This window comes from Loxodonta africana, chromosome 2 (assembly GCF_030014295.1).
Source record: "Loxodonta africana isolate mLoxAfr1 chromosome 2, mLoxAfr1.hap2, whole genome shotgun sequence".
Taxonomy (NCBI): domain Eukaryota; kingdom Metazoa; phylum Chordata; class Mammalia; order Proboscidea; family Elephantidae; genus Loxodonta; species Loxodonta africana.
Window position 1 is genome coordinate 76,001,305 of NC_087343.1, and position 144,179 is coordinate 76,145,483.

Consider the following 144,179-nt stretch of genomic DNA (forward strand, 5'->3'; position numbering starts at 1 on the left):
TTGGTAATTATCCTGGACAACAGGTATAAACTAAGTTTGTCTCAGGAAAACCAGGATATTGGTCAAGACTACAAGGTTGTAGTCTTGGTTCTCAGCAGGTCAGTGCAACCATCAGGTTAGATCTAATTAAGTTTCTCACACCCAGAGTCAAGAACTGAAAACAGACCTTGGGATACACTCCATAACACATTTTTATTACTTTCCCTAGACTTTTTTTCCTCCCTCCAAATTAAATTTTACTTGGAACTCTAACATAAAACAGATGAAATATGAGCTGCTTTGAGTGGAGTCAGTGTGGGGGCTGGTTTCTCCTTCTTCCCTCAGCAGCTCTGGAGGGGCCTGACAGGGACCTCTGGCTCCTCAAAACATAACTTGAAAACCACCATCATAGTCTATACTCTCTCCATCTCAACATTAACTGGTTCCTCAAATATTCTCACATGATTTGTTTTGGTTGGGAAAGACTTGAGCCTGTTACTCTAGATTTTTTTTTTTTTATTCCAGCTAGGTGGGAAAAAGATGTGGTGGTCAGTTTCCATAAAGATCACAGCCTTGCAAACCCTATGGCATAGTTCTACTCTGTCCTATAGGGTCTCTATGAGTCAGACTTGATTCAATGGCAGTGAGTTTGGTTTTCAGTGTTTTTCAATTCCGGCTAGGCATACCCAGAACAAACTAGAAGTCTGCAGCACTGCAGTTAGGTATGGTATCTATTAGGTCCTCAATACATGGCTGCTGAATGAATGGATGATGAGGACTAGAGGATGGGGAAACACCAGGCCTGCTGGACTGGCGTCCAGCAGTCAAACATGGACAGGTCTTTTAAAAGAATGTACTGGGAACTCAGGGAAGAAAGGGAGCAAAATAGCAAACAGTCCCGAGCACTACAAATAAGAGTTGAAACATCCAGCCAAGAGGCAGTTTTTACATAAACACAGATAGTACCAGAAGGGTCACTGCTTATGGTTGGTCATATCTGTGTAGCGCCATATCAATTCTGCTTTACTCAACATGCTGCCTAAGGAAGGCTCACCTGCTAGGCCCAATCCACCTAGTAAAGTCATCTTCATTCACTAGAATCATGGTTCAAACATTTGGAAAGAAATAGTTACTACAGGTCTACCTTGCATTTTTAAACATATTAAATGACCAGAAACATCACAGGCATCATCTTCTAGTACAAAAAAGCATGTTTCTATACAAAGTACGTGTGTGTGTTTGTGTGTGTGTGAGCTACATGTATGTCTAGTGGTTCTACAGAACCACTTAGAGAACAGGTAAGAAAGCCTAGGCCAGCAGTATGATTATGAGGTCTCCGTTCTCTGTCTTAAAGAGTCTGAAGCCAGGAACAGGAATATTTATAGAGTCCCTGGGAGAGGGTCCTGGAGTCCATAGGAGTGCGTGAGTGGTATCTTAGCCCAATCAGTCTTTCTCAACCCTGGCTGCATCTAAGAATCGCCTGGGACAATTTGGAAAATATCGATGCTGGGGATCCACACCAGACCAATTAAATCAGAACCCCTGGGTTTTTATAAGCCTCTTTTTACAAGCCTCCCCCCACCCGCCCCCCACCAAAAAAAAAAAAAAACCTCAGTTGCCATCTAGTCAAGTCTGACTTGTGGCAGCACCATGTGTGCCAGAGTAGAACTGTGCTCTGCCAGGGTTTTCAGTGGGTAATTATTCAGAAATAGATCACCAGGCCTTTGTTTTAAAGGGCTCCCCAGGTGATTCTAATATGCAGCCAGGATTGCGAACACAGCCCAGTGTTTCACTTATTAGTAATAAGCTGGTGATTATTCTAAAATCCAAAATAAGTCAGAGTTTAGATTTCAGGGGGGACTTCCCTCCCAGCTCCAGCACTGAGGAGAAATCTGCTATTTACTTGGGGACACCTCTTCCTGATGTCATTTTACAGGATGTAAGGCCTTGGTGCAAGGCAGCAACAGTCTCCAGGACAGGGCTCTGCTGGGGCTGCCAGAAAGGAGTAAGGACGGAGGAACCAGAACCCCTGAGCACTTCCGGGTCATTCGAAAGTATGTTTCAAATGCCCCATCTGATGAAGGTAGTTGAAGCAAAACAAGACAGACACAGGCAAAAATCTAAATATTGCTGGTTTTTCCTTAGTCAAAATTGTTCATATTTTCCTGAAATTTTATCTTGTATCTATAGCAACTACTTGAGACCATCCTCCTCTGATAACTCACCCGCCTGTGTCATTTCTGGCACTTTTGATTTTTTAAAAAAGGTTATTTCTATATATACAGCTACTAATGTTTTCATCTATCTGAAAAAATAGCTTTCATGAACTCAACAACTGTCACTAAATAGTTATTTTTAAGGTAACACGTGAAGCACCATATTTTTGCAAGTAGTAAGAAATCTGCCATGTATTGCATATTAGTCAAAGGAAAAGAGAATTCCTAAAAGCACCTCAGAGTCAGCTTACAACTAGATATCTAGATGAATATGTATAGTTTATTATACTGAAGTGATAAGAGATGCATAAAATAACAAATAAAATACCAAGGAAGACCCAGCTTGTGTGTTACAAGTACTGGGGGCCCAGTGAATGACCTGAGAGGCACCTGCATTACCTTGGACTGTCCCTACTCGTTCAGTCTGAGCCATTTGTCAAGATTTACACCATCTGCCAGTCCCCAGCAAATTACAGTTCATGCAGAAAGCTATATTTGAACCGCCTAGTTCTCATTTTCCAAATGTAATTTTAAAACTGTCCACTTAGATGCTTAAAAGCACTGCTTGTTTCTCCATTTTCCTCTCCAGTAATTCTTTTAAGCTCTCATCTCTGTGCTTGAAGTATAAGTAATCAGAAAAAGAGGGGCCCCGCTGGGTGCTCTGAAAAGCCCTGAGGCTTAGGCGCTCATCTGGGAGGGCAGACTCTCTCTCCTGACCGCCCTCTGCACCAAGATTGTCTTTGCTCTTGTCCTCCAGCTCTTCTTTCTGCACTTCTTCCTTCTCCTCCTCACAGGGTTCTCTGAGAGCCCTTGTGGCCTGCTCAGGTTTTCTAGATAGATCCTGGGGCGAGCAGGGCTGCTTGTTCTGGGGGGCAAGGCCAGGGCTGTAGGGCTCCACCTCGTAGCAGTTCTCCTCCTCCTCCTCCTCCTCATGGCAGGAGCTTCCCCTGGCGCTCTCCCCATCAGAAAGAAATGCTGGCCTCTTCTCCCGGGGCTTCTGGGAAAGGTCAAAGGGCTCCTCCTGTTCCAGATTCCTCAGGACACCTGCCGTCTGAGCCAGGGCAAGTCTTCCCCTTCCAAAACCTACAAAACCAAAGGAGGAAAAACGATGAAAATAGGTCACTGGGTAGTTCGTACCCAGGGCCATTTAGTGTGTTTTGCTTTTACATTTTAAAAATAGATAACTCACAGTAAGGATGCAGAGCTGTGGGCATTGTCATAGATGGTGTCTAAATCGGCACAAACCCCATAAGGGGAATTTGGCAATGTGTGCCAAAAGTTTTTTTTTTTAATAAGCGTACCTTTGGCTTAGTGATTGCACTTCTGAGAATTTACACTATGAAAATAAGCAGCTGCAAAAATTGCATGCATAAGGTTGCTCATGGCTGTAGTGTTTATTATAGTGAAACACAGAAATCAACTGATATACTTATTTAGATACCCAGAAAAAACCCAGTGCCCTTGAGTCGATTTTGGTTAAATAAATTATGGTACAGTCGTACAATGAACTATGTGTAGGTGATATAAATACCTACTAATGATCATAAAAAGGTAGTCTCTTCTTAAGTAAAACACCTGTACTTAAAATGCAGACTCAATTCTACCTACAAATTTTTTTATCTGTCTGTCTGTCTATCTATCTATCGATCTATCGATCTAATCTATCTATCTATCTATCATCTGTCTGTCTGTCTACCTACCTACCTACCTAATCTATCTATCATCTACCTACCTATCTACCTAATTATCTCTTTAAAAAAACACCTGGAAGGGTGTATGCCAAAATATCACAGATAATTAATCTGAGGTCGTTTTTATACTTTTATTTTCACTTCTAATGTATTCCTTATTTTACATTAAAAAATATTTTACCATGAGAAAAATAAAGCAATAATAAAGATATTTTAGTCTTGAAAACAAGAGGTTAAACTTGGGGCTCAGAAGGCCACCCCGTGACCAGGGACCCCTATGTGTAGACACAGTAGACAGAGCACAAAGGCCCTGGGTCCAACCACAAGTGCCCTTGGTGTTACAAAGGGTGATACAAGAGAGTCTCACTCTTAGTTTCAGTTTGAAGGCCCTGTATTGTTGTTATCAGGTGCTGTCAAGTCAATTTTGACTCACAGCGACCCCATGTGACAGAGTAGAACTTCTCCATAGGGTTTTCTAGACTATAATCTTTACAGGAACAAATTGCCAGGTCTTTCTGCTGCAGAGTCAATGGATGGGTTCGAACCACCAAACTTTCGGTTAGCAGCTGAGCACTTACCCATAGCACCGTCAGGACTCCTTGAAGGCCCTATAGGGATGGGCTTTTTAGTGGCCAACAGATGTGTGGTAGCATTTCATCGCATCATTTGTTAAGGCCAGTGGTGAGCCAGTGGTCAGACCCTGAGGATGCAGCCCAGGAGTACTAAAGAGAAGAAATTGGAAGGAAGGGGCCCAAGGGGTGAGGCCAGACTCTGCTTCACCGCAGAAGAATCACGCTTCTAGGTTGGGGGTGAACAAAGGAAGGGTAGGGGGCCCCGATGTCCAACTCTGCCTACTTTATAATATTGTCAGGTAATGAAGCTATCTTTATCTTTAATCTTGTCGGGGCACAGGGACAATCTCTTTAATCTAGGTCACGAATTTTGAGACATTTCAAAAACTAAAGTGAAAGAACGTTAACACTCTTTGTAGATGAAAACATTAAAATTGTTGAAAGTCTGTTAAATGTTTTTTCAAAGTATCTCACTGATACATAGTGATGTTCTTGAATTTTCCAGAAGAATGACAGAGCCGTTAGGTGCCTTTTAAGGTCTGAGCATCAGAGTTGGGTAAATCATGGTGACCAGGTTAGGCTTTCAGACAGAGGTCTGTCCTCATGGCCTCGCATGTCTCCTGTCCCAGCAATTATACAAATTTGCCCTCTTCTGTAAAAATCCAGGATTAGCTTGGGAAGTGGCTCAGGCAACTCGAGACGAAATGAATAATTCAGGTGAAAAATGTTCTCAGGAAAAAAAAAAAACTGCTTTTGTTTTCTAACCAGAAAATTTTCACAGCTTTTGCACAAACTCTAGGCCTTGTTTTGTGATGACCATGGTTCACTGGCACCCAGGAGTCACCATGAACTCAATGAGTCATGAAAAATCTGAAAGCTACAATCATTTTGTTTAACGCTATGTGTGCATGTGTGTATCTTATTTATGAAAATATGCCTCTATTTTACTACCTCTTTTGCGAGGTGGATGGAAGCAGCAGCGAACGAAACAAATCACCCCATGTTTTTACCTAGTGTCATGAACACTGGCTCAGATTCAGAAATGCTTGAGTTGGAATCCCAGCTGTGACTCCAGACTTGTTTTTGACCTTGAACAGTTTATATAACATCTCTGGGCCTTGGTCACCTCTTACATAAAATCCAAGTAACACCATCTATTTCATGGAATTGTAGAGAAGAGCAATAATGTCTCCGAAGGGCCTTCCGCTGTGCTTGACACAGTAGTGATCAATAAGCAGGGGCCAACTCACATTATTTTGTGACCTATATGTATAATTGTCTTCTGTCCCCCACACAGAAATATTGAAGTTGTCAAGGATTTAATCTTACTTGGATCCACAATCAGTGCCCATGGAAGCAGTGGTCAAGAAATCAAATGACACCAAGAGACAGAAAGGATCACATAAACCAGAGACTACATCAGCCTGAGACCAGAAGAACTAGATGGTGCCTGACTACAACTGATGACTGCCCTGACAGGAAACACAACAGAGAACCCCTGAGGGAGTAGGAGAGCAGCGGGATGCAGACCCCAAATTCTCATAAAAAGACCAGACTTAATGGTCTGACTGAGACTAGAAGAACCCCAGTGGTCATGATCCCCAGACCTTCTGTTAGCCCAAGAGAGGAACCATTCCCAAAGCCAACTCTTCAGACAGGGACTGGACTAGACTATGGGATAGAAAATGGTACTTGTGAAGAGTGAGCTTCTTGGATCAAGTAGACACACGAGACTATGTTGGCATCTCCTGTCTGGAAGGTAGATGAGAGGTCAGAGGGGGTCAGAGGCTGGCTGAATGGACACGAAAATATAAGGTAGAGGGAAGGAGCATACTGTTTCGTTAGGGGGAGAACAATTAGGAGTATATAGCAAGGTGTATATAAATTTTTGTATAAGAGACTGACTTGATTTGTAAACTTTCACTTAAAGTACAACAAAAATTAAAAGAAAAATCAAATGACATACTGCACTGGGCAAATCTGCTACAAAAGACCTCTTTAAAGTGTTGAAAAGTGAAGATGTCACTTTGAGGACTAAGGTGCACCTGACCAAAGCCAGGGTATTTTCAATCACCTCATATGCATGCGAAAGGTGGAGAATGAATAAGGAAGACTGAAGAAGAACTGATATCTTTGAATTATGCTGCTGGTGACAAAGAATACTGAAAACGTCATGTCCTGCCAGGAGGACAAACATGTCTGTCTTGGAAGAAGTACAGGCAGAGTGCTCCTTGGAAGCAAGGATGGCGAGACTTTGTCTCAAATACTTTGGACACATTATCAGTAGGGACCAGTCCCTGGAGAAGGACATCATACTTGGTAAGATACAGGATCAGAGAAAAATAGGAAGACTCTCTATGAAACGGACTGACACAGTGGCTGCAATGATGGTCTCAAACATAACAATGATTGTGAGGATCTTGCAGGACTGGGCAGTGTTTCATTCTGTTGTACATAGGGTCGCTGTGAGTAGGAACTGACTCGATGGCACCCAACAACAACAACAACCCACACACGGGTTTCTCTTAGAAGACAAATATGGTTTCATTCCCTACGTAGCTCACTGCCTTGGACAGAGGTGCATTTATCGCCTGTTTATAGAAGGACTGGTTGTGACTAAGGAAAGACTCTGGTGAATTCAAATCTGCAACATCAATTCTTCACTGCTAAGGGTCCTGGGACTGAGAATGTAAAGAAGCTGAAAACTTTTCATTAGTTCAGTTAGGACTCAGTGGGGGAGACATAAGTCCCTACTTTGCATAGAGGCTGGTCAGCCCTAACCATGCAGGAAAAATTGTCCTTGGGTGTATCTAGTTGTGAACACGCAGAGGAGATCTAGCCTGCTATAAACACACTTCTGCTTAGAGCAGAGCTTGAAGATCTGGTTTTTAGAAAGCAAAGGAAAAATTATGTGCCCTTTAACAGCAGTGCAACAAAGCAGATACTATAAAGCCTTTAGAGTCAGAAAGGTCTGAGTTCAAATTCTGACACTCCCACTTTTCATTTGAGCAACTTTAGGCAACTTAATCTCTTGAGGCCTCAGTTTCCCCATCTGTAAAATAGGGGTAATAGAAGTTCCTATGCCCTTGACTTATGAAGATTGAGGGTGACAAGGTACCTGATGCAGTGTTTAGAACAAAGGAACCAAAAATGGTGCTGACTGTCATCATTATTATGTTCCACTTACTTTCTATATTTTATTTTTACTTACCATCTTCAGATATTGGAGCCCTGGTGGCATAGTAGTTAAGAGCTAAAGCTGCTAACCGAAAGGTCAGCAGTTCAAATCCACTAGCTGCTCCTTGGAAACCCTATGGGGCAGTTCTACTCTGTCCTATAGCGTTGCTATGAGTTGGAATTGACTCAATGGCAACGAGTATGGCTCTTTTGGCTTATCTTCAGACATTAGCATTATTTTTTTTTTAAAGTAACATGATAAGCCTACTCTCGCTTCTCGGCTTTGGTCTTAAAAATCAGTCTCCTTTCTGACAGGAAGGTATCTCCCCAAGCAACGCCTCTCCCACCCCCCCCCCAAAAAAAACTCAGCCCCCATTTGCTCTCCCACTGGGCTCTACAGCCTGGTGGCTTCTGGAAGAGTGCTCACCTTGTGAGTGAAGGCCTCGCTCCATGACGCCATGCTTGACTTTCATGTGGCGCGTCAGGTTCCCCTTCAGGGTGAATTTGCTCGGGCAATAGAGGCACTTGAAGGGCTTGCTGTCAGAGTGTAGATGCATGTGGCCCATGAGGTTGTGCATCCGGTTGAATTCCTTCCCACATAGCTGTCAGAGGCAGTGACGAGGAGAATACAGGTCATTCGAGAGTAGGGGACCCTGCCGAGGTGAACCCACATCCAGGCCTGCGTGAGGATAAATGGGCTGGTTCACACTGCTTCTACTTTGTTTTGGATCTTGGTGTTTGTTATGGATTGAATTGTGTCCTCCAAAAAGTTATGTTGAAATCCTAATCCCTGTACCTGTCAATGTGACCTTGTTTGGAAATAGGATCTTTCTTTGAAGAGGTTATCACTTAAGGTAACAAGCTACACATGCTGGTGTAGACTGGGCCCTAATCTCTTCTGAGTGGTGTTTTTTAAAAGGGAAGGACAGACAGACAGATAGGGTCACACAGGAGAAAGACTTGCCTTGTAAAGATGCATCTAAAAGCCAAGGAATGCCAAGGAACACCCGGGGCTACCAGAAATTGGAAGGGACAGGGAAGGACCTTCCACTAGAGTGACAGATAGAGCATGGCCCTGCCCACGTCCTGAATTTGGACACCTAGCCTCTGGAACTGTGAGACAATAAATTTCTGTTAAGGCCACCCACTTTGCAATATTTTGTGACAGCCACCCTGGGCAATTTAGACAGTATTCTAAACTGCTTCCAAGGCAAATGTCCCCACAGAAGTCAGAGAGGAGCTGGACTCTGCTCAGTCTCAGAGGCGGAGCAGGTAGGGAGGAATACATGAGACTCATGTTCCTAGAGTATGGGGATTTTTTAAACCCAAGGTAAAAATCTTAAAGCCTTTAAAATGTCTTCTGAATGCCACTTTTGGAAAAGGAAAAAAGCTGATTTGAAAAGCAATTCCTCAAAGTGTACATCATTTTAAGTAATATTCAGTCAGCCGATATTAAGGATTTGATTACTTAATATTTGTGAAGGATTTACAATATGGAAAGCATAATACTAAGTCCATACATAGAGAGAATATCTCATTTAATTCTTACTATGAGATAGATGCTGTCATCACCCCCATTTTACAGAAGGTAAACTGAAGGATTGAGTCACTTGGTCAAGGTACACAGATAGTGGGTGCTGCAGTGGGAATAAGGAACTCAGGCTATTGGACATCAGAGGTCACCTCTCCATACTGTGTCCCTCAAATATGTCTTCTGTTAGACTACATCAGGTAATGCTTCTCTCATTTCTAAATTGCTGTTTATTGGGATGAATGTCAAGGTTAAAAGGAACAAGGGGACATCTAGGGGAGGAGTGTATATTTTCTCAGGGTAGAGATTTGAAATACTGAAAATACAAAGGTATTTTCTGGTATACAAAAAAGTAAATTGCTTTATTTATTTCTTTTTCATCATTTCTCTCTATCTCCATCAAAATTCAAGTACATGATGGACCACAACGGTGGTTCTCAACTTCTTTCGGAAGATTACAACCCTTGTTTCCAAAGGCAATTTATGCAGACGATGAATGTATAAAACAGAAGCAGCTGCTCTGGGGTGTTTTTCTTCCTTTTGTTGTCTCCAAGCCTGACAACGAACCAACCCACTGCTGTCGAGTCGATTCGACTCATAGCGACCCTATAGGACAGGGTAGAACTGCCCCATAGAGTTTCCAAGGAGCACCTGGCGGATTCGAACTGCTGACCCTTTGGTTTGTAGCCATAGCACTTAACCACTACGCCACCATGGTTCCTCTCCAAGCCTTAGTAGAGTAAAATTTGGAAACCTCAGCCCCTCCTTGGTTGTGATGTAAGGAATGCAACAATGGATTTGGGTTTGTGCTTTGACCTGAGTGTTCAAGGAGGAAACAACCTCCTTCCTTTCCCTCCCTCAGAGGCCAGTGGAGTGGTGCAGTGATATATAGTGAGAGATGCCACGATGCAACAGCTCTTGGGGTATACCGTCCCCTCAGGCTCTCACCAGTTTTCCTTTTTCACTGGGACGTATTTTCAAGGCCAGTGTTGGATGTATCGGATTGAATTTTTATTAACGAAAGCAACATTTTCTTCAGGTGACTATGGTGGTGAGATTTGAGCTGGCCTTTGAAGAATGAGTAGACTTAATAAGTGAAAACCTTGGGGATTAGCCTAAAAGAGTGCTGGGTGGTAAGAGGAAGCAAGTCTGGGATTACAAATTTATCACAGATAAGCCATGTACAGAAAATGAATAGTTAGTTCTGTATTTTTTAATGATTCATATTTGGGGATTTTAAGAACTTTTTGCTTCCTTACTAAAAAAAAAATGAATTTGGTGTATTGAAATAGGATGTCCCAAGCTCAGTATTCAGAGACCTGAAATGGTTTCATTCATTTGAAAATGGTGACCCAAGAGGAGGAAAGGATAAGAAAGCTGGTCTCATTTCAACTTCCTCAGGAGAAGTCCTACGTATGGATACTTGCTTTCTTTTAGAGATCATTTATTAAGATACATCAACCTGTGGCTCAAAGTTCTGGTAGAGTTACATTTATTAGCTTAGTTTTTACCCAGTTCTCCATCAAGTCTAAGGAAAAAAGCTTTGAATTTGGGATTCTACTTAGGTATTTTCAGTTGCGGGTCATTTTAGAAAATGTATATCGTTGTTGATGGGATGGTTCCTGATGATTTGGAGTGAACTCGTTGGAATGCCTGAGTATGACCTTTGGTCAGTGTTCATTCCAGATATGCTCTCACTCAGTAGACTGTAACATCCATGAAGGCTCTTCCTGCCTTTTTTTATTTTAACATTTATTATGGTGAAATGCATATAACAAAAGATTTGCCATTTTGACCATTTTTACATGTTACTATTCAGAGACACTAAGTACATTCACCATGTTGTGCAACCTTTACCATTATCCTTTTCCAATTTTTTCATCACTCTTAACAGAAACACAGCACCCCTTTTCCCATCCCACTTGCCCTTGGTAACTACTAATAAACTTTGGTCTCTATGCATTTGCCTATTCTAGATATTTCATGTACGTGGGATCATATAATATTTGTCCTTCTGTGTCTAACTTACTTCACTCAGCCTAATGTTTTCAAGGTTCATTCATGTCATAACATGTATCAGAACTTCACTTCTCTTCATTTTGCCTGTTGTTTTATTGTATTTTCTGCCCAGTACCAACCTTGATACATGGGAGGCCCTCAGTAATTAAGTGTTGCCTTAGGGAAGGCTTGGGGCACATTCCAGCAGAAGACCTGATACAAGCAAAAGCCACAGGTGGTTAAGCATGTAGGGGGAGAGAAGCTGGAGGCTGAAAGGTCAACTAACTTATTGCACTAGTCCAGGCATTCATGGGAGTCTCATAGTCCTATAGACTAGAAAGAGAACTGAAAGAAAAGGATGGGCATCTTTTGCCCTTGGCTTCCATGAGTGGAGAGGTTCCTCTTGTATAATGTTACCTGTGGCTACTGAGGTATTAGAAGCTGGAGTGGTCTAAAGGGTTTAGCCTAACTTGAACAATGTGTAGTGTGCCCTTTGTTTAGATTGGACACAAGGATAAATTCTCTTCGTTAAATATTTTTAGGCAGGTCAACCAACCTCAAACTACAGGCGAGGTTAACTATCACTGCTGTAACAATCAACTGCTTGTTGCTGCCATAGCTGTGGGGACATTGGGGTCAGTGCAGATCCTTCAATTCACCTGCCCCAACCAAGCTCCTACCCCCCACTCAACACACACTGGTGTGCACACATCATAATGGCTACTGCTGGGCGTTTTTTGGAATCTTCCTCAAGCACAGACAACCTACCTTTTAAGATCCTTTGCTGTAGTCTAGGGAGTATTCTTCTATTCTAAAGTTTTTCTGGTTCAATTCATTCAGTACTGGACTTTCCAGGACATTTTAGTGGTACATGGGAATATTAAGACATTAAAATATTGCCCCCTGAAGTCAGGGCGTATGGTTCCAGGGAAGGTTTACTACGGGACATGACTTGAGGGTGGCCAGCTATGATTATCTGATATGTGACTGGTAAAAGAGACTGTTATTTTTTTGTGGTGTTGGTAAAATTCAATTTTTATATGACGGAGTTATCCTTCATGGTTTATGGTAGCCTCTGAGCCAGCCAGTTGCTAGCTTTCCCAGGCTAAGTGGAGGTATGTCAACTCTAAAAGGTGTCTGAAGCAGAGAAAGGTGTCCCAGGCTGTCTCCAATATAAAGCCTACTACCTTCCCTTTCTTTGCAGCCAACCTTAGTATCCAACACAGGGCTATGCACTTGGTAACAATGAATACCTAAGTATTTGGATGGGTGAATAAATGAACAATTCAGGAAAATATCACTACCCTATGCAAAAATTCCAAAAAGTGGGCATCTCTACTTATCTTCCTTTCCCCCACTAAACCTGTGTATACTAGTCTGAAAACAAAGTCCTTAGTGGTAGAAGGTTAAAGCCAGTTAACTAAGGACCTGAGGTACTTGGGTACTATTCATATCTTCTTGATGGGTACCCCCTTACCTTCTTCCTTTTCTTAGCCTCTGAACCTTCCACAAATTCCACTGGTTCTTCTCCAGAACACCCTGTCCTCTTCATCTTTCTCAGAAGATTGTCCTCACGTGACAATATACAAATGTACGGAGGTATTTTATGATGTTGAAAATCAGAAAGAGACTGCTCAGTCACAGTTAACCAGGGTCAAAAAAAAAAAGGGGCCAGTTAGTGATGGAGTCATTTAATGATGGTGCCTTTGGGTAGGGATTGAGAAGTAGGCTCCAAATAGAATCATTATAGTAGGGGAGGCAATGAGGCTAGAAAAAAGAATAGTGGGGAAGGGACATCAAAGCACTAATTTCTTCTCCTGGGAAAAGCAGCTATCTAAATCAAACCCTCCCCTGCCAAAAAAAAAAAAAAAAAAAACTCACTGCCGTCCAGTGGATTTCTGACTCATAGGGATCCTACAGGACAGAGTAGAACTGCCCCATGGGGTTCCAAGGCTGTAATCTTTATAGAAGCAGAGTGCCACATCTTTCTGCTTTGGGGTGGCTGGTGGGCTCCAACCGCTGGCCTTTCAATTTGCAGCCAAGTGCATGCACCGCATCATCAGGGCTCCTTCATTTAAAGCAAGGCCCCCTTTATTCATGAGGTATGCACCTAAGAGTTTGCCCAAGTCAGGACCTGCCAAGGTCTGAAGAGATATTAAAAAGTTGAGGGGAGGGGGAAGGAGGGAGGACGGCAGGAAGCTGCCTGAGAAGTTGAGGACTCTGATTTCATCTTGTGGGTGGTCATCTCAGCTGGGCCACTCCCTGGTTGAACCCTCAGTTGTCTTAATGAGCAGCATTAATCAGCCTCTGGTATTAAATCTCAGCTTCCCCACCTGTATCAGTTTTTAAGTGAACATCAAAATGCAACACAAATTTGGAACAAATGGTTGAACTGTTCTTTAAAAATGGGTTGCACAGATTGTTACTGTTTGAGGTGGCAGAGAACAGAGGTGAAGGTGAGGGCCCAGAGGGTTGCTAAGCTTCCATTTTCTGTAAAATGTCAATAATAACCCTACTTCCTATGAAGGGTATTGTGAGGAACAAATGAGATAATTCATGTAAAGGGCTCAGCAAATTGTAAGAGCTCAATATTGGCTCTTATAACTATCATTGTCACCTACATAGTAGAATCTTCTACATTCCAGAAATAGAAAGGTCTTTGAAGATAAGATAGCAATCTTTTTAAACCAAATTATTTGGAGGGACTAATAAAGGAAGGACCAAGTGAAGAATCCTTGGAGTAAGTACCTACTAGGTGATTTGTGGAAACCCTGGTGGCGTAGTGGTTAAATGCTACAGCTGCTAACCAAAGGGTCAGCAGTTTGAATCCACCAGGTGCTCCTTGGAAACTCTACGGGGCAGTTCTACTCTGTCCTATAGGGTTGCTATGAATTGGAATCGACTCGAGGGCGCTGGGTTTGGTTTTTGTTGGTTAAGTGATTTGTGACATAATAGAAATGCAAGCAATTATGCTGGATTCAGCTCCAGGAAATGTGGCTGGGAACGGAAGATTCATTCATATTATGGGTTTTGAGGGAGCCCACTCTTTGGCTCCTCAGCCCTCATTCTCCCCGTCAAACAGCCAATAGTTGCCCTGTCCACTCTAGGCCTCCTCATTCCCTCATCTCCACAGGAACTCCAAATTCTGGTCTACGGGCACCTTTTCCCTCCCCAGTCCAGGGCCCAGAGGCACCTCAGGCAACTTCCCACAAGTCCTAACGAGATGACATTGTCTGTTGTGTGCAGACACAAGGTGATGGCCCGTGTATAGCCTCTTGGCTGGGGCCAGAGGGCAACAATGCCAAGAACAGGCATGCTACCTCGCTCAACCAGCCTGGTCTAAGCTTCAGGACAGAGATGCACCAGGAAACCTGTGTTTTCCTATTCTGAGAGGAAAGGTCAAAGGGTGTCAGCCTGCAGCCAAGGAGAAAGGCCTCTGCAAAAGGGCCCTTCCCTTACATTCTTCTCTCTCTCTCTTTTAATAAGAAGGGTGTTCCTTTCCTCAAAGGGAGAGAGAGGGAGGGAGGGAGAGAGAGACTGTAAACTTTCCAAAAGGACCGTGAGAAAACAGGAAGCTTTGAAAAGTACAAGAGAAAGCAAGATGAAATCTATTTGCAGGCGGGCCCCAGGGGACATGTGAGGCATTGTTAAGCAGGCAGTTCATGCAGCTATATCCTTCCTTCTGCTAAGGAGGGGTTTGCTGCCAAAGGGCTTCTATCTGGTCACTGCCTTAACCCCCTCTATGCCAGCTTGAAAGCCCTGACCCCTAGCACCAGGCCTCTAAACACCCCCATCTGTTTTCTCCCCTTACGGAGCATCGAAGAGATTAAAGGAGAACTGGAGCCAGTTTGGCTGTGGCGGTAGGGGTACCCTTTGCAGGGAGACCTTCTCCCTCTTCTAACCGCTCTGCCCTTAGACCTTCAAACCTCTGCATCACACGAGGCTGCAGATGACCTGATGATTCATAATTTAGGCAGCTCCCGGCTTCACCCATCTCAAAGGAGAACTTGTCCCGGAAATTCTGGATGGCTGCTTTTCCTGGACAGGTTTCCCAAAGACAGCAGCTGGTTCTTTGCTATTATAGAGTGAGGCTGCCACAGGGATAGTAACCAAATCAACCCCTGCGTGCTTACGCAGAATCTGGGAAGCATATTTCTGAAACATGGCTTAAGTCTACAGGCACAGGCCTTTGGAAAAACTCCAGCTGGCTCCAAGAAATAAGGAGTCCAGAAATCAAGCCAATAGCAAATGGGCCTGGAGGGGCAGTAATTTTTTTACAAGAAAAAAAAAAAAAGAAGAAACAAAATTGAAACCTTTCCTCTCCTCCAATTTTCCATCCTATTGTTACTGCCTAATCCCACAGCGAGTGAACCTTTCTGCTTGCTATGGACAGCTGTTTCCACTGAGCTTGGGGCTGGAGAGAACCAATTCATATTGCAACAGGAGGAGGGGTTTTTTGTCAGGAAGAAACTGAAGTTTTTCTTAAGAAAAATTGGAGACAGTTAACTCTTTGAATGTGGCTGGAGCAAGGCCTACCTCTTTCTTCCAGCTATATTAATCATGTGAAGTCAGTAACTCTTCCCTGTTACCGCTATAAAGCTGGGGTTTCGTTGTCTGGGCTTGTTCTTCAACATCTCTCTGCTACCAGCCAGCCATTTATCTCTGATGGCTATGAACTATGTAACCCAAACCAGTGTCATCCAGTTGATTCCAACTCATGCTGACCCCATGTGTGTCAGAGTAGAACTGTGGTCTATAAGGCTTTTAATGGCTGATTTTTCAGAAGTAGATCACCAGGTCTTTCTTTTAAGACACCTCTGGGTAGACTCGAACCTCCAACCTTTTGGTTAGCAGTGGAATGCATGAACTGTTTGAACTACTCAGGGACTCCATGAATTACATGACAGTGAGCAAATGGTTCTCCCTTCCTCTTCCAACTCCCAAACTCCCCGCCATCTCCACCCAGGGCCAGATTTCCAAGAAACAACACAACATGGATGGGATGCAACATACAAGGGACCATCTTTAGATGGCCCATCCTATAGTGGGATTTGGAGATAATTTACCAACACAAACAGCCTCATGACATAACCTCTAAACTCAGTCAGGCTCTGAACGTCTGCTGAAACAAAGAAGGGTGATGGTGCAAAGAGGACAGCAAGCAGGGTGACACTTTGCAGGGAGATGGAGTTGGGAAGAACCTGGCAGTATGCTTCTGGCACTTTCCAGGAAACAGAAGGCTTTGGATTAAGGTGACTGACACCAGTTCTTATGTTTCAGAAATGTTTAAGAATGGCGATATGTCACCTAAGTTTGACAAAAATCTCTTTGAAGTCCAATTATTTTTGTTCTAATGATAGATACACTCTTCAGGCAGCTTCCTGACCTGTGATCTCCTGAGAGGTTCTGCCCACCAGGAGGAAAAGACCTGTACAGATGACCAGCCCAATTCCATGCCAGACCCACTTCCCACTGTAAAGTATAAACTGTGCCTTGTTTCAAAGATGGCATTCCAATGTCTAAACAACACTCTTACAGGATCTTATGGTGTAGATCAGACATCCAGGGCCTAATCAACCCTCAGCAAAAAGACGGATGATTAAAATTGAGTTTCTGAACTGTAAGCAGACACTCTGTGGTCTATGCATGGTGCATCGCCATTGGAGGTGGGGGAGGAGAAGACAGTCTTTCCTGAAGGGAGAGCTGAAACGTTAAGCTAGGCTGACTCACTGCATCACTGCGCCCAGGTTGTATTGTATTATGTAGCTTTCTGTACACTGGTACTAAAGAGAACCCTCTAGGTCCTCAGATACCACCTGATCCAAGAAATTCTCCAGGCCTCCCTGGGCTCTTGAGGGCAGAGAAGCAGAACTATCTCTGCGTCCTCCAAATCATATACAGCCTACCGAGTCTATTTCCTGTACTTAGCTCTGTCCCCAACATATTCTTCCATTTCAGGGAAGCTTTCTGCCTGGTTTTACCAAATGGATGAGGTGAAGGTGGGAAAGGGTTGTATTGGCCAAGCGTGGATTTTTAGGGGACTCTAAACTATGCCATGTTTCGTAAAGTACAGAGTCAGCAAAAACGAGGGAAACCCTCAGTGAGATGGAGTGACAAAATAGCCACAACAATGGACTCAAACATACTAATGATCATGAAGTTGGTGCAGGACTGGGCAACGTTTCATTCTGTTATACATATAAGGTTGCCATGGGTCGAAGCTGACTCGATGGCAGCTAACAATAACAAAACTGTTCCAATGACTCCCCCATATTTTAACAGCTTTATGTACCCCACCACCAGTTGAAAAGATAAAAAAATATAGTTCGTGCTAGAAGCCTAAGAGTAAACTCAACCAAGGAATGAAGAGTGGCAAAGAGAGCCTGCTTGCACCTCCACTGTAGGAGGCAGTTAACCCCTGGCAGGAGAAAACAGCTCTGTTAAATGTAAGGGGCTCAGTGGAGCCAGAAGGAAATCAAAGAAATGCTAAAACAGAGAAAGGAGATTGTCTGTGGAGTTCTTTGGCTCATGTACCCAGGCTGGCTTCATGGGTGTGTGGCCTGTGCAGTCACACAGGGCCAGACACTCAGAAGAGCCTCATGCTTGGTTTGATGCTCTGCTGCTGCCATCTTGAAATTCTTAATAATGTTTGGACAAACGGCCTCACATTTTCATTTTGCACTGGGCTCTGCAAATTATGTAGCCAATCCTGCTTGCAGCTTCCTCCCACCTCAGCTTGGATGACCCAAGATGGACATAAACTGACTTTCAAACCACTGAGAACTTGAAGGAAAGGAGGGGAAACACAAGTGGGTGGCAGGAAAAGGGCTGGAGGGAGAAGCCTCCCTCCCCTACCTCCGGAGAATGCCCACACAGGTCTAGGGAAGCTCTGGTTCCTGACCCCTCTCACCCCGTCCCAGGAGGGGCCAGCACAGGAAAGTAGTCAGCTTCACAGGGGGTTCCTTTAAGTGAGGGGACAAGCTGCAGAGGGATTAAATCAGGAACAGCCCTTGAAAACAGTGAACCCCACTTTGGAAATAGGGATCAACAGAGAACATCATTTGGACCCCATCAGACACAGAATAACAGAGAAAATGAAAACTTCCATTTCAAACAGAAGGGCTCAAACACTGTCTGAACATGATAATTTCCCTCGTCTTTCCCTTCAGCCCTCTCTCTTCATGATCAGGATAACACTGGTCTGTACATTCCTTAAATTAAACTATGCAATCCTGAGCAAGATTCTAAGTTTAGAAGTGGAGAAGGGAACCAGTACTGGGGAGTCACAGACTTGGAAAGCTCGAGCATTTCTGAGAAACACATCAGTGCTTTGGGCTTTACAGGCCACCAGTTCCCACATTACCTCAGGTGATGAAATACAAATCCATTCCACTTAATCTGACACGTACATTTTAACAAAGATGCTCAATCCGTGTGGTGAGATTATTCGCTTTTATATGGCCTTTCTCGCTGTGATCTTGTAATTCCCACCAAATGACTGGGTGAGACTACGAAAATAAGGTGCTATGGCCCACCAAGGGGATTAGCTAGTTTGCTAACAACGCAAATAAGGCGCATAGAACTCTTGCTGGGGTGGAACCATGCAAGTAGGTACATGGAACCCTTATAAGGGGATTGGCCAGTTTTGCCATCCTGCTAGGCTGACAAAATGAGCCACCCGAGAGCTGGAAAGAGGGGATCTCACTACCACCGAGAAAGAAGAGATAAGAGTGGAGCACTTCCTTTGGACCCAGGGTCCCTGTGCTAAAAGGCCCCTAGCCCAGGACAGAATGAGACAGACAGCTGTAATACCAAAGACAGCAAGAGACAGCAAGAAGCAGTGGCAGAGAAATGGTGGTAGCAGAGGCAGCAGAACCAGGAGGCTGGCACGAGATCATGGTGGGCTAGAGACCATGGATCAAGGTAGCTATAGGGGGCATGCTGACCCACAGAGTGAGAGAGCCGAGTGCTTTCAGGCAGAGGTTTACTGGCAGAGTGGGGTGCCTCTGGGTACTTACTGGAGGAGCTAAAGAGCTTTGGAACACTTGCCTGGGCTAAGGGGCTGAAGGGCCGAGGAGACGAGAGAAAGAAAGAGAGAGAGAGAGAGGTCTGCCTGCGGGCATGGCTGAGAAGCTGTCCTGGCCAAAGAACTGTATCCTGAGCCATTCCTGATCCTGCACTGTAACATGTTACTTCCCTAATAAACCCCATAACTGTGAGTATGGTCTGTGAGTTCTGTGTAGCCACGGCAATGAATTATTAAACCCAGCAGAGAAGTAGAGAGTGCCATGGGCGGGACAGCTGGTGCCAGAATTGGTAAAAAGGTTGGAGGGTGGAAATATGTCTGACCTCCACCTTACAGCAATCAGCCTTGGGCTATTGATGCTGATAATGACTCTCCTCCCCCCTTGTGAAGTTAGATGATGAGGTCCGATGTCCCCACACCATTTTTTACAATCTCTGTACCGCATATTATTTAGGAGCAAATAGAAAACACTTCAAACAACTCTACTAATGGTTATTCCTTACCCTAACCAAGCATTTCTGAGATCATGTGAAGGGCTAGCCTTGAAATCCCATTTATCTTCTCTAGGAGGACTTCTCTCAGTTTACACCACTCAGCTCAAGCGCCAGGAAGGGAGGAGAGTGGGAAAGGAGAGGAGACAGTGCTAGAAGTTTTTGTGACTCCTTTCTACATTCTACTCATTGATTTGTAAAGGGGAGAAGGCTACCCCTGATTTTTCCAGTCTAAAACAGGAGCTCTCTACATCGCCTTCTTCCTTTGGAAACCTCATTCTACAAATGAACCTTCCACCCTTCTCACCTTCTCCTACTGCCTGCCTCCACCCAGAAGCAGCCTATCCTCCTTCTCCCTCTAACATACTTGCTCTAGATATTGCTTCCACAGTTAGACAAATACAGCAGACTTCTCAGGGACCAACGAGGGCTAGCGCGAGCATAGGTGGGATGAAAAGAGGGTCAGAGCAGCAGATCGTACCCGGCATTGTTAAAGCACCTACTCTGGACCCCTAGTGAAATGAAGCAGAAGGTTCTCTGGGGACCCTTCCTTGTGGATCATTTGCACAACCCTCTGAATCCACTTTTTCCACACTCCTTCCCAGACACGCTGCTCACCTTGCATTTAAAAGGCTTCACGTCAGAGTGGACAATCATGTGTGCCTTGAGGGTCTGTTTCTGCACGAAGCTCTTGTAGCAGAGGTGACACTGGTAGGCACGGATGTTGGTGTGGATCAGCACATGTCTCTTCATGTTGGCCAGCAGGGTGAACTCCCGTCCACAGATGCCACACTTGTGCTCCTTCACACCCTGGAGGGAGGCAAGGTTCAGGAAAACGGTGGTAACAGGTAGCACGCTTTCATCGTAATTATAGTCCTCATTTCTCTCTCTGCCAGATAAATCCACAAAGAGCCTGGTGATAGATGTTGAGTTCCAAATGGTGTGGCTTCAACCTTGTTAAATTACTATGTTGTTGAAAAGGGTTGATTACATAATTTTTTTTTTCTTCTGAAAACTATAAACCAGCGAGACCATTAGAGGAAAAGAAAGCTATTGCTTTTGGTGTTCCTGCTGCTGCCGGGGTGACTCCTACGGTAAGAGTTCTCAGGGATTAATAGGATTTTGGTAAGAACACTAGAGTGATCTGTGGAATTAGTCTATAATCCAGCTTTCATGATAATGAAAAAACAAAGCCTTCTAAACTGATGTTATCATTTCCCATAGGAAAACCAATATTCTATTGAGTTCTCATTAACGTACTTGAAAACCCCAGAAAAACAGCTTATACCCACACTTCAATAAATTACAACTCGATAATCACACTGTCGAGTTGGTCCCCTGGGTTCCCACAGGCTTCAGCCAGAGTGACCTCTGTGTGGCATAGCTATGGAGCCCCCAAGCTGGCTTCTGTCTTATAGAGAAATTTGACAGGGAACAGCTTTCTGAACTAGAAAATTATTTGTGGAGAAGTGTCTGAGTATTTAAGCATCAGTGCTCTCCACTGAGAGCACTTGGGGGGTTCATGGCTAGAGCAGAGTATCAGTTACTCCTGACTAACTGCTGCTTCCCTGAAAAGGCCTTTCCTGGAAAGACTTTTGAGAAGGCAAAATTAGAGAACCATAGCATTGTAGGTTATTGTAGGACTAGGACAACTAACAAATATACCTTATAAAGTCCGTGTTACATGGTATCTGTAGTGATGTAAGGAGAAATGGGGTTCCAAGCCCAGCTCCGCCTCTCTCTACCTACATTTCTGTTTCTTTAATTTGTATCATGCCTCAGTGTTGCTGAGTCCATGGCATTACATGATGGCTTCAGGCCTCCACCTAGCCACTTACTGGCTGCATCATAACCCTGTCACGTGGCCTTTCCTAGTTGTCGCTTTCCTTATCTCAAGATGAAGTCGTGGGTCCTGAGAACCCTGTGGTTCTTTTCAGCTCGAACACTCACCATCTAAATGACTGCTGCTGAGTATGGGTTTATGCTAATGAAAAACTCTAGAAATTGACCCCCTCTTTAGAATTAAATTTTAACACACTCTTAAGATAATTTAAAAAATTGTGTTGTATATTCAAACAGTGAGCTTACAATTATGAAAAATATTTTCTTTATGGGTTTCGAAATTTACTTCAGCATCTTTCTTCTCTCAACATTTTCTCTCAAGTTGGCTATGATCCAGTTGTCCTGGGATCTACTTAACACTGTTTTCAGAATTCTCTAAAGAGCATCGTGTGTCCCAGTAAAATGCACATGTCGGCTGGCTTGGAACTCACGTGAATGCAAGCCTGAACACAACTTTTTGGGAACAAAGGAGGCTGCTGTGTCTCCAGTGGGATCGATCAAAGCACAGGGGGGGAGGCTGTGGGGGTTTTCAAGGGCTCGGAAGGAAGCAGGGAACATGGCGAGGAATGATGGGAACGGAGCGAGAGAGGGGACAGTCTTTACAGTAGACTGTTCAAGAGCTTAAGAGCAGAAGTCAGAGAGCCCTAGGTGACCTCCCCATGCCTCAGTGTCCTCATCTGCAAATGGTTATAATAATAATTGTGGCTATCAGAGTTGTTGAAGAGGATTAAATGAGATATAAAGCACCTGGCATTAAAAAAAAAAAATACAGTGTTAAATACTCGCAGTCAGTGTTGAGTCAGTTCCGCCTCATGGCCATCCCGCATGTGTTAGAATAGAACCATGCTGTATAGAATTTCCAGTAGCTGATTTTTCGGAAGTAGATCACCAGACCTTTCTCCCCAGAGGCCTCTGTGCGGACTAAGACCATCGACCTCTCAGTTAGCAACCAAGCACTTAACCACTTGTGCCAACTTTACTTCATTTTCTACTACTTTATAGAATTTTTATATATTGTAAAATGCAACTTTGAGTCCTTTTCAACATAGGCAGGCATCCCTAAAATAAGCTGCTGGTCCCCTTTGTGGCTGCATCTCAGTCTAGGTTCTTTGTTGATGGTTCCTGGATGTGGCATGGTAACTCCCCCTTGCATGGCATCTCCAGGTGCCTTTGGTAAATACAGGGCAGGAGCAGTTTGTGCAGAGCCTGTAAGGCAGCCACACATTTTGTCTCTGCTGCAGAGCCAGAAAATGCCCTGTGCTTTGTCCTGACCTAACAAATGAAACCCATTATCGCACAGCAGAAATGTTATCTCGGCTGGACAATGTCCTCCCCTGGCCTTTCAGAATTAGAGAATGTTTTAAAAACTCTGGCTTGCTAGAAGTCTCTACTGCCAAGAAAATCACTTGCGATCAAGGGTGTGAGGATAGAGGTGAGTAGGTCAAAACTCCCCTCTGGGAAGCTCAAAGCAGACCTAAGTCAGCTTAAAAAAACAAAAACAAAAACAAAACCAATGCTGTCTAGTCGATTTCAACTCATAGTGACCCTACAGTACAGAGTAGAACTGCCCCATAGAGTTTCCAAGAAGCGCCTAGTGGATTCGAACTGCTGATCTTTTGGTTAGCAGCCATAGCACTTAATCACTGCTCTGCCAGGGTTCAGCTTAGGGAGGTAGAATTTCAGGGATACTACTAGCACCTTGTTTCACCCTGAAAGACACCAGAGATTTGGTTCCAAACTAGTCAAATTTTAGGCCCTTGGACTTATATTTCTCCTTGAAGACCTGAGCCCAGGAAAGACAAAACCAAACCAACCAGAGAAGGATGCTTTCTTACGCCTCCTACAATACAAACCACAGGGTACTACACCCAACCAGGCTCAACTCAGGGAACCGCAGTTCCTGCTGCGCTTGGGCCAGGCTCTCCTTCCCTCAAGGCCACCTGCACATGAAGCAGGTCTCACAACTGACAGAGAAAACAAACCAAACGGTAGCCACTGCCTCAACAGCAAAAGGTGAAGAGAATTCTCTAGAAGAAGGCTCTGGCTGATGTAGCTAAGGACTGAATGGTCTTGGGTATATAGGGTCTGATGACACATTTTCCCAGCAGGGTCACCTAGATGAAGTTTCTAAAAACAGAATTATAGGGATTCTAGGAGGGGTGCTAGGAAGCAATGACACAACTACCAGCTGTTTTTCTTCATCCCTCTTCACACTCTTATACAAAATGTCTCATTATTTATCGGATGTCTGCACTATCCCCAGATCACGGGCTAACTCAGACTTTAGAAAGCTAGGTAAGGAAGCCAGTTGTCCTGGAGTAGATTCCGACTCATGGCAACCCCATGTGTGTATCAGAGTAGAACTGTGCTCCATAGGGTTTTCAGTGGCTGAGTTTTTGAAAGTAGATCCCAGGCTTCTTTCCAAAGTGCCTCTGGTTGGACGCGAAGCTCCGCCCTTTCCACTAGCAGCCCAGTGTGTTAACCTTTTGCACCACCCAGGGACTCCTTGGTAGGGAAAGGACTTAAATAATTTCTTCATTTCCCCCATTTAAGGCGAGGATGGACACTTGGCTCAGAGAAGAAGCCTCCTGCTCAGGACTACACAATCCCCCAGCGTCACAATTGGGAGAACGGTTCAGGTCGCCAGGGCTCTGCTCATTATACCCTCGGCGCAGCCAGCCCCCTCTCCTGGGTGGGGATCCCCACCTCACCTTGTGGGTGAGGGAGTGCTGCTTGAGGTGGTGGGGCTGCACGAACTCCATGCCACACTCGGAGCAGATGTAGGGCCGGATGTCTTTGTGCTTCATCATGTGGTTCTGCAGCTGGCTCGGGTACTGGAAGGTCTTGTCGCACTCAGAGCAGCTGTACTGGATGGGGCCCCGGTGCGTGGTGAGGTGCCTCTTCAGCTGGGCCAGGGTGGGGAAGTCGAGGCCGCACTCCACACAGATGTTCTCCCGCCCGCCAGCGTGCTTGGCCTCGTGCGCCTTGAGCTCGCTGGGGTAGGCGAAGCCGCGGCCGCAGACTCGGCAGTTGTGCGGCTTCACCTCGCTGTGCTGCATCATGTGACGCTTCAGGTGACTGGTCTGCGTGAAGGCCTTGTGGCACACCTGGCACTTGTGGGGCCGGGTGCCCTGGTGGGTCAGCATGTGGGTGTGCAGGTGACTGAGCTGCTTGAAGAGCTTCCCGCAGCGAGAGCACGCGTGCGGCTTGATCCCGCTGTGGCCCAGGATGTGGGTCACCAAGTTGTACTTGGAGGTGTAGGACTTCTCGCAGGTGGGGCACTGCCAGCGCTTCTGCGCCCCGCCCACGTCCACGTAGTAGCTGTCGTCGATCTGCACGTTCACGTCCACCCTCTCCACCTTCTGCTTGGTTTCCTCACTCTCCTGGGGCTCAGCTTTCCGTGGCAGCAGCGGCTCCGGGGGCTGCTTGGGCAGGAAGGTGTGCCGGCTGAAGGGGAAAGGGGAGGAGGAGGGCATGAAGAAGGGGAACATGAGGCCCGGGTGGACTTTGGGGTAATAGGGGTAGGGTGTGGGCAGGAACGGAGGGGATGTTGGCTGGGCCCACACGGCACTGGGCTTAATGGGCTCCTGCTTGATGGATTTGGCCCCCAGGTGTTCCAGGGTGCGGCAGAACTGGAAGCCCATGTTGCACAGGTCGATCATCTGGGAGTCATACTTGGGGCGCGGGGGCTGCGGGAACAGCAACGGGAGGTTCGGAGGGCCCTGGTTTTTGTTCTCCTCAGAGTGGAGGGCAAGAGGGGCTTCTTCCTCAGGGTGGCTATAGGGCATCTTGATGGGCATGCTCTTCCGTTTCCGAGACCCTCCTCCTTCGAAGACGCCGGGGAATCCGTCTAGGTCTCCTGGAGGAGGTTCATACCGAAACTGGGAGAAAGGCCCCCGGAGAGCCTCTGGGAAGGGGTGTCTTTGGGGGGCTTTACCCTGGGCGGCCACCGGCTGCAGGCAGTGGGGAAAGGAGGGGGCCCTCTTCACACCCAGATTGAAATGCACATCCTCATCTTTGATCATCTTCATTTCCTTCTGCATCCTTGGCAAGTTTCCTTTAAAGAGAAAGAAATATTGTTTTAAAAGAAAAAAAATCTCATTCCCTTGAGGACTTGGGCTAGATGGGCTCAGTATGAATTTATGAAAAGTAATACTTAATATTGACCCTTCGTTTGCCCCAGGAATGTTCAAAATGTCACTTTGCTCTCCCCTTGGGAACCCAGTTCCTAATGTGGAAAGCACTGGCCTCCCGGAACAGGGCCACCAGCTGATTCAAAGAGGCTTCCAGTGTAAATCCACAGACTCATGCTGGAGAGTGGGAGATGTGAGTGGACTTGATTGGAATGAAAGTTGGGTGCTCATCTGATCACTGTTCCCATTTAAGATGAGGGTACGAAGGTCCAGAGAGGTAAGTGACATGCTTAAGTCACAAAGCTACTCAGTGGGACACGTTCTGTTGTGACTTATCTGAGATGTATTTGCATCTCTTAATAGTGATTTAAGGAGCCCGGGTGGTGCAATGGTTAAGCAATTGGCTACTGACCGAAAGGTTGGTGGTTCAAACACACCCAGCATCTATTTGGGATAAAGACGTAGCAAGCAATCTGCTTCTGTAAAGATTACAGCCTAGAAAACTCTATGGGACAGTTCTACTCTGTCACACGGGGTCACTATGAGTTGAAATAGATTCGATGGCATCCAACAACAATGAACAACAACGACGGTAATATATATGTCTTTTATGGTCCTTTCTTCTACAAAGGAACTAATTTCCACTTTTATTCCCTTACTTGGAGCTTTAGCTGCTGGAAGAGAAGGGACTTTAACGCTTAACTCAACGTAACATTTTCTGAGTATCCACCCTGACTAAGGTGTGCTGCTGAGCAGTATTGAGTGGAAGAGACTCACATGATTAAGAAAAGCATATTGGGCAAACCAATGTTGTAAAGACATCTTGGCAGTTTATACCTTCTAATCCTCAACCCAAAGCAGTGTCAGGAGACAAATGCCCAGATTCTGAATTTCTCAAACTGCACTTGGGTCTCTCCCCTCAGGCAGGTGTTAAGCATGGACTTTGGATGACTCTTGCAGTCCTCACAGTTCCTCTGCCCTTGCTGAGCCAGCTACTGTGTCCTGGTGACTGCATCAGGCCTGCCTGGGGGACAGTGTGAGGCTGGAGTCTAAACCAGAGGCCATGTTGTCTCTCCCATGTCTCCTTGATGTTTTTCTATCTTTCTCACAGAGACAATGGTGGACTGAACCACGTGGCTGGCTCCACGTTTCTGTGAGAGTCTGTTTCTACCTAAGTCCTCTGAGTTTGAGTGGAATTAGCCCCCTGTGATCATGAGAAGCTCCCATGGAGCCAGTCTGTCTGGCCTGGTGTAATGCCCAGCCTAGGGCCACTGGAGACAAGGCTGGGTAGAGTTGTGGACAAACTCAGGATTCTGGCCACTAGGAGTGGCTATAAGCTGGGCAGCACAGAATGAAGGCCCCAGGGGTGAGAGGGCCAACACATTCCAGTGATTTGTTATAGCCCTTGGTCAGGTAATACAGTTTTTAAAAGTACCCAGACATTCCCAAATTGCATGTATGTCCTTATGAGAAGTTTGTAAACTGCAGCATAATTGAACAAAATTGGACTTTTTGTATTTGTAATTACCAAGTTCAAACACAAACAGTAGAATTGAGGGGAAAATATGTATACTGTGAATAAAGTCCCTGGTTGGTGCAAACAGTTTATGCACTTGGCTAGTAACCAAAAGGGCGGAGGGTTGAGTCCATCTAGAGGCATCTCAAGAGAAAGACCTGTCGATCTACTTCAAAAAAAATCAGCCATCGTAAACCCTATGGAGCACAGTTCTACTCTGATACACATGAGGTCGCCATTAGTAGGAAATGCTTTATTATGTGAATATCTGGGCATTATTTAAAGCTGTTAGTGAAATTTTCAGAAAGCTAAGAAACAATGTTGGTTAATGTTTGCTTTGTGTTTATGTGAGTGGGAAGAGAGCCTTGGCTTGCTTTCCATGGATCTGGGGCTTTCTAATTAAGGGCCAGAGCCTTGGGTCTCACTCTTCTCCTACTTCCTCCTAAAATTCTTGCTGAAATGCAAGGTCTTCTACCACTGCTGCCTGAAGGACCAGGCACTTGGAGGAAAATGTCTAGCTTTACAAAACTGGGAGGAGTGTGGGATGATATGAAAGTGAGCATAGCAGTGCTGCTGCTATAAGAGAGGAAGGACCAACACATGGATGAGGACAGCTGAGGCTGTTGGACAGTTTTTCATGGTCATGATATTGGCTCTTGGCTTGCAGTTAGCAGGTCCTTATCCCTAAATTCACATAGAGTTATAGAGGGTGTGGCCCTGGTCCAAGAATTTGTTGCATATACAGGATAATTGGCTCTCAGACAAAGCTAAATGTGTCCTATTGAAATAGAGAAAGAAAATGACAGATCCTTTCTCTGGAATCTCATTTTGGCCACAGTTGGTTTTATAACCACTTTGGAGATAAGTTTCTGTTAGCAAAAGGTCTGCGTAGACTTGAGAAAAGTGTTCAGGGTTATAAGTGACTAGGCAAACTCACAGCAAACTGGTTCTCTGCTAGTTCTGATCTGAATTACAAAGGGCAGCTGCTAACACAAAGTCAGAATTTACATGATGCCTCAGTTCACTTTAGGAGCTTGATTTGAGAAGTAGTAAAAAAAAAAAAAAAAAAAGGGAGACATGTTACAACAGGAGCCAGAACTTATTGAATCTCTCATATATTTTATTGTTAAGAAGGTGCTTGAAAATGCATGACTAACGAGGTCTGGTATCTTTATACCATATGCTGTATCTTCTCCTGGAAAATTACCTACTTGGAAAGGAATGTTACCACTGATTTTGAAACTGAAGGTATTTCGGATTGTGCACATTATTGCTGCCTTTGTTCAAATTTTTTTTTTTTAACTGTGACATAATCTAATAATTGACTCATTTTAATATATTAGGTGAGGCACTTCTAATATATAATGCTAATTTCAAAAACATATTTACTTCCAGCGTTCGCATTTTTATTTTATCACCATTGACCTAGTAAAGCAAAGAAACATTGATGAACAGAGATGACGTGTTTTTAACATAAAAAGATTATGTCCCCCCAGTGACAAAGCTGCAGACTATGCATGTGTACATTTTAATTTCCCCATGATTTTAATGTCATGAAATTAATTTCCCCTGCTTCTGACTTGTACATGTAATGATTCTGCCACCCCTGAAGTAGTAGCCTGACTGCTGGAGAATAACCCAGGAGGTTTAAAAACACATTGGAATCTATCTGTGGACATTTTTTCCAGACCTTTAAATCAGGAGTCTCTTCCTGCATAAAGATTTTAAAGACCATCTCCCATCCCTTTGGATGCCAAGGGGAATGAGATCTGCTTCCCCTGGTCTTCTTGAGAGATACCTCAGCCTTGGCTACTGCTAGTTATTAATATCCCTGTCTGTCTTTGAGCATGGGGTGATAAGGAGAAGCCCTAGGTGGGGTTAAAAAAAAAAAAAGATATACACACACACACACACATATCGAGGATGGAGGGTGTTGAAGGGAAGAGTGAGGAATTATCCTCAGGAGATAATTTATCTTGAAATCAGTTGAGTTAAAACTCTGGGTGGCCTCAGCAAAAGTATTTATAGACTCCTTGAAAACCTCAGTGTGTGCCACCCACACGCTCCCCTCCCCCTAGTTCTAAAAATAACCCCACAGGCACCCATGACAGCTACAGGAGTTCAGTGCGGAGCGGCTCTGCCCAGAATCCGGTTTGAAGGAGAGCTCCAAGCTCGTGGAGGTGGGGGACCCGGCCACAGGCCGTCCCTGAGCCAGTAATCTGTGCTGCTTTCAGAGCCCCTGAAGAAGGCTGGCAGGTTGTGAGACAGTTCCCCACCAGTCTGTTTTGAAAAAAAATATGTAAAAAGAAAGAAGAACTGAAATTTTTTAAGTAGACAGCTTTGGGATAGTGGAAAGAGCCTCGGCTTGGAGTCTGAGGAGCTGTGTGTAAATTCTGACTTAGCGTTAGCAGCTCTGGGAGGTTGAGCAACTTAATTTTGAAATTTAATTTTCAGATCCACGGAATGGGGTTTTATCGCATAGCAGTGTTAGAGACTTAAAATGGATGTGTATGGGAAAGTGCATTAATCCTAGACAGTGTGGTGACTTTGAGGGGTAAGAAAGAGTGGTCGAAGAGAAAGGTTCAGGTGAAGATCAACGGACTGAGGCAGGCTGATGTTTTCAAGCCGAAGCTCTTGGTCACCACTGACTGGCATCTGGCCTCTGTTTTGCAAGTCCGAGACTTTATCCTTTTACACCAAGTTGGTCTTGTCATAGCTGTGAATGTGAACCAAGCACAAAGAGGTCAATGGATAAGGCCAGGATGAGTTTATTCATTCAGCGCGGAGATAAACCTCCCAGCTTAGAAATATTCTTATCCCTGCTCTATGGCTTTATTTCCTGTAATTGAGATATCTGCCAACCAAACTGAACCTATTGCTGTTGAGTTGATTCTGACTCATAGCGACCCTATAGGACAGAGTAGAACTGAGCATAGGGTTCCAAGGAGTACCTGCTGAACTTGAACTGCTGACCTTCTGCTTAGTAGCCAAGGGCTTAACCACTGCATAACCCTGAGATATCTGCAAGCCCACATTAATAACAGAAAGTTTTGATGTGTAGACAGTCCAAGAAAAAGGGATTGGGTGGTCTTGTGAGCCACTGTAGTAGGTCTATTGGAAGCTGAAGAACCCTAGGTGGTATAAATTGTTAACGAGCTCAGCTGCTAACTGAAAGGTTGGAGGTTCAAAACCACCCAGAAGTACCTCAGAAGAAAGGTCTGGCAGTCTACTTCTGAAAAATCAGCCATTGAAAACCCAGTAGAGCACAGTTCTACTCTAACACACATGGGGTTACCATGAGTTGGAGTCAACTTGATGGCAGTTGGTTTTATGGGAAGCTGAAGAATTGCCCCTGCTCTAATATCAGAGGCTACCTTTCTAGAGACCATAGATATGATTTTCCAATTCAAAATGGCCAATACCAGTCAATTTCAGCTCATTAATGCCTAGGATATCAATGTTTATGTGTTTTACTTCATTTTTGATGATTTCCAATTTTCCTGAATTCATACTTCATACATTCCACATTCCTGTTATTAATGTGGAACCCTGGTGGTACAGTGGTTAAGAGCTCAGTTGCCATGTTTGCAGCTGTTTCTTCTCATTTCAGTCACACCACATCAGCAGATGGAGGTCCCGAAAGCTTGACTCCATCCACATCAAGGATGACTCTACTTTGAGGAGGCAGCGCTTCACCAGTCTTTTGAGTGCCTTCCAACCTAAAGTGCTCATCTTCCAGCACTGTATCAGACAATGTTCCACTGCTATTCTTAAGGTTTATCAGTGGCTAGTTTTTTTCAGAAGTAGACCACCAGGTCCTTCTTCTAGTCTGTCAGTCTGGAAGCCCCACTGAAACCTGTCCACCATAGGTGGACCTTATGGTATTTGAATACTGGTGGCCCAGCTTCCAGTATCACAGTAACACACAAGCCCCTACAGTACGACGAACTGAAAATGCATGGGACATTGGGAAAATCTGCTGCAAAAGACCTCTTTAAAGTGTTATAAAGCAAAGACGTCACTTTAAGGACTAAGGTGCACCTGCCCTAAGCCGTGGTGTTCTCAATCGCTGCATATGCGTGCGAAAGCTGAACAATGAATAAGGAAGACCAAAGAAGAATTGATGCCTTTGAATTGTGGTGTTGGCAAAGAATACTGAATATTGAACATGGACTGCCAAAGAATGAACAAATCTGCCTTGGAGGAAGTACAACCAGAAAGCTCCTTAGAAGTAAGGATGGCAAGATTACGTCTCACATACTTTGGACATGTTATCAGGAGGGATTAGTCCCTAGAGAAGGACATCATGCTTGACAGAGGGTCATCGAAAGAGAGGAAGACCTTCAAGGAGATAGATTGACACAGTGGCTGCAACAACGGGCTTAAGCATAACAACAACTATGAGGATGGTGTGGAACCACCCAACGTTTTGTTCCGTTGTACATAGAGTCACTATGAGTTGGAACTAACTCAATGGCACCTAACAACAACAACAATCTTTCTAGAGGCAGAAGGACCTGACTGTGAGACCTGTCTCAGATGCTGGGACAGCGCTGGGTCGACACTGACAAGCCAGCTATTGGAATTCCTGCTAGACCATGAGAGCAGGGATTGGGTCCAGCTTTCTCACTGCTGTATCTGCAGTGCCTAGAATGGGGCCCAGCACAAAGCAGAAGCTTAGTGAACTGCTGTGAGATGAGAATAACTGAATGGTTCTTGTTTTTAAAGTCTCCATGTGGAACTTTAAATGTACAATTGTCTCTTGCATTATTTAGACTGAGGGCTTCTTGGTGACCTTGGGGTTGGTTGGTTTGGGTTGATGACTAGTGTGTTGCCATCGGATCAGCAACACGCTAACAAGTTCTCCAGTTAGTTACTGTGGGAGATCTCGATACTCACACTTTGTGTGTGCTGTTGCTTACCCTCCTCGATTTCCAAGGGCAGTATTTTCCGAACTGACTCTCAGATTCAAGGTAAACCTTAAATCCTAACTACACTAATGTTAAGGAGCCAACCTCAAAGCATCACAAAGTTCTACAACTCAGTCAGAAAACAGATCCCTAAAAAGTCAAAAGCGCTGTAGGGGTAAAAAGAACGGCCCCAGATTGAGAATGTGAAATGTAAACCAAGAATGGATGGTCACCCTGCACTCTTCTAACCTACACGAAACATTTGGGAAGCTAGCAGCTCTCTACCCTTTGTGGTAATGAAGGAGATAAGGCTTTAGAATAATCATAAATGTTCACTGCTATGGTCAGATAATATTCTAAGGTCCCTGGCTTTCTACAAAGATCACCAAACCCAATAGGCTATCAATCAGGAAGCTTTCAGGTCCCTGCCTGGGCAGTACAAATGGTTTGCACTCGACTGCTAACCTAAAGGTTGGTGGTTCGATTCATCTAGTGGCACCATTGAAGAAAGGCCTGGCAATCCACTTCCATGAAGATTACAGCTAAAACAATGCTATGGAGCAGTTCTCTGTAACAAATGGGGTTCCCGTGATTTCGAATCTGCTCAACAGCAACTGACGACAACAATAAGAGCTTGAGGGAGAAAAGATTGGGTTTGATCTGTGTTAAAGGAATCTGGGATTCAGGGTGTCTTCCTTGATAGGCATTACCATGAGAGTTACTTACAACGAAATGAAGCAGGAATGGATTTTAAAAACAATCCTCTTTGAACCCTAAGGGCTAATTAGAAAAGCAAGGCCTAACCAAGATGAAACCACATTTAATATGGAAAAAAAATATTTCTAATAATGCCCTTTGATTGGGAATTCACCTACGGCACCAAAATATAAACATTCCCCAGATAAAATTACTGGTATTTTGTGGTTCTCATTCGAATCGAAAGTCATTCTGGTAAATGCTCTTCGAAGAGCCACAGTGAGTCAGCACGTCAGGGGCAGGTCTTCTTATCTCTACTCCATGACACTGATTTCTGTTCAAACTGAAATTCACCAAGAACAGCCACTCTCACGTGAAAAAGAGAGAACATAGTATTTATTCTTTGAAGCTTCCCAATGTTTTATTACAAAATGTTCCATTTTACTATTGGAGACACAGGCTTTCTTTTTAATCTGAGGACAGTTTGCTTCTGTGGTCCACCATGGTGCTGTGCTCTCAGGTGAGAGCTGAGGAAAAGCGTGAGAATGGCACTCAATGGTAAGAGAAGTTGTGGGGGGCTAACAGGAAAGCAGGTACAATACTTATGGACTGATAATTACTCTCTCTGATAATACAAAGAGACCTTGTAAGACTCCTCTGAAGTGAATTTTATTGGATCACCTGGTTCTTTCTGGATTTGGGTTAACAGCTGGAAACTCTTTGAGTCTTAGAATTAAGTGTTCTAATGATTCAACACAATTGTCTTAATATATATGTAGTTGTACTGTTGAGTTATTCATCTACAGATATTTGGCAAGTAATGATTTAGTCTTGCATTCCTGAGATTGGCAGGAATAGAAGAGTCACTGTATGCATCTGGCAGACAGATCAATATCTTCTCAAAGCAATTGAGTGGTCTGCCTTGTCACTCCCTGGGTCAGTGGTACAGCCAAGAAGGGCTGACCAGATCCCTGGTGGTAGCCAGACCCCATATCCCAAGGCCCTTCCAGAGTGCACATCTGGCCCCCATCTTATTTTATAAACCCAAATTCCTCCCATTTTGTTATAAAAAGTTATCTGTCAGCCCGTCGCATGGGATGAGTCCTCTAGGTGGTCACAAAATATTAACTAGTGACAAAAACTGTTCACATGTGAAATAGTCAAGTGAATTCACATTAATTTTTTTTTAAACTCCTAAATACTACCAGGATATAACGTAATAGAAGTCAAGTTTAGTGTTGTAGTGTTTGAATTGTTGATAATGAGCATGGGTATGTGCCATTTTTATATATACTTTTAAAAGCGCTTAAAAAAATTCAGCTGCTAACTTGTATAGGTTAAAATGAATGTAGGTTTAATTTAGGAAAGTTAACTTTTTCTCTTAAGTACTTCATATCTGGGTCTAGTTTCTGGAAAGCAGGAATGAATATAATTACTTGAGTTCTGAAACAGCTGCTAGTCTCTTGGAGTTATCTCTGCCCTCGTGACTCATCTAAAAGGAAGGAAATGAATCGTAGATATGACTTAGCAGTTCTCTTCCCCAACCTTCAGAGCTAACATATATCTCATAGATGGAGCTTCAACTGGAATGCTAGAATTTTTCTCCAGCTTCCTTTGGGGGAAATGCCCATAGAATATACGTGGATTGTTTTATGTTCACAGATCAAGTAAACTTGACACACAGATGTCTAGCTAAGCACACACATGTGTTAGAAAGCTTCATTTTACCTATGTCTGGTAATGACAGCATGTTCAGTGTGGTGGGCCTCAGAAATGGTAGATAATGCCAGAAAAGATGGCTCTCTTCTAGCAGAAGTAAGAATCAACACATAATGGATGAGGTTAGTCATCTGTGGAAGGAAACTATTTCAAAAGTGTAACTCGAGGGAGTAGCATGAAGGAATATTTTTTGAGGGTGATAAAAATACCTTCATTGTGGTGGTGGTGGTCATGCAACTTTGCATTTGTCAAACTTGAGGAACTCAAAGGGTGAATTCTACTGTGTGTAAATTGAAAATAAGTTTAAAAATATAAAAGAAATACATAAAAAATGCTACTTTGCACCTCATTATAAAAAATATAACTGAGGATTTTGGGAAATATCCAACAACAGCCAAAGTGATCAGACTTCACTCTCTAAAACCGAATTGATTCATGTCTATGGAATGTGTACAATGATATGCATATGGCATATAAAAGGTCACTATCCATCTGTCAGTTTGTTGTACTTTGGTGGCTCCCATATTGCTGTGACATTTGGAAGCTAGGCCAACAGTATTTCCAATACCAGCAGGGTCATCCCTGGTGGACAGGTTTTCAGCAGAGCTTCCAGATTAAGACAGGCTAGGAGGAAAGGCCTGGTGATCTACTTCCAAAAATTAGCCAAAAAAACCCTATGGATCACAATAAAAAAAAATACCTGACCCGCTTGCTTTATCAGGATCAATTGCTGGAGGAGGACATCAGGTTTGCTGCCCTCCCAGCGAGGGCAAGGGAGAGCCTTTGGGGAGGTGGATCGCCACAATAACTGAAGCAATAGACTCAAACAAGCAGGATGACGCAGGACAACATTTCATTCTGTTGTACATAAAGCCACCGTGATTCAGAGTTGACTTAACAGCTATCTGTCTGTCTATCTACCTACCTATCTATCTAAGGAGGGAAATTAGATTATAAGAATTTGATGGTATTAATTCCTGCTGTAGCCAAAGGGAAGATTTTAAATAGGCAGACATCAGCATTTTTTCCTATGTACTCTATTTAGAAGGACTGTTGTGGGGCAGGAAAGGTGCATTAAGTTATCCTTCAAGGTCTTCTAATTCTTTGTCCCTGACTGCATGTTCAGTAAACAATATTCTATAATTGTTCCAACATTCTTTGAAATGTAGTCTACCATCAGTGGACAAGAGCATTTTGGTTTTCAGAAAATACACTTCTACCCCTTGTAACCCCCACATGTCTGTCAGTTTGTCTTACTGTGGGGGCTTGTGTGTTGCTCTGATGCTGCAAGCTATGCCACCAGTATTCAGATACCAGCAGGGTCACCCATGGAAGACGGGTTTTAGCTGAGATTCCAGACTAAGACAGACTAGGAAGAAAGACCCGGCAGCCTACTTCTAGAAAGAATTAGCTAGTAAGAACCTTATGAATAGCAGTGGAACATTATCTGATATAGTGCTGGAAGATGAGCCCCCTAGGTTGGAAGGCACTCAAAAGATAACTGGGGAAGAGCTGCCTCCTCAAAATAGAGCCGATCTTAATGATGTGGTTGGAGTCGAGCTCTCTGGACCTTCATTTGCTGATGTGGCATGATTCAAGATGAGAAAAAAACAGCTACAAACATCCAGTAATAATCGGAACCTGGAATTTATGAAGTATGAATCTAAGAAAATTGGAAATTGTCAAAAATGAAATCGAACACACAAACATCGATATCCTAGACACTGGTGAGCTGAAATGGACTAGTATTGGTCATTTTGAATAGGACAATCATATGGTCTACTATGCCGGGAATGACAACTTGAAGAGGAATGGCATTGCATTCATCATCAAAAAGAATATTTCAAGATCTATCCTGAAGTAAAACGCTGTCAGTGATAGGATAATATCCATATGCCTAACGAAAGACCACTTAATACGACTATTATTCAAATCTACACACCAATCACTACGCCCAAAGATGAAGAAATTGAAGATTTTTTACCAACTTCTATAGTCTGAAGTTAATCAAACATGCAACCAGGATGCATTGATAGTTACTGGTGATCGGAATGCAAAAGTTGGAAACAAAGAAGAAAGATTGGTAGTTGGAAAATATGGCTTTAGTAAGAGAAACAATGCCGAAGATTGCATGATAGACTTTTGCAAGACCAATGAATTCTTCATTGCAAATACCTTTTATCACCAACATAGATGGCGACTATACACGTGGACCTCACCAGATAGAAATCACAGGAATCAAATCAACTACATGTTGTGGAAAGAGACGATGGAAAAGCTCAGTATCATCAGTCAGAACAAGGCCGGGGGCCAAGTGTAGAACTGACCATCAATTGCTCATATGCTACTTCAAGCTGAAACTGAAGAAAATTAGAACAAGTCCATGACAGCCAAAGTATGACCTTAAGTATATCCCACCTGAATTTACAGAGCATCTCCAGAATAGATTTGATGCGTTGTACACTAATGACCAAAGACCAGACAAGTTGTGGAATGACATCAAGGACATCATAGGTGAAGAAAGCAGAGACCATTAAAAAGACGGGAAAGAAAGAAAAGACCAAAATGGATGTCAGAAGAGACTCTGAAACTTGCTCTTGAATGTCGAGTAGCAAAAGCAAAAGGAAGAAATGATGAAGTAAAAGAACTGAACAGAAGATTTCAAAGAGCAGCTCGGGAAGACAAAATAAAGTATTATGATAACATGTGCAAAGAGCTGGAGATAGAAAACCAGAAGGGAAGAACATGCTCAGCTTTTCTCAAGCTGAAATAACTGAAGAAAAAATTCAAACCTTGAGCTGTGATAGTGAAAGATTATAAGTGGCAAATATTAAATGATGCAGGAAGCATCAAAAGAAGATGGAAGGAATACACAGAGTCATTATACCAAAAAGAATTGGTCAACGTTCAACCATTTCAGGAGGTAACATATGATCAGGAACCGATGGTACTGAAGCAAGAAGTCCAAGCTGCTCTGAAGGCATTGGCGAAAAGCAAGGCTCCAGGAATTGATGAAATATCAATTGAGAAGTTTCAACAAAGGGATGCAGGGCTGGAAATGCTCATTCATCTATGCCAAGAAATCTGGAAGGCAGCTACCTGGCCAACTGACTGAAGAGATCCATATTTATGCCTATTCACAAGAAAGGTGATCCAACCGAATGTAGAAATTATCAACAATATCATTAACATCACATGCAAGTAAAATTTTGCTGAAGATCATTCAGAAGCAGCTGCAGCACTCTATCAACAGGGAACTTCCAGAGATTCAGGCCAGATTCAGAAGAGGATGTGGAACCAGGCATATCATTGCTGATGTACGATGGATCTTGGCTGAAAGCAGAGAATACCAGAAAGATGTTTACCTGCACTTTATTGACTATGCAAAGGCATTCGACTGTGTGGATCATAACAAATTATGGATATCATTGCAAAGAATGGGAATTCCAGAACACTTAATTGTGCTCATGAGGAACCTGTACATAGATCAAGAGGCAATTGTTCAGGCAGAGCGAGAGGATACTGCATGATTTAAAGTCAGGAAAGGTGTGAGTCAGGGTTGTATCCTTTCACCATACCTATTCGATCTGTATGCTGAGCAAATAATCTGAGAAGCTGGACTATAAGAAGAAGAATGGGGCATCAGGATTGGAGGAAGACTCATTAACAACCTGCATTGTGTAGATAACACAACCTTTCTTGCTGAAAGTGAAGAGGACTTGAAGCACTTACTGATGAAGAGCAAAGACCACAGTCTTCAGTATGGAGGACACCTCAACATAAAGACTACAAAAATCTTCACAACTGGACCAATAAGCAACATCATGATAAATGAAGAAAATATTGAAGTTGTCAAGGATTTCATTTTACTTGGATAAACAATCAATAACCATGGAAGCTGCAGACAAGAAATCAAAAGATGCATTGCATTGGGAAAAGCTGCTACAAAAGACCTCTTTAAAGTGTTGAAAAGCAAAGATGTCACCTTGAAGACTAAGGTGCACCTGACCCAAGCCATGGTATTTTCAGTTGTATCATATGCATGTGAAACCTGGACAATAAAAAAGGAAGGTGGAAGTATTGACGTCTTTGAATTGTGGTGTTTGTGAAGAATATTGAATATACCAGGGACCGCAAAAATAATGAATAAATCCATCTTGGAAGAAATACAACCAGAATGTTCCTTAGAAACAAGGATGGCGAGACTACATCTTACATAGTTTGGACATGTTGTCAGGAGAGATCAGTCCCTGGAGAAGGACACCATGCTTGGTAAGGTACAGGGTCAAAGAAAAAGAGGAAGACCCTCAACGAGATGAATTGACACAGTGGCTGCAACAATGGGCTCAAGCACAACAAAGATTGTGGGGATGGCGCGGGACTGGGCAGTGTTTCGTTCTGTTGTATGTAGGGCCACTATGAGTTGGAACCAACTCGATGGCACCTAATAACAACAACACCCCTTGTAAATCAGTACGTTGGTGTTGACATTCAGGCCCCTAGATCATTCTTATCAGTCGTTTCCCCTAAGCCCAATTAACTGAGTGCTCTTGGAAAATGGAGCTAGTTTATGGATCTCCCAACCTGCAGACCAAATCCTGAGTAGTGGTGGCCTCACCAGGCACTGTTATTATATGAGGTGTATCTGAGCAGCCAGCTGCCTTCCTTCTTCTACACCTCTCATTGGACACCTCAGCCAGACCGGTCCCAATACTCTGCAGAGTCGGGAGATGGAGAGAACTTAACCCAGTGGAGGCTTTCTGGAGACTTAGAGGGGACACCTTTCTTTCCAGAACTGGAAATGAATCCCTTACTTCTCCAAATTCTATCAGACTTGTCTGATGTTTCATTCATTGATGAGGTCTTGTGCTGCTAGTCACCTTTCTATGTAGGTGGATAATCCAATATTTCAAACTTAATCTGGTTAGAAAGTCTGAAATTTGCCTAGTGCCTTATATGTTGTCAGGATCCAATATTTGGGAATTTATTTGACAAAAATTAGGCTCTTGCTCCCTATTCCAAGCAGAATTCTGGTGTCATCTGAAAGAAGGGATAACTGGCTGACTCAACCTGCCCCGGTTCATCCCAAGCCAAGTTCACATAAATAACTGCCCCAATAACTTGCAAAGTGGGGTTCACCTTTGATTAATTGCACTAAGAAAGCCCAGATGCACACAAGTAAAAGAAACTACATTTGACTTTGGAAGTCCAGATAAAAATGAGTCTCATGTGAAGATTCACAGTAATTACAGAATTACATGCTGCAACTATGACTAATCCAGCTTCTCTACACTGCCCATCCCTGAATTTTTTCATAGCTCTTCCCTAATGCTGAGAGGGAATTCTGGGATGCTATGGATGGATAAGCCACTTGGGCTGTTGGCAAGGTCAGGGTCCCCAGGGTCCTAAGGTAGCTGAGTTGCTTAAAAGTCCCTTTTAGGCTAAAGCAAAAGTTCGGTCCTATTTATGCCCCTGTAGAACCAGAAAATGTCAAAGCACAAAGCTTGTTCCAACCCGCAGGCAGAATTAGTTCCGCCCTTCTCTCAGCTTTGACAGCCTGTGCCCACACCGTTGGTTAAGTAGCTTCCTCCATGGGCGATGGCAATAATCTGCCTCTCCCACAACGTGGCCATCTTCTCAAGATCAGGAACCACTCCCCGAACCTCTCTCTGTCTTCATTGGCACTTAATACATTTTTAAGTGATGAATTTTCAAACTGCAATATTTTTTAGTTTTAAAAGGGTTTTATTCTGTTCTTTTAGCGTAACTAGTAGATAAAACTACAAGAAAAGGCCTGGAATCCCTGCTCTTTCTACTCATCCTCTAACACATAGGTGGAATACTTTTTTTGTTTGTAGGATTAGTTATCAAAGGATGTGATTTGCTTTTCCGATCTGGTTCATCTTGCTTTTTTAAGCACAGATGAATTCTGGAGGCTACTCTAATGGTCCACTATCTGTTGTGTTTAGAGACTATAACTGGAAAGCGATGTTTATATTTCCAAGAACATTCGTATTAGAATTCCCAGGTTTGAAGCTAACTTGTCCCTTTTTCTATACCTCAGGTGCCTTTTTTTTTTTTTTTTTTTTACCTTAAATGTAATAATACTTCAGAATTTGTTATTGCCTGAACATATCTCTGACTCTGGGATTTTTTTTTCTTTTCTTATCAACATCTCCTTTCTAATAAGTTCTCTCCCATCCACCCCAAATGTTAACTTTATGCATAGAAGAAAAATAAAAGGCCAGGAAGTCAGTTTGCCAAAACTTAATATCTTGTTGGTGGTTGTCACAAAATCTTGCCCATTGTTCCTTGGAAATGACCGTTAGCTTCTTTCCTTTTTTCCATCCTATACCTGGGACCCTAGTCCAAGTGCTCATTACTTCACTCCTGGATTACTTACAATAGTTTCTATCCACCTTTCCTAACTTTTCTTCTCCTTCCTTCTAAATCCTTTGTATACCAAAGCCAAATCCATCTTCTAAAAAGTTATTACTTTTTCTAAGATAACTCCATGTTTAGGAACCTACAACCATAGAACATAGGGTATAGAAATTGCCATACATAGTGTGTAGAGATTGCTAATTGGTGCTCCCATATCCACTTCCTCTTCTCCCGTAAGAAACAGAATGCTGATTTTTCTTGGGGTGACAATGTGCCCAACAAAATCAGTAGCCTTACCTTACCAGAATTCCTTTCATTTAGGGGTAGCCTGTGACACAGTTTTGGCCAGTGAGATACAAGCAGAAGACTACTAAGGACTTCTGGGAAAGCTTTTCTATTCCTAATGCAGAAACCACCCCTTTCTTCTTTCCTTCTGGAATGTGAAGATGAGGCTGGAGGTGGTTCAGCCATATTAAAACCATGAAGCAACAAGCTTAATGACAGCCCCCCCTCCCCATGGTGGAGGGGGAGATGGAAAGTATCAAAGGTTATTAGTGGTTACCAGGCTTGGAGGGGGAGAGGGGAGGAAGGTGGAGTTAATGGCAATGGAAAAATCTCATTGATTAAGGGTGGGGTTGCACAGCCAATTACTGTAATTGTTTTCAGTAAGTTGTACAGCTGTAAAAAGTTGAATTGGCAAAAGTTGTGTGATAAAAATATTTACAACAATGGCCAAAAAAAGAGTAGCTGCTGAGGCTGCTTAGGTATAACCCAAAACCTCATGGGATCTGGTTCTGGTTTGAAAGTTCAGGGTCATAGTTTTATGGGACATCCCAGTAAATTAACCTAATAATGTGTTTAGTGCTTCTGTTCTATTTCCTAATTCTTAAGTAGCGCTTGGGGTCTTAAAAGCTTGCAAGTGGCCATCCAAGGCACAACAATTGGTCTCTAGAGTAACAGAGGAATAGTAGGAGGACATGGAATGTGGGGCTAATCGCTTCCATGAACAAGTGCCTCCTTTGGCATGAGACCAGAAGAACTGAATGGTACCTGCCTACCATTACTGAACATTTTGATCAAAGATTCCATAGAAGAATCCTGATCAAAAAGGGGAAAATGTAGAACAGAATTTCAAAATTCTCAGGGACTTTTTTCCAGACTTTCTGGAGCCATGAAGGCTGTAGGAACCCCTGAAACTATTGCCCTGAGATAATCTTTAAACCTTAAACCAAAAATATTCCCTAAAGTCTTTTTAAAACCAAACAATGGTTTAGCTTAACTAGTAAAAATGTCTGCCTTGAGCATTATGCTCTTTTAAGAACTATCTATAGGAGATCAAATTGACAACAGCAACTTGAAAGACTAGATAGGAACCTTAGGGGGCAGTGAGTTTATATTAATGGGGGAGGACAACTCAGAAAAGGAGGGTGTGAATTGTTGCACAACTCCAATGTAACAATGTAACCAATGTCACTAAATTATACATGTAGAAATGGTTGAATTGGTGTATGTTTTGCTGTGTATATTCCCAACAACAACATCAAAATGAATAAAATTTAGAAACAAAAATTATCAATATGGACCTTCTGTACAAGCTTGGTGCTCGTCGTTTTGTTGTTTAAGAAAAAGAATCCTTTGCTGGATAAGCAAATGCATGCAGATTTCTGTGGCTTGCAGCTAAACACATTCCTAACTGAGCAAATTGAATGTGTATTCCTCTACCTATTTTCAAAGTCTTTTATAATTATGTCCAACTCTATTCCTCTTCTTTCTAAAATCCTCTCAACTCCATTCAAACCAGGTTTTTTCACTATTCTCCCTATGAGGCAAAATAACTCCTATTTCTTTTGCCTTTGTTTAGACTGGTCTACCACTCAAAAATATTCTAATGCTCTTTCTGTTGATCCGTTCCATTTGTCCAGGCTGAACTTAAGTTTAGCTTCATCCTGTAAGCTCTTCCTCTCTGCTCTCATCCCGATTATCTCTCTTTTTCACAATCCTATTGCATCACCCCACCAAGCCCTGAGATAAATGCAGTGTTCCCTTGTATTGCACTATGATTACGTCACGGTGGTTAGGTTTTTCCCAACCAGAGTATAAGCTCCTTGTGGCCTGGAATTCATATTCCTGTTGCACTTTGCATTGTGCTGATCCCTAAGATGGTACTCAAGACATAGCCATTGCTTGTTTGATTCTCTTACCATGCAGTGTTACAGCTGCTTTTAAGAACAGAGTTGTCTGTGGCTTTAAGACTACATGTGAATTTAGGTTGTATCTCCATCAGAGGAATTAATATTACCATTGGTTGCCAGTTCAGAATCAGTATGAATTAATTTGCATGTGGAGAAATTTACAACAGCGAACATTACCATTGTGGGTTATTTGTCGCTGTGAGCATTATGTTGAATTTGCACATTGTTTACAGAGCATTTGTTGGTGCTGGGGATCAAACTTCAACCCTTAAATCAGCATTTTAGGCATCAAGAGAATGTGAGATAAGGAGTCTTTTTGGCACCCATTTCTCCCTGTCTCAGAAGCAACTACCAAACCAAGCCAGTTGCTATCTAGTCACTTATGGCAACCTCATGTGTGCAGAGTAAAACTGCTCCATAGAGTTTTCAAGGCTGTGACCTTTTGGAAGCATATTGCCAGGGCTTTCTTCTTTGGTGCCTCTGGGTGAGTTTAAACTGCCTCTGGGTGAGTTCAAATCACCAACTTTTAAGTTAGTAGTTGAGTGCTTTAGCAATTGTACCACCCAGGGACTCCTCAGAAGCACCACAAATGGCAGTTAAAAGGAATGATTTGGGCAAGGGACCACAGTGAGCTCCAAGGCTCCTGTGCTGTGCTGGGGTGGAACCAGCCACAGTGAGCTCAGCCAGCCTTAAAGACACCTCAGATGGCAGTGTGCTTCCCTGAACCCAAAGGAAGAAAGGAGGAGGAAGAGTGAAAAATACCACAGTTGATTAAACCTCTGAAGGTTTAATAACTCTTCTATGAAATGAAATAATCACAGGACTTATGCCTTCAGCAGTTTGTGTCCTTCCTTAAATACTTAAGCTGTCAAAAAGGACATCAGGGCAGAGGAGGGGATCGTCAAATTCAGAAATGCAGCTTATTATATCGCCTCAATTTTATATTTAATTTTTTTCAATTAGATATTATATTCATATCCTTTTTCCCTCTCAAATATCCACTAGCTATATAAAGCTATTCTTTACCAAATTGATATATTTTGTGTGTTTGTGTGTGTTATCATTATTACAAGTCAGCAAATTGTGTTCAATAATGATGCTGACAGTAGAATATTACTTCAGAGTGGGCTGGTCAGGAAGGTTTCATTAATGGAGAAAGTGTGGGAGGATATATTTTTTTAAAAAAAGAATTATATATCAAAAAAAGAATACATCATGACCAAGTGAGATTCATACCAGGTATGCAAAGATGGTTCAACAGTAGAAAATCAACCAATATAATAATCCACCACATAAGTAAAACAAAAGAATCCCATGACCATCTCAGTTGATGCAGAAAAGGTATTTGGTAAAGTCCAACACCCATTCCTGTTTTAAAAAAAAAAAAAACTCTCAGCAAAATAGCAATAGAAAGGAAGTTCCTCTACATAATAAAGGACATTTTTATGGAACCAACAGCCAACATTATTCTCAATGAAGAGAGACTATAAGCAGTCCCTTGAGAACAGGAACCAGACAAGGATGCCCTTTATCACCACTCTTATTCAACATTGTACTGGAAGTCCTAGCTAGAGCAATAAGGCAAGAAAAGGAAATAAAGCACATTCAAATTGGTAAGGAAGAAGTAAAACTATTCCTTCTTGCAGATGATATGACCCTATACACAGAAAATCCCTAAGAATCAACAATATAGCTACTGGAACTAATAGAAGAATTCAACCAAGTAGCAGGATATAAGATCAACATACAAAAATCGGTTGGATTCCTCTACGTCAACAAAGAGAACTTCGAGAAGGAAATCACAAAAACAATACCATTTATAATAAAAAAAAAAAATAGCCCCCCGAAAAATAAAATACTTAGGAATAAATCTAACCAGGGACGTAAAAGACCTATACAAAGAAAACTACAAAATGCTACTGCAAGAAACCAAAATAAACCTACATAAATGGAAAAACATACCATGCTCATGGATAGGAAGAATTAACATTGTGAAAATATCACTACTACTCAAAAGTGATATATAGATAAATGCAATACCAATCCAAATTCCAAAAACATTCTTTAATGAAATGGAAAAACTAATCTCCAGCTTTATATGGAAAGGAAAGAGGCCCTGGATAAGTATAGCATTATTGAAGAAGAACAAAATAGGCAGCCTCATACCACCTGATCTCAGAACCTAGTATACAGCCCCAGTAATCAAAACAGCCTGGTACTAGCACAATGACAGACACATAAACCAATGGAACAGAATCAAGAACCCAGATATAAATCCATCTACTCCTTGGAAACTCTACGGGGCAGTTCTACTGGGTCCTATAGGGTCGCTATGGTCGGAATCGACTCGATGGCAGTGGGTTAGTGGGTTTACCTACGTATAGCTGGCCTTTGACAAAGACCCAAAGCCCATTACATGGGGAAGAGGTGGCCTTTTTAATAAACAGTGATGGCAAAACTGATGTCTATCTGTAGAAAAATGAAACAGGACCCATGGCTCATAACCATACACAAAACCTAACTCAAAATGGATCAAAGACCTAAATATAAAACCTAAAACTATAAAGATCATGGAAGAAAAAATAGGGACAACACTAGAGGCCCTAATATATGGCATAAATAGAATACAAAAAATAACTAAAAATCCACATGGAGCAGAAGATGAACTAGATAAATGAGACCTAAAAACTAAACACTTATGCTCATTAAAAGACTTCTCCAAGAGAGTAAAAAGAGAACCTACAGACTGGGAAAAATTTTTGGCTACAACATATCTGACAAGGGTCTAATCTCTAAAATGTATGGATATTTTCAACACCTCAACAACAAAAAGATAAACAATCAAATTAAAAAATGGGCATAGGACATGAACAGATACTTCACCTAAGAAGATATTCAGGTGGCTAACAAACACACGAAGAAATGCTCATAATCATTAGCCATTAAAAACCAAACCAAACCCATTGCTGTTGAGTTGATTCCAACTCATAACAACCCTACAGGACAAAGTGGAACTGCCTCATAGGGTTTCCAAGGAGCAGGTGGTGGATTTGAACTGCTGACCTTTTGGTTAGCAGCCAAGCTCTTAACCGCTGTGCCACCGGGGCTCCTCATTAGCCATTAAACCAAAAAAAAAAAAAAAAAACCAAACCCATTGCTGTCGAATCAATTCCGACTCATTGCAACCCTGTAGGACAGAATAGAATTGCCCCATAGAGTTTCCAAGGAGCGCCAGTTTTATTCAAACTGCTGGCTTTGGTTAGCTGCCATAGCACTTAACCACTACGCCACCAGGGTTTCCCATTAGTCATTAGAGGGTTGCAAATCAAAACTACCCTGAAAACAATGGCACTAATCCAAAAAAAAAAAACAGAAAATAACAAATGTTGGTGAGGTTGTGGGGAGATTTGAACACTTATACATTGCTGGTAGTAATGGAATATGGTACAACCATTATGGAAAATGGCATGGCACTTTCTTAAAAAGCTAGAAATAGAAATACCATGTGATCCAGCAATCCCACTGCTAGGTATATACCCTAAAAAAATAACAGCCATGACATGAATAGACATATGCACACCCATGTTCATTGCAGCATGATTCACAATAGCAAAAAGATGGAGACAACCTAAGTGCCCATCAACAGATGAATGGATAAACAAAATGTGGTACATACACACAATGCACAACTACATAATGGTAAAGAATAACGATGAATCTGAGAAACATTTCACAACAGGATGAATTTGGAGGAGATTATGCTGAGTGAGGTAAGGCAATCACAAAATGACATTTTATGAGACCACTGTTATATTAAAAAAAAAAAAGGTTGACATACAGAAAAAAAAAAATTATTTAAAGGTAACCAGGAATCAGAGGGGGAGGGAAGGAAAATTACTAGCTAGATTGAAGACGGGAACCCTGGTGGCATAGTGGTTAAGTGCTACAGCTGCTAACCAAAATGTTGGCAGTTTGAATCCACCTGGTGCTCCTTGGAAACTCTGCAGGGCAGCTCTACCCTGTCCTATAGGGTCGCTATGAGTCGGAATCTACTCGACAGCAGTGGGTTTTAAATTGAAGACGTGTTAACATTGATGAAGGGAAAGGCAATACACAACATGTGGGAAGTCAGCACAACAGGACCAAGGCAAAGGAACACACTGAGCGGAATGCAAGAATAAAGGCAACTACGGTAATTACTATAACATAGACAATCCTACAACAACTGTACTAACAATAATTTATGAATGGATACATAGGTAGTAAAAAAAAAATGTATGGTAAAAAGGTGTGGGAGGATTAAGGGTACACACCTACCTGCAGATATAGGTTTGGTTGTGGATATTTCTACATACATAATTTTAAGTGCTACATGTATATTAATATAGACAACAGGGCACGCAAGGGGGCACAGTAATGGGAACTTCTTAGACATAACCAAATACCTCGTGAAATGAAGTTCCTAGGCTTGAAGGTGAAGGACCATCTACTCGAGGGACGTCTATGTCAACTGGCACAAATAGTTCATAAAGACAATGTTCTGCATCCTACTCTCGTGAGTAGAGTCTGGAGTCTTAAAACTTGCCCAACAACAAAGATGAGAAGGCAAGAAGGGGTAGAAAATTCCAGATCAAAGGAAATGGACAACCCAGGACAGAAATGGGGAGAGTGCTTACCCACTGTGGGGAATGCAACAAAATGTCATGGGACACTTTATGTACAAACTATCAAATGGGAAACTAATTTGCTCTGTAAGCTTTCACCTAAAGCACAATAAGAAAGTTTTTTTAAAAAATGAGAATGTAAGGGGTCAGGGAAACTAGATTAATGGAAATGGAACAACCAGAATGGAAATATTGAGAATGTTCACACATTGTGAAGAATGTAACCAATGTCAATGAACAACTGAACTTGTTTAGAAATTGTTGAATGGGAACCTAAACCACTGTGTAACCTTTACTGAAAACAATAGAATATTAGTTTTTAAAAAAAAAAAAAAAGGATTATTCAAGATTTTCCCTCTTTGCTTAGGTAAAAGGGACAGTAGGCTGTGGCATTTTGGAATTATACCACTGAGGGTAAGACATGCCCTTTGAAGTGGCATCCTATTACAGTAGTTGAACTGGGCTGACCTGCCCAATCGATGTTTCCCATTCGCCCATTCTTCAGACTGTAGAAATCTGGACTCAAGGGACAGAGTGACACTCACTGGCCTGAACAAGGAGCAGACATCTGACCATGGCCACAGCACTAGCCCTGAGCTCTAACAGAATTCACCACAAGCAAAGGAGCAGAATATGACCCGCAATGATGCCCGAAGCTACTCTATCATTACAAATGCCTCCATCCTCAGCCCTCTCACAGTCCCAAGTTTTATTAGCCATTCACTTGTTTATTATCTATCTTGCCCCACTAGACTGTAAGTTCCATGAGCGCAGGTACCTTACTTACGTTATTCACGGTTGTATCCACCTAGAAGAGTGTCCAGCTCTTGTAGTAGGCCAGCACATTAGAATCTTTTGGGAGGTTTTAAAAATCCATTGCTCCCCCCCGCAACACATGTAAAATACAATGCCTAAGCCCTTCTCCAGACCTCAATTACATCAGGATCTCTGGGGGTAGGGTGCAGCCATTGGTGTTTTTTAAGAGCTCTGCAGGTGATTCTCATGTGCATCCAAGGTTGAAAATTACTGTACGGAGATGTTGAATGTAAATGACAGTGACGGGGAGTCCCTAGGTGGTGAAAACAGTTAACGCGCTGGGTTGGAGGTTTGAATCCACCCAGAGGAGACTTGGAAGAAAGGCCTAGTGATTTACTTCCAAAAAATCAGCTATTAAAAGTTCTGGAGCACAGTTTTATTCTGTTACATATGGGGTCACCATGAGTCAGAATCAGCTCAACAGGTGAGTGGTTATATAGTGAAGGAAGCGTGAGTGGGCAAGGAGTAGTGGAGGAGGGATTCTGATGGGAGGAGCTTGTGGTTTTCAGTCACTCCTCCCTTCCGTCATTCACCCAGGCTTCTGGTGATGGGGTGTAGGGGTGAGGAAAAGATTCTTCTCTATTCCAAGGGCGATCTGATGAAGCACAGCCCACCACAAAGGCCATTTTGGAGCTCAGGTGATCTACAAAGGGAAGCTACCTGGACAGGTCAGGCTGTACTCTGCTGGTGGGGGGTTGGTCATCAGTCTATTGTTTATGTGCATGTGTCTTGGGCCGGAGAGCCTGTTTCACCCCTCTGCTCCTCTGGGGCCTCCCTCTTACACTAAGACCCTGCTCAACTACCTGGTAAGAAGCTGGCCTAGAGATTTGACCTCCCCATAGGGATGGCTCTTCTAACCTGCAAAGGTTGACTATGAGGAAGAGGGCGGGAAAAGGTTTTCTCCCTGCATGACTATGATACTTCTGAAAGGTTGGGCTGTGGGATTTTGTTTTTCACTTCTGTCTTGGAAATCACCTCCCTGATTGGATTGCAGGGTAAGACTTCTTCTTTATATTTAGAAGGCATCGCAGACTACTGTTTTGTCAGCTCCCTCAACGGATTTCCAGGCCATTTGTTAATAGGTGTTAAATGGTTGGTATTCTTTTTTAAAAAAATTTGCTTTGTAACAAACAATTAAATGCAAAATCTTCCCCTGTACTTTGATCGATGGTTCACACCTTTTGGAATATCTAGTCCATATTTTTAGAAAGAACCAGGTGGTACTCTTGACATTTAATTCCAACAACACGCCTCGTTCAATCCCCCCTCTGCCAGATAGGGTACACAGGCTACTGGAAAATACTCAGTTACACTGAGCTAAGTATCTATATTAAGTGTGGAGGAAAGGCAGAGTATGGTTTTAGTGTCCTGGAAGCTGAGCTAATGCTATTGAAATGGCTGCTCTTAAGCAATTATCGTTGTGGCAGCGAGAGGTGACTATTTTAGCTGTTATTGATATCCACAGGAGAGGCTTTCGAAACTGGGGTAGGACAAATAGGTTTGTGTTCTTGGGTCAGAGTGAGTGTTACCCAAAGGGCTTTGCTGTAAAACAATGATATTAGTAAAAAATAATGATATTGTTATTGTTAGGTGCCACTGAGTTGATTTTGACTAATGGTGACCCTATGTGACAGAGTAGAACTACCCCACAGGGTTTTCTAGGCCATAATCATTATAGGAGCAGATCATCAGATCTTTTCTTCCACAAAGCCGCTGGGTGGGTTTGAATAGCCAACTGTTTGGACAATGGTGCCACCAGGGCTCCTTATAATAATAGCTATTGTTTACTGAATACTCACTATATGCAAGGCTTTTGCATGGTTTATCTCATTTAATCACTACAACAATTTGTAAAGTGGGTACTATTATTACCTGTATTTTATAGATAAGGATTTTGAGGCAAATCTAGAATAAGTGACTTGTCTAAGATCACATAGCCTGGAAGTAGCAGCTGTTATCCAAGGGTTGGCACCCTTTTACTGTGAAGCATCAGAGAGTAAATACTTTCAGCTTTGTGAGGCATACACTCTCTGTTGTCACTGTAGTGGAAGCAACAATAAGCCAAAAAACCAAACCCATTGCTATCGAGTGTATTCCAACTCAGGGTGACCCCATGTGTTACAGAGCAAAACTGCTCCATAGGGTTTTCTTGGCTGTAATCTTTACAGAGCAGATTGCCAGGTCTTTCTTCTGTGGCACCACAGGGGGGTTCAAACCACCAAACTTTAGTTTACTAGCCAAGACTAAACTGTTTGCACCACCCAGGAAGCAGCCGTAGACAACACATAAATAAATGTGAGGGGCTGTGTTCCAGTAAACTTTACTTACAAAAACATGGTGAACTGGATTTGGCCTGTGGGCTCTGCTCTTAGCCACATACTAAGCTCTCTCTTGAGGTCTGTTGCTGGAATCCTTTTATTTCCACAATCTTTTTTCAGCTCTTTTACATTTACATATGAGCTATTACAAACACGCATTGAGCCCAATTATACGGCAGTCTACTGGATAAATATTTTTTTTTATTGTATTTTTAATGAGTCATATTCTCAATGCCAGCAATACCCTAAATCTTATGATGGGAAAAGGCATTTGGATGAGTGGGATTATGAAATCACACAAGGACCCTTCAGCGAAAGTTTCGAAGTGTATGTAGTTCTCAGGTGTTTGTAAGCTGGCAGAGTGGAAGAGGAGATACCATCAGGCAGACCCTGTGCAGGGGCCCCTCACACTCTTCCATCTCTTCAGCATGGGTATACATACACTCCTTCCACAGAAGTTTCAAGGTGTCTCTCAAAAACAACACCCAATGCCAAGAAGATAAAAGAATGGAAGAAAATGGAGCATAATATCATTTAACTAACCCCTGCAAGACAGGTACTATTGTTCCCATTTTACAGAGGAGAAATAGAAGCTCAGAGGGGAAGTTATTTGCCTGAGGTCAGAGAGCAAGTAAGTGGCTGAGCTGGCCTTTCATCCAGGTGTCTGATGCCATTGCCCACTCACCATCTGTTACACCACGCTGCCTCTCTGTAGTGGGCTACACACCTCCCCAGAAACCAGGGGACCTGGAGTTCCAGCCTGGCTTCATAACTCAATCACTGTGTTTCAAAAGCTAGCTCTTAAATTTTATATTCTTTTTTATTTATAGTCCATAAAAATGAGAATAAAGAGCCTCGCTGTACCCTACTTACTTTACATGGTTGCCGTAAGAATTAAACAAGGCAGAGTATGTGAAAGATCTTTGCAAAGTATGAAAACACTTTTCAAAGTTAAGTGCTGGCATTTGTCAGGGAACTGGTCATTGAGGTGGTGAGGGAGGCCCTTTCACCTCCTCACCACACTACTGGCCACCAAAAGGGTTCCCCCATGCCCAGGCGACCCTGGCCACTGAATCATTCAGATTGCCCAAGTCTGCAGAGAAATTGGCCCCCCAAAATCCCCTGAAATCAGCTCAAAGCTCAGGAACTTGGAAAAGGTTACAGAACAGTCATCCAATTTCTAGTCACATAAATGCCTCTTTTGAACACACACATAAGTTTCATCACCATCACCCCACACAGGGGCTTCCTCCCAAGAGATTTTCCACCTAATTCTATTCCTCTAGTTTCAAAATGGGCTCTTCCCCCTCCAGGTGACTGTAAATCCAGCCTTTTCTCCCAGGTTTAAGCCCTGCTCATTTGCTTCAAAGACATGACAGAGCACATTGGACCAGTTTAGTTCACAGTCCTTGGGCCAACTCATTCAGGGAGAGGGACTTAGAATGCCTTTGCCTTAAGCCTGTGAGCTGTTAAAACCTTTTGGCTAAAAATTAGAAACTGGAAAAATTGGATAGCTTGATTACATAAGAAGAAAAATTCCTCTCTGTCAAAAATCATGCAAAATTAAAAAATAAATGGCAAACTGGAAAAATATTTACAACATATAGCCGTGAATTAATATTACTCAGTACTTAAGAGCTTCTACAAATCAATCAGAAAAGGGACTGCTTGAAGGAGAAAACTGGACAAACGTCGTCAAAAGATAATCCACAAGAACAATACAGATGACAATTTTTTAAAAACTTGGCCAGTTTCAAGTAACACCGGACACCCAATTCTCATGGAATCATCAGGAATGGAAATGTTTAGATAACACACAGAAGATTATATGGGGCATATTTATGTTTTGTGTGTGTGTATGTGTGCACGTGGGTGTGTATAATCTTTCTATATAAACATACACCTGGCTTATGCAATTTAGATGATTGGAGGGAATGATAGTGGAGACAGGTATCAGACTGAATTTCAGATTTAACATTTATGAAAACAACATACAAATACAGCCAAGATTTAAAATATGAGAATTTGGACAAAGGGAGACAGAATAGCTCCATACAAGGGAAGAAGACGAAAGCAGCTCCACAGGCTCTCACATGGCAATGGTTTCTGGGACCAGGTATACTACACCAGGCCTGAAGCTCATCTAAAGCGAAATCTCCCGGGAGAAAAGTCCGTGTGTGAAACTAAATCATCCTCATACGGACGGCATGTCATGAGCAGAGACTAAAACCTAAGTGTGAAGGACAGTTTTCAAATCAGTATGAAATGTGCAGAAATAGCTGGCTCTCAGATTGAGTAAGAATGGTGTGACAAATTGATGGGGTGGTGAGGGAAAGCCAATTAAGATACTGAGGGGACTGTTCTGAGACCCTGAACCCTACAAGACCGAATCTAGAAGATCACGCGCTAAAGAACATTTCCCTGCAGGATTTGACAAAAGAAAGACTTTTTTGAAGTGATTTTCCATGACCTATTTTCTCTTCCTAGGAGCTGTTTGACTTTGAATGTTGGGATGACTTCATTCTAGTTGGTGCTCTCTCTCCCTCTTCCTCTCTCTACTTACCTATAGATTATCAGCCACACACTGAGTCTGTTAGATCATTAACCTCTGGCTCTCTCATAAAAAAAGGATACCTCTGATAACATCACTTAGTGGCACATCTGGGAGATGGTCACTTCAGGTTTTTATCTTCATTTGTTCTGCTTGAATGAGTGAACAATGGAGTAAATAAGAAAACATCTGGTCTCGCCTGGTAATAACAATAACAAAATATGAGCAAATTTAATCCGGAGTTTACGGTATTGCCTATCATTTCTAAAACCGTTAGATTTTCAGAGTAAATAGCTATTTTGTAACAATGAATAGGAAATTTAGCATGAACAAAGAACGCTTCTGTCTTAAAACTTCTTGGGGACAATCAAGCAAGTCACGCTTTAAGAGTGTCCCTGCATATATCTTCTTTCAGAAGAAATTAGTCCTGGGCCAACTCACATCTCGTGAACTTCTTACGAAAGAAAGAGCATGTGGAATATTCAAGGAAAGAATAAGCACCATATGTGGACATCCTAAAACCAACTGGTGACTCAGCAATCTGGGTGCTGTGTGGGCTGTTGACAGAAAAAAAAAAAAAGAAACCGTAGCCATCGAGTCAATTCCGACTCATAGCAACCCTATAGGACAGAGTAGAATTGCCCCATAGAGTTTCCAAGGAGCACCTGGCGGATTGGAACTGCTGACCCTTTGGTTAGCAGCTGCAGCACTTAGCCACTATGCTACTAGGGCTTCTGTTGACTAATGACAGGTTTAATATAAAGCCAACATAGAGTCACTGACTTTAGTAGAAAAAAAAAAACAAGAAAGTCATGAAAACAGTTGTGATAAGCTGGCTATTAATCAAAGCATATTAAAAGACAAAATGAGTTGGCACCAGAAGTAGATGAAGGTGAACAATTCCACAGGGCCTTTAAATAATGTAAATTCATTACCACTGCAAAAATTTAATACTAAAAAGTTTAAGGGAGAAAATTAAAATAATCAATAATATCACCACCAAGAGTAACTATGTTAATATTTTGGTTTATTTCCTTCAAGTTCTTTATTCTGCATAAATATGTTTTCTTTTATAACTCTTACTGTTTACTATATACCTCTATGCAATATAAATAACACTGCAGTAGACAACTCGGTCCATAAGTCTTTGTTGCATCTCTAATTATTTTCTTAGATTAGATTCTCTAGAAACAGAATAATTGAGTCAAGGGTGTGAATTTTTAGGTTTTAATACATATTACTAAACTACTAAACTGTTTTCCAGAAAGGTCAACCTAACTTATACTTAAATTACTCGCTTCTTTAAATGTTATTTTTACCTTTTACGGACCTTTTCATTTTCTACCTGAAATTAAGTAAGCTCCTGTAAAATAAGAAAAAAAAAGAAAAATTCCAGGTTTATTGAGAGAATTATTTCATGATTCTGTGGTAACTTACTCTGAGATAACCGTCAACCTTTTCAAACACTTTTATGCCACTTATCACATTTAGTCCTCACAACAACCCTGTGAGATGAAGAGAATTATTTGTGGAGTGTTTAGAGCATGGGAAAGGATTGCAGATATCAGTAGTTTAGGTTTTATTGATGTTCCCATCTGACAGAAGCACAGGGAGGATACCAGGGTTTTAAAGTTCTAGAGTTCAAGTGTCTGGAATCTCAGTTCTCATATGTTACTTTTCCCCCAGTTCACCTTGACTCCATACTGGTCCTTGTGAAGCTTTTGTGTCATTCTCAATTTCCTCCTCCCCCTACACTGTCTTATCAATCCATTGGGAAGATAGACCTTTAGATCTCTGTCTCTGTTATACGGTATGACACTAGCTAGGAATCTGGACACAACTGATGAACAGAGACAGAGCAATCTTAAAATGAGCATTTTATCCAGATATGGATGATGACCTACAATAGGACATGCGAAGAGTGTTAGAATGATAATGAGCCAGTGGAGTGAAGAGTCAGATCTAAACTTGGGAAGAACTCCATAAACCAAAGTGGTTAAGGGAAATTCAGTGAGGGCAAGCATAGGGCTCCAGGCTCAACATATTTCAGTACCAGGCTGCTCTGACCATTGGCATTACTGAATTCGGGAGTTTGCCGACACCAAGGGGGGATCTTTTCCTCTAGAATAATTCTCATCTGTTCCTCTCACATACATGAGTTCTGTCAACAGACAGGAGGCGTCCTCAAGGAAAAATGTTACAACTTCTTCACTCCAAAGATTTGGACGTCCTCTTGGTGTCTCAGATTATAACCTGGTTAATGCACCATGGAATTGTGATACATTGCTCAGGAGTTATAACAGCACTCCGCTGTTGTTTGACATTCAACCCGTAGTCTACTATGGCCTCCTGGGCAGCTTTGTTTTCCCTAAGGGTTGTATTTCTGTTATTTAGAAACACCCCAGTAGCATTTCCATTTATTTTTGTATAATTTTTAAATTCTGAGAAACCATTTCTTTAAATGCCTGACATTTAAGAGAATCTGGCATTGTATCGCCATCGCTGAAGCCAAGAATCACATGCGTAGAAAGTAGCACAGTTTAGCATGTTGAACGTGCCAGATTTTCCTTAAAATTAACATTTGTGCCGTATGTTGGTGCCCCAAACTCAATACTCCTTTGGCTAATGAAAAATGCAAAAGGAAAACATTCTCAGACTGAGTCCTGTTCTCTTTCTTTTTGACACTATTTTAAAAAGGTATTAACAAATAGTCTTCCTTTAGGAGTTAAAATGAGCCCTTGCTCTTTAATTCTGAGTGAGAGGTCAAGTACTCAGTGGAGTCCCAGAGATCCGAACATCTCAGACAAAGGTATCTGAAGGCATCCACCCCTGCAAGATGTTCTATGTCCTCCGTTTATATGTCTGCTCCCCATAATGCCTTAAGCAGTATTTTGGAGCTGAAGATCAACCTTATCCCCCCATCGCGACATTTGAGAGGGGAGGGTAGATAAGAGGGGCCAGAAATCTCTCACAGAACTTCGAGAGAGTGATATGCCAGAAATGGAGACAATGTCCAAGCAACACAAGTGACAAGTGACCTGTGCTCACACTTCCCTTTGTGGGTCTCAGTGCTTCGAGGCCACATTTCCACGAGCTCCATCCTCAGCCTCTACCTATCTCCACAGGACATAACCTCCATAATATGAGAAAGAAGTAACATGCTTTATGCCTGTGGAGCAAGCAGCTGCACCCCTGCGTATTTGCAAAGCATTTTGTTTAGTCAATGCTACATTGCCAGACTCCCTGTACACCTGTGTGGCTCTGGGGACATCTGAGGCTCTCCTTGAATCATAGGGGTTCAGACTCTCTCTTATAAATATTGATTCAACCTTTCTTTTATAAGTATTGATTCCTAAACCAAAGGCAAGGACAAGCAGGCAAAGTCATATGATCACTAATACCCCCAGAGATATTTCAACTATGATGGGGATTTTGTGCCCAGGGCTTCATTCCACTGCACTATTAAATAAGAATTGCGTGTTCCTGATGATCAAGTAGGCTTTTTCATCTTTACCATGAAGAACACACAGTATTTAAGGAGAATGTTTAAAAATCCTGCCAGCAGTAGAACCTAAGAAAGTAAAAATCTACCTTTTTTAAAAGCCCCATCTATTAAATTCGAACTATGTGAAAGTAGGGAGACTAATACAGCAAATTCCCATATACCACATGAAATTTCAAATGCATAACGTTTCATCTATACCTCACTCTCCCATCTCCCAAACAGGATGGTTTTAAAGTAGATTCACAACATCATATTATTTCATCTATAAACATTTCAGGATGCATCTTTAAACCTAAGGACTTTTTCTTAAAATATAGCCACAATACTACATTACACCTAAAAAATCAACAATGTTTCCTCAATCATTAAATATCCAGCCAGTCCTGGTGCCACAATGGTTAAGAGCTCGGGTGCTAACCAAAAGCTTGGCAGTTTAAATCCACCAGCCGCTCCTTGGAAACCCTGAGGCAGTTCTACTCTGTCCTACATGTTCGCTTTGAGTCGGAATTGACTCGAGGCAATGAGGTTTGTTCTGTTTTGGTGTTTTATTCAGAAATCTGACTTTTTTTAACTTGGAATGAAAACCACTCGAAGTTTTGGCAGTTTTTTTTGTTGAACTAGCCGATTTTCCACCCTTCAGATGTCACAGAAGAGTTTAGAAGGTTGGAAAGATCTTTTGGGGAACTATGACAATTAAGAGAAAGAGAAGGAAAAACAATTTGAATTTCCCTAACCTGTAGGTGAAGATCGTTTATACTGAAAAGGACAGTGTACATTATCTAGCCCCACCATACTCCCTCATTGGACAGGTGAGGAAACTAAGGCACACACTTGTAAACTGACTTCCTCAAATTCACACAGTTAATTAATAACAAAGTGTTAGATTTTAAAATTTAAAAGGCTCTTTTTAAGTAAGGTATTACTTATTTTCTAAATTACTATGTTGTTGTTGTTGCGTGCCGTTGAGTAGATTCCCACCCGTAGTGACACTATAGGACAGAACAGAACTGCCCCATAGGGTTTAATCTTTATGGGGGCAGATTGCCTGGTCTTTTCTCCCACAGAGCCGCTGGTGGGTTCAAACTGCCAACTTTTTGGTTAGCAATTGAGCACTTTGCCATTGCGCTACCAGAAAAAAAGATCCAAACCCTCTGCCATTGAGTCGATTCCAACTTATAGCCATCCTATAGGACGGAGTAGAACTGCCCCACAGGGTTTCCAAGGGTATAAATCTCTATGGAAGCAGACTGTCACATCTTTCTTCTGCAAAGCGGCTGGTGAGTTTGAACCGCCAACCTTTTAGTTAGCAGCCAAGTTCTTAACCGCAGCACCACCAGGGCTCTCTAAATTACTACAGAAGGACCTATATTTCCAGTGCTTTGTGTATGGATTTAAGACCTATGTGGCTGCTTCCGTGGTTTAGAGCAAAACTATCCAATCCAGTAATCACATGGCTTTTGTTTGAGCACATGAAATGTGGCTAGTCTGAATTGACATGCACTGTGAGTATAAAAAATGCACACTGGATTTCAATGACAGTACAAAAATAAAGGTAAAATATCTTTGTTATGATTAAGTTGTATCCCCCAAAATATGTATTAGATCTTAACCCCTATACCTGTGGATGTAATCCCATCTTGGAATTGGGTTCTTTGTTATGTTAACGAAGCCATGTCAGCGTAGGGTGTGTCTTAAACCTACTCACTGTTGAGATATAAAAAGAGCAGATTAGGTATAGAAAAGCAAGCAGAAAGGGAGGGGAAGATACAGGTCAGGTGGAGATTGCCAATAAATCAAGGAATGCCGAGTCTACAGAAACTGAAAGACATCTTTCCCCGGAGACAAGAGAGAGCTTTCCCCTAGCCGATGCCCTGAATTCAGACTTCTAGCTTCCTCAACTGTGAGAAAATAAATTTCTGTTTTTTAAAACCACCACTTGTGGAATTTCTGTTACAGCAGCACTAAGAAACTAAAACAATCTTATTAATAATTACTCTATTGATTATATGTTGAAATAATAATATTTTTTGATGTATTGGGTTAAATAAATTATTTCAATTAATTTCACCTGCTTCTTTTTACTTTTTTATATGGCTACTAAAAACATAAAATTACATTTGTGACTTGCATTATGTTTCTATTAAGCAGCACTGGTTTAGAGATTGTATCTTAGATGCAAGATTCCATCAATTCAGTTTCCAACCAGGCTATGGGCTGGAGGGGCCTGGAGGAGACCATCTATCCCATTCCCATTCCCATACGCAGGGCTGCAGCTGTTTGCTCCACAGGCATAACCCATCATATAGTAACTGTTATTTTTCAAGATATGTAGAAAAATCAAATTTTTAATTTCCCCTGTGACTTGGTCTAATACAAGTAGGTGAACTCTACAAGTGGGAGAGTTTTACATCCAGTTGTACAATTATTTTAAACAAAGACTAGGCATTGTTCTGGAACTCTACTCTGTCATCTCTCATGGCCAATCAAAAAACAAGTTCTACTTTCTAAATACCTGTCAAATCTCTGCATTTATTCTCATCATGATCTCCACAACCAACTCTCTGCTCCAAGCAGCCACTGTCTCACCTGAGGTGCTACAATTCCCTCATAAGTGGTCTCCCACATTACGCTTACTCCACGCCTGTAATCCATTCTCCATGCAGCAACCATAGCGAGCTTCTCAACAGGCAATATGACCATGTCATTCCACTTACAGGCCTCCAGTAGCTTCCCATTGGTCTTAGGATAAAGTTCAAAATTTATATATGGCCTGCAGGTCCTATATGGTCTGACCCCATCAATTTCTCCAGCTATATCTTGCCTGTGTTCCCCAAGCTTTCTCTCAGTTCCTCATTCTACTCTCTCCACTCTCAGAACCTTTGTACGGGGCAACTCCATTACCTGGAACACTATTCCCCACCCTCCATCTCCCTTTGCCTGGGTAATACATATTTATTCAGATCAAGCATCCCTTCCTCAGGACCTCCTGGCCTGGGCAGATTACCAATTTTGACACTCATAGCACATATCAGAGTGGTCAGTTTACATTTATTTGTGTGATTATTCACTTAACGTCTGACTCTCCCACAGACAGTTTGCTCCATATGGGTGGAGACCCTATTAGCTCATGTTCACTATTGTATTCCAGCACTGTGCCTGACACGTAATAGGCCCTCAATTAACGGGAAGGAACAAAGGAAGAAAGGGGAAATGGTTGTACCAAGAAGAATTCAGCCTGCTTTAGCTGTCTGTCTTCTTCCTTTACTACCTCTTGAGTGGAGAAGGAACAACCCTTTCATCATTCCTTCAGAGTTCACTTACGTTCTCCTGGACAGATCAACTGAGTACCCCAGCCTATGGATTAGCAAATTCTATGGACTCTATTTTCAATATATATCCAGAATCCAGCCGTTTCTCACCACCTTCACTGCCCCTACCTTGGTCCAGGCCACAACAACCTCCTTCCAGGATTGTCACAATAGCCTCCTAACTCTTATCCTTACTTCCACCGTTGCCTCCCTTTAGTCTACTCAGCAACAGTCAGGCTGACCCTATTGAAACGTAAGCCAGAACTTTTCACTTTCCTGCTCAAAATCCTCCAGTGGCTTTCCATCTCATCCAAAGTTCACACTCTGGCCTACAAGGCTCTACGTGGTGTAATTCCCTGCTAGCCTCTGCCCTCGTGCCCTACCACACTCTCTCTTGCCAACTCCACTGCAGCCCTGCTGGCCTCTGGTTGATTCTTGCACACAGCATGTATGCCCCCACCTCAGGGCCTTCGCACTTGCTGCTCTTTCTGCCTAGACAACTCTTCCTCCATATGCCTATTTGGCTCTCTCCTTCACTTTTTGCCCAATATTACCTTTTTCAGTGAGACTATTCTATTTTAACACGCTAGATTATTTATTTATTTATTCACTGTCCTTTTCCCTCTACTAGAATGCAAGCTTCATGAGCATGGGGGTGTTTGTCTTTTGTTCCCTGATATGTTCCCAGTGCCTAAAACAGTGTCTGACATGAGATTGTTGACCAATATTGTTTATTTATTCAAACACAGTGTAAACATGCAGAACTGGACTGTGTTGTCAGTGGGGCAGTCTTGGCTCCACTTCAGAGCTAGTTTAGGAGACTATTGTTGTTAGTTACTGCTTACTCAGCCCCCAAATCACGTACAACTGAATGAAATGCTGCCCAGTCCTGCGTCATCCCCATAATGGGCTGCATATCGGACTGTTGCGATCCATAGGATTGTCACTGTTTTTTTCAAATTTTCAGAAGTAGATTGCCAGGCCTTTCCTCCTAGTCTTAGTCTAGAATCTCTGTTGAAATCTGTTCAGCACCACAACAACACACAAGCCTCCAATGACTGCATGAGGTTCACTGTTCAGAAGTCAAACCCAGGTCTCCCACATGGAAAGGGAGAATTCCACCACTGAACCACCACCGACCCCCTTAGGAGACTTGGAGGGTTTTTAAGCCCAGAGAAGCTGCCCGATCCCTCAGCTCAGCTCTGATAACTGTCTGTTAAGGCACAGGAAGCAGTCCAGAGGACAATCAGTGTCATAGCATCCAAACAGCTCCTCCCGACATCCTCCCACCTCCCCCACTGCCACCCCACCACACACAAATACACCACACGGCCCTCTCCCTTTCCAAGGACACAACTCCGGCTATTTCTAAAACTGAGATTTGGATCCAAAACAGTAGCCAACACAGTGTGCATCTCCATGTGCACAGGAAAAGACAGGAGACCTCTGAGCAATTTCCGGCCCTATATTTTTCCATTCCAGTAAATGATGCCTTCTTTAGCTCAGGAATCTCTCTCTGAACCAAGACAATGGTGCCTGGGCTTGTTCCTTTGTTATTTTCTTTTCCATTTTAAGTGATCAAGGGCTAGGTTCTTTTTATAATAAACTTTGACAACTAGCTCTGCTAGGTGTTGACTACTAGTTAAGGCACATATAATGCTGGTGGAGCATTCCCTTCCTAAACAGGCATTTTATGTAATAATACGGGAACTTTGGTGGAACGATGGTAAAAGCAACCAACCGCTAACTGAAGGCTCCTGGTTGGAAACCACCAGTGGCTCAGTGGGAGAAAGATGCGGCTGTCTGCTTCTGTACAGATTTACAGCCTGGGAAACCCTGTGGGGTCGCTATGAGTCGGAATCCACTCAAAGGCAGTGGGTGGGTATTTAACAACGTGACATAGTGATTAAGAGCTACAGCTGCTAACCAAAAGGCTGGCAGTTCGAATCTACCAGGTGCTCCTTGGAAACTCGATGGGGCAGTTCTATTCTGTCCTATAGGGTCACTATGAGTCGGAATCGACTTGATGGCAATGGGTTTAATACTTAAATTAAAAAAATACAAAAAAGAGTTTTGCAAACTTTATACTTCATTGGGCAAGCAGTACTTGAGTTCATGCTTTATGGCTAGAATACAAGCAAGGTTAAACCATTTACCTCAGGTTATGGCTACCTGTGCTTTAGAAAAAGTGCTTTGTCTTTTTTTAATGGATAAAGACAGAGTAACAGTAGAAAACGTAGTTCTTCAATCACTGTGTTAATCAGTAAATTACTTCCCAAGTGTTTTGTGTGCTTGTTTTATTTTAGGCTATACTTCGTGTTCTCCCTTGGCTATACTAGCTCTTCTTTGTCTCCTGATGCCATTTTACATTCCTCTTCACCCTCCTCCCCCTCTTCCTTGCTTTTATAGGTTCTGGTTTTCTGGGAGTACTCTAGCTCGCAGGGACACCCTGGGTAGTGCAAAGGGTTAATGCACTTGGCTGCTTGCTAACCAAAAGGCTGGAGGTTCAAATCTATCCAGAGGTGCCTTGGAAGAAAAGCCTGGTGATCTACCTCTGAAAAATCAGCCAGTGAAAAGCCTATGGAACATAGTTCTACTCTGACACACACGTGGACCTTGAGTCAGGGTTGACTAGACAACAACTGGTAACGGGATATAGTAAGTGCTTAGTACATACTAGTTTTTCCTCCCCTATTAAATGTTTTGTTTCATGATCCTTCCTTACCAGACCTGAGCTATGCTCCTCCTCAGAGAGTTGTTTTCAATTGGAGAGTAAAAATAAACTTTGTTTTTTAAGAACTTTTAAAGGATCCCTTAACACCCTATAAGAAAATTGGAGAGCCCCTGAGTAGAGCAGAGATGGGAATTCCCATGGTGGGAAGAAAACTTTCTCTCTGAAATTTACAAAAGGGAAAGGAGCTAAGGGTCTTCTCAAGGGAATCAGCCAGAAAGTAAAACCAATGAACTCTGAAAATTTCCAGCTGTGATGTTCACACTGCAGCATTAGGCTGCTATCACTGAGCTGGGACCAGGGTACGAACCCCTCTGACTCTCCTATAACAGAGAATCTGTCCTGGAGGAAGCTGGAGTCCTACATCTACTCAATACCAGCTTTCCTGAAATTTCAGCCAGAATGGCAAAGATGGTCAGATCATGCTTCAACATTTTCCCGCTGGCTCCTCAAGAGGCCTTTCCCTTCCTCCACCTGTCCCAGACTATAGCTTCATGGGTCTGAGAGGGGAAGTGGACAGGGCTACTGCGGCTGCTTTGACTAAATCACTTAGCCTTAATTACATAAAAACTTAATCAGTTAGGCCATCAGCCTAATATCTACTTGGGACATTTAAATTCACTTTGGAGGGAAAATGTTCCTACCCAAAATTACCCTAGAAAGCCATGTCTCTGAGCTTTACTCTAAGCGTAAATCACTACTAATCATTTCAGAAGGCATTCTTTAGATCTGTGGGTCTCCAGTTTGTTGAAAATTCATGGATGAGGGGAGGGAAAGGAGAATGGAATATACATGAGATAGAGCTGAATAAAGCCTACATCTTTGAAATCAGTTTCAGAAATCAGAGGCTAGTAGGACCGCTCTCTTTCAGAACCTCCAGTGAGGAGGAGTCATGTGGAAAGATGGGAAAGGTGATGAAGGAGAACATTCATTCAAATCAAAAGATTTGTAGTGAGCTTAGTTGGAGGAGCTGGTACTGTGTTTGGCAGGAAGAGACAATGGTAAGAAGGCTGTCACAGCCCTGGCCTTTTCAAGAGGGACAGACACTATTGTTATTTGTGAACTCATTCTTCATTGTGCCACACTGCTGTGTGCACTGCAGAACTTTAACATCCCCATCCCCCACCCATCCACCCACCAGACACCAATAGTTACTGTGATAACTAAAAAGCATCCTTCCCATTTCCAAATGCCTCCTGGGAGGACTTGACTTTCCCCACTTGCAGTGAACTTGAGCATGACAGTTGCTTATGATGATGTGACAGGAAAGAGCTCTCAAAGAGGCATAAAGAACCCCAGTTGGGTAGGAGGAGCCAAAGAGCACCCTGCCTTGAGGCTCCCTTCCTCTCCTGGTGGTGGCACTTGCTAGCTACCTTGCTCTGACCTGTGGACTTGAAGGTCCAAAGAAGGTAGGACCAGGTCTGAGGTGCTGTGGAGTTCGCAAAAGATGCTGAATTATTTGGATGGTTTGGGGAATGAGTGGAATTATTCAAAGAAAGAAGAGAAAGCTATAAGGGGTAGGGGGTGATTAGAAAGAACCCCCAGACTTCCCTTGATAGTAAATTAACCAGCCTAGTAGATATTAATAGGGGTTCTGTAGAACAGACCCATAGCTCCACTGAAGAGGCTTAGATGGCTACCAGCCACACCATGTTGGAATTCATCTTGTATGATCACTTTGGGTGTCTGGCACATACTTCTGGCAACTGTAAGCCCTCTTCCTCATTTTTGGGTTGAATGTGATTATTTGGGGGAAGAGGAAGGATAATAAAAGAAAGGGAAACAAACATTTATTGAGCACCTATTGGTCAGGTGCAGTGGTAAAAACGAATCGACTGCTAACCAAAAGGTCGGTGGTTCAAAATCACCAGTGACTCCGCCAGAGAAAGATGTGGCAGTTTGCTTCCATAGAGATTTACAGCCTTGGAAACCCTTTGGGATTGCTATGAGTAGAAATCAACTCTACAGCAGTGGGTTATTGGCCAGGCAAAGTATTAAGGATGTTCAAGTGTGTTGTATCACAGCAAGGCTTAGCCATGTAAAAGAAGAAGCACAAACTTGGAAGCCAGGCAGTCCAGGGTTTGAATTCTAAGTCTTCCATTTACCAGCTGTGGCAGGTAAACTTAATCTCTGAGCCTTAGTTTTGTCATACAAAAAATGACATAATGACACCTACCTTGCAAGGTTACTGTGAGATTCCATAAAGCATGAAATATAAAGCACCCAGCACATACGAAAAAAGGGCATTCAATAAATAAGTAATTATTACTAGCATTTGATCTTCCTAACACTTGTACAAAGATATTATTATCATGGTTGTATGGAAGAAAGAGGAATATTTAAAACAATACTAGGGCTGGGGCTCTAGGAAAATATTAAGACAAATTAATAATTCTCATTCTCAGTCACCTGTTTTTCTACTTGTTATGGATTGAATTGTGTCTCCAAAAAATATGTGTTGTAATCCTAATCTCTGCCTGTGGTTATAATCCCATTTGTGAATGGGTTGTGTTTGTTATGTTAATGAGTCAGGATTAGGTTATGTCAATGAGGATTAGGTTATCTTTATTATATTCATAAGGCAGGATTAGAGTATATCTTGAGTCAATCTATTTTGAGATATAAAAGAGATTAAACAAGCAAGCAAGAGAAGCAGAGATGGGGTAAGAGAGATGCCAAGAATATGAAGATCGCCCTGGAGCAGAAGCTCAGAGACAAGGACCTTCCTCTGAGCTGACAGAGAGAGAAAGCCTTCCCCTAGAGCCGACACCCTGAATTCAGACTTCTAGCCTCCCTGTGAGAAAATAAATTTCTGTTCATTAAAGCCACTCACTTGTGGTATCTGTCACAGCAGCACTAGATAACTAAAATACTGCTCTTGGCTCCTTCACTTGGACCTTTTAAGGGAGAATCCCAGCAGTTGCTGTGAGTCTACAGTGGGCCTCAGAGAGACCAGCTGTGACCTGTATGGGCCAAGTCCACTGAGATGTTTGGATAGTCCTGGGTCACACATTATGGATAGAGACTAACTAGAGTGTATGCAGAAGACTATAACCTGATGGTGAGGAGACATAAAACCTTATTGTCATGGCTAAAGGAATCTTGCATGTGATGTATTAGAAGCCTGGGCAATTGATGGCTTATATTTAAGCACAAGAGCTGACATTTGGAAGGACGGGGTTTGTTTCATGTGGTCCCAATGAGTAAAAACAGGGCCAGTGGATAGAGGTGACAGGGAAGCATATTTATCTCCATTCAGTACAGACTTTAATTTACTGCGACCTTCTAAAATGTTCAGACCGCGTCTTGTTCCCTATAGCATCCATAGCACCAGCACTGAGTCTACCCTACGTGGGCCAGCGAAGGAATGGTAGCTGCTGATGAGTATTAATGCCTGCTCTTGGAAAAAGCAGTCAATTCTGAAAAATTCATTATCATTACACTGGCCTATTTGCCTGAAGACCTTTGTTAAAAAAAAAAAAAAAAAAAAACTATGCCAGCCAGCACAGAAACTCATGCCAGCCCCATCTTTTAAAGTCTAGTAACAAGTTCTTTTCTCTTACCTTCAACCCCTCGTTTTGCAAACACTAAAGAAAAAAAAAACCTTGTCTATCAGCCCAGAAGTTGATGTAATAAAGCTAAATAACTATCCATGGGGTGATCTGGAAGTGAAATTTTAAGCCAGATAAGCATTGCGCCTGCTATGAAAGGTCATTCTAACTTCCTTTGACCCTCTTATAACTGTGGTCCTCAGCATTTTGGTTTGCGGCAAGAAAGCTTTGCTTCTCTCGTCCTATTTAGATGGTCTCATAGTCTTGTTTCCTCTTATGGTTTTTAATGAGGAATAAAGCCTCTACTTCACATCAGTTCCAAGCCCAAATGCTTTCCACTTGATCCCTTAAATGCAAATCTTGATGCATCTTACACATAGTGTTGGTAGTCTTGTAAAGTCAGCTGGATCAGATACCGAAACATCGTCTCTCTGGCTTGAACTCACCCAAAAGTAGCATTTGGATAAAAGCAGCTATCCTGTCCACCTTTGACTGTGGGTTATGACTAAGGAAATGTAGATAATAGAATTGCATATCTAGAATTTCTTTTTCTTCCCATTTCACATTTTAATTCATTTATTTATTCATTCCAAAAATGTCTATTGAGCCCCTGCTATGTGCCAAAACTGAGGCAAGTGATGCCTAATAATACCAACAATAACAATAATGTATGCTGAGTGTTTACTATGCAACAAGAATGTGTTAAAGACAGTTACATTAACTCATGTGACTGTCACAGCATCCTCTGAGGGAGGTACTACTCTTTCCCCCATTTTATCAGTGAGGAAACTAGGACACAACAAGGTTAAGCAAATTACCCAAGGTCACTCAGATAATGAAAGAACTAGGAGGTTTTTTGGAGATAGTTGTTAGATGAAGAAAGAATTTAAACAATAATGATGAATACTTCCAGACAATTTCTAGATTTCTACCAAATACATAAATTTACCATAGGTAGCAGTTTAAGAATGGAAAGGCTCACTGCCATCAGAAGTCCTAGGTTATCCAAAACAAACCCATTGTTGTTGAGTTGTTTCTGACTCATAGTGACCACATAGGACAGAGTAAAACTGCCCCATAAGGTTTCTAAGTCTGTAATCTTTACTGAAACAGGCTGCCGCATCTTTCTCCCGTGGATCAGCTGGTGGGTTCAAACTGCTGACATTTAGGTTAGTAGCTTGAGCGCTTTACCACTTTACCACCAGGGCTCCTCTGATTATCCAAAACATGCCCCCAAATTTATCGCTGAACCCCAGCTTTGGTTTACTGCAGTGATTCTCAGCCTTTTCAGCCCAAGGACCCTTTTGTAACTTTTTACAATAAATTCATTTTGCAAATCCCCGATAAGTTAAAAAAATACAAAATAACCAAAAGCTATTTTGAATTCAGTAACATTCTTAAATCAATTTATATCTTATTAATTGCCAGAGGAACATAATTAGATTTGAAAAATAGAAGTACGCATACTTCTAAAACATTATTTAGTCAGTCTACAGACACTAAGCACTCGACATCTAAATACACAGACCACTTGCAATAACTCCATGGACTTCCGAAGATTCACAGAGCTATACGATCTCAGTCAAATGCTTCATCCTCTCTGAGCCTCAGTTTCCTCATTTCTTAAGTGGGCATAATCGCTGTTTCAAAGGATTTCAGTGAGAATTAATATGAGACCAGCCAGAATATGGAGGTATCATATTTTGTACTCCTAGAGAGAACAAAAATAGTGAAAAACTCAGTCCCTGACAGATATAGTTCCAATGTAGATAGGGAGAACAGGCAAACTAGAAAGGACTAGTGAGCAGGGGAAACATGAAACTAAACTTTACCTTCTAGAATCTAGTTCTAGGACATAATCCAGTTGATTCTGACTAAGAGCAGCCCCTATACGACAAAGTAGAACTGCCCCATAGGGTCTCCAAGGAGCAGCTGGTAGATTCAAGTTGCTGACTTTTTGGTTATCAGCCGAGCTCTTAACTACAGCACCACTAGGGCTCAGATAACGTATAAGGCAGATAATACATGGAAGACAGGTTTATTATCACCTCATACACAGGCAAGGAATTCAATTCACTTAAAAGCTGTCAGAAAAAAAAAAAAAAATCGGAGGAGGTGGTTTGGAGGTAGGGCTGCTCTCTGTGGTTGAGGCTTGAAGTTACAGGGACCCATAGAGAATTTTATGGTTTAGCTTACATCCCTGCTGTGCTGTCCAGGCACTGAAGTTGGGAACAGGGGCATTGTGTATGTCATGGTGATGAAATATGTTTGGTTTGGTTGAGTTAGGTTGGATTCAATCGTATTTATTGAGAGACTACCTTGGAGAGGAGGTTGTACAATGGTCTTAATCATATTTAATGATATTTTGATCTAAATGTAATTTAAAGCACACTTATCATATAAATTGAAACTCACAGTTTTACTTAACTGGCTCAGCCCCCCACATAATGGCACAATCTCAGAATTTTACAGCCTAAATTCATCACATCAGATTCCAGGGGATAGAACTTAGAAAAAGGTGTTTCCTTCAGAGATACTGGCTTGGAAGCAGCAGAATTTTTCCAGCCTCTTCCTTTGGTTTGTTGGATAGAAAAACAAACCATTTCATAATACTCAGGACTCCCAGTTCATGGTGTCAATGAGTACATAGCTTCATAAATTAGAGCTCTCTTTTCCTCCCACCCCCAAGAAAGCTCCTGGTCCTATGAGCAGGCATACCAAATCCCAAACCAAACCATTGCTGTCGAGTCAATTCTGACCCATAGCAATTCCATAGGACTGAGTAGAACTGCCCCATAGAGTTTCCAAGGGGTGTCTGGTGGATTCAAACCGCCAATCTTTTGGTTAGCAGCCATGGCTCTTAACCACTATGCCACCAGGGTTTCCATGAGCAGGCAGAGTTCAAACTAATAATTAAAAGGGCTAACACTTACCGAATATCACTCTGAGGCAGGCGCTGTGCTAAGCACTTTACATGAATCATCACACTTAATCCCCACAACTAACCCTAAGAGGTTTGTGCTGTTTTATCCCTGTCAAACCTTCAGACAAAGAAACTAGAGTGGTCACACTGCTGGCAAGCAGGAGGATTAGGACTTGATTCCAACCAGCTGCCCCAAGGACATGGGTTGTAATCATACCTCTCCCTATAGTGCCTTGCCACTTTTTCTCCTGGCTTTCTGGGCACCCATCTCACCCTGGTTGACACCCACCTCACCCTGGTTGACACCCACGTTTTCACAGAGACCCAATAAATTGAGAGGTGACTGAGAAAAAACAAAGCCTTTGGTTGTTGCTTTCTAGGAGGCATGTGGTGACATGCTGGCAGGGAAAGGACAAGAGGAATGTAGATGGGTGGGAGATGATCATCCTTAACTTCTTAGAGCAGAAGCGTCCTTAGAGATCAATGAGTCTAACCCCTTCGATTACAGCTGAGGAAACATAGGTTCAGACTGGCCCACCAGCCCAGAGCTCATGTGGCTGATCTGGGATTCAAAACTAACTTTCTCCTCTTCCTCTTCTTATTTTTTGACAGGGTACAAAAGGATATAGTATGAAATAAAATTTCCTTACACCCCTGTCCTCCAGCTCCTGCTGCCCTGCCCAGAGGCAACTTCTATTAGCTGGTCCATGGTATCCTTCTAAGGAGCTCTGGTGGTGCAAGGGTTAAGAGCTCAGCTGCTAACTGAAACGTTGGCAGTTTGAACCCACCAGCTTCTCCAGAGGTGAAAAGACCTGGCTGGTGATCTGCTCCCATAAATACTACAGCGTAGGAAACACTACGGGACAGTTCTACTCTGTCACATTGGGTAACTATGAGTTGAAAATTGACTCCATGGCACCTAACAATGATAGTATTCTTATAAAGGTATTCTATGAGTATTCAATGCTATCCTTTTTTTTTTTTTTTCAAAAAATGATAGCATTCTATATACAGGCAGACCCTTGTTTTTTACATAAATATACATGTTTGAGATTTTTCTAATATAAGAACATACAGAATGGCCTCATTTTCCCTCAACTTTTCAAATAGTTTTATCAAGGTATAATTCACATATTACATAAAATTTACACATTTTTAAGTGTTCAGTGTGATAAGTTTTAGAAAATTTACACAGTTGTGCAACCATCACCAAAGTCTACTTTTGGAATATATTCATCACCCCCAGAAATTTCCATTATGCTCATCTGCAGTCAATCCCAGCTCACAGGCAAACACTAATCTTCTGTCTCTATAATTTTGTGTTTTCAGAAATATCATATAAATGAAATCATTCAATATGTAGTATTTTGTGTCTGGATCATTTAACTTAGCATGATGTTTTTGAGATTTATCTACGTCGTTGGGTTTTGCATGTATCAGTAGTTCCTTTGTATTGTTAAGTGCCCTCGAGTCAGTTCCGACCCATAGCAACCCCACGTGCAACAGAAAGAAACACTGCCCGGTCCTGTGACACCCTCACAATTGTTGTTATGCTTGAGCCAATTGTTGCAACCACTGTGTCAATCCATCTCGTTGAGGGTCTTCCTCTTTTTCGTTCCTTTGTATTGCCGAGTAGTATTCCATTGTATGCAGCACTGATGGCACAGTGGTTAAAAGCTCAGCTGCTAACCAAAAGGTTGGCAGTTTAAATCCACCAGCTGCTCCTTGGAAACCCTATGGGGCAGTTCTACTCTATCTTATGTGGTCACTGTTAGTTGGAATTGACTTGACAGCAACGGGTTTGGTTTGGGTTTTTTTTTTTTTTATTCCATTGTATGGATATACCACATTTTGTTTACCCACTCACCATTTGATGGACTTTGGATTGTTTCTGGTTTGAGGCTCTAATCAGCAATGTTGCTGGAACATTTGTGTACAAGACTTCGTGTGGCTGTGTGATGGCTATATAACCTCATTTCACTGGGTGGTTACCCAGAAGTAGAATTGTTAGGCTATATGGTAAGCATATATTTATCTATTTAAGAAATTACAAAACAATTTTCCAAAATGGCAGCCCCATTTTACATTCTCACCACTAGTGTACTAGGGTTCCAGTTTCTCCATGTCCTTACCAACACTTAGTAATTTCAGTCTTTTTGGTTTTAGATATTCTAGTGGGTGTATGAGGTTCCCGGGTGACACAAATGGTTTGTGTTCTACTACTAATCAAAAGGTTGGTAGTTCAAACCCACCCAGTGGCATTACAGAAGAAAGTTCTGGAGATCTGCTTCCATAAAGATTACGCCCAAGACAACCCCCATGGAGCTCAGTTCTACTCTGTAACACACGGGGTCACCATGAGTCAGAATCGACTTTTTTTTTTTTAATATATATACTGGGTGTGTAGGGGGCCAGTGGTGGTTCAGTGGCAGAATTCTCATCTTCCATACAGAGACCAGGTTCAATTCACGGCCATTTCAACTGAAGCACAGCCACCACCACTTTTCTGTCAGTGGAGATGGATGTTGAAAACATGTACCACAACAGTCGAATTCTGTTGTACATGGGGTTCCCATGAGTGCGGGGGTGGGGGGTACTGACTCAAAGACAGCTAACAACAGTGTGTGCATGGTGGTGTGTAATCATCGCTTCAATTTGCATTTTCCAAATTGATTTACACTGCATGCCCTTTTGCATATCTCCTTATGTAAAACATTGCCATTTGTCAATCTTCTTTGGTTAAGTATCTATTCAAATCTTTTGTCTATTTTTTTAAATTGAGTTGTTTCTCTTACTATTGAGTTGTAGGCATTCTTTATATATTCTTCGAAAAAATCCTTTACAGATATGTTTTGCAAATATATTCTCCTAGATTGTGACTTGTCTTTTCATTTCTATACCAATGTCTTCTTTTGAAGAAAGTATTTAATTTTGATGAAGTTCAATTTACTGACTTCTTTCATTTATTGTTTGTGCATTTGTGTCATAACTTTGCCTACATGAAGGTCACAAGGATTTTCTCCTATGCATCCTTTTAGAAATTTTATAGTTCTAGCTGTTGCATTTAGGTCTATGATCTACTCCAAATTAATCTATGTGTATGGTGTCAAGTAATAGTCTAAGTTCCTGCTTTTTTCTTCTGTATTTTGATATCCAAGTGTTCCAGTACCACTTGTTGAAAAGACTATCCTTTTTCTCACTGCAATACATTCACACCTTTGTCAAAATCAATTGAGCATATATGCAAGGGTTTTATTTCTGGTCTCAATTCTGTTCCCTTATTCTTTTTATGGCTGCATAATATTCCACTGTATGGATATAATATACTTAATTTAACCAGTCCCTTATTGATGAATATTCATGCTATTTCAATCGTTTGTTCCTGCTCCAAACAATGCTGTAGCAAACGTATTGCATTGTACCTGTGTCATTTTGCAATGTTATCAGCATGTTTGTAGGATAAATTCCAAGGTAAGTCAACTTTACATTTTGATAGACATTAACTAATTGCTTTCTATATAGAAAAAGTTTTAGTGATTCACAATTACGCAAAGAATGTATTAGAGCACTGTCCCCCCCCAGGTTTCCAGAAACAACCCCCCCAAAAACCAAACCCATTGCTGCTGAGTCGATTTTGACTCCTAGTGACTTAGAGTAGAACTGCCCCATAGAGTTTCCAAGGAGCGCCTGGTGGATTAGAACTGCCGACTTTTGGTTAGCAGCCATAACTCTTAACCACTACACCACCCTGGAAACCCTATGGGGCAGTTTTACTCTGTCCTATAGGGTCACTATGAGTCAGAATTGACTTGACAGCAATGGGCCAGAAACAAAGATGCTATCGAATGTTTCATCTTTGCCAATCTGATCAGGTTAAAACAAAAAACAAATAAGGATGAGTATCTTTTATTTTTTATGTGTTTAAGAGCCAAATATAGCTCATTTTCTGTGAAGTATCTGTTCCATGTCATTTTCCCATGATTATGTTATTCATATTAAACCCTATATTACATACAGCAAATGCTTTCCCCAGGATTTTGTCTTTTGACCTTGTTTATTGAGTTTTGGCCCTGCAGAATTTTTTATTTTAATGTAATAAGATTTATAAAAATTTTAAAGCGTCTGGGTTTTTCTAAGGAGTCCTTGGGTGGCATGAACGATTAAGTGTTTGGCTGTTTATTGAAAGGCTGGTAGTTCAAGTCCACCGAGGCTATCTCTGAAGAAAAGCCTGGAGATCTACTTCCAATAAACCAACCTATGTGGCACCGTTCTACTGTAACACACATTGGGTAGCCATGAGTTGGAATTGACTCTGTGGCAACCGGTGCATGTGTATGTGGGTTTCTGTAAAACTTAGAAAGAATTTACCTACTCCAAGATTTAAAAAATAACCTCCCATCCTTTTCTAATATTTTTGTTTTCATTTTTAACATTTTAAATTGTTGATCTACCTGGGATTTATCTTAATGTAAGAAATGAAGTAAGGATACAAGTTTTTCCCCAATAGCCATCCCGTTGTCCCAACATCATTAACTGCAACAACTTTCCCTTTCTGATATGCAATGTCATTTTATTCATGTAATAAATTCTCATATGCATTTGGGTTCATTGATCTGCCAGTAACCACACCCAAACATCTTTTCTCTGACTCCAAGTCTAGTCTTCTTTTGCATTACTGATATTCTCAAAAGGACACACACAGTGAACAAGGCACTTTATAAATTGCTTGTAATAATACTCAAAGACTCTTTCAGTGTTCTCCCATCCTCACAGTCTCTAGCTAACAAAATTCAAACTCATTTTAACAGTGCTAAGAAAAATGTAATTAGTAAATCTGCTTGGAGGTACAGGGGACTGAGAACCAAATGCTACAGTCTCGAGCTAATAAACAATTTGATGCTAATCTGTGATTTCCTTCCATAAGAACCAATGATTTTGAGTAGGCTGTGTTGTGTGTGGTCAGATACTGCTGTGTGAGGCACATGTAAAGTATATACGCAACAGTCAGGACTTTATCAAATCAACCAACTAACCCTCCACCCTCAAATACCTGTATTCTTTGAAGGGCAAAGAAATTTGGTACTTTATGCCCTAATCCTTCTGCGATGGGATTTGCTCACCATTAAAAGTTCTTCCAAATGGTATGTATTAAGTATGTGATGCCAAAATCCCTCTCCTGCTAGCCTGTGAAGGAACACAAAGGAGCCAGTGTAAGCCAGGTTACAGTGGGATGTCTGAGCACGAAGAGGCCTTGAAGACACAGCAAATGGGATCACCTGCTTCAAAATTATGTATTGCTGGGCTGCATCTTCTTTCCCAAAAGCTAGGCTCTTCACTCCTTCTCCAACATCCTCGATCAGACCTGGGGCCCAGGCTGCAGCCAGGAGATAAAAATTATCACCTGGGGCCTGATGTTCTTGGAGCTGTAGGAGCTGAGAGACAGGTGATTGTGCTACGACATCACTGGGGATGCCCGGGGAGGGGGCGGGGGGGGAACTCGGGCACTGCTGGAGGAGGTGCCGACTTGTTCGTTGCATTACTGGATGGCTCCTGAGGGCCAATAAAGCCAATGCTCGGAATATTCCCATCTTGCTCAGCTCTTTAAAACACAGGTAGGAGGCAGGGTCCTGGATATGCCTAATGGTAACCTGGTAGAACTTCTTGTCTGTTCCTCTTGCCACCTAAGAACTCAAGTCCTAGTAGCTCAGAAACCCCATCTTGATAGATTTAATGTAATCCTCCTTCGCACCTTCAAAGTGCCCAATACATACTTTCTTCTTTTTGGTGTGTGTGGGGGAGGCATAATTCTGGAAGACCACTCTTTGTCTTTTATTCCTTCCCTCCCCCCTCCACCCAGCCCCAGAAAAGCACTCTGGAGAAGGACCTGGGGAGTAGTAGGAGGACCCACTCTGCTGTAGGGAGGAAAACTGCCTCAACTATGAAAAACAGCCAGCAAGAAATAGTAGTGGTGTATTTAGTAGGTGTTCCATCAAATAGCATTGAAAAAAGTGAAGTTCTTCCATCCCCTACAATTCCCATGGAAGACAGCCAGAGCGCGTGGATTAAGGGGGAGAGCCCACCGTCTCCACGCAGGCAGAGGCCCCGTTTTGTCCAGGCTGAAGCAAACCAGAGGCTATTCCGGTCCTCCCCTAGCTCTCTTCCGCCCTGTTTCCTTTCCGCACCCCTCCAACAATAGTCCCCTCTTGATTTCTGTTCCAAGAGAGAACGGTGAGTCCCCAATGCAAAGGAAACTCTAAGGATTCTTTCTGTAGAGTTTTCTAACTGGGAAGAGTGAGAAACGTGTACTGGCAACTCCTCCTGAGCTGTGATACTGCAAGCTGGGGGCTCCATTCCTCTCCCCTGGGAAGCCACAAGGAAGGTGACAGGGTTTCCTGTCCCCGTTATGAAACATTCAAAAGAAGACCCTACTGGAAGGTCTCTGTGGTGCTCTCTTTCTCTCGTTTTTAGATAGCATTTGAATTTGCTAGAAAATCTGGACACTTTGGGCGGTGACGTCCCCAAAATACTAGTCCTTGCCCTCCCTGGGAGACTTCCTTACCCTCAGCCAGTAGCTTGTGAAATAGGCACAGCCTTGGGCCTCATCCCAGATTCATAAATTCTAGGGAAGGGGCTAGAATCCACCCCAGGTGATTCTTATGATTGCTGCTCAGAATACTCTTGAAAAACAATACTTGAGACTTTTCCTCTTTGAGATTGTTGGGATCCCTTGGTATTGAGTTAACTCGCTGGATGAGACCACAAAAAAGCATGCTTAATGGTTCTCTGGGGGCCCTGGTAGTGCAGTGGTTAAGAGCTTGCCTGCTAACCAAAAGTCGGCAGTTTGAATCCGTCAGCCGCTCCTTGGAAACCCTGTGGGGCAGTTCTACTCTGTCCTGTAGGGTCGCTGTGAGTTTGAATCTACTCAACAGCAACGGGTTTGGTTATTTTTTTCTTTTGGTTTATGTTGTCTTGGACAAGGTCAAAGTTAAAAAATGGCTTTGTAACTCCTCAGAACAGGAACTTATCTTCAGAGATCCGTGTGTGTACAATAGGTCAGAACCCTGAGGCAGTGCTGCTCACACTTGAGTGTGCACCTGAATCGCCTGGGCATGTTGTTAAAATGCTAATTATTATTGAGTGTCTGGGGTGAAGCCTGAGATTCAACATTTCTAACAAGCTCCCAGGTGATGTCGATACTGCTGGTCCTGCAACCACATTTTAGGGAATACTGCCTTATGGGAATAATTAATTACATACATACGCACGTACTATGAGTCAAAATTGACTTGATGGCAACGGGTGTATATATATATGTGTATATACACAACACACACATACATATATGTATATATGTGTACATATATACATACACACACATACCTATTAGCTATATATGGCACTTTCTCTTTAATAAGAAACCTAAAAACAAACAACATATATAGTGACCTTAAACAAATCACTTACTCTCTCTGATTTATGTGTTAAACAAGGTGATTGCCTTTCTTTATCTCTAAAATGGGGAGGAATAAAACATCTACTTCTTAGAATGGGAGGATTAAGTGAAATACCAAAAAAAAAAAAAAACAAAAAACCACTACCGTGGTTTTTCGATTCTGACTCATAGCGACCCTATAGGACAGAGTAGAACTGCCCCATAGAGTTTCCAGGGAGTGCCTGGTGGATTTGAACTGCCGACTTTTGTTTAGTAGATGTAGCTCTTAACCACTATGCCACCAGGGTTTCTAAGTGAAATAATATATGTAAAGTTCTAACTAAGCCTCACACCTGGTAATGACTCCTTAAAGGTGGTTGCTGGTGGTAGTGGTACATTGTTGTAGCATTCTCTCACAGTATAAGTAGCCATCATAGAATGAGGTCAAAGTAGGGCCCTAATATATGGAAAGAAAATAGGACAACGGGTCAAAATTGCCTTTGCATGTCACTGGTGCCTGACATCAAGGAGAGAGCTTTATCAATGTGAACAGAGAGAGCTTTTTCAGTTTCTGCTACAAGTAACTGAAATCATGGACCCCACTGTCGTTAAATGTAATGAACAACATCCAAAATCCCAACTTGTTATTAAGCATTTATATTTACCACTACAAACTTGCCTGATAAATGCAAAACTGTCTCAATCTAGTATTTATTCATTTTGGCTCTCTGCTTTGCCTAATTAAATAAAGGAAAGGGCATTGTGCTCAACAAGGATATCATTTCCCGCCCTGAATTCGCCCCATGTGTTTGTGTAAACTCAGCCCAAGTGGCATCCCTTTACCTTGGATTTACTGCCCTGCCTATAAAAAACCAGAATGCGCTGAGCATTTCCTACGAGGCTGAAGCCTGGCTCACAGCTCCTTTAGTCAAGGAAAAACAAATGACGATTCTCTCTCTCTCGCCAAAAACAATTTGCTAACCCATCATCTGCCCAGAAAACAAATGGAAAATAAAATGCAAGCAACAGTTTTTTCTGTGTGTCTGATATATGCTTATTCTCCATAAGCAAGTAGGTGGGGGTCCCTGCGGAAACCGTGGTGGCATAGTGGTTAAGTGCTATGGCTGCTAACCAAGAGGTTGGCAGTTCGAATCAGCCAGGCGCTCCTTGGAAACTCTATCGGGCAGTTCTACTCTGTCCTATAGGGTCGCTATGAGTGGGGATCGACTCGATGGCAGTGGGTTTGGTTTTTTTGGTTGGGGGTCCTTGCCAAGATGGCCCTTTAATATACATATAGCAGACCCATGCACATAGTGGTGGAACAAGCCTATCATTTCAGCCAGCTCAGATGGAGGACACGTCAAACTGGCAGTTTGGCATTGTACAGTCCCAAAAAATGTGACTAACTTTTTTTTTTTTTAACTTCTTAATTGCTTTATTTGGCATCAAATAAGGATAACATATTTTACTCTCTAGCCCACTTATTCATGAATTCATCTATTCAACAAATATTTATTATATACCTATTATCATGTTGGAGTCCCTGGGTGATGCAAACAGTTGATGCCCTCAGCTGCTAACTGAAAGGTTTGAGGTTCAAGTCCACCCAGAGGCACCTCAGAAGAAAGGCCTGGTAATCTACTTCCTTAAATTAAGCCATTAAAAACACTATGGAGCGCGGTTCTATTCTGATAGACATAGGGTCACTATGAGTCAGAATCGACTTGAAGGCAACTGGTTTTTATTATTATAAAATGCTAGGTCCTGGGCATACGGCAGTGAACAACACAAAGTCCCTGTCCTCATGGTGCTTTCAGTCTAGTGAGCTTATGTATTACATGTAACTTCTGCTGGAGAAATGTTCTTATTCTTTTACCTAAATTTTTTTTTTTTTAAATATCCTTATTTTATCCCAATGTATTTGATACTTGGACCGTCAAAAGAAAAAAAAAAAACAAAAAACAGCCTTCATTAGGCTAGCTGGTTCTGTGACTGCACATCAAAACGTTTATCTCTGTGTTCCTGCTAGATGAAGACCTGTGTCCGTTACTGCTCAGATTCATAGCCATGTAATCATATCAGAAAAAAAAAAAAAAAAACAAGTGATTTAGGTATAAAGTCAATCAAGGAAGCCAGAACACTTTTCCTATAGGCTTTGCATTTTTCTTATAATTAAAGCAGATTTAACATGACTTGAGGGTGCTGGTTTTTCAAACCCTATTATCAGATTTTGCCTTTCCATGTCACACAAACTTAAGGACAAGGATCTAACTTCTAACAGGTTCAGCACAGTACATATTCTAAAAACAAAATAAAATAAAACCTTCTGAGATCAAATCTACCAATATTTAAAATAATAGAAAAATTTTAACAGCTATTTCTCTTGAAAGAATGCATGCTCGTTATATTATACAAATAATATAGAAATGTATAAATCAAGATATGCTATTTATACAGAATTACAGTGTTTATAGAAAAAAAAGTAATTGATCTCTTTATGGTTTATATATGGGTTATACGGGAGAAAGATGTGGCAGTCTGCTTCTGTAAAGTGTACAGCCTGGGAAACCCTATGGAGAAGTTCTACTCTGTCCTACAGGGTCACTAAGAGTTGCAATTGACTTGATGGCAGCGGGTTTTGGTTTGGTGGTATATGGGTTATAAATATTGATCAGTCTTGTTGGATTGCTTGACTGGCTAGCATATTTTTTAAATCCATAACATTTACAGCTCCTAGAATAACAATCCATATATTCAAAACCAATTTTGAAAGAGAACATCCAATGCTGAATAGTAATTCCATTTAAAACTATGGTTTTTAGAATGTGTATTTATATTTCATGTCAGTACAGTCTTGAAGAAGACAGAAGAAGATGCTGCATCCAAACAAGTCTCCGTACTATACCAGAACCTGTCACAGTTCTACCCTGACACGCATGGAGTCGCCATGAGGCGGAACTGACTCGATGGCAACTGTTGGGTGTTGTTTTTTTTTTTATTCTAACAAAAAAACCTCAAATGCTTTGGTTGTTGGTGGTGTGGTGGTGTTGTGTTATTGTGTGTTTTGTTTTTGGAAAGTGGAAGGCAGTTTAACTAAGACAAGACCTAAGTTAAAGTATCTTTATAACTTGTGAAACTAACCAGCATGTAGGTTTTAAAGTTTAGAGTGAGAGAAAAATAGAAGTTGGACCAACCACGCACCCTATACACATATACAACACACATGCAGTCACACATACAATGTGGTGATGATGGAATTCTATTATCGGTGTGAAGTTGAGTGGCTCACTGTAAACTGCTGGAGGAGAAAGGTTTCTCCCAGTGTGATCAGCCCTGAGAGAGGTGGGGGACATGTTGCTTCAAGCCCTTTTCTCTCGGGCTGAGTCCTGGAACAGCCACAATAGACTATAGCCATTGGTGGCCAGGAAAAGGTCACCAAAGACAGAGTTCGAGAGCTTGGGGAAGTGGGTGAAAGGGAGAAGAAAACGTCTAAAACATAATTGCAGCGTCTTCACGCATTCATCTGAACTGAAAATTTTTATCACGAGGCAACCTTTCCCCTGCATTGAGCTCTGTTTAACACAGCTGGCATTTTAATGAGGCTAAATCTCGCATTTCTGCCATTCGCAGAAGTGAACGTCAATACATCAAACTCTACTTTTCTTTATCTTGCAAGAATTTGGGGTTCAGAACATCTTCATTTAATGTATGTTCAACTCTAAAGCTATGTTGTTGTTGTTATGTACTGTCAAGTTGATTACAATTCACAGTGACCCTGTATGACAAAGTGAAGCCATGAGGAATAATTTTTGTTCCGACAGAGATTTGGTGTTCAGTATTAAGAATAGTGGCACACACACACACACACACACAAAGAATAGTGGCACAAATCACAGGCAATGTATTCTACTCTTTACCTCAAAAAACACAGTACCCCTACAAGGGAAAGATTAGTTCAAAGGACTACTGAACCACATCTACCATGGCCTCTACCAGACTGAGTCCAGTACAACTAGACGGTACCTGGCTATCACCACTGAGACTGCTCTGACAAGGATCACAATACAGGGTCCCAGACAGAGCTGGAGAAAAACACAGAACAAAATTCTAACTCAAAAAGAAAGACCAGACTTGCTGGCCTTATAGAGACTGGAGAAACCCTGAGAGTATGGCCCCTGGGCACCCTTTCAGCTCAGTAATAAAGCCACTCCTGAGGTTCACCCATCAGCCGAAGATTGGACAGGCCCATAAAGCAAAACTAGACTAAAGGGGCACACCAGCCTAGTGGCAAGGACTAGAAGGCAGGAGGGGATAGGAAAGCTGGTAATAGGGAACCCGAGGTTGAGAAGGGAGAGTGTTGACATGTCGTGGGATTTATAGCCAATGTCAAAAAGCAATATGTGTATTGTTTAATGAGAAACTAGTTTGTTCTGTAAACCTTCATCTAAAGTGCAATAAAAATTTTTAAAAAAATACAGTACCCTTAAGTGTGTTAGTATGTGACTCTTTTGAGAAATTACAACTGACATTTATTGACTCCTACTACTTGCCAAGCATGTGCTAATTGCTTTACATAAACAATCTTATTTAATCCTCGCAGCAATTCTATTATATTGATGCAATTTTACATTTGGGGAAACTGAGCTAGAGAGCCAAGTTAGTGGCCTAAAGCCTGCAGCGAGTAAATGACAAAGCTGAAATTTAAACATACGTTTGTCTAACAACAAAGTCTGTGCTTTTGATGTTCTACTTGCTGTAATTTCATTCACATCCCAGCACACGAATCTACCAGACAAATATCCTAGCATGATTTAAAATCCATATGACTAATTTGTAATTTAGTGATATATAGAGCTTGGGCAGAAATTTTTCTCAAATTCTGGACCATTCCAAGCTGGAGTTCCCCTAATGATATCATGAGAGAACATCTGATGACCCCAATCATGCTGGAAGTTTCCACGAATGTCAACTTACTCTTTGGAGTTCAGTAAAGATAAATGAGTGGTAGCGACTAGACTAAACTAGTCGATGGCTTTTTTTCTTAAGGTAGCTGAAATATCCAACAAATATTCTCATGGCAATGACTTAACACCGTAACTGCAAATATTGAATAATGTATTTTTCCTTTTTAAGAAAATACATAATATACCCCCCAGCTCCTTAATCTTGGCCACAATGAAGACACATGCCAGGAGTGGGGCTGTTTTCTGAGCCATTGATGTTCCCATCTTTTTTGCCTTGCATTGCTCATCTTTAGTCAGCACAACTCTGCTGCCCTTTTTTTCATATTGTGTTGGACCTGATGCTTTTATTCAGTAATCAAAACTAGAGAGCATTCTTTGATATTGCTTTAATTTGGCATAAAATTAAACACATCATCAAAGACAGAAATGAAACTGAAAGAAGCAAGTCAAGATTGCAGCCCTGAATTTTCTACCGGGGTCACAACTGCTGATTAAGATGCAAAATACCCAAGTTGATCAGCCCCAGCTACCTTTTGACCTAAAGATCTATGAAGAGGGGTGGCTAGGGTGTATGGTAAGGGGCTGGAAACCATTTCGAACTGTTACTAGAATAATTTCACATCGTCATCCTTAAGTCAGCAAACGCGAATCAAGTCTTTTTTATGTTGCTCATTTTAAGGAAAGTTTCTTGAAAAAGGAGAAGAAAAAAGGCGTATGACTAATGAGACAAAACCCACATAAACGTCCAGTTCTATCCTATTTTCTCATCCCATTAAGATGATGGCTCAGTTTCAAATAAAGATTAATTGCTTGAGTGTGGTTAATGCCTAGTCTGGCCGAATTATTTTATAAATGAGAGACCAGCTATTTTTGTCACACCCTTCACATCCCAGGTGACTTTAGTAAATTTCATAGAAATGAATATATTTTTTAAAATGCATAGACTTTGCTTTTCACCCAGTCAATACCTCCTTGAGTTAAGTTCTTAATAAATATACACAGCCTTTCAAAATGACCTTGCTGATCTATTTTTGATAATGTGAACTTTGCTGCCTTGTGGTTTGCCATGATGAGTTCTTGGTAACATTATACTTTCTGATGAATTTAATTGAAACAAGTTAGACATTTTCAAACTAGTTGTGTATAAGCTTGCCTAGATTGCTGTGCTCTATTTGGCGCTTAGAAAACCAGGCACTGGGGGAATGTTTTTCAGTTGCATCTGTAGCTTAGTTTTTCACCCTTACTGACATAAGCGATCAACTTTAATCCTCCTTTATAAGCCACATGCTGCTTTCCAAAACTAAAGTTACATGCTTCAAAATCTTCCTCTTCTTTTGTGTGACAGATGACATCTTACATTGACAGTGGACAATAAATTTACACTCAACCCACTCATGAACCTAAACACACAAGCCCCCCAGGCGCAGTACAATTCAAAGTGACATCCCCGTTTTTTCCCTCCTACTTCAGTGATGCAGAATAACAGTCTCTAATTAACATAGGGGTATTGAATGGAAAGAAAAGAACACAAGAATGGCACCTCAATCCAGAAAACGTGTAGCAAAAACCCCAGAGCAGACCACAGTTCTTAGCAGACAGCATGATAAGGTCCCCAAGATACAGCCCAGAGGAAGAGTGAATCCTTCAGTGAAACACAGCACAAACCCCAGTGCCTCCTGGTTAACCCAGCCATGGTATCAGAGCTACAATTCAGATTAACTCAGTGTCCTCCTTAGCCCCATTGCAAGGTCTATTTCTAGTTCTTCCAGTCTCAGCTCTGCAAAGCATCAGTATTCTCTTCCAAAAAAAAAAAGGTATAAGCTTACATTCTGGGGCATCCATCAGTCCTACCCTTTGATTAAGGACTACGCCCAGCAAGGTTATTTTCTAGTGAAGATGCCCACGGCTGTCTCCATCCCCGGGATATGGAAATGGAAGTAGAAGCGATTGCATGGGTAACTTACCAGCTCCTGAGTTCTGAATGGCTGCAGCAGCCCCAATGCTTTACCTGATCCCTTGCTCTCTCTGTCTCTCTCCCTCTCTCTCTCTCCCTCTTTCTCTTGTGTACAGATTGAAGGGAACTTAAAGAACTCGCAGGGACAGTGTTTCAGATGACTTAAGAAAGAGAACAGGAACAATACTTCGTTCTCTTTTTCTCAGATGAGTACCTTCGGGAAGAAGGAAGGAAGGGAGGGGAGAGGGAGGAAGTCAACAACCCTTTGCTTTCCTGAAAAAAAAATAAGGAAACAGAAGATAGACATCTCATTTTCTCTTAAACAAAATGTTGGAAGGGGCAAAAAAAAAAAAAAAAACTTTGAAAAAAGGAATTCCTCAAAGTTTGTCTTCTGTCCTGGGAGCGTTAAAGAGGTGAAAATGCCTTAGTGGCCTGGCCTTGCCAAACAAATGGCGTTCCAGAAGGGCAGACTCTCCCGAGCGTGCAGTCGCTGGTATCTGGTTTGCAGAACTAATACAGCCAAATGGGAACAAATCATGTCATGTTGACTTTGAGCAAGGGAAAGTTTGGGCTGCTGGGCTAACTGAGGCAAACCTGCAGCTGGGAGACTGGGAGGCATGGCCAGCCGGCCAGGGCTTTTGGCTTTCCCTGGGCCCTTTGAAACCAGAATTGAGCATTGCTACAATTCCTTAGCTCAACTCTAGATCCTTAGAATTCTTCCAGGATCAAACTGCAGATTTATGCGCTGGTCACTGAGCTTTATACAATGGACCAAATTCAGCTTTTATCTTTGCCGGTGGATAAGAAAGAAAAAAAAGCAACTTACCACTCACCACTGTCTGCAGTCGGACAAGGCTATTGCAGAACTGCTGTTTATATTGTCCTATCCTTTACCCTAAGGCTTCTTGGATTTAGTGACCTCTGGAAAACTGGCAGGTGACTTCTAATTTGTTTTCAAAAAACTGTGAAGAGCCATAGATCTTCGATAAACTAGCCACAGGTTTTGAAAAGGGATAAGGAGACTGAGCAGAAGGAGCAGAGAAAATGATGGAGAATACCCTTAACCAAGGTCAGGCTCTTGGGAGCTCCGTATGCAGGTGGGAGCTCTGTTTAGGGTTAGCTGCTCTTAGGAATAAGCTTGGGTTCAGCTCTCTGATTTGTTTGGTGTGTCTTGTCCCCTTAATTCATCTGGTTAAGACCATTTTCACCACAAACAGGAACCAGCAGTTATAGGGACCTTTGTGGCAGCAAAAGAAAAACTAGCCTCAAGCTACTTCCTTTATTTCACTGTATTTTGAAAAAAATGGGGTAGAGGGCTACACCTGATCACAAAAAGCTATTAAAGTGAGTTCAGGGAGAGAACAATTCTGATTCAGTCTCTGTGTAAGGGTTATTCGGTCCCTGGGTAGTACAAATGGTTAAGTGCTTGACTACTAGCCAAAAGGTTGGCGGTTCCAACCCATGCAGAGGCACCTTGGAAGACAGTCCTGGCCATCTGTTTCCAAAAGGTCACAGCCTTGAAAACCCTATGGAGCAGCTCTACTCTGCACGCACAGGGTCGCCATTTGTCAGAATCAATTCAGCGGCAACTAACAGCAACAACACTATGGTCTATAAGATTATTCCTTGGCTTTAATAGTTTTCTTTCTCCATTTATCTATCTATCTTCTCGGTGTATGTGTGTGAGTATCTATCAGAGAGGACATAAAGATAGTGTTGTTCAGTAGGATTGCAAGATCCAATGTACAGTCCTTTGCATTCACTATGGCACCAAGACCGGTACAAAGCGTGGCACTGGATTTATGACATGGCTGACCTACGCCCAAGTACAGAGTCAATAGAACCTCTAGGGTTTGCCAGGTCACACACATCAGTGGCAGGAACCACAATATCCATTTGCCTCCTGATTCCAGCTCTAGTGCTCTTTGCCCTCTGCTGGCCTTCCTCTGTATCCTGCCTTTGTAGAAATGGGAAGGAAAATTACAATTAAAACCTAAGAAAGCAAGGGAAGAGCATGAGAGAACAGGGAAGGAATACAAAGGGACTGACCCTTTTATGGGGATCGTTATATTGCGGACAAACCTGAGTGGCTGTGAGGTGAAGAAGCACTCTAACGAAATGTCCAATGAAAAAGTGGATGTAAGTATGGTAAGATCAGAGTTAGTGGGGAGAAATGGGGAAGGGGGGCTACGTGTCTGTGGCATCGGGCTGTAAAATTTCCAGGAATGAAAAGACCACTGGTCACCTGAAGAATCAATCACAGCCACATGCAGCCTTGTCCACATTTTTATTCCTCTTTGCAGCTTCAGGGCAAGGCCAGGCCTGAGCCCCAGGAGTCCAGTCAGAATCCAAAGGATTTCCCTTTTAAGTCTGCAGAATGTGGGGCCTGTCACGTTGAGGCTGTGTTGTTTTCTCCCAATTGCCCAAAGACAGCCTTGATGGCAACAAGTCCCAGCTGAGTCTGCGCAGCTTTGATTTAATGACACAGCATCCAGGCAGGACCTGGAGACAACCCTGCCCGTGCCGAGCTATCTCATTCACATACCTCCTTACAGCCCTTCCTTAGAAAAGGGTTTTCCTCTCATTCTTTGTGCTGCCCACCATAGGAAAAGTGATCCTCTAATACTTAGAAAATCAGCGACTGGTTGTCTAGATGCTGGAATTCCTAAGTCCCTCCCATTAGGTTTCACAGGAGAGATTTCAAATCAGGTCTCTCAAGGTGGCAAAGCTTTCTGTCTAGCTCTCTCATGGGTTATTCAGACCCTGACTGAAAGTGAAGGATATTTGCACTGCACATAACTGAGGAAAAGTGTGTGTAGAAACAGGTTATGGCCTTTCCACTCACCCCTCTGGTAGCCCTAAATTGTGTGGCATATACAGATCACCTGAGTAGAGAAAGAAGTCTGCAAGCACCTGCCACTGGGTTGGGGGGCAAGGAGAAAAACCAAAGTACCAAACCTGATGAGGCTGAAGCAGTAATGCCCCTTCCACCCCATCAGCCCCCTACTTCCACATACACAAGGGCCGCCATAACAGAAATACCACAAGTGGATGGCTTTAACAAAGAGATATTCTTCTCACGGCCTAGGAGGCTACAAGTCTGAATTCAGGGTGCTAGCTCCAGGGGAGGGCTTTCTCTGTCAGCTCTAGGAGAAGGTCCTTGTCATCAGTCTTCCCCTGCTCTAGGAGTTTCTCCGTGCAGGAACCTCAGATGCAAAGGATGCACTCTGCTCCTGGCACTGCTTTCTTGGTGGTATGAAGTTCCCATTTCTCTCTGCTCACTTCTCTCTTTTATATCTCTGAAAAGATTGACGAATCTTGTAGATTGAGTCCTGCCTCATTAACATAACTGCCTCTAGTCCTGCCTCATTAACATCATAGAGACAGGATTTACAAAACATAGGAAAACCATATCAGATGACAAAAGGTGGGAATATATACTGGGAATCATAGCCTAGCCAAGTTGACACACAGTTTTGGGTGACACAATTCAACCCATAATAGATGGGCATTATCTATTTTTGAGCAAACATAAGAAATAGCATTAGTTTGTACTTTTCTGATTCTGATTTCTTTGCCCCAATATTATATTTGCAAGATTCATCCCTATTGCTGAGCGTAGCTGTGGTTCATGCATTCTCATTGCTAAATAGTATTTCAATCTGTGACTATAACACAATCTATGTACCTGTTCTACTGAAGATGAATATTTGGGTTGTTTTTAGCTTAAGTCCATCATGCACAGGCTGCTGGCAACATTCCTGTCCAAACCAGATGTCTTTCTAAAAGCCTGGTACAGGACTGACTCCCTTTCCAGGAATACGGTCCACTCCAGTGATTCTCAACTTTTTGTTTGATTTCTTTTGGCACACACTTCCTCCTACACCACATGAGATTCATGGTATAGTTTTTTTTTTTTTTTTAATGAATTTGGTTTGAGGACATGGCGATGACCTTGGAAATACGGGCAGAGTTCCTCAGGAGCTTCAAAAAGGGTTGAGAACCACTGTTCTCACTTCCTGCAGAATCCTTCAGAAGCTGGTTCCTGCTGCTCTGAGTCATGCTTCCTCAGCTCTCTATCTCCTCTACAGACTCTGTGAAAAGTGTGTCTCTTCTCCCTCCTCTGGGCTTCTCACGAACATATGAAGTTCTGTTTTATTAATGTGCAGAAGGGATGGCCAACTCTTGGGCCTGAAAGTGCTTTGAAACTTACTTTATTTCTTTGATTTATTCCCTTCATCTCGCCAAGCCCCAATATCCTCCAAGTCCCAACTGTCAAAAATATGAGAACATTCCTTTCATTCTTCCTATTTAGGTTTTTTGGTATGCAAAGATAATATGAAGGATTCCTTTAAACAAGTTATTAAAAGTCTGCTTTACCCATCCAGTTTCCTAGTTTGGTAGAGATAATAACACCCATCTTGTATTACATCTGGAGTAAATAAGAAGAATAGCTAACATTTTTTACATAATTACAGTGTGCCAATTATGTAAAAAGTGAAATCCTGTAACACTTGGAAATTTGTCCACAGGGGTGTTTGGAAGCTGGAATTCTACCTAAACTCTTTACATGTTATAATTTATTTAATCCTTACAACAGCCCTGTGAAGTAGGTGCTACTATTCTCACCCACCCTACCATTTTTATAGATGAGGAAACAGAAGCATGGAGAGATTATACTACTTCTTCGACATCACGTGACTAGTAAGTATTCAAAATCAGGGAATTCTGGTTCCAATCCCTAATTTTCAACCTCTAAGCTAACCCTGCCCTCTAAACAAACACTCCCTGTCACATAGTAAAAACTCAGCTATGGACAGCTAAAATTGAAGGGTAATAGTTAAAAAAAAAAAAAAAATTTTTTTTTTTTTTTTAGATTTGTAATATTAAAGACAAAATGTATGGAACAGAAGTTCATTGGGCAACCATTTAATGAGCTTGTCTTATGGACCAGGAGACCCCATGCTAGGTGTGGGGGCCATGCTAAATTTTACTGCCTGGAGGAAGAGACACATTAAGCAAATTGTACCTGAGTGACTACACAATTACAATTGCAGTTCATGCTTTGAGGAGGAAGCCTAGAAGTAAGGAGAGCGTGTAGCAGGGTATTATGTCTGGGCAGGAAGGTCAGGAAAAGTCTTCCTGAGAAAATGGTATTGAAGCTGAGACCTGAAGAATGAGCAGACATGAGTCATGCAAAGATGGGGAAGGCTTGGTAGGTCTGAGTTCAGATTCTGAACTTAATTCTAAGATGGATGAGAAATCATTAAAGGATTGTACACAGGGAGTAACATGATCATATCTGCAATCTAGAAAGACTATTTTGGTCACTGTTCACAGAATAGATTGGGGCCGGGGGCAAGAGTAGAAGCAGAGAATCTAGTCTAAATTGGATTGTGCCAGTAAGGACTGTCAGAAGATGTATGCGACATGTTAGTGCCTAGAAAGGTCATGGGATGACAAAGCATGAGAGCTACACTGACATGCTGTATGGCAATAGTCTGTTGAAGAATGAATGTAGGCAGTACTGGGCATAAAAATAGCTGGCTTATAAAAGACCCATACTTTTGAACAGCTGCATCTTCTACCGTGGCCGTACCTCCAGGCCCAATTTCCAGAACCTCCACCAGCCGAATACCTACCTTTACTCCAACCCCACTGCCTGATGTGCTTGTCCTCCTGTCACTGTGTCAAGGTGTATCCCCATCCTTAAATGTCTCAACACCCACTTAACAGAGTTCCCTTTCCTCTAGCACATATCCAGTGCTGTGACCAAAAAGCTAGTGGCATCCTCGAAGCTGGCCCGGGAGAGCTGAGTTTAAGAGATGGAATAGAACTCAGTGTTTTAACTGCTAGGCTTGAGGAAATTTTACACTAGGCATTCCATGTTGATACTTAGGCAGACATTTTCTAGGGAAACTGTTACCTGTGGTAGAGTGGTAGTATCATAATTTAGTTATAGCACTTTGTGGGTTTTAAAGACTGGTATGTGAACTTAATCACCAAGAAGCATGTAGTCTTTATGGGAAAATGCAAACTAAGCTCCAAATATCTGATATAAGCAAGCAAGATTTTTTAAGTTGGGCAATGGAAGTAGTTATGTTAAAAAACACCCATGAGTTTATTACCAAGCCAGAGGTAAGCGGACATTCTCCTCCAGTATTCACATCCGTGATTCAGTAGAGCTCAACTTCTCACAGTGTTCCTTCCTCAAGAGTGGTTATAAAGGCTTTTTCTTCGCTTTACAAACTCTTGCCAAGCGTCCTAGGATTTTATGTGTCTGTGGCACATGGGGAACAAGAAAGTATTTTTATGCACTAAATTATATATGAATATGTCCCCCACTTGATAAAGTTGGCTAATGATTCTATATAATTATTTCTCATGAATCTCACACTCTTCCTTGGGTTACCAGAACCTAACATTCACATAGTCCTAGGAAAATAGGAAGGGCCCCTGGTGGTGTAGTGGTTAATGCTCTGCTAACTGAACGGTTGGTGGTTCAACCCCACCATGCACTCCGTGGGAGAAAAGACATGGCGATCTGCTCCTGTAAAGATTACAGCCTAGGAAACCCTATGGGGCAGTTCTACTCTGTCATACGGGTTGCTATGAGTTGGAATCAACTTGACAGCACACAACAACAGGAAAATAGGACTGATCCTCAGTCCATGGTGTTTGATTCATGGTCCCTTCAAAGGTGTCTGGTTCTTCTCATGGCTCTACTTCCCTCAGTGTCAAGTTCTGCCATAAAAACATCCACCGGATCTTCTAAGAGCTCAGTGATTAATGCCCAAATCCCCACAGTTAGTTACCCATGTCATTTTTACAGCCCTGCACAGGTGAGGTCCAAGGTGGCTGCTACTCTAACAAATCCTATAACCTGTCCAATGTCAGGGTTCTCCCTTCGTCAATCCCATTGCCACATCTTCCAGCCTCACTGGGCCTAGTCTAGTGGTAAACTCAAATACTTAAATGATAGAAGCAGGTAACACAAATGTGTTAAATTAGGGACCCATGTGTTACCCAGTAGGTCCCTGGGTAGTACAAACAGTTTGCTTTCTTCTACTAACCTAAAGGTTGGCAGTTTGAGCCCACCCAGCAGTGCCACAGAAGAAAAGCCTGGCAATCTGCTTCCATAAAGATTTCAGCCAAGAAAGACCCCTGGAGCAGTTCTACCCTGTAACACATGGGGTCACCATGAGTCAGAATTGACTCACTGCCAACAGGTTTTTTTGTTTGTTCTTTGCTGTCCAACAGGTAGGGGTGAGGAGCATGGTGAAGAGCCCGTGTCTCATATAAAGTGGTCTGTAACCATGTGAGAACCTAGGCCTCGGTGACCATATCATCTTATTTTTTTTTTCCAATAAGAGAAATCTGAATTTCTATATGGAATCTCCTAATTTTAAAATTTTAGAATTGAAAGCAGACTGAAGATATTAAAGAATTATTATGTTGTGTTGGATGTGGTAATGACATGGTGGCTTTAAAAAATATACAGTGAAGTAATTAAGATGAAATAATATTATGTCTGATTTATTTTAAAATTTTCCAGGAAAAACATGAATTATATATGTGAAGGGAACCTTAGTGTGATGTTTTTAAAATGTATTCACAAATTCTTCGATATTCCTCTCTTTGAGAGATGGAGCCTAATCCTCATCCCGAGTGTGGGATGGACTTAGTGATTTGTTGTTAACAAATATAATAATGCAGAAGTGATGGCAAATGACTTAGGAGACTAGGTCATAAAGCACTAGGACATTCACACTCTTGGATTGCTTGTTCTAGGGGAATTAGCCGCCATGTCATGAGGAAACTCAGGTTGCTTATAGAGAGGGATACATGCTGAGAAATTGAGGCCATCTGCTAACTGCTCTGTGAGTGAGCCATCTAGGAAATGGATCATCCAGCCCAATCAAGCCTTCAAACGATTACAGCCCTGCCAGCATTCTGACTGCAACCTCCTGAGAAATCCTGATCCAAACCACCCAGCTAAGCTGTTCCCTAATTCCTGACCCACGGAAACTTAGAGATAAAAAAAAAATTTTTTTTTAAGCCATTATGTTTTTAGGTAATTTGTTGTGCAGCAAAAACCAATCAGTATGCTAGCAACTGGGAGGCTGCTAGTTTGCAACTTTTGGCCTTAACTTTTCAAACCAAAATTCCAGGTGGAGATATTTACTGGTAGCTTTCAGAGTTTCACTGGGAAACCCAAACAGACTGTTAACTTGCTGCGCCCACCTCCCTCCCACCTCCCCGCCATCCAAGGGCATTTAAAGTGTTCTTTTTTTGTATGTGTGTCATCATTTTGTCATATATGGAATACCAGAGGGGTGAATTTAATAGTGATGCCTGAGGTGAATATAACATACTGTGGGAATTTGTTTATTTTTTTCTCACATTTGTTGGTGAGTGGTGGTGATGCTGTCTGGGGCCATTTCCCTTTTTAGGTGTCTTTTCTTGAGAGATTATAAATCACTGAGGGATCAACAGCTAACTTGCTTTATGCAGTGGCAAAGTCTACACTTAAAGTTGCAGGTGCTTAAAAAGAACCAGTTAATGATTTGAAAATTATATGTTGGAACTATGTTATTTTCTTTAAAAAACCAATTGAGCCCTTTCATTAAAAAAAAAAAAAAAACTTACCTAAAAACTGATATGGACAACAGAATGCAAGTTTCATGAGAACCTGGGCTTTGCTGGTTCCTTATTGTATCTTCAGCATCTAGAAGAGTCACCTGGCTCATGGAAGTTGCTCAATAAATATTTTTGAGTGAGTGAATAAGCGAATGGGTGAATGAATAAGACCAAAGGAGAAAGGCTCCTTTCGGAGGAAGAAGGTGTAGCTCCATCCACTGGGCATTCTCATTGCCCCTCCCCTCCCCCACCCCACTCTCATGTCATCGTTGTTGAGGTACCTGTGAGGCAGCCTAAGACTCCTTGAGAAATACGTTTTGGGAAGAATACTTTCAGACTAGACATGACCAGATTTGACTTCTACCCCTGGTCCTCCCATTTATTGGCCACAAGGCCCTGGAAGTTGGCCAATGAGTGGCTTTATCACTCTTCTCTTGTCTTGACTTCTTAAGATGAGATGAAAGCTTCCTGCCTTAAGGTCAGAGTTTTTACCAGCCTTTTCCAGGCTTCCCCTTCTCTTAACACTCACCCTAAAGGAGGCAAGTCACCACTTGTGAGGCGCTTTGAAGCTGACAAATCAGAGACCTCAGAGGGATGTGGCTAGAGGCACACAGCTTGGCAGATGACCCAATATGACTGATGTTCAAAGCAGCTGTCAGTGAATAGAAGGCAGCCTGTACAAAGGACCCAGGTCCCAGCCAAAAATAATGAGTGAGGAGAAAAGAAATAAAAAAAGAAGAAAGAAACACAGCAGGACAGGGCTCTGGGGTCACTTGTGTTTCCTCTCTTCAATCCTCCTCCCTCTCCTCCACCCAGTCCTCAAACAACCCCCTCCCCTCTCCTCCAAAAGAAAACTTAAAAGCTTTCTTTTGGGAAAAGAGTAGTTTGCTTAGACTGCTGCTGTTTACCTTTGATAGGACAACCATTGGTGGTGAACTCAAACACAGGAAAAGGCCTCTGGTTACAGGAAGAGCTGCAGACAGGCCTGGAAGACTGGCCATGATGCTGCTTGAGTTGTAGTTTTCCCTGTTGGTGCTCTTCCCTGGGATGTGACACCCGGCCCTTTGCCTCAACATCAGACAACCAGCCTTCAGCCATTTCTTGGAGTACATGCCTGTCCCTTCCCTTGGAGATACTACCCCTAAAGCATAAAGATGCTGAGAGTTGGGTGGGCAGGGAAGGGGGAAAAAAAGGTTTACATTACAAACTAATGCACCATAATTTTATTTGTAGTCTAGTATGAAAAATACAATGAGAACAAACAACAAGTTTTGGTTTTACATTGGGGCTTTTGTTAATTTATTTGTTTTCAGTCATTAAAATCATCCTCCATGAACTAAGGACACATTTGCCAAAACAGGGCCCCAACACTTCCAGCAAAGCTGATTTCTTTGCAGCTCCCTTCAGTACCCTGGTGATATATTTGTGAAAGAGAAGGGACATAATCTGCCTTCTTACTTTTCAAAACACTTACTCATGAAACTTATCCACCCTAAAAAATGTTATACTGGATTGTGAGAGAAATGAGGTAAATCATCCTGAGAAAACAAATGCTGTTAAATAATCAAAATCTCCTGGGTCTTTCCCACTTTCCCCAAATTTCTTTCCTCTAATTCCATTTCAAAAATTCCCCTGACTCCAAGAAACACTAGACTTTCTGGTCAAGTCATTCTCAAGTTTACCATGAGTACCTGACTCCTCTATTTCCCTGATTTTAGAGATATTTGTGTCAAAAACCTTCTGTCCTCCAGAGAACTCCCAGCATCCTTTCTTCTCCTTGAAGCCTCACCCAACAAATGAAAATGAAGGGCTGCTACTCTCCCCTCCAACCTCACTCCCATCTTACCTGACACTTAGTGTGGATGAGCTTCTCAAATACAGGATTTGCCTATGTAGTGAAATATAGCAATTTCTCCTCCACCAAAATTTTTTTCCCCAAATATTCCAAGAACAATTCACTAAACTCTGGATGCAGCATTCTCCTTGGTGTGGAATGAGCCTGTAACGAGATTCTTTGAGTTCTTTCAAGAATTTTCCCCATAACTTTGATTTTCAGCTTGGTTTGACTCTGTGCCTGAGCATGTGTGTGTGTAAATTAATTCTGCTTGGGGTTTATTCTCCTTCCAAAATCTGTAAATTTAGGTCTTTCTCCAAATTTGGGAAATTTTCACCTACTTTTTAAAAGTATTTTTCTATCTCATTTTTCTCTCTTCTACTTTAGTGACACCAGTTACACATGTTAGACCTTTTGATACCGTCCCACAGATCTCTGAGTCTCTGCTCACTTTTAAAAACCTCTCTTCTCTCTTTTTTAATAGTAGATAATTTCTATTGAACTATTTTCAAGTTCACTGATTTTCTTATCTCCATTTTACTGTTAAGCCCATCTGGAGAATTTTTATTTTAAATATTATAATTTGCAGTTCTAGAATTTCTATTTGATTCCTATTTTTATAGTTTCTATTTTTTTACTTAGTTTCCTATATTTTCATTTGTTAAGAACATATTTTCCTTTACGTACTTAAACATACTTATAGTGGCCACTTTAAAACCTTGCAGCTAATTCTATCATCTGGGTCATATCCAATTTGGTCTCCAATGACTGTCTTTTATCTTGAGTATTGGTCAGAATTTTCTGTCTCTTCATATGTTGAATAATTTTGAATTGTATCCTAGCAATTATAAGGATATATTGTAGAGACCCTGTATTCTGTTGTTTTTCTGAATAATTTTTTTTCTGGATAAGCAGTTAATTTGGCTGAATTCAAACTGAAAACTGTCTACATTGAGTTAGGCAGCAGTTCAAATCCAAGATCAGTTTTTTTAGCCTTAGCTGGGGTATGTGATGTCTGCCCTGCACGTAAAAGACTCAGGGTTCAGCCAGAGATTTAGCCAGAGTCTACAGGCAGGGTTTGGGATCCCACGCTCTGATTCTCTCCTCTAAGTAAATACTCCTTCACTTACAAGAAGTTGTGGTTGTCCTGAACTCTGACCTCTGGTTCTTCAAATCAGAAAGATTATGGGTTTCTTTAAGAGCTTTCTTCACCCTATGTGACACTGACTGCAGCCATAAAAAGCCATTAAAAAAAAAAAACTTACCTCATGCCAGTCCCTTCTTCAAGTAGACTCCTCTTTGGTACGTGCCTGGTTTCATTCATTGTTGTTTGTGTTATTTTGTTCAAAGATTTTAGTTATCATCTGAAGAAGAGTTAGTCTGATATGAGCTAAATTAAGCTGTGATAAGAACTGAACACCCATCCTTTTGGTTCTTGAATAATTAACTATTCAAATGTTTTCTAAGACATGGTCAATTCTTCTTTTCAGCAGATAGTTTTTGTCTCGTTTTTTTTATTTCACCCCAAGACTATGTGGCTTACAACAATAACTGTTTTAATTGCTCAGGGTTCTGTAGGTCAGCAATTTGGGCCATGTTTATCTGGGAAGTTCTTCTGCTGGTATTCCTGAAGTTATACATGTAGTTGCAGTCATCTGGTGGCTCAAAATGAGGCTATATGATCTGTGTTCTCACTCACTGGTGGTTGGTGCAGGCAGTTGGTTGACCGCTCTTTCTACATGGTCTCTCGTCTTCAAGAGGCTAACCCAGACTTCTTTGCATGGATATCTCAGGGTTCCAAGAGGGTGAGAGTCGATGCTGCAAGGCCTCTTGAGGCCTATACTTGAAACATATACAGTGTCACTCCACTCATTCTATTGATTAAAACAGCCAACCCAGTCCAGATTTAAGGGGATGAAGAATAGAATCCACCGCTTGATGAGAGGAGAGGTAAAATTACATGGCAAATGTATGTGCATACAGGTATAGGAGGAATTGTGGCCATTTCTTCAATCTATCACATTAATATGAAAGATTATAGTGCGATAATAATGGTAACAATCTTATTAAAATGGAACATACTGTCAGATAAAATATCACACTCATGTGGGGACACTGAGGAATTGAGAGGCAGTAATAGAGCCTAAGAGTCGGAAACGACTCGATGGCACTAGTTTTTTTTTTTTTTTAATAGAGCCTAAAATACATATATGTATATACATACATATATACATATTATATACATGAAACCCGGGTGGCGTAGTGGTTAAGTGCTACAGCTGCTAACCAAGAGGCCGGCAGTTCAAATCCGCCAGGCGCTCCTTGGAAACTCTATGGGGCAGTTCTACTCTGTCCTATAGGGTCCCTATGAGTCAGAATCAACTCAACTGCAGTGGGTTTTTGGGGTTTTTTGGGTTATGGGTAGATATATGCACATATGTGTGTGTGTGTGTGTGTGTGTGTATATATATATATATATATATATATATATATATATATATACATTTTGGTATTTTCTTTCCTGCCTTTTCAATAACCTTTTGCTTCTTCAGGTATGATGTCCTTGATGTCATTCCACAACTCATCTGGTCTTCAGTCATTAGCGTTCAATGTGTTAAACATATTCTTGAAATGGTCTCTAAATTCAGGTAGGATATGCTTTCCTTCTTATGGACTTGTTTTAATTCTCTTCAATTTCAACTTGGAAATTGCATATGAGCAATTGATGGTCTGTTCCACAGTCGGCCCCTGGCCTTGTTCTGAATGATGATATTGAGCCTCTCCATTGTCTCTTTTCACAGATATAGTCGGTTTGATTCTTGTATATTCCACCTGGCCAGGTCCATGTGTATAGTCGCTGCTGATGTTGTTGAAAAAGGGTATTTGCAATGAATAAGTCGTTGGTCTTGTAAAATTCTATCAGGTGATCTCTGACACCTATCACCAAGGGCATATTTTCCAACTACCAGTGATATTGTTTCCAACTTTCTCATTCCAATCACCAGTAATTATTAATGCATCCTGATTGCATGTTTGATCAATTTCAGACTGCAGAAGTTGGTAAAAATCTTCAATTTCCTCATCTTTGGCATTAGTGAATGGTGCATAATTTGAATAATAGTCATATTAATTGGCCTTTCTTGTAGGCATATGGATAGTATCCTATCACATTGTACTTCAGGATATATCTTGAAATGGTCTTTTTGATGGTGAATGCAACGCTATTCCTCTTCAAAATGTCATTCCCAGCAGAGTAGACCATACAGATTGTCTGATTCAAAATGGCCAATACCAGTCCTTTTCACCTCACTAATGCCTAGGATATCGATCTTCATGCATCCCATTTCATTTTTGATGACTTCTAATTTTCCTAAATTCATACTTCATACGTTTCATGTTCTGATTATTAATGGATGTTTGCAGCTGTTTCTTCTCATTTTGAGTCGTGCCACATCAGCAAATGAAGGTCCCGAAAGCTTAACTGCATCCACATCATTAAGGCAAACTCTACTTTGAGGAGGCAGCTCTCCCCCAGTTGTATTTTAAGTGCCTTCGAACCTGAGGGGCTCATCTTCTGGCACTGTATCAGACAATGTTTCACTGTTGTTCATAAGGTTTTCACTGGCCAGTTCTTCCAGAAGTACACTGCCAGGTCCTTTTTGCTAGTCTGTTTTAGTCTAGAAACTCAGCTGAAACCTGTCCACCATGGGTGAGCCTGCTGATATTTGAAATATCAGCGTCACAGCAACAGGCAAGCCACCACAGTACGACAAACTGACAGAGGAGTAAAAGGGATGTCAGAAAAAACTTTGAAACTTGCTTTTGAATGTAGAGTAGCTAAAGTGAAAGGAAGAAATGATGAAGTAAAAGAGGCAAACAGATTTTGAAGGGTGGTTTGAGAAGACAACGTAAAGTATTATAATGAAATGTGCAAAGGCCTGGAGATAGAGAATCAAAAGGAAAAGAACATGCTTGGCATTTTTCAGCCTAAAGAACTAAAAAAATTCAAGCCTTGAGTTGCAATACTGAAGGATTCTATGGGCAAAATATTGAATAATGAAAAAAAAAGGAAGCATCAAAAGAAGACGGAAGGAATAACAAGTGTCACTGTACCAAAAACTGGTTGACTTTCAACCATTTCAGGAGGTAGCATATAATCAACAGCTGATGGTATTGAAGGAAGAAGTCCAAGATGCACTGAAGGCACTGGTGAAAAAGAAGGCTCTGGGAATCGATGGAATATCAGTTGAGATATTTCAGTAAACAGATGCAATGTTGGAAGTACTCACTTGTCTGTGCCAGGCAATTTGGAAGACAGCTACCTGTCCAACTGACTGGAAGAGATCCATAATTATGTCCATTCCAAAGAATGGTGATCCAACAGAATGCACAGATTATTAAACAATATCGTTAATATCACATACAAGTAAAATTTTGCTGAAGATAATTCAAAAGTGGTTGCAGCAATACATGGACAGGGAAATGCCAGAAATTCAAGCTGGATTCAGATGGGGATGTGGAACAAGGGATATCATTGCTGATGTCAGGTGGATCTTGGCTGAAAGCAGAGAATACCAGAAATATATTTACCTGTGTTTTATTGACTAAGCAAAGGCATTCAACTGTGTGGATCATAACAAATTATGGATAACACTGTGAACAATAAGAATTCCAGAACACTTACTTGTACTTATGAGAAACCTGTACACAGACCAAGAGGCAGTCATTTGAACAGAACAAGGGGATGCTGCATGGTTTAAAAACCAGGAAAGCTGTGTTGTCAGTGTTGTGTCCTTTCACGATACTTATTCAGTCTGTATGCTGAGCAAATAATCCAAGAATCTGGGCCATCTGAAGAAGAACCTGGCATCAGGATTGAAGGAAGACTCATTAACAACCTGTGATATGCAGGTCAGACAACCTTGCTTGTTGAAAGTGAAAAGGACTTGAAGCACTCACTGATGAAGATCAAAGACTACAGCTTTCAGTGTGGATTACTCTTCAATATAAAAAAAGCAAAAATCCTCACAACTGGACTAATAAGCAACATCATGATAAATGGAGAAAGTATTGAATTTGTCGAGGATTCCATTTTACTTGAATCCACACTCAACGCCCATGGAAGCAGCAGTCAAGACACAAAACGATGTATTTCATTTGGCAAATCTGCTGCAAAAGACCTCTTTAAAGTGTTAAAAAGCAAAAAAGTCACTTTGAGGACTAAGATGTGCCTCACCCAAGTCATGGGATTTTCCATCAACTCATATGCATGCGAAAGTTGGATAATGAATAAGGAAGACCAAGGAAGAATTGATGCATTAAAATTATGGTATTGGCAAAGAATATTGAATATACCATGGACTGCCAGAAGAATGAACAAGTCTGTCTTGGAAGAAGTACAGCCAGAATACTCCTGGATGGTGAGGCATGGATGCAAGGATGGTGAGATTTCATCTCCTATACTTTGGATATGTTATCAGGAGGGACCAGCCCCTGGAAAAGGATATCATGTTTGGTAAAGTAGAGAGTCCGTGAAAAAGAGGAAAGCCCTCAATGAGATAGACTGACACAGTGGCTACAACAATGCGCTGATACATGGCAATGATTGTGAGAATGGCACAGAACCAGGCAGTATTTCATTCTGGTGTACACAGGGGCACTATAAGTCAGAAGTAACTCAACAGTACCTAACAACAACAACTATACCCATTGCCGTCGAGTCGATTCCGACTCATAGCGACCCTATAGGACAGAGTAGAACTGCCCCATAGAGTTTCCAAGGAGTGCCTGGCAGATTTGAACTGCTGACTTCTGGGTTAGCAGCCATAGCACTTAACCACTAGGCCGCCAGGGTTTCCAACAACTATATATACGTGTGTATATATATATATCTATATAGATATATAGATATACACACACATATATGATATAAAGTAAAGTATGCAAGATGATGGAGGATCATGGAGAAAAGAAAAGCATGGAAGACTAAGAAGCATGGGGGTGAGGGAGAGTTTGCCATTTTAGATACAATGATTAGGGAAGGCATCACTAAATAAGTCAAAATAGAGAAAAGAGGCAAGAGAAGGGGCAGAGGCTCTCAGTCAAAGAGAAAAGTGCCCTTTGTAGTATGTGATATTATTCATGTGTGTTATATATGGATCACTGGATCTTCAGTTATACATTTTATGTCTTTATGGGACACACATTTATCTTACTGAATCCCAAAGGCCACAAGCACTATGACTTAAAGTTGTCTTATAAACTATTTCATAGCAGATTGAATTCTTTGAAAAGGCTTGATGAGTACTATATAATAACTTTGGTTCTTTAGCATATATTACTTTCTTGGCATATAAAAAGTGCCTAACAGTGATTAACACATTCATAAAACATGATGAAGTAGAAAGAGAAAAACTCTTAAACATCTTCTTTTCCTCTGATGAATTATATAAACTGTAACTTCTCCTTCCAGTAATGGATGACTAGGAAATTTGTACCAAACTTCCCACCAAGAAAACCTAAAAAACTGGATGAAATATAAAAAAATCTTAAAAGCATCAAAGTACTTAACAAGGTAGTGAGGAGCTGCAAAGCCAAAATCTAGCAGAAGAGAATTGAGAGAATAAGATAAACACTCATATCTGATTTTGCCTTGAGTGCATTTTCCAACCCTAAAGAAAGAGCTGAAAAACTAAGCTGTACTTTTGGCAAACTTCTTGGATCAGGGGGCAAAGGCAAGGCCCACAACCCCCAGTGGTGGGGATTCTAATGAACCACCCCCACTTCAAAATGACATTCAAGAAGTTGAAGTTTTAGGTAAGGCAAACCTTGAGTGAACTAGTGAATTGTTACCTAGATTTATGTTATCTGGGTGGTAGGGAACATCAAGCCTTGACCTTGGTTTGAGATAGGCTCAGACCAACACCTCAGGTGTCTGGCAGAGGCAAATAAAAATCTTCTTTGAAAGAGGATGGTATCATCTAAGCCTCAAATATTCTTACAAAGAATTTTTTAAATGTAATGTCCAATACAGTGTCAAAAATCACCAGGCATGTATGGAAAAAACACACATTAAGCAAGAACCAGCATAAAAACAGACAACAAAAACAGGCTCGTAAATACTGAAGATAATGTCTTTCGGAATTATTAGTCACAAACTGTAAAACAACTTTGCTATGTTTGAAGGAGAAGAGGATGAGTTAAAAGCTATGTTTTAAGATATAATAGCTGAGAATGTTCAGAACTAATGAAAGATATCAATCTACAGATGCAAGAAGCCAATAGATCCTACACAACATAGATGTAAAGACCAGCACTCCCAGACACATCATAGTGAAGCCAAAGATGTTACACACACACACACACACATCCATATATATATCAGCCACAAGGAAAAGGACATATTACCTTCAAAGAAGTGAAGTTATATTGATAGCTAACTTCTAAATATCAATAATTCAAGTCAAAAGAGTGAAATATGTCGACCTTGAAAGAAAATAACTGCCCACTTAGAATTTTATTCCCATCAAAAATATGTATCAAATATAAAAAATGAATAAAGGCAGTTTAAAAAACAAAACAAAAAAATGAGAGAGTATGGAAATTTTAAGAGACGTACTTTATGAAGAAGTAAAATAATCCATATGCAGGAAGAAATGAAGAAAAAATTAATAAAAGTATCTTGTGGTATTTAAAATTATATAGAATTTTAAACTGTGACAACAATAGCAAGTAAGTTGGGATGTGAATAAATGTAGGTACAGTGTTCTAATGTTTCTAAATTACACTAGACAAGGATGAAGATTGGGATTTACATTATATTTTGATAAGCTGGAAGCCCTGGTGGCATATGGTTAAGTGCTACAGCTGCTAACCAAAAGGTCTGCAGTTCAAATCTACCAGGTTCTCCTTGGAAACTCTATGGGGCAGTTCTACTTTGTCTCATAGGGTGGCTATGAGTTGGAATCGACTCGATGGCAACGGGTTTGATTTGGTTTTGATAAGTTAGTGATACAAAATATAATTTTTAGGTTAACTGCTAAAAAAAAATAGATAATTAGTGTAAATCTTCCAAGATAGTAAGGGAGGGAGATAATGATAAAAAAAAAAAAAAAAAAAAAGCTTAGTCAATTCGAAAGAATTCAGAAAACAAGAAAAAAAAATCATAGAAGAAGTAAAAAAAAAAAAAGAATCATGACATAAGATGATAGGTTAAAACCTAAATATACCCGTAATTACATTAAATGTAAATGGACTAATCTTACCCTTGCTTAATAAATGCACATTAGATGGCTATAGGGAATATTAGAGAGGGCACTGGACTGAGGGTTCAACTCCTGAGTTCTAGTCTTGATTTAGTCACCAACTAGCCTTGGTATTCTAAGCAATTGTCTGGAATTCAATTCACCTGGGAAATGAGCATATTAGATTAAATGATGTCTAAGCTTCATTCAGCCATTATAGACTTAGAGACTGCTCTCAAGACTTCTTTTCCTAGGACCTGGGTCTTAAAATAGCCTCTTATTGTAAGTATTGTTCACAGTCCTAGAAGGAAGGGATGCCCTCTGCTGATGTAAAGTTGAATTTGCTTAAGCCTTGTCATATTGTTGTTGTTAGGTGCCCTGGAGTTGATTCTGACTCATAGGGACGCTCTGTACAACATAACAAAATACTTCCCAGTCCTGCACCATCCACAAATCATTGGTATGTTTCAGCCCATTATTGCAGCCACTGTGTTAATCCATTTCATTGAGGGTCTTCCTTTTTTTCACTGACTCTGTATCTTACCAAGCATGATGTCCTTCTCCAGGGACTGGTCCCTTCTGATAACATGTCCAAAATACATGAGACTAAGTCTTGCCATTCTTGCTTCCAAGGAGCACTCTGGCTGTACTTCTTCCAAGACAGACTTGTTTGTTCTTCTTGCAGTCCATGGTATATGCAATATTCTTCGCCAACTTCACAATTCAAAGGCATCGATTCTTCTTCAGTCTTCCTTATCCAGCTTTCAAACACATATAAGGCAATGGAAAATCCCATGGCTTAGGTGAGGAACACCTTAGTCCTCAAAGTGACACCTTTGCTCCTCAACACCTTATAAAAGTCTTTTCTAGCAGATTTGCCTAATGCAATGTTTTTTTCATTTCTCAACTGCTGCTTCCATGGGTTTTGATTATGGATCCAAGTAGTATGAAATACTTGACAACTTCAATATTTTGTCCATTTGTCATGATGTTGCTTATTGGTCCAGTTGTAAGGACTTCTGTTTTCTTTATGTTGAGGTGTAATCCACACTGAAGGCTATAGTCTTTGATCTTCATCAGTAAGTGCTTCAAGTCCTTTTCTCTTTCATTCAGCAAGCAAGGTTGTGTCATCTGCATATCATAGGTCGTTAATGAGTATTCCTCCAATCCTGATGCTGTGTACTTTATACAGTCCAGCTTCTTGGATTATTGGCTCAACATACAGATCGAATAAGTATGGTGAAAGGATACAACCCTGACACACACCTTTCCTGATTTTAAGCTATGTAGTATCCCCTTGTTCTGTCCGAAGGCCTGCCTCTTTGTCTATGTACAGGTTCCGCATGACCACAATTAAGTGTTTTGGAATTCCCATTGTTCACAATGTTATCCATAACTTGTTATGACCCACACAGTCGAATGCCTTCACATAGTCAGTAACGTACAGGTAAACATTTTTTCTGGTATTTTCTATGTCTTGTTTATCTAGTGCTGCTATAAAAGAAATACCATAGGTGGATGGCTTTAACAAAGAGAAAGTTATTTTCTCACAATCTAGTAAGTAAAAAGTCCAAATTCAGGGTGTCAGCTGCAGGGGAAGGCTTTCTCTCTGTCAGCTCTGGAGGAAGGTCCTTCTCATCAATCTTTCCCTAGACTAGGAGCTTCTCTGCACAGGAACCCCAGGTCCAAAGGACATGCTCTGCTCCCAGCGCACTACCTTCTTGGTGGTATGAGGTTCCCCTGTCTCTCTGCTGGCTTCTCTCTTTTGTATCTCAAAAGAGATTGGCTCAAGACACAAACCAATCTTGTAGATTGAGTCCTGGGTCATTAACGTAACTGCCGCCTACCCCACCTCATTAACATCATAGAGGTAGGATTTACAGTGCATAGAAAAATCACATCAGATGACAAAATGCTGGACAATCACACAATACTGGGAGTCATGGCCTAGCCAAATTGATACACATATTTTTGGGGGACACAATTCAATCCATGACACTCTGCTTTCAGCCAAGATCCATCTGACATTAGCAATGATATCCCTCGTTCCACATCCTTTTCTGAATCCAGCTTGAATTTCTGGGAGTTCCCTGTCAATCTAATGCTGCAGCCACTTTTGAATTATCTTCATCAAAATTTTGTGTGTGATATTAATGACATTGTTCAATAATTTCCACATTTTGTTAGATCACCTTTCTTTTGAATGGGCACAATTACGAATCTTTTCCAGTTAGTTGGACAGGAAGATATCTTCCAAATTCCTCAGTAGAGATGAATAAGCACCTCCAGTGCTACATCCATTTGTTGAAACATCTCATTTGGCATTCTGTCAATTCCTGGAGCCTTTTTTTTGTCAATACCTTCGGTGCCATTTGGACTTCTTCTTTCAGTATCATTGGTTTTTGATCATATGCTACCTCCTGAAATGGCTGGACACTGTCTTAGGCTGGGTTCTCTAGATAAGCAAAACAAGTAAAGTGTATAAACATCTATATAGAGAGATTTATATCAAGAAAATGGCTCACGCAGCTGTAGACGCTGGAATGTCCCAAATCTGTGGGTCAGGCTGGAGGCTTCTCCTGATTCACAAAAAAAGCCACAAGGGCTGGCAAATCCAAGAAATCTTGGGCAGGTCAGAGAGCAGGGCTCTTGCTCACAGGCTGCAAAGACTGAAGAATCCTAAGACTGGCAAGCAAGACCATAGGTGAACTGCTAGCTCAAGTCCCGAGAACTGGAGGTCAGATGAACAGGTGCCAGTTGCAGGACCCAGCACAAGCAAAAGCCCACAGGCCTTGCCAGAATGTCCACTTATATTCGATGCAGGCCACATGCCCAAAGAAACTCCCTTTCAACTGAGTGGCTACTTGCAGCAGATCCCATCGTGGAGGTGATCACATATATAAAATATCATCATGGAAGTGATCATATCATCATAGGACTCCCAAACTACATCATAACTGCCAAACCACTGAGAATCATGCCCCAGCCAAGTTAACACACAACCCTAATGATCACAAATGTCAAATAATTCATTCTGGTACAGTGACTCTTCCTTCCATCTTCTTTTGATGCTTCCTGCATCATTCAATATTTTGCCCATAGAATCTTTCAATATTGCAACTCAAGGCTTGAATTTTTTCTTTAGTTCTTTCAGCTTGAGAAATGCTGAATGTGTTTTTCCCTTTTGGTTTACTATCTCCAGGTCTTTGCACATTTCATTACAGTCCTTTACTTTATCTTCTTGAGTTGCCCTTTGAAATCTTGTTTAGTTTCGTTCTTTTTTTCTGTCAGATATTGGGAAAGATATCAGAGGTAGTATATAGAAATTATATACATTAGAGGTGGAAGGAAGTGGAGGGTTAAAGATAGCATAAATATCCCTTTAAGTGACTGTTTTTAAATGATGCCAGAATCCCAAACTTTGATTTACTTGGGTTAACAAGCAAAAAATCAATAGTCCAACTCACTGATCTCTAAAGAAGGGTGGACAGAACTTCTACAGTTATTTATATTCATCCTTCTAAAAGAGAAATTTAGATTTACCAATATTTAATGTACCAAATGACACTGGTATCCTCCCTGGGTCCATACATAAGACGATCACATGTCACAAACAGAATTTGAGTTATCCAGAGGGAAAAGAATTCCACACTGTGGAGTGGTTGACTATTATACCATCATTCCTTCATTGACTTTCAGTATTGTGACATAATATAGTTTAAACCAAAAACCAAACCAAACCCACTGCCATTGAGTCGATTCTGACTCATAGCAACCCTATAGGACAGAGGAGAACTGCCACACAGAGTTTCCAAGGAGTGCCTGGGGGATTCGAACTGCCAACCCTTTGGTTAGCAGCCATAGCACTTAACCACTACACCACCACGGTTTCCTAATACAGCTTATACACTGCCAATTAACAATCTAGACAGCTGACTTGAAAAGATTCCTTCCATTAAAAGTTACAAATTGAAGAGAATATTGACAGTGCAAGCTCAAGTAAACACAAAGAAAATGGCAGAGCTGATATTTCTCCTACTCCTTCGACAATATTACAAAGTAAAAATGGTGATAATCTAATCAGCTCTGTAGAGAAGTTTGCCAAAAATACTGACCATTATGAAGAAGGCTATTTGAAATATACACCCTCTGTCATTATTAAAAACTTCAACTGATATCAGCTGATATAAGCTAATGATAGAGTGGAGCTATGGTAATTAGCAGGACACTTTAAAATATGGTTTATTACGTCTTTTTTCCCATCTTTTTAAAATTTCTTTTTTTTATGTTTTATAACAAACTGATATGATAGCTTGTATATTTAACTAGTAAGTAAACAGATACACATATTTTGGGATGTATTCTCAAATATTTTCATTGATGGGGTACACAAAGAAATCTGGAGACCCCAGTCCTAGGGCTGACTTTCGAGAGTGACATGAATCTTAGGAGGCATTGGACAGGGAAGGTTGGAGCACTGTGATATAGTGACTCTGAAGCCATAGCAAAGAATCCAGTTCTAGTTCATGCTCTATCATTTACTGCAGGGCCTTGGGCAGATGGTATATCCTCTCTGTGTTTCTCAAAATGTGGTCTTTGGGCCACCTGCATCAGAATTGGGGCACTTGATAAAACTCCAGATTCTTAGTCTGCCCTCTTCCTCCTACCTGGACCAGGAAAGGGGACTTAACAGTATTGAGCATCTTCTTTGTGTCTGGCACTTTCTCATATTGTTATTTTGCTTGAGTCTCACAGCAACCTTGTGAGATATTATTCTCATTTTACAGACTAGGGCAGTAAGTGAGGTAGGCAGATCCTAGGGTAATTCCCAGTAATTCCTCCTTCCTGGTGTGTTCATACCTTGTATAATCCACTCCCCTTGAGTGTGGATTGGACCGTGTTTTTCTTCTAACCAACAAAATATGACAAAGGTGATGGGATGTCCTTCACTTGGTTAGTTTATGTCAAAGGTAATGGGATATCACTCCCATGAATATGTTACATACAAACCTGTTTTAGCAGCCTGGAGTGAGAGACTCTCCTGCTAAACTTGAAGGAGCAAGCTGCTATCATGTGGACTGCCTATGGAGAGGGCTCCATGCCAGGGAATTGTGGGCAGCCTCTAGGAGCTGAGAGCCTCAGCCCTACAACCACAATGAACTGAATTCTGCCAGCAACCACAAGAACCTGGAAGAGGACCCTGAGCTCCAGAAAGGAATGTGGCTTGGCTAACACCTTGATGGTAATCTTGTAAGATCCTGAGCAGAAGACCCAGCTGAGCCATGTCTAGACTCCAGATCCACAGGAACTGTGAGATAACGAATGTGTATTGTTTTAAGCTGCTAAATTTGTAACAATTAGTTAAGAGCAATAGAAAACTAATACAATAAGCAATGTCCACATTTACTGTGTATCAGAATCACTTTGTTTGAGGGTGGGTAGTATTCTCCAATCCAGATTTATGAGTAATAAAACTAATATTTTTATCTCCATTTGTCTGCCTTTTATAGCTGCTTCCAAACTCAGGAGTAGGGAGAAAGGTGAGTGATTATCAACTTTAACTCAACAGAGCATTGTAATCATGCTCTTCTTCCCAGGGCACCTTCACACTCATTGCTCATTTGAGCCTCACAATAATTCTATAAAATCAGTGCATATTTTTTAATTTTTTGACATCTATTTTAACTTCAGAGCACTTCATCTAAATGGAGATTTTCTTTTATTTTTGTCTTCCTCATCAATCATGAAGGTTTTTCAGTCTGAGGGTTTATATTTCAATTTTTTAAAAAAATTCAGCCATTATATTTCCAAATACTTCTTCTGCTTAATTCTCACTATCCTTTCCCTTGAGATTCCCCATCTATTTTTCTTTCCTCTTAACTCCTCTTTTATTTTTCCATATCCTTCTCTTTCTGAGCTCTGTTCTAGATAATTCCTCAGTTCAATTTTCCAATTCTCTAATTCTGTCTTCAGCTGTGCCTAGTCACCCATTTATTCCAAGTATTGATTTTATTTTTCTTAATTCAGCAAATAAAATTAAATTTCCAAAATTTCCAACCAGTTTGTTTTCATATCTGTTTGTTCTTGTTATATAACCTCCATTTTAATACGAAGAGGATGCTATTCCTCCTTAATCTCTTTAAGAATTCTAAGCATATTAGAGGTGGAGCCAAGATGGCGGAATAGACACGCTTCCGATGAGCCCTCTTTACAACAAAGACCAGAAAAAACAAGTGAAATGAGTATATTTGTGACAAGCTGGGAGCCCTGAGCATCAAAGGCAAGCTTAGACAATGAACTGAGGGACAGGGAAGGAAGAGGCCGTTCAAAAGTGGAGAGGAGTTGCCGGACCTGAATCACGGGGAGCCCTCAGGCACCATTCCCGAAGCAGTGGCGGTGGCGGTGGCGGTGGGCTGGTCCTAGCGTTCGGCCACAGTTTCCTCAGGGAGCAGCAGCCAGCCACACAGCCCACTCACGCCTCCGGAACCTGAGGAGAACGGAGCGCTCTTGGCAAAAGCTAAGTACTTGCGTATATTTTACTGCGCCCCCCGCCCCCCACCTCCAAGCTGGCTTCAGCAGCTGAATCCCTAGGCCTGAGATACACCCTGGTGAGCACCTAGAGCCATTCTCCTGGCCTTGGGGAAGGAAAAAATTTGCAACTGGGGGGAAAAGATTATTTGCTAGCTCCATTAACCGGGGGAGCTCAGGACAGAAGCAGCTCCTGTCCAGGCATAAACCGTCCGTGGTCTTGAACACCTTTCCCTTCTGCATGGACCTGTGTGGGCCTATTTCGGGAGAATAGGCCCTTGTTGGCAAACTCCAACCATTTCAGCTGTGTGGTGGAGAGGTGGCTGTTTGACGTTTGACATTGCTTTGCCTGTTAAACAAGGTCCTCACCTACCCACATCAGGGACCCAAGGACTGATAGCTCCACTCAGGTCACCCAGCCACCCGCAACAGGGGCCCAAAGATAACTGGTACCTCCCAATCCTTACAACCCAAAACTTTGGGTGCCCATGGTCCCTCTGCAGAACCCACCCACCAGCACACTCTAGGGAACAGAGGCGCATTTTCCTCAGAGATACATGGGGGTCGGTTCTCAGCCCCCTGCCTTGTTCAGAGCTTGACCCCCTGCTGCAATCAGAAACCGGTATATATGCCAATCACCCCTGCCCCTCTAAGACTGTAGGACAGAGCCTGTACTACACACTTGAAATCAGCTACCAAATGGACTCCTAGGCTGATATACCTGATAACAGCTCTAGCCAGCTGGGGACAGGACATCAGAGCTCCAAAGGTGAAAATAATCAAGCTAGCTCACTCAAGCAACCCATAGGGGTATACCAAACAAAACAAAGCAAGCAGCTATGACACAGTAAGCAAGCATTAACAATAACTTATAGATGGCTCGGAGACAACAGTCAATACCAAGTCACATAAAGAAACAGGCCATGATCACCTCAACAGGCTCTCATAACAAAGAATCCAGGGATCTTCTAGATGAAAGTGCATTCCTGGAATCACCAGATGCAGAATACAAAAGTTTAATATACAGACCCCTTCAAGACATCAGGAAGGAAATGAGGCAATACGCAGAACAACCTGAGGAACACACAGATAAAGCAACTGAAGAAATTAGAAAGATTATTCAGGAACATAATGAAAAGTTTAATAAGCTGGAAAAATCCATAGACAGTCAGCAATCAGAAATTCAGAAGATTAACAATAAAAGTACAGAATTAGACAACTCAGTAGAAAGTCAGAGGAGCAGAATTGAGCAAGTAGAAGCTAGAATTTCTGAACTCAAAGATAAATCACTTGGCTCTAATATATTTGAAGAAAAATCAGATAAAAGAATTAAAACAAAATGAAGAAACCTTAAGAATCATGTGGGAATCTATCAAGAGAAATAACCTACGAGTGACTGGAGTACCAGAACAGGGAGGGATAACAGAAAATACAGAGAACATTGTTGAGGATTTGTTGGCAGAAAACTTCCCTGATATTGTGAAAGATGAGAAGATATCTATCCAAGATGCTCATTGAACTCCACATAAGGTAGATCTTAAAAGAAAGTCACCAAGACATTATAATCAAGCTTGCCAAAACGAAAGATAAACAGACAATTATAAGAGCAGCGAGGGATAAAAGAAAAGTCACCTACAAGGGAGAGCCAATAAGAATAAGCTCGGACTACTCGGCAGAAATCATGCAGGCAAGAAGGCAATGGGATGACATATTTAAAAAATTGAAGGAAAAAAATTGCCTGCCAAGAATCATATATCCATCAAAACTGTCTCTTAAATATGAAGGTGAAATTTAAGACATTTCCAGGTAAACACAAGTTGAGGGAATTCGTAAAAACCAAACCAAAACTACAAGAAATACTAAAGGGAGTTCTTTGGTTAGAAAGTCAATAACATCGGGTATCAACCCAAGACTAGAACACTGGGCAGAGGAACCAGAAGTCAACCCACACAGGGAAATTCAAAAAAAGAAAGCAAGATTAAAAAAAAAAAAAGCCCAACACAGGGTAAAGGCGATGTTAATTATATAGAAGAAGACAACATTAAAATAATAACGAGGGACTAAGAAATGTAATCATACACCTTCCATTTGGAGAGGAAGATACGGCGATACAAAGAAATAAAAATTAGTTTTAAATTTAGAAAAATATGGGTAAATAATAAGATAACCACAAAGGAGACAAACTATCCTACTCATCAAAATAAAATACAAGGGAAAAATACAGACTCAAAAGAAACAAAATCAACAACAATAAATATGAGGAAAGGACAATATATACAGAAAATCTACTCAGCACATAAAATCAAGTGGGAAAAAGAAACTGTCAACACACAAAAAAAGACATCAGAATGATTGCATTAAATTCATACCTATCCATAATTACCCTGAATGTAAATGGACTAAATGCACCAATAAAGAGACAGAGAGTGGCAGAATGGATTAAAAAACAAGATCCGTCTATATGCTGCCTGCAAGAGACACACTTTAGACTTAGAGACACAAACAAACTAAAACTCAAAGGATGGAAAAAAAATATATCAAGCAAACAACAATCAAAGAGCAGGAGTGGCAATATTAATTTCTGACAAAATAGACTTTTAAGTTCAATCCATCATAAAGGATAAGGAAGGACACTATATAATGATTAAAGGGACAATACACCAAGAAGATATAACCATATTAAATATTTATGCACCCAATGACAGGGCTTCAAGATACATAAAACAAACTCTATCAGCACTGAAAAGTGAGATAGACAGCTCCATAATAATAGTAGGAGACTTCAACACACCACTTTTGGTGAAGGACAAGACATCCAGAAAGAAGCTCAATAAAGACACGGAAGATCTAAATGCCACAATCAACCAACTTGACCTCATAGACATATACAGAACACTCCAACCAACAGCAGCCAAGTATACTTTCTTTCCTAATGCACATGGAACAGTCTCTAGAATAGACCACATATGAGGTCATAAAGCAAGCCTTAGGAGAATCCAAAACATTGAAATATTACAAAGCATCTTCTCTGATCATAAGGCCATAAAAGTGGAATCAATAACAGTAAAAGCAGAGGAAAGAAATCAAACACTTGGAAAGTGAACTGCTCAAAAAAGACTGGATTATAGAAGACATTAAGGATGGAATAAAGAAATGCAGAGAATCCAATGAGAATGAAAACGTTTCCTATTAGAACCTTTGGGACACGGCAAAAGCGGTGCTCAGAGGTCAATTTATATCAATCAATGCACACATCCAAAAAGAAAAAAGGGCCAAAATCAAAGAATTATCCCTACAACTTGAACAAGTAGAAAGAGAGCAATAAAAGAAACCCACAGGCACCAGAAGAAAACAAATAATAAAAATTAGAGCTGAACTAAATGAAATAGAAAACAGAAAAACAATTGAAAGAATTAACAAGACCAAAAGCTGTTTTTTTTTTAAAACTCAACAAAATTGATAAACCACTGGCCAAACTGACAAAAGAAAAACAGGAGAGGAAGCAAATAACCTGAATAAGAAATGAGATGGGCGATATTACAACAGACCCAACTGAAATTAAAAGAATCATATCAGATTACTATAAAAAACTATAAGCAAACAAATTTGAAAACGTAGAAAAAAATGGATGAATTCCTAGAAACACACTACCTACCTAAACCAACACAAACAGAGGTACACCAACTAAACAGACCCATAACAAAAGAAGAGATTGAAGAAGTAATCAAAAAATTCCCAACAAAAAAAAGCCCTGGTCCGGATGGCTTCACTGCAGAGTTCTACCAAACTTTCAGAGAAGAGCTAACACCACTACTACTAAAGGTATTTCACAGCATAGAAAAGGATGGAATACTACCAAATTCATTCTATGAAGCCACCATATCCCTGATACCAAAACCAGGTAAAGACACCACAAGAAAATTATAGACCTATATCCCTCATGAATGTAAATGCAAAAATCCTCAACAAAATTCTAGCCAATAGAATTCAACAACATATCAAAAAAATAATTCACCATGACCAATTGCGATTCATACCAGGCATGCAGGGCTGGTTCAACATTAGAAAAACAATTAATATAATCTACCACATAAATAAAAGACAAGAATCACATGATTTTATCAATTGATGCAGAAAAGGCATTTCACAAAGCTCAACACTCATTCATGACAAAAACTCTCAGCAAAATAGGAATTGAAGGAAAATTTCTCAGCATAATAAAGGGCATTTATACAAAGCCAATAGCCAACATCACCCTAAATGGAGAGAGCCTGAAAACATTCCCGTTGAGACTGGGAACCAGACAAGGATGCCCTTTATCACCACTCTTATTTGACATTGTGCTGGAAGTCCTAGCCAGAGCAATTAGGCTAGATAAAGAAATAAAGGGCATCCAGACTGGCAAGGAAGAAGTCAAAGTATCTCTATTTGCAGATGACATGATCTTATACACAGAAAACCCTATGGAATCCTCCAGAAAACTACTGAAACTAGTAGAAGAGTTCAGCAGAGTATCGGGATACAAGACAAACATACAAAAATCAGTTGGATTCCTCTACATCAACAAAAAGAACATTGAAGAGGAAATCACCAAATCAATGCCATTTACAGTAGCCCCCAAGAAGATAAAATACTTAGGAATAAATCTTATCAGAGATGTAAAATACTTATACAAAGAAAACTACAGTACGCTTCTGCAAGAAACCAAAAGAGACTTCCATAAGTGGAAGAACATACCTTGCTCATGGATAGGAAGACTTAACATTTTAAAAATGTCTATTCTACCAAAAGCGATCTATACATTTAATGCAATTCCGATCCAAATCCCAACGACATTCTTTAATGAGATGGAGAAACAAATCGCCAACTTCATATGGAAGGGAAAGAAGCCCCGGATAAATAAGGCATTACTGAAAAAGAAGAACAAAGTGGGAGGCCTTACTTTACCTGATTTTAGAACCTATTATACTGCCACAGTAGTCAAAACAGCCTGGTACTGGTACAACAACGGATACATGGACCAATGGAACAAAGTTGAATATCCAGACATAAATCCATCCATATATGAGCAGTTGATGTTTGACAAAGGCCCCAAAACAGTTAAATGGGGAAACGACAGTCTTTTTAACAAATGGTGCTGGCATAACTGGATATCCATCTGCAAAAAAATGAAACAAGACCCATACCTCACTCCATGCACAAAAACTAACTCAAAATGGATCAAAGACCAAACTATAAAATCTAAAACGATAAAGATCATGGAAGAAAAAATAGGGACGATGTTAGGAGCCCTAATACATGTCATAAACAGTATAGAAAACATTATAAAGAATGTAGAAGAAAAACTAGATAACTGGGAGCTCCTAAAAATCAGACACCTATGCTCATCCAAAGACTTCACCAAAAGAGTAAAAGACTACCTACAGACTGGGAAAAAGTTTTTAGCTATGACATTTCTGATCAGCGCCTGATCTCTAAAATCTATATAATACTGCAAAAACTCAACTACAAAAAGACAAATAACCCAATTAAAAAATGGGCAAAAGATATGAATAGACACTTCACTAAAGAAGACATTCAGGTAGCTAACAGATTTATGAGGAAATGTTCACGATCATTAGGCATTAGAGAAATGCAGATCAAAACTACAATGAGATTTCATCTCACTCCAACAAGACTAGCATTAATCCAAAAAACACAAAATAACAAATGTTGGAGAGGCTGTGGAGAGATTGGAACACTTCTACACTGCTGGTGGGAATGTCAAATGGCACAACCACCTTGGAAATCGATTTGGTGCTTCCTTAAAAAGCTAGAAATAGAACTACCATATGATCCACCAATCCCACTCCTTGGAATATATCCTACAGAAATAAGAGCCTTTACACAAACAGATATATGTACACCCATGTTTATTGTAGCACTGTTTACAATAGCAAAAAGATGGAAGCAACCAAGGTGCCCATCAACAGATGAATGGATAAATAAATTATGGTATATTCACACAATGGAATACTATGCATCAATAAAGAACAGTGAGGAATCTATGAAACATTTCATACCATGGAGGAACCTGGAAGGCATTATGCTGAGTGAAATTAGTCAGTTGCAAAAGGACAAATATTGTATAAGACCACTATTTTAAGAACTTGAGAAATAGTTTAAACTGAGAAGAAAACATTCTTTTGTGGTTACAAGAGGGGGGAGGGAGGGAGGGTAGGAGAGGAGCATTCACTAATTAGATAGTAGATAAGAGCTACTTTAGGTGAAGGGAAAGACAGCACACAACACAGGGGAGGTCAGCACAATTGGACTAAACCAAAAGCAAAGAAGTTTCCTGAATAAACTGAATGCTTCGAAGGCCAGGGTAGCAGGGGCAGGGGTCTGGGGACCATGGTTTCAGGGGACATCTAAGTCAACTGGCATAATAAAATCTGTTAAGAAAACATTCTGCATCCCACTTTGAAGAGTGGTGTCTGGGGTCTTAAATGCTAGCAAGCAGCCATCTAAGATGCATCAATTGGTCTCAACCCACCTGGATCAAAGGAGAATGAAGAACACTAAGGACACAAGGTGATTACGAGCCCAAGAGACAGAAATGGCCACATGAACCAGAGACTGCCTCATCCTGAGACCAGAAGAACTAGATGGTGCCCAGCTACAACCGATGACTGCCCTGACAGGGAACACAACAGAGAACCCCTGAGGGAGCAGGAGAGCAGTGGGATGCAGACCCCAAATTCTCATAAGACCAGACTTAATGGCCTGGCTGAGACTAGAAGTACCCCGGTGGTCATGGCCCCCAGACCTTCTGGTGGCCCAGGACAGGAACAATTCCCAAAGCCAACTCTTCAGACATGGATTGGACTGGACAATGGGTTGGAGAGGGATGCTGGTGAGGAGTGAGCTTCTTGAATCAGGTGGACACTTGAGACTATGCTGGCATCTCCTGCCTGGAGGGGAGATGAGAGGGTGGAGGGGGTTAGAAGCTGGTGAAATGGACATGAAAAGAGAGACTGGAGGGAGAGAGTGGGCTGTCTCCTTAGGGGGAAGAGTAATTGGGAGTGCGTAGCAAGATGTATATGGGTTTTTGTATGATAGACTGACTTGATTTGTAAACTTTTACTTAAAGCACAATAAAAATTATTAAAAAAAAAAAAGAATTCTAAGCATATTAAACTTACAATTCTTTGAAGATTTCTATGTTGTTTCAATTTCTTCAGGTATAAAAAAAATTATAGATCCTCATTTTTGAGTCTGCTAACAAATTCTTGTAATAATGGAATTCTTTTTTTTTTTTTATGTCCTTTGTAAATATAAGATTTCATCCTATGTGAAAGTTTTTTTTTTTTTTTTTTTCCCCCAGAAGCCTGCTCCTTCCTATGATTGCCACAGCCTGGCCTTCTGAGCTCTACTGTTTCAGAATTGTCTTACATTAGAGTTTCAGGATGTCCATTTCATCTGGGTAGCACAGTATACCTATGCTTGATGCAGGCCTGGTTCCTTTACTATGTGGGTACCTCTCTTTCTACTTTAGGTCATAGGCAAGTGGACCTCATCTAGCCACAGCCCAAGTGGTCAGACAGAGCTATTTCAGCCCCAGATTCCTGGTCGGAGGTGCTGTCCCAGCCCCCTGTTTAACTCAGAGCGGCTGGTCTCCCATGATGCATAGAGTTCACTTGGCCCCATTTCACAGGAACTTTGATACCTACTTTCCATATGCCCCATGACTTGAACTTTCTAAACATTTGCCATTTTTTACTCCACAGAGATTTTACTTTTGTTTCCAAGTATTATGTATATATTTTTTATATTTTGTATTTCATTTATATCTCCATCCCTGTGTGCTTGTATGAGTATGGAGAATTATTTGTGTGATTATTTTGCCATCTCGACTCAAAATTTTTGAACATTCATTTTAAAGATTAGCCAGCTGATGCCCAAAGGGGTTCACTGAGCTTCACAGATGCCATAAAAACCAAACCAAACCCACTACCATCAAGCCGATCCCAGTGCATAGTGACCCTGTACAGTAGAAACCCATAGGGTTTCTAAGGTTATAGTCTTTACAGGGACAGACTGCTACATCTTTCTCTCGCAGAGCAGCTGGTGGGTTCAAATTGCCAACCTTTTTCAGTCAGCAGCCAAGCACTTAACCACTGCACCACCAGAGCTCCTTACAGATGCCATAGCAGGTTAGAAATCAAGATGTTATTAAAGCCAGATCTCTTAACTCTTTGTAATACAGTGCTTCTCCATTTCACCACACTGAGCTATGGGATTCCATTAGTTTTGTTTGTCTACTTATGTGAAGTTATTTATTAAGCTTCAGTAGCCTAGGGATACAAATAGTATAACATCTCTTTTGCATTTCAGATTAAATCATCTCTGTCCCCTTGTGCTCTCTCCTGAAACGTCCAAGAACATCAAGGGTTATTTGGCCCAAAATGTCCAGTCCATAGTCATGGTTCTTTTCTCCCCAACAGATACCTTACTCTGGACTACTCCAAGACATTCAGTGTCAATTGTTTTGCCAGTGCCTGGCTTGGAAAGGACTAGGCAACCTAATTCTGGCCATAGACATAAGAGGAAGGTAGGAAGGGCTTCTGAGAAATATTTCCTTGTTCCTAATAAAAGAGAGGAGTCCCTTGGTGGTGCAAACAGTTAACACGTTTGGCTGCTAACCAAAAGGTAGAGGTTTGAATCCATCCAGAAGCACCTCAGAAGAAAGGCCTGGCATCATTCTACTCTGGCACACATGTAGTTATCCTAAGTTGGAATCAACTTAACAGCAACTGGTTTAATAAGAGAGACAAGAAAAAGCAACCCCCCTCCTTTTTCCTGTGGACATTAAAATGTCTGGATGTGATGTTTGGAACTCCCACAAAGATATTTTGGCGCTGAGCTGAGCCAGTCCAAATACACAGCCTACACGGAGGACAGCAGGGTGGAAATGTGAGAAGTATCCGGGTTCTAAGGATGTCATTGAGCCACTGTATTAACAATCCTGGTGTTGCCTGCCTCTGATTGCTAGCTCTGTGAAATAATACTTTACAATTTGTTTCTTTATTATTTACACCACTTTGTGTTGTGGTTTCTGTTACTTGAACCCTGAAGCATCCTCACTGATATTACTGGCTTCCAAATTCCTACAACAATGAGAACGGGATAATCTAGACCAGCAATCTCCAACAGAAACACAATGTGAGTCACAGATGTGAGCCAAATATGTAATTTTAAGGTTTTTAGTAGCCACATTAAAAAAAAATGAAATTAACTTTAATATTTTATTTAGCCCAATATGTGCAAAATATTATCATTTCAACACGTAATCAACACGAAAATTATTAATGAGATATTTTACAATGTTTTTTTTTTATGTTAAATCTTCAAAAACTACTGTGCGTTTTACACTTACAGCACGTATCTCCAGTTGGACTAGCTACATCTCAAGTGCTCCAAAGCCACATGTGGCTAGTGGCTACCGTTGGGACAGCGGAGATCTAAGCAATTCACCACTGGTAGGTTGTGCTATTGCTATTCCTCTCACCGCTGCATTCATGGCTGAAAATGGACACAGTGAGGCTCCCTGCTGCTAGGCTCCCAAGATAAGCCTTTTTGTTCCCACTCACTTGGTCAGCCATCATGCCTTAGAATTGGGGATGTGTTCTGGCTTTAGCCACACGCTGAGCCGGACCAGGTCTCCTCACAGTGACATCCAGACTTGGTACTGAGCCCAGGTCACTGACCAGATCCTGCTGTCACTGTGGGTTATCCTGAGAGGGCCCGGGGTGGCCTTCGCTGCTGGTGTACCTTAGTCAGGACCATACCGAACTGCAAAATAGAAGAGAGCTTATCTCTTTCCAGAAGCTCCTTTGACCTTCTTATCTACAAATTTTTTAATCTCTTTCCTCCCAGTGCAGGATATCTCTGTATTGGGAGGAGCAGAAAATTTTTTTAGGCCAGAAAATGTCGTTTTACCTTCCAGGATATTAGGTGCCCACTCAAAGCCTGTTTGCATAATTGAGAGAGGACATTCAAATCCCAAGCAGGCAGAGAAATTAGTAGAAGGGACTTTCTGCTTAAAAAAAAAACCTTTCTGGCTCAAGTTTCATCTAACCAGCTAACAAAACATTTTTTTTTTCCTTTGAGTTAGCAGTTTGGAAAAATGAGTAAATACACATAGTGAGTGCCTGGTGAAGTGTAACTTTATTCTTTGCATAATAGCCGAAGAGCTATTGTGGCTGCTCCCAGCAAAGGCATTGCTGTAGCAGCAGACACCACTTGCACCTGTCTTAAATAAGCACCGTCATGTGGCAGTTAACAGAAGAAATGACAGGAAAAGGTGGAGGGTCTGCTGGAGGAGGGAACACACTCTACGTTACTCTCTCCGTGGGGGGTTTAGAATCAGGACTGGACCTGTGGACTGAGTAAGCCCCAGGGATTTTCTTGGACAATTCCAAGGTCAGAATGAAAGCAGCCTAGAGAGCTCTGTCCCCTTGTGCTCTCTCCCAAAGCAGGTGAGGGTAGGTGAAAAGCTCAAATGGTTATTCTGAACACTAAAATGGAGGTTTCACCATGTTTGTACACATGGCAGACCATACCAGTCATAACAGATTTAAAAAAAAAAATCGATTACTGACAGTCTGGACGTTGTTACTAAAGCATCAGTAGTGTTTAACTGCAACTACATTTCTAGTTCTCTTTTCTATATGGAATGCATAAAATAAAGATGGATAATGACAATGGTGTGTAAACTTTGCTACGTATTAGAATCATCTGGGGAGCTTATAAAAATCCCAATGCCTAGGCTGCACCTGGGGCAATCAAATCAGAATCTCTAGAGATGGGATCTAGTCATCAATAGTTTCTAAAGCTTCCCAGCTGGGTCTGAGAACCAGTGGATTATGATATTGACAAGTGTCTAGTGTTAACAAATACTTTAAACACATTAATATCCAAACAGGTTTAATGAAGAATATCCAATTGTAGTTGATACTTCTTGACTATCCACCCAACAATTCTTTCCTCTTCCTCTTTCCTGACAGAGACCCACTTCACTCAACCTCCTCTGAGAGGTCATGTACTTCAAGGGGGTTGGATCCCACCCCAAAAAGTAAATAGTAATTGGCCTTTCATTTGTGGTAAGGGTGGAAAAATTGGGAATAACAAGTTAAAAATGACAGTGACATCCCTCAGTGTATTTTCTGAGGGCTGACCTATTGGAAAAACCAAGTAACATTCCTGTAGCATAGTAGACTATATGATTGTCCGATTCAAAATGGTCCCTACCAGTCCATTTCAGCTCACTAATCCCTAGGATATCAATGTTCATGTGTTCCATTTCATTTTTGGCGATTTCCAATTTTCCTAGATTCATACTTCATACATTCCAAGTTCCAATTATTAATGGATGTTTGCAGCTGTTTCTTCTCATTTGGAGCCATGCCAAATCAGCAAATGAAGGTCCTGAAGCTTTACTCCATCCATGTCCTTAAGGTCGACTGTACTTTCAGGAGGCAGCTCTTCCCCAGTTGTCTTTAGAGTGCCTTCCAACCTGGGGGGCTCATCTTCTAGCACTATATCAGACAATGTTCTGCTACTATTCATAAGGTTTCACTGGCTAATGCTTTTCAGAAGTAGACTGCCGGGTCCTTCTTCCTAGTCTGTCTTAGTCTGGAAGCCCAGCTGAAACCTGTCCTCCATGGGTGGCCCCACTGTTATCTGAATACCAGTGGCATAGCTTCCAGCATCACAGCAACACACAAACGCCCACAATACAACAAACTGATAGACACAATCGTATAGTCTACTATGCTGGAAATTACAACTTGAAGAGGAATGGTGTTGAATTCATTGTCAAAAAGAACATTTCAAGATCTATTCTGAAGTACAATGCTGTCAGTGATAGGATAATATCCATATGCCTACAAGGAAGAACAGCTAATACGACTATTATTCAAATTTATGCACCAACTACTAAGGCCAAAGATGAAGAAATAGAAGATCTTTATCAGCTGCTGCAATCTGAAATTGATCAAACATGTAATCAAGATGCATTGATAATGACTGGTGATTGGAATGTGAAAGTTGGAAACACAGAAGAAGGATCATTAGCTGGAAAATATGGCCTCGGTGATAGAAACAATGCTGGAGATCAAATGATAGAATTTTGCAAGACCAATGACTTCTTCACAGCAAATACCTTCTTTCACCAACATAAACAGTGATTATACATGTGGACCTCAACAGATGGGACACACAGAAATCAAATTGACTACATCTGTGGAAAGAGATGATGGAAAAGCTCAGTATCATCAGTCAGAACAAGGCCAGGGGCTGACTGTGGAACAGACCATCAATTGCTCATATGCAAGTTCAAGCTGAAACTGAAGAAAATCAGAGCAAGTCCATGAGAGCCAAAACATGACCTTGAGTATATCCCACTTGAATTTAGAGACCATCTCAAGAATAGATTTGATGCATTGAACACTAGTGACCAACGACCAGACGAGTTGTGGAATGACACCAAGGACATCATATATGAAGAAAGCAAGAGGTCATTGAAAAGACAGGAAAGAAAGAAAAGACCAAGATGAATGTCAGAGGAGACTCTGAAACTTGCTCACGAACGTCAAGCAGCTAAAGCAAAAGGAAGAAATGATGAAGTAAAAGACCTGAACAGATTTCAAAGGGTGGCTTGAGAAAACAAAATAAGGTATTATAATGACATGTGCAAAGAGCTGGAGATGGAAAACGAACAGGAAAGAATATGCCTGGCATTTCTCAAGCTGAAAGACCTGAGGAAAAAATTCAAGCCTCGAGGTGCAATAGTGAAGGATTCTATGGGGAAAATATTAAACGACCCAGGAAGCATCAAAATAAGATGGAAGGAATACACAGAGTCGTTATACAAAAAAGAATTCGTCTATGTTCAACCATTTCAAGAGGTAGCATATGATCAGGAACCAATGGTACTGAAGGAAGAAGTCCAAACTGCACTGAAGGCATTGGCAAAAAACAAGGCTCCAGGAATTCACAGAATATCAATTGAGATGTTTCAACAAACAGATGCAACGCTAGAGGTGCTCACTCGTCTATGCCAAGAAATATGGAAGACAGCTTCCTGGCCAACTGACTGGAAGAGATCCATATTTATGCCTATTCCCAAGAAAGGCAATCCAACCAAATGTGGAAATTATAGAACAATATCACACACAAGTAAAATTTGGCTGAAAATTATTCAAAAACGGCTGCAGCAGTATGTTGACAGGGAACTGGCAGAAATTCAGGGTGGATTCAGAAGAGGATGTGGAACCAGGGATATCATTGCTGATGTCAGATGGATCCTGGCTGAAAGCAGAGAATACCAGAAGGGTGTTTACCTGTGTTTTATTGACTATTCAAAGGCATTCAACTGTGTGGATCATAACAAATTATGGATATCATTGCAAAGAATGGAAATTCCAGAACACTTTATTGTGCTCATGAGGAACCTTTACATAGATCAAGAGGCAGTTGTTCAGACAGAACAAGGGGATACTGAGTGGTTTAAAGTCAGGAAAGGTGTGTGTCAGGGTTTTATCCTTTACCTATTCAATCTGTATGCTGAGCACATCATCTGAGAAGCTGGACTATATGAAGAAGAACTAGGCATTAGGATTGGAGGAAGACTCATTAACAACCTGCAATATGCAAATGACACAACCTTGCTTGCTGAAAGTGAAGAGGACTTGAAGCACTTACTAATGAAGATCAGAGACCACAGCCTTCAGTATGCATTACACCTCAACGTAAAGAATACAAAATTCTCACAGCTGGACCAGTAAGCCACATCATGATAAATGGAGAAAAGATTGAAGTTGTCAAGGATTTCATTTTACTTGGATCCACAATCAAAAGCCATGGAAGCAGCAGTCAACATATCAAACGACGCATTGCATTGGGTAAATCTGCTGCAAAAGACCTCTTTAAAGTGTGGAAAAGCAAAGATGTCACCTTGAAGACTAAGGTGCACCTAACCCAAGCCATGGTATTTTCAATCACATCATATGCATGTGAAAGTTGGACAACGAATAAGGAAGACCAAAGAAGAATTGACGCCTTTGAATTGTGGTGTTGGTGAAGAATATTGAATATACTATGGACTGCCAAAAGAACAGACAAATCTGTCTTGGAACAAGTGCAACCCGAAAGCTCTTTAGAAGCAAGGATGGCGGGACTGCGTCTTACATACTTCGGACATGTTGTCAGGAGGGATCAGTCCCTGGAGAAGGACATCATGCTTCATAAAGTACAGGGTCAGCAGAAAAGAGGAAGACCCTCAACGAGGTGGATTGACACAGTGGCTGCAACAATAAGCTCAAGCATAACAATGATTATAAGGATGGCGCAGGGCCAGGCAGTGTTTCGTTCTGTTGTGCAGAGGGTCGCTATGAGTCGGAACCGACTCAAGAGCACCTAACAACAACAACAACATTCCTGTAGCAGAAACAGATGGAGAAGGTTGGGAGAAACAGGTATTACATTGTTCCATGTGAGTAGAACTATGCCAGCAGGGAAGACTGAGTCTTTTCCTCTTTGATATTGGACATAAGAACTAGTTGCAAAGCTGTATGCAGGGTTCTGAAAAGAAAATGTACCCCCAGACAATGACTCTATTAGCTTTCCCCTTTGTTTCCTTTTCCAATGTCCTGTCTGAGATGCCTGGTGACATTCCTTGATCTAGGGAGCGACTTTGAATTCCTGCCCCTTGGAGCATGTTTGGATGCCTCTGTCAAATGGTTGAAGCAATGACATGGCAGCAAAAATGTACCAGGAGAGGCAGGCTTCCTGGCGAGCTAGGCAGTCAGTGGAGAATCCAGCCCAACACACAGGAGAAGCAGTTTCTGGGCCTTCTTTAGTGCCTGGGGACAGACTTCTAAAGGACTGCTGTTCTAGAAGGAGCCTTGGTTGTGCAGTGGTTAGGTGCTCTGCTGCTAACCAAAAGATTGGCGGCATGAACCCACCAGTTGCTGTTCTAGAAGCCTGGCTTTGCTCAGCCCTGATTATAGGAATATTCTGTAGGCATTCTTATACAAGCAGGCAAGAAGCCTTGACAAAAGGCCTCTGAGAGGAAATTAACCTTTTCAAATTTAAGGTAGTCTGAGTCAGGATCAACTCAACAGCAACAAGTTTTGGTTAAAAACTAATAGGGAGAACCATTCTAGAAACACACCATATTTTTACACAAATAACACGTGCCTTCTATGTTTGTTTGCCAACTGCGCCCTCCTCCCATGAGGAATTTTTGTAAGTATTTATGGTAATTTTTTTTAAGTAACATGAAAAAAAAAATTCGCATAGCAGTGCTTACGAAAATACCTCACAGGGGAGGTTGCAATTGGCAAACAAACGTAGAAGGTGCATGTCATTTCCATAAAAATACTGTATACGTGAGTTATCACAATTTATCATACAATGTGTAAGAAAGCCTAAAATTAGAAATGGACAAAATCAAAACATTAGCAACACAACTTGAGCAAATAGAAAGCGAACATCAAAAGAAGCCCACAGCCAGGAGAAGGAAGGAAACAATAAAGATCAGAGCAGAAATAAATGAAATAGAGAACAGAAGAGCAATAGAAAGAATCAACAAAACCAAAAGCTGGTTCTTTGGAAAGATCAACAAAATCGACAAAACACTGGGCAAATCGACAAAAGAAAAACAAGAGAGGATGCAAATAATCCAAATAAGAAATGAAATAGGGGATATTACAACAGGCCCGACTGAAATAAAAAGGATTATAACAGAGTACTATTAAAAACCATACCTCAAGGGAGGCGGGGCCAAGATGGCGGACTAGGTGGACGCTACCGCGGATCCCTCTTGCAACACTCGGAAGAACAAGTGAATCGATCACATACATAACAATCTACGAACTCTGAACAACAAACACAGATTTAGAGACGGAGAACGAACAAATACGGGGAGACAGCAATTGTTTTCAGAGCCTGGAGCCCGCGTACCAGTCAGGTGACCTTCGGAGCCCGATTTGGGGCAGAGCCCAGGGGGGCAGACGGCACAGACAAGGGGCCCAGCCCTAGCCCCCGAACTCATTCCCGGAGGGGGCCCAGCCGGTTCGCGAAGGCGGCGTGGCGGCGCAGCCGGTGGGAGAAGTCCCCGGGAGGCAGTGACTGGTCTTGGAGCGGGGAGAGCAGCGTCCCAGGCGGGGAGCCGTCCCGCCGGGATTTTGGCAGGCATGGCGTGAGTGCGGGGAGCAGCTCCATCCCCCTGAATTGACCCGGGGGGGCCCAGCCGGTTTGCGCGGGCGACGCGGCGGCGCAGCTGGTGGGAGAAGTCCCCGGGAGGCAGTGACTGGTCTTGGAGCGGGGAGAGCAGCGTCCCAGCCGGGGAGCCGTCCCGCCGGGATTTTCGCGGGGAGCGGGCGTGGTGCGAGCGCAGGGAGCAGCTACATCCCCATGAATTGACCCCGGGGGGAGGCCCAGCCATTCGCGTGGGCAGCGCCCAGCTGGTTCGCACGGGCGGCGCGGCGGCACAGCCGGTGGGAGAAGTCCCCGGAAGGCAGTGACTGGTCTTGGAGCCGGGAGAGCAGCGTCCCAGCCGGGGAGCCGTCCCGCCGGGATTTTGGCAGGCGCGGGCGTGGCGTGAGCGCGGGGTGCAGCTCCATCCCCCTGAATTGACCCCGGGGGGGTCCCAGCCAGTTCACGCGGGCTGCGCCGCGAGCCGGTGGGAGAAGTCCCCGGGAGGCAGTGGCTGGTCTTGGAGCGGGGAGAGCGGCGTCCCAGCCGGGACGCGCAGTCGTGGCGCAAGCGCGGGGAGCTGTTCTGCTCTCCTGAGCTGACCCCGGGGGGGGGGCCCAGCCAGTTCGCAGGGGCGGGGCGCGACGCGGCTGGCAGGATGGGGAGTCCCCGGGAGGCAGCGACCGATTTTGGAGTCGGGAGTGCACCGTCCCAGTAGGGGAGCCTTAACTTTGGGGGTGGGGCTGACAGCGGAGGATCTGACCGTGATGTCAGCAGGCCAGACCCCCCAGGGGCAATCTCCACACAGCCAGTACACATAGACGACGCGCCCCGCGGAAATCTCAGATATAATAGTCATCCCAAGCAAGACAAGCAACTCTGGCTATATTCTGAGGTGCTACTCTCCTAGCTCTCTGATCCCTCCCCCACCCTCCCCAGTCGGCTCCATTAACATCCGAATAGCCTGAGCCAGAGGGAGAACTCTGATAGGGATCTGACTGCATTTTTTTTTTAGAGGATTTACTGGAAAAACTAGTTTCCCAGTGATGGCTCGGAGACAGCAGTCCATATCAAACCACATAAAGAAGCAGACCATGACAGCTTCTCCAACCCCCCAAACAAAAGAATCAAAATCTTTCCCAAATGAAGATACAATCCTGGAATTATCAGATACAGAATATAAAAAACTAATTTACAGAATGCTTCAAGACATCACAAATGAAATAAGGCAAACTGCAGAAAAAGCCAAGGAACACACTGATAAAACAGTTGAAGAACTCACAGAGATTATTCAAGAACATAGTAGAAAAATTAATAAGTTGCAAGGATCTATAGAGAGACAGCATGTAGAAATCCAAAAGATTAACAATAAAATTACAGAATTAGACAACGCAATAGAAAGTCAGAGGAGCAGACTCGAGCAATTAGAATGTAGACTGGGACATCTGGAGGACCAGGGAATCAACACCAACATAGCTGAAAAAAAATCAGATAAAAGAATTAAAGAAAATGAAGAAACCCTAAGAATCATGTGGGACTCTATCAAGAAGGATAACTTGCGAGTGATTGGAGTCCCAGAACAGGGAGGGGGGACAGAAAACACAGAGAAAATAGCTGAAGAACTCCTGACACAAAACTTCCCTGACATCATGAAAGACGAAAGGATATCTATCCAGGATGCTCATCGAACCCCATTTAAGATTGATCCAAAAAGAAAAACACCAAGACATATTATCACCAAACTTGCCAAAACCAAAGATAAAGAGAAAATTTTAAAAGCAGCCAGGGAGAAAAGAAAGGTTTCCTTCAAAGGAGAATCAATAAGAATAAGTTCAGACTACTCAGCAGAAACCATGCAGGCAAGAAGGGAATGGGACGACATATACAGAGCACTGAAGGAGAAAAACTGCCAGCCAAGGATCATATATCCAGCAAAACTCTCTCTGAAATATGAAGGCGAAATTAAGATATTTACAGATAAACACAAGTTTAGAGAATTTGCAAAAACCAAACCAAAGCTACAAGAAATACTAAAGGATATTGTATGGTCAGAAAACCAATAACATCAGATACCAGCACAACACAAGGTCACAAAACAGAACATCCTAATATCAACTCAAATAGGGAAATCACAAAAACAAATTAAGATTAATTAAAAAAAAAATGCTTATAACAGGGAATCACTGAAGTCAATATGTAAAAGATCACAATAATCAAAAAGAGGGACTAAATACAGGAGGCATAGAACAGCCATATGGAGAGTGATACAAGGCAATATAGAACAACACTAGTTAGGTTTTTACTTAGTAAAATAGGGGTAAATAATACAGTAACCACAAAGAGGTATAACAACTCCATAACTCAAGATAAAAGCCAAGAAAAACGTAACGACTCAACAAACATGAAGTCAACCACTACGAAAATGAGGATCCCACAATTTACTAAGAAAAACGTCTCAGCACAAAAAAAAGTATGTGGAAAAATGAAATTGTCAACAACACACATAAAAAGGCATCAAAATGACAACACTAAACACTTATTTATCTATAATTACGCTGAATGTAAATGGACTAAATGCACCAATAAAGAGACAGAGAGTCACAGACTGGATAAAGAAACACAATCCATCTATATGCTGCCTACAAGAGACACACCTTAGACTTAGAGACACAAACAAACTAAAACACAAAGGATGGAAAAAAATATATCAAGCAAACAATAAGCAAAAAAGAAGAGGAGTAGCAATATTAATTTCTGACAAAATAGACTTTAGACTTAAATCCACCACAAAGGATAAAGAAGGACACTACGTAATGATAAAAGGGACAATTGATCAGGAAGACATAACCATATTAAATATTTATGCACCCAATGACAGGGCTGCAAGATACATAAATCAAATTTTAACAGAACTGAAAAGTGAGATAGACACCTCCACAATTATAGTAGGAGACTTCAACACACCACTTTCGGAGAAGGACAGGACATCCAGTAAGAAGCTCAATAGAGACACGGAAGACCTAATTACAACAATCAACCAACTTGACCTCATTGACTTATACAGAACTCTCCACCCAACTGCTGAAAGTATACTTTTTTTTCTAGTGCACATGCAACATTCTCTAGAATAGACCACATATTAGGTCATAAAACAAACCTTTGCAGAATCCAAAACATCGAAATATTACAAAGCACCTTCTCAGACCACAAGGCAATAAAACTAGAGATCAATAACAGAAAAACTAGGGAAAAGAAATCAAATACTTGGAAACTGAACAATACCCTCCTGAAAAAAGACTGGGTTATAGAAGACATCAAGGAGGGAATAAGGAAATTCATAGAATGCAACGAGAATGAAAATACTTCCTATCAAAACCTCTGGGACACAGCAAAAGCAGTGCTCAGAGGCCAATTTGTATCAATAAATGCACACATACAAAAAGAAGAAAGAGCCAAAATCAGAGAACTGTCCCTACAACTTGAACAAATAGAAAGTGAGCAACAAAAGAATCCATCAGGCACCAGAAGAAAACAAATAATAAAAATTAGAGCTGAACTAAATGAATTAGAGAACAGAAAAACAATTGAAAGAATTAACAAAGCCAAAAGCTGGTTCTTTGAAAAAATTAACAAAATCGATAAACCATTGGCTAGACTGACTAAAGAAATACAGGAAAGGAAACAAATAACCTGAATAAGAAACGAGAAGGACCACATCACAACAGACCCAACTGAAATTAAAAGAATCATTTCCGATTATTACGAAAAATTGTACTCTAACAAATTTGCAAACCTAGAAGGAATGGATGAATTCCTGGAAAAACACTACCTACCTAAACTAACACATTCATAAGTAGAACAACTAAATAGACCCATAACAAAAAAAGAGATTGAAACGGTAACCAAAAAACTCCCAACAAAAAAAAGCCCCGGCCCAGATGGCTTCACTGCAGAGTTCTACCAAACTTTCAGAGAAGAGTTAACACCACTACTACCAAAGGTATTTCAAAGCATAGAAAATGACAGAATACTGCCCAACTCATTCTATGAAGCCACCATCTCCCTGATACCAAAACCAGGTAAAGACATTACAAAAAAGGAAAATTACAGACCTATATCCCTCATGAACATAGATGCAAAAATCCTCAACAAAATTCTAGCCAATAGAATTCAACAACATATCAAAAACATAACCCACCACGATCAAGTGGGATTTATACCAGGTATGCAAGGCTAAAAAAAAATTTTCTTTTTTATGCAAGGCTGGTTTAATATCAGAAAAACCATTAATGTAACCCACCACATAAATAAAACAAAAGACAAAAACCACATGATCTTATCAATTGATGCAGAAAAGGCATTTGACAAAGTCCAACACCCATTTATGATAAAAACTCTCACCAACATAGGAATTGAAGGAAAATTCCTCAGCATAATAAAGGGCATCTGCAAAGCCAACAGCCAATATCACTCTAAATGGAGAGAACCTGAAAGCATTTCCCTTGAGAACGAGAACCAGACAAAGATGCCCTTTATCACCGCTCTTATTCAACATCGTACTTGAAGTCCTAGCCAGGGCAATTAGGCTAGACAAAGAAATAAAGGGTATCCGGATTGGCAAGGAGGAAGTAAAGCTATCACTATTTGCAGATGACATGATCTTATACACAGAAAACCCTAAGGAATCCTCCAGAAAACTACTGAAACTAATAGAAGAGTTTGGCAGAGTCTCAGGTTATAAAATAAACATACAAAAATCACTTGGATTCCTCTACATCAACAAAAAGAACATCGAAGAGGAAATAACCAAATCAATACCATTCACAGTAGCCCCCAAGAAGATAAAATACTTAGGAATAAATCTTACCAAGGATGTAAAAGACCTATACAAAGAAAACTACAAAGCTCTACTACAAGAAATTCAAAAGGACATACTTAAGTGGAAAAACATACCCTGCTCATGGATAGGAAGACTTAACATAGTAAAAATGTCTATTCTACCAAAAGCCATCTATACACATAACGCACTTCCGATCCAAATTCCAATGTCATATTTTAAGGGGATAGAGAAACAAATCACCAATTTCATATGGAAGGGAAAGAAGCCCCGGATAAGCAAAGCATTACTGAAAAAGAAGAAGAAAGTGGGAGGCCTCACTCTACCTGATTTCAGAAGCTATTATACAGCCACAGTAGTCAAAACAGCCTGGTACTGGTACAACAACAGGCACATAGATCAATGGAACAGAATTGAGAACCCAGATATAAATCGATCCACATATGAGCAGCTGATATTTGACAAAGGACCAGTGTCAGTTAATTGGGGAAAAGAGTCTTTTTAACAAATGGTGCTGGCATAACTGGATATCCATTTGCAAAAGAATGAAACAGGACCCATACCTCACACCATGCACAAAAACTAACTCCAAGTGGATCAAAGACCTAAACATAAAGACTAAAACGATAAAGATCATGGAAGAAAAAATTGGGACAACCCTAGGAGCCCTAATACAAGGCATAAACAGAATACAAAACATTACCAAAAATGATGAAGAGAAACTAGATAACTGGGAGCTCCTAAAAATCAAACACCTATGCTCATCTAAAGACTTCACCAAAAGAGTAAAAAGACCACCTACAGACTGGGAAAGAATTTTCCGCTATGACATCTCAGACCAGCGCCTGATCTCTAAAATCTACATGATTCTGTCAAAACTCAACCACAAAAAGACAAACAACCCAATCAAAAAGTGGGCAAAGGATATGAACACACATTTTGCTAAAGAAGATATTCAGGCAGCCAACAGATACATGAGAAAATGCTCCCGATCATTAGCCATTAGAGAAATGCAAATTAAAACTACGATGAGATTCCATCTCACACCAACTAGGCTGGCATTAATACAAAAAACACAAAATAATAAATGTTGGAGAGGCTGTGGAGAGATTGGAACTCTTATACACTGCTGGTGGGAATGTAAAATGGTACGACCACTTTGGAAATCTATCTGGCGTTATCTTAAACAGTTAGAAATAGAACTACCATACAACCCAGAAATCCCACTCCTCAGAATATACCCTAGAGATACAAGAGCCTTCACACAAACAGATATATGCACACCCATGTTTATTGCAGCTCTGTTTACAATAGCAAAAAGCTGGAAGCAACCAAGGTGTCCGTCAACGGATGAATGGGTAAATAAATTGTGGTATATTCACACAATGGAATACTACGCATCGATAAAGAACAGTGACGAATCTGTGAAACATTTCATAACATGGAGGAACCTGGAAGGCATTATGCTGAGCGAAATGAGTCAGAGGCAAAAGGACAAATATTGTATAAGACCACTATTATAAGATCTTGAGAAATAGTAAAAACTGAGAAGAACACATACTTTTGTGGGTACGAAGCGGGGAGGGAGGGAGGGAGGGAGAGGGTTTTTTATTGATTAATCAGTAGATAACTGCTTTGGGTGAAGGGAAAGACAACACTCAATACATGGAAGGTCAGCTCAATTGGACTGGACTAAAAGCAAAGAAGTTTCCAGGATAAAATGAATGGTTCAAAGGCCAGCGGAGCAGGGGCGGGGGCCTGGGGACCATGGTTTGAGGGGACTTCTAAGTCAATTGGCAAAATAATTCTATTATGAAAACATTCTGCATCCCACTTTGAAATGTGGCGTCTGGGGTCTTAAATGCTAACAAGCGGCCATCTAAGATGCATCAATTGGTCTCAACCCACCTGGAGCAAAGGAAAATGAAGAACACCAAGGTCACATGACAACTAAGAGCCCAAGAGACAGAAAGGGCCACATGAACCAGAGACCTACATCATCCTGAGACCAGAAGAACTAGTTGGTGCCTGGCCACAACCGATGACTGCCCTGTCAGGGAGCACAACAGAGAACTCCCGAGGGAGCAGGAGATCAGTGGGATGCAGACCCCAAATTCTCATAAAAAGACCATACTTAATGGTCTGACTGCGACTAGAGGAATCCTGGCGGCAATGCTCCCCAGACCTTCTGTTGGCCCAGGACAGGAACCATCCCCGAAGACAACTCATCAGACATGAAAGGGACTGGTCAGCGGGGGGGGGGGGGGGAGATGCTGATGAAGAGTGAGCTAATTAAATCAGGTGGACACTTGGAAAAAAAAAAAAAAACCATACCTCGACAAATTTGAAAACCTAGAGGATATGGACAAATTTCAAGTACTACTCAAACTATTTCAGAACATAGAAAAGGAAAGGATACTTCCAAATTCATTCTATGAAGCCAACATAACCCTGATACCAAAAAAAAAAAACCCCAAAATTACAGAACTGTATCGCTCATGAATATAAACGCAAAAATTCCCAACAAAATTCTAGCCAAAAGAATTCAGCATCATATCAAAAAATAATATACCACGACCAAGTGGGATTCATGGGATTCATACCAGGTATGCAAGGATGGTTCAACATTAGAAAATCAATTGACATAATCTACCACATAAATAAAAGAATCACATGATCATCTCAACACAAAAAGTCATTCAACAAAATCCAACACCCGTGCCTGATAAAAACTCTCAATAAAATAGGTATAGAAGGGAAAATCCGCAACATAATAAAGGGCATCTATACAAAACCAAACCAAGAAACCCTGGTGGCGTAGTGGTTAAGTGCTACGGCTGCTAACCAAATGGTCAGCAGTTCAAATCCACCAGGCGCTCCTTGGAAACTCTATGGGGCAGTTCTACTCTGTCCTATAGGGTCGCTGTGAATTGGAATCAACTCAACAGCACTGGGTTTGGGTTTTTTTTGGTTATACAAAACCAACATCTAACATCATTCCTAATGGAAAGGGGCTGAAAACATTCCTCTGGAAAACAGGAACAGGACAAAGACGCCCTTTTTTACCACTCCTATTTAACATTGTTCTGGAAGTCCTAGCTAGATAAGGTAAGAAAAAGAAATAAAGGGCATCCAAATTGGTAATGAAGAAGTAAAACTGTCCCTGTTTACCGATGATATGATATGCTACATGTTGTTGTTAGGTGCCATTGAGTTGATCCCTACTCAAAGCGATCCCTACCTACCACAGAATGAAACATTCCCTGGTCCTGAGCCATTCCCACAATCCTTGTTATGTTAAGCCCATTGTTGCAGCCACTGGGTCAATTCATCTCACTGAGGTTCCTCCTCTTTTTTACAGACCCCCTACTTTACCAAGCATTATGTCTTTCTCCAGTGACTGATCCTTCTTGACAACACATCCAAAGTATGTGAGACATACTGGTTGTACCTTTTCCAAGACAGACTTGTTCATGCTTTTGGCAGTCCATTGTATATTCAATATTCTTCACCAACACCACAATTCAAAGGTATGAATCCTTCTTTGGTCTTCATTATTCATCATCCAGCTTTCACATGCATAGGAGGTGACTGAAAACACCACGGCTTAGGTCAGGCTCACCATAGTCTTCAAGGTGATATCTGTGCTTTTTAACATTTAAAAAGGTCTTCTGCAACAGATTTGCTCAGTGCAATGCGTCTTTTGATTTCTTGACTGCTGCTTCCATGGCTGTTGATTGTGAATCCAAGAAAATAAAATCCTTGACAACTTCAATCTTTTCCCCATTTATCATGATGTTGCTTACTGGTCCAGCTGTAAGGATTTTTGTTTTCTTTACACTGAGGTGTAATCCATACTGAAGACTGTGGTCTTTGATCTTCATCAGTTAAGTGCTTCAAGTCCTCTTCACTTTCAGCAAGCAAGGTTGTGTCATCTGCGTATTGCAGGTTGTTAATGAGTCTTCCTCCAATGCTGACATCCTATTCTTCTTCATATAGTCCAGCTTCTCAGATTATCTGCCCAGCATATAGATCGAATAAGTATGGTAAAAGGATAGAACCCCGATGCGCACCTTTCTTGACTTTAAACCACACAGTATCCTCTTGTTCTTTTTGAATGACTGCCCCTTGATCTATGTACAGGCTCATCATGCACACAATTAAGTGTTCTGGAATTCCCATTCTTTGCAATGTTATCCATAATTTGTTATGATCCACACAGTCAAATGCCTTTGCATAGTCAATAAAACACAGGTAAACATCTTTCTGGTATTCTCTGCTTTTAGCCAGGATCCATCTGACATCAGCAATGATATCCCTGGTTCCACGTCCTCTTCTGAATCCAACCTGAATTTCTGGCAGTTCCCTGTCAATATACTGCTGCAGCTGCTTTTGAATGATCTTCCCCAAAATTTTACTTGCATGTGATATTAATGACATTGATAATTTCCACATTTGGTTGGATCACCTTTCTTGGGAATACACATAAGTACAGGTCTCTTCCAGTCGGTTGGCCAGGTAGCCGTCTTCCAGATTTCTTGGCATAGATGACTGAGTACATCCAGCACTTCATCTGTATGTTGAAACATCTCAATTGGTATTCCGTCAATTCCTGTTTTTTGCCAATGCCTTCAGCGCAGCTTGGAATTCTTCCTTCAGTACCATTAGTTCTTGCTCATATTGTACCTCCAGAAATGGTTGAACGTCAATCAATTCTTTTTGATATAATGACTGTGTGTATTCCCTCCATCTTCTTTTGATGCTTCCTGAGTTCTTTAATATTTTCTCCATAGAATCCTTCAGTATTGCAACTCGAGGCTTGGATTCATTCTTCAGTTCTTTCAGCTTGAAAAATGTTGAGCGTCTTCTTTCCTTTTGGTTTTTCATTTCCAGGTCTTTGCATATGTCACTACAATACTTTGACTTCTTGAGCTGCCCTTTGAAATCTTCTTTTCAACTCTTTTACTTCATTATTTCTTCCTTTTGCTTTAGCTACTCGACATTCAAGAGCAAGTTTCAGAGTCTTTTCTGTCATCCATTTTGGTCTTTTTCTTTCCTGTCTTTTTAATGACCTCTTGCTTTCTTCATGTGTGATGTCCCTGATGTCATTCCACAACTCGTCTGGTCCTTGGTCATTAGTGTTCAATGCATCAAATCTATTCCTGAGATGGTGTCTCAATTCAAGTGAGATATATTCAAGGTTATACTTTGGCTCTGGTGGACTTGTTTTAATTTTCTTCAGTTTAAACTTGAACTTGCTTATGAGCAATTGATGGTCTGTTCCATAGTCCTGGCCTTGTTCTGACTGATGATGCTGAGCTTTTCTGTCATCTCTTCCCACACATGTACTTGATTTGACTCCTGTGTATTCCATCTGATGAGGTCCATGTGTATAGCTGCCGTTTATGTTGGTGAAAAAAAGGTATTTGCAATGAAGAAGTCATTGGTCTTGCAAAATTCTATCATGTGATCTCCGGCATCATTTCTATCACCAAGGCCATATTTTCCAACTACTGATCCTTTTTCTTTGTTTTCAACTTTTGCATTCGAATCTCCAGTAATTGTCAATGCATCCTGATTGCATGCTTGATCAATTTCAGACTGCAGAAGTTGGTAAAAATCTTAAATTTTTTCATCTTTGGCCTTAGTAGGTGGTGTGTAAATTTGAATAATAGTCGTATTAACTGGTCTTTCTTGTAGGCGTGTGGATGTTATCCTATCGACAGTGTTGTACTTCAGGATAGATCTTGAAATGTTCTTTTTGACGATGAATGCAACACCATTCCTCTTACAGTAGTCATTCCCAGCATAGTAGACCACATGATTGTCTGATTCAAAATGGCCAATACCAGTCCATTTCAGCTCACTAATGCCTAGGATATCAGCCTTCATTTTTGATGATTTCCAATTTGATGACATTTCATTTTTGATGACTTCCAATTTTCCTAGATTCATACTTCATACATTCCACAGTCTGATTATTAATGATGTTTGCAGCTGTTTCTCCTCATTCTGAGTTGTGTAACGTCAACAAATGAACGTCCTGGAAGCTTGACTCCATCCAGGTCATTAAGGTAGACTCTACTTTGAGGAGGCAGCTCTTCACCAGTTGTCTTTTGAGTGTCTTCTAAACTGAGGGGCTCACCATCCGGCACTATACCAAACAATGTTCCATTGCTATTCATAAGATTTTCACTCCCTAAATCTTTTCAGAAGTCGACTGCTGGGTCCTTTTTCCTTGTCTGTTTTAGTCTGGAAGGACAGGTGAAACCAGTCCACCATGGGTGACCCTGCTGTTATTTGAATTCTGGCAGCATAGCTTCCAGCATCACAGCAACATGCAAACCCTCATAGTACGACAAACTGACAGACACTTGGGGAATACTATATATAGAAAATCAAAAAAACTCCACAAGAAAACTACTGGAATTAATACAAAGATTCAACAACAGTCTAGCACGCTACAAGATTTTGGCTATGACAAATCTGACAAAGGTCTAATCTCTAAAATCTGTAGGAAAATCCTGTACCTCTACAACAAAAAGATAAATAATCCAATTAAAAATGGGCAAAGGAAATGAACAGATACTTCACCAAGAAGACATTCAAGCAGCTAACAGACGCATGAGGAAATGCTCTCGATCACTAGCCATTAGAGAAATGCAAATCAAAACCACAGTGAGATACCATCTCATCCTGGTATTACTGGCACAAATCAATAAAACAGAAAACAACAAATGTTGGAGAGGCTGTGGGGAGACTGGAGCTCTTACGCACTCCTGGTGGGAATGCAAAATGGTACAAACATTTTGGAAAATGATACGGCACTTCCTTAGAAAGCTAGAAATAGAAATACCACACGATCCTGCAATCCCACTCCTAGGAATATACCCTATAGAAATAAGAGCCATTGTACTAATAGACATATGCACACCCATGGTCATTGCAGCATTGTTCACAATAGCAAAAAGATGGAAACAACCTAGATGCCCATCAGCAGATGAGCGAATAAACAAACTATGGTACATACACACAATGGAATACTACGCAACAATAAAGAACAATGATGGATCTGCAACGCATCGCACAACATGGATGAATCTGGATGGCATTACGCTGAGTAAAATAAGTCAATCACAAAAGGTCAAACATTGTATGAAACCACCAATATAAAAACTCATGAAAAGGTTTACAGAGAAAAAGAAACAATCTTTGATGGTTATGAGGGAGGGAAGGGGTGGGGATGTAAAAACACTAGATGACAATAGGTAAGTGGTAACTTTGGTGAAAGGTAAGACAGTACATGATACTGGGGAAGCCAGTACAACTTGTACAAGGCAAGGTCATGGAAGCTCCACAGACACGTACAAACTCCCTAAGGGACCGAATCACTGGACTGAGGGCTATGGGGCACATGGTCTCAGGGAACATCTAGCTCAATTGGCATAACAGAATTCATAAAGAAAATTCTACATTCTACTTTGGTGAGTAGTGCCTGGGGTCTTAAAAGCCTGTGAGTGACCATCTAGGACACTCCACTGCTCTCACCCCTTCGGGAGCAATGAGGAAAACTAAAGACACAAGGGAAAGATTAGTCCAAAAGGCTAATGGACCACAACTACCACAGTCTCCACCAGACTGAGTCCAGCATTACTAGACAGTGCCTGGCTACCACCACTGACTGCTCTGACAGGAATCACAATAGAGGGTCCGGGACAGAGTTGGAGAAAAATGTAGAACAAAATTCTAACTCACAAAAAAAGACAACGCTTACTGGCCTGACAGAGACTGGAGAAACCCTGAGAGTATGGCCTCCAGACAGCCTTTTAGCTCAGTACTAAAGTCACTCTTGAAGTTCACTCTTCAGCCAAAGATTAGACAAGCCCATAAAACAAAACAAGACTAAAGGTGCACACCAGCCAGGGGCAAGGATTAGAAGGCAGGAGGGGGCTGGAAAGCTGGTGATTGGGAACCCAAGTTTGAGAAGGGGGAGCGTTGACATGTTGTAGGGTTGGTAACCAATGTTACAAAACAATATATATACTAATTGTTTATGAGAAGCTAGTTTTTTTTTTTTTTCTGTAAACCTTCATCTAAAGTATAATAATAAAAAATTAAAAATAAGAAAAGAAATGTCTCTGGGAAAACAAAAACAAAGTACAATAATAAAAAAAGAAGAAAGCTTAAAATTACACACCTTCTCAAACCTTCTTTGAACAGTTATAGGAACTGAACATCTTCCATGAAGACAGACTCTACTTCCAGTAATGGCCAAGGAGCTCTTCACAGGTGAACCCTTCTGCAAATAACAATTAAAAACCCCAGACAAAATATTTTAAAACCACTACTTGAAAACATCAGAGAGCAAATAAAAGCAGGTCGACACTGGAGAGGAGTTGAAATCTAGAAGAAAATGGCATTGGTTAAGTTTTCTGGTTTTTTGTTTGTTTGTTTTACAGCTTTTCATCTGAGGGCAGCTCTGGTCTATGCTCTGTAGGACATCCCATTGCCATCAAGTCAATTTCAGCTCATAGCAACTCTATAGGATAGAGCAGAGCTGCCCCACAGGATTTCCAAAACCATAAATCTTTATGGAAGCAGACTGTCACATTTTTCTCCCATGGAGTGGCTGGTGGGTTCGAACCACTGACTTTTCAGTTAGCAGACAAGTGCTTAACCACTGCCCCACAAGGACTTTGCTTCTGCAGGGCATAGAAACCCATAATCATACTGCTTGAAGTACTAGGGGGCAGAGTTCAGGGCAACCACAGTGGCTGGAAAGTAAGGGAGAAATTCCAGAAAGAACAGAATCAGAGAGAAACAGCCCCAAAATCTGTTTATAAACTACTCAACCCTGACTGATCCCTGAATCATCCAAGTGTGGATCAGCCTCCCAGAAGCTCAACTAAAGCTAAAGAACTGAGCTGATATTTCAGAGTTTTGTTCTCCCTGCTTTAAAAAAAAAATCAGTATCGTATGTAAGAACATAACAGATAAGCAATACAATAAAAAATTACTAGACATACAAAGAAACAAGAAAATGTGATCCATACACAGGAGAAAAGGCAATCAAGAGAGACTAATCTTGAGATAACTCAGATGCTGAAATTAGCAGACAAGGATTTTAAAGCAACTGGAGAAGGATCATCCTGCTTGGTAGAGGGTCAGTGAAAAAGAGGAAGACCCTCAACTAGATGGATTGACACAGTGGCTGCAACAATGGGTTCAAACATAACAATGATTGTGAGGATGGCGCAGGACTGGGCAGTGTTTCATTCTGTTGTACACAGGGTCACTATGAGTCAGAAGCAACTCGACCGCACCTAACAACGATAGCAATAACGTTATAACTATGGGGGAGATGTGGCAGTCTGCTTCCGTAAAGATTTACAGCCTTGAAAAAACTACGGGGCAGTACTACTCTATCCTAAGGGGTTGCTATGAGTCAGAATTGACTGGAAGGCAACCGGTTTACTGTAACTATGTTCAAGACTTAAAGAAAAACACGTTTCCACAGGGAGAAACAGTAAACTTAAGTCCTATATATGACATCTATATCTACCTACCTCTTGAGAAAATTTTGAAAATGTTCAAAGCATACAAGAGTTAAAGGAATTTTTACAATTTCCCATTATAATCCTATTTCGCACTTGTTTGCCAACTTTTTATTTGTGTTGAAAACCCTTGTTCTAATCAAAGCAGGACACTTTGACTTCGCTGATTTGATGAAGCCATTTTGAAGGAAACATCAAAATGTAAACAGAATTGTTAACTAGTATAAAGTTGTTAGCAGTCCCTGGTGCAAATGGTTTATATGTTTGGCTGTTAACTGAAAGGTCAGAAGTTCGAGTCCACCCAGAGGCATGTTGGAAGAAAGGCTTGGCAATCTAGTTCCAAAAAAAAAATCATCCATTGGAAACCTTGTGGAGCACAGATCTATTCTGACAAAAAAAAAAAAAAAAAAACAAGCATGGAGTTATTGTGAGTCAGAATCAATTCAGTATCAACTAGCTATGAAAGGAAAAAAGAGAACTCTGAAATATCACAGAGATAGATGCTACGCCCTTCAGAGCTGAGAGAACAAAGGGAAGAGGTTGGAATTATTAAAACTTAGAAGCTGAGAGGAGGAGGCCCTGTGGAGCTGAAACTCAGACCTCTTAGAAGGGAGCACTGTTCAGCTGGTGCTGGTGAAGAAGCCCAGATGAAGCAGGTTCTGCCAGTGTTAGAAAAACAGCAAACTAAATTCAGCTGCTGCTACAGGAAAGAACTGTTGCTGCCAGGGAGAAGCTGTGATGCTAAAGTGGTATTCTCAGGATCAGGAAACAAACAGGGATCCCAAAGTAAACTAACAGGAAGGAGGAGGCCTCTTCTTCCTCCTCCTGCCTTCCAGTCTCCCTCTAGTGCCCCTATGGGTAGAATCGACATGGAGACAGCTGGCAAGGCAGAAATGGGGTTTGCAGATTCCCAATGCTAGCATCAAAAAGCAGAATATAAAAGGACAGGTTTGGTGCTGAAAGACATTGAGTAAATAGCACACTTCAGAAAAACCAGATCAGCCCCCCAATTCCTTTCAGATCTCAGGGCTGATTCTTAGCTTACTAACATTCCACACTACACAAAATATAGGCGTCATTTGTATAAAAACAAATAGAGCTAAGAAAGGTTTTTAGGTGCAAAGCAATTACTTCTATCAATGTTGACACAAATTTCAAATAAGCCTTGAAGGAGGATAAAGCTGGGGCTTAGAGCAATTAACTAGGCAATTCCAAAACTAGAAGGGGGCAAGCCTTCTCTAGGATAGCCCCTTTTTGCTTAGTTTTCCACAAACAGAAAAGAAAACAAAGAATTTTAAAAGGGTATAGAAAAAGACCAGAACAATAAAGGAGAAATTAAAGATGGTATTTTCCTATCGAATTCAGAATTTTAACTCTCTTCATTGCCCAAACTTCTAAAGCTCTTCATTACAAAAGTGTTATGGGTTGATTTGTATTCCTCAAAAAGATATGTTCAAGTCCTAACCCTCAATATCTGCGAATGTGACCTTACTTGGAAAGAGAGCCTTTGCAGATGGAATTAGTTAACACAAAGTCATAGTGGATTGGATGGGCCCTAATCCAATGTGACTGGTGTCCTTATAAAAAGAACAGAAGAGAGACAGATGCAGAGGGAAGACAGAGGCAGAGACTGGGGTTATGCTGCCTCAAGCCAAGGAATGCCAAGGATTGCCTGCCTTCTCCAAAAGCTGGGAGAGAGGCATGGAATAGATTCTCCCTCAGAGCCTTCAGAAGCAATCAACCTGCTGACACCTTGATTTTGAACTTCTAGCCTCCAGAACTATGAGAGAATAAATTTCTGTTATTTTAAGCCACCCATTTTGTGGTAAACGAGTTATGGCAACCCTAGGAAACTAATACAGCAAGGAAAGTGAAAATCAATGTATTGGGCTCAGTCAGTGCAGAGGGCTGAATTTCTTACACCAAAATCAGCCAGCCCACAGCTGCTTTCTCACCTTGTCAACTTTATCTTTCAGTGCTTAGTGCCACCTCTTCCATGAAACCTTCTTCATCTGTTCTAGGATGGATCAGTGGCATCACTATGGTTGGTGTCACCCAGTGCGATAACTCATGGTTTAACCCCGGCATGCTAATCACCACAGTATTGTAGCTGAAACACCAGAAAAATAGACAAAATCAGACTGTAAAAACAGTGGCAACAAGGAAAAAAATAGCATGTGTTTGTAGTGTGCAGATGAAACCATGTGATTTGAAGTGTCATTATAATTGGGTAATAATGACAGCTCCGACCAGAGGGCATTATAAGGTTTAAAAAGTAAATTAACATAGAGCTTTAGCCTTGTAGATATATTGATACATGTAAGCTAGGCTTATGAAAATTTTTTTGCTGTCATTTTGACGAACTACAGGAATATTTTTATAAAAAATAATAAATTTCTGCTGAAACACTGGGCAAAAATTTTATAGTCATTTTGTGTCACCCCCTCTCACAGTGTCACCTGGTGCAGTCCACAAACCTTGTATCCCTATAGTGATGCCACTGGGATGGATTCCCTCATAGAACCATCTTGAACACCCATCTCTTTGTACTCAGTTGAATTGTATTTACTCATTAACTCAACAACTTGGTTATATACAAAACATGCTCTAATTGTTTCACGTCTGTGAGTCTAGTTTCTCTCAGAGAGAGGGATCATCTTATTCTTTGTAGTAGCTACACCACTAGCACGTCCAAACCCAAAAACCAAACCCAGTGCCGTCCAGTCAATTCCGACCCTATAGGCTAGAGTAGAACTGCCCCATAGAGTTTCCAAGGAGTGCCTGGAGGATTCAAACTGCTGACCTTTTGGTTAGCAGCCGTAGCACTTAACCACTACACCACCAGGGTTTCCACTAGCACAGTAGCAGGAACAAAACTAATTAAACTAAATTAAATTTAGTGAAAAAAATGGTAGAGATGTGGTTTTGACGAGGTCACATACTAATGTGGCTTTAAAGTGTGGGCAGCAATTCTGGCTCTTTCTCTACAGCTGCTATATATTCTCTTCAAGCTTCTTCATTTGTAAAAATGGGATAAAATATTTCCCCAGAGGTTTATGATCAGGATTAAGTAAATTAACATAACTAAAGTGCCTAGTGGAGCCCTGGTGGCACAGTGGTTAAGAGCTCAGCTGCTAACCAAAAAGTTGGCAGTTCGAATCTACCAGCCTCTCCTTGGAAACCCTATGGGGCAGCTCTACTTCGTCCTATAGGGTCCCTGTGAGTCAGAATCGACTATACGGCAACAGGCTTAAAGTGCCTAGCACGCAGTATGCACTAAGATTTTTTTCTCCTTCCTAGTAGAAAACAACATATTTCATGTTCTGATAGAAAGTTAACCCTTATATTGCAGTCTTGAATCCAGAATAAACAAGACACTTTGGCTTGGATTTTGAGTATTCACACAGATATCCCCATTCACACTTGTCCCCTGCTCCAAACAAAACCCGTCTTCATGTGAATTGTTCTGAAAGTGAGATGTATTTATTCTAATTCTTGATGTTTGAGGGTAATCAATACATGCTTACATCATAGCAGGGTGTCTGGTGCAAGCATGGCAAGAACCTGTGTTTGGTTAATCAGAAGAATGCCCCTTTCAGCAGAGAGGTTAGTGTAAGCTACAAGGGACCAGGAACCACAGGGGGTTAAGTGGATTATGCAAAAATCTGGATTTAACTCAGTGCTCTTCCTTAGCTCAGTGCAATTCTATATCCAGTCTGGCAGGCTTAGCTCTGTAAATCTCAGATTTGCTTTGTCCTGTTCTGTCTCACTAGATCTGGCTGCCATGTCCTTCGTCTGCCTCAGATAAGGACACTAGGCTATTTTCACCATGCTATGTTTTTTTATGGATTGAATTGTGTCCCCCCAAAATACGTATCAACTTGGCTAGGCCATGATCCCCAGTATTGTGTGATTGTCCACCATTTTGTCATCTGATATGATTTTCCTATGTGTTGTAAATCCTGCCTCTACGATGCTAATGAGGCAGGATTAGAGGAGGTTATGTTAATGTGGCAGGACTCAATCTACAAGATTAGGTTGTGTCTTAAGTCAATCTCTCCTGAGATATAAAAGAAAGAAGCAAGCAGAGAGATAGGGGGACCTCATACCACCAAGAAAATAATGCCAGGAGCAAAGTGCATCCTTTGGGCCCAGAGTCCCTGTGCTGAGATGCTCCTGGACCAACAGAGAGAGAAAGACTTCCCCTAGAGCTGGCACCCAGAATTTGGACTTCTAGCCTCCTGGACTATGAGAGAATAAATCTGTTTGTTAAAGCCATGCACTTGTGGTATTTCTGTTATAGAAGCACTAGATAACTAAGACACACCACTACAAGAAGCCAGGAATTTTGCATCCACAGATCCAACCATGGATCAAAAATATTCGGAGCAGGGGTGGGGGGCAGTTCCAAAAAGCAAAACTTGAATTTGTTGCATGCTGAGCATTTACTGAATGCACACAAATGAAGTGATGTGCAGGCATATCCTGCTGTAGCCTCTCACCATGTCACA

At 41.5% G+C, this 144,179-nt stretch overlaps 1 protein-coding gene across 2 annotated transcripts; it reads right to left on the reverse strand.

The window, feature by feature from the left end:
- Window positions 1-1,579: 1,579 nt before the first annotated feature.
- Window positions 1,580-85,012, reverse strand: ZNF366 (zinc finger protein 366). 2 transcript variants are annotated; one of them, XM_023545535.2, is made up of 5 exons: window positions 84,617-85,012; window positions 24,235-25,580; window positions 20,300-20,491; window positions 8,063-8,237; window positions 1,580-3,278 (listed from the first exon to the last, which is right to left on the reverse strand). In XM_023545535.2, the coding sequence occupies exons 2-5, from the start codon at window positions 25,564-25,566 to the stop codon at window positions 2,740-2,742; spliced, it is 2,238 nt and encodes a 745-aa protein (XP_023401303.1). In that variant the 5' UTR covers window positions 25,567-25,580; window positions 84,617-85,012; the 3' UTR covers window positions 1,580-2,739. The 2 variants fall into 2 exon arrangements, with proteins under 2 accessions (XP_023401303.1, XP_003407997.1); XM_003407949.4 differs by lacking the exon at window positions 84,617-85,012 and adding an exon at window positions 83,801-84,125.
- Window positions 85,013-144,179: the final 59,167 nt, after the last annotated feature.

What these genes read in the sequence shown, in the direction of transcription:
- ZNF366 (XM_023545535.2), bottom strand. Translation starts at nt 25,566, where the DNA reads ATGCAGAAGGAAATGAAGATGATCAAAGATGAGGATGTGCATTTCAAT. An exon ending in TGAAGCCTTTTAAATGCAAG is followed by an intron (nt 8,238 to 20,299) that starts GTGAGCAGCGTG and finishes TGCCTCTGACAG; the next exon opens with CTATGTGGGAAGGAATTCAA. An exon ending in GCGAGGCCTTCACTCACAAG is followed by an intron (nt 3,279 to 8,062) that starts GTGAGCACTCTT and finishes TTGGTTTTGTAG; the next exon opens with GTTTTGGAAGGGGAAGACTT.